At 39.9% G+C, this 121,896-nt stretch overlaps 1 protein-coding gene and 3 long non-coding RNA genes across 5 annotated transcripts; 3 read left to right on the forward strand and 1 right to left on the reverse strand.

Moving 5' to 3' along the window:
• Positions 1-2,857: 2,857 nt before the first annotated feature.
• On the reverse strand, positions 2,858-4,112 carry LOC134226094 (uncharacterized). Its single transcript, XR_009983394.1, has 3 exons — positions 3,657-4,112; positions 3,392-3,599; positions 2,858-3,335 (listed from the first exon to the last, which is right to left on the reverse strand). It is a non-coding gene; the product is annotated as an uncharacterized LOC134226094 (long non-coding RNA).
• An 18,727-nt stretch (positions 4,113-22,839) lies between these two features.
• On the forward strand, positions 22,840-121,580 carry LOC134219998 (Kv channel-interacting protein 1-like). Of its 2 annotated transcripts, XM_062698919.1 has the most exons (7): positions 22,840-23,225; positions 23,285-23,609; positions 93,050-93,668; positions 109,816-109,885; positions 109,959-110,029; positions 120,108-120,302; positions 120,364-121,580. In XM_062698919.1, the coding sequence occupies exons 3-7, from the start codon at positions 93,513-93,515 to the stop codon at positions 120,490-120,492; spliced, it is 621 nt and encodes a 206-aa protein (XP_062554903.1). In that variant the 5' UTR covers positions 22,840-23,225; positions 23,285-23,609; positions 93,050-93,512; the 3' UTR covers positions 120,493-121,580. The 2 variants fall into 2 exon arrangements, with proteins under 2 accessions (XP_062554903.1, XP_062554904.1); XM_062698920.1 differs by lacking the exons at positions 22,840-23,225; positions 23,285-23,609 and adding an exon at positions 52,368-52,479.
• On the forward strand, positions 42,961-43,979 carry LOC134222913 (uncharacterized). Its single transcript, XR_009982444.1, has 3 exons — positions 42,961-43,105; positions 43,244-43,336; positions 43,405-43,979. It is a non-coding gene; the product is annotated as an uncharacterized LOC134222913 (long non-coding RNA).
• Positions 104,289-104,630, forward strand: LOC134219999 (uncharacterized). The gene is made up of 2 exons (XR_009981736.1): positions 104,289-104,391; positions 104,458-104,630. It is a non-coding gene; the product is annotated as an uncharacterized LOC134219999 (long non-coding RNA).
• Positions 121,581-121,896: the final 316 nt, after the last annotated feature.

The following is a 121,896-nucleotide window of genomic DNA, read 5'->3' on the forward strand; positions in this document are numbered from 1 at the left end:
GCTCCACCAACTTCAATGCGATGTGTGTACATGTTGGTTCTGCCTATCTTGCCTTCTCCACTAATAGGAAACGATGCTACCACTAGATCTAACTGCTTCTGTTGTTCGGCAGTAAGCTGCCGCATCGGCTCCTCCTCTTGCCGTTCTTCTTCGGTTGTCATTTCTATGGCTTCACAAATTGCGCGCACCCCAAACTTTTGCCAAAAGTTCATGCCAAGGATTACACAACTCGGCATCGTTGGTACTAACAGCACTGGCAAAGTTTCGTTCCGGCCATTGTATGCAATGGGTACGTTGACGAACTCTGTTATGCTGTGTTTTGTTCCATCTGCTGTTTGTACTCCTCCTTGAACGGCATTCTTCTTCAGGTGTAATTCTTCGACCATTTTTAGGTGCTGGCCTCCTAGTAACGAACAGTTAGCGCCACTGTCCAATAGTCCTGTTAGCTGTCTACCAAGGATTGATATCACTGCGTGCGGCCTGTTGTCATTCTCGGTGTTGATAATGATGGAGTGTATTTGACTTAGTTCTGAAAAGTCCGAGGAGTCGTAAAGAGCGGGCGAAGAATTTGGTTCCTCGGTTACTGCTGATTCCCCGCCTTGCCGTTTCCCTGATTGGGAGTACAGGTTGGGCAGTTACGTAAGGAGTATCCCTTCTGTCCACACCTGTAACAGAAGAACATCGCCTGCGGCTTATGACAGTCCATGAATCTGTGTCCCTCTTCGTCACAATTCCAGCATAGCAATGATCGACGTTGTTCCTCCTCGATCGAGTGTTCAGTTGCTTGCATCTGTTCTCGCTGTTGTTGGTACTTCTGTGGATTTGGCTGGTTTATTGGGACTTCGGATGTCCCTGATTCGAAGCGGGGTGGGAGTGAGGCCGGACGACGGAATTGATCTTTGCGGTCGAACCGAACTTTCAGTGCATTGACTTGTTGAATTAGGTTTTCTAACTGCTTGCTGCAATTGTCTTCCTCCCGCTGTTCGTCTTCTATACGCTCTCGGTGGGCCACATGTTCGATGTTTTCTTGGTAGTTTTCCAACGCATGAACTCTCCCAAAACGCACAGGAGTTGGTTGTTGAATGTGTTTTTGAGCCGTATTGGGTGTCGCGTAGTTCGGTTCCAGCAGTGAGCTCTGTGGAATAGGAAGTCTCCGTTGACGGCTTAATAGCATCCTCGTCTCGTCGAATCCGTTGCAAACCTCAACCATCTCCTGTAACGATCGCGGGCGGGCCGCCGCAACAATTGATGCATACTCCGTATTCATGTTTTTCTTTACTATAAAAAAGCGCTCTTCTTCGGACATTGGTGGAGTCACAAACCGGAACAGGGCTGATATGTCTCGATAAAATTTTGCAAATGACTCAGCCGCTCCTTGAAATCGAAAACATGCCTCCACACGTAGCATTTGTGCGTAGCTACCTGGTAGGAATTCCTGTCGGATTTTGTTTTTGAAGTCATTCCAGGTTAGCAATGAACCTTCGCAGAACGCTCTTCCATACCAATCTAAAGCATCGTCTTGCAGTAAGTGTTTTATCGACCGCAGAAGGGCGTCCTCTGACACATTTTCCGATTGGGCGAAGCATTCCACCCTATCCAAGAACGTGTTAAGCGTTGTAGTATCTTTCTCACCTCTAAATTTGAATGGCCAATTATGAATGGCCTTCGGGTACCTCGTACCTTCAGTACGTGTCTGCTCTTGTCTTAGCAGCAGGTTTAAAAGTTCATCTCTCAACCGGTTGTATTCTGCGGATTGATCCTGGTGCATCGTGTTGTTGGAGCGGTAGGGTGGTGGTGGAACTCCTTGGTAGTCATGATCGTCCCGTCGAATGCGAGGTCCCTGCAAGGTTGGTATGTTACGTGCAGTTTCCATTCCATAGTTGATTGTGGCTCCTCTACCTCTGCCTCTCGATTTTGATGTTGAAGACGAAGCAATCGGTAGTCCAACGAACTCCGGAAGCAATGCCTTGTTCCTGCTCGTCGGAGACTGAGCTGCCTCCACTGCTCCTAGTAACTCTATCAGACTTCGTCGCGCTGAATTTGGAGCCCTCTGTCTACCATCTCCGTTGAATACAGGGCTGCTGTGAACTCTTGGTTCATTTGAACTAATCACTTGCTGATGCGCTGGTTCAATGGTTGACGTCGTTTTCCTCACAGCACCAGAGTGCAGATTCACTGTCACTTCGGATGGCACTTCACCAGCGTTCACTTCACTCGCGGAACTGACACGTGTCGGATCTAGTGCGTTGATAACACTTTCCAAAGTTGACGGTAATAGCGCGTTTAGCTTGGAGCACACCTCTTGAAGGTGCATTGGAGGTGCTTGAATTCGTGAAAGTCGATTTATGTAATGTCGTAGGCGTGACACTGTGTGTGTAAGGAAACCCACATCCTTCTTCTCCATTGCTGTTTCCAAAGCGGGAAGAAGAATTCTAATCCGAGACTGACAATTCTCAATGTTCGCCTCATCATCCATGACATGATTGGACGTTGAATATTCACGCCCTAAGGTAATATCTTCAGCCATAGCATCTCTGAGCTTAATACATTTGTTTCGACGGGTTGTTAGACCAAGACCAGTAATGTGTCTCAATGCTAACTCAAAATTGAGCTCCTCCTCGCTCAAATGCAAGGGATCGATCTCCATATTAGTCTTCTAAATGAGCCAAAATACTAAACAAGACTAAACAAGACAAGAACTTCAAATAACTTTAGCCACAAACGGTTTACAAAATATCTAAATGGGTTTTTTAGTTGGGCGCCAGTGTTCTCTTACCCTTGACTCTTCCCTCTCAGCAGGGATGATCACAAACAAAATGAATATGCGCGACCCATATTTAGTGCATCATACAAACATATTTATTGCTCATTAAACAGAGCCTAGCTGTCCCTACTCTGGTTAGACTTAATCTAGTGTTTAGAACTTAACAAATGCAACTGGTTTGCTCACCGAATTTAAGTGCGCCGCTACTGGGATATGCCTCTCCCCCTGAGCAGCGGGACGCTAGTGACGTGCTGGCCGATGTACTCCCGAACGAACATGCTGATTCGCGACGCTGGTACCCTACTCTATAGCGACGACGACTGCCGCTCCTCGATGTGAGATCGATTGTCCTGCGTTTACTTCGACCACTAACAATGGTTGGTTTGCTGCTCGCCGGTGTTCGTGGCAACGTTCACCGTATCCTCTGACGCTTCGAGATCGAATTTTCGGTTTTGTGGCTCCCCGTCCGTAGCACCCGGTGTATCGCCAGGCAATCGATGACACGGCCTAAGTGTCGCCCACTCTGAACCCGCGACGGTGAAATCGCAATCTGAGGATGCTAAATAAAGCCCTGTCGAGAAACATTGATTAGAAATCGTTCCGCCAATCATGTTGCGCAGCGCTAACCCTGTGGCGGGGCCTTTTTCCGAAATGCACCCTCTCGTTGAGTAAGATCTCGTTCGGACAAAGCGTTGGCGATTAATAACACATCTAAATTCCACTGTTCTCCACTTACTCTTGATCGTATAGATCAGAATCGGGTTGTGGTGTGCGGCGGGCTATGGTGGTGATTTTGGTTGTAGCGAGGCACTAGTGCCGGTTTTTTACGCGATGCCTGCAGTACGGAATTTGGTCATCAATTAGGAACATTGGTGCACTGACGTTTACTTACGCTCTACGGAGGCAATGAGGCGAATATCTGCCAATCGTCACCAGGCCGCACCTGATCGCTTTGGGGTTATAATTCCGTGCGCGATGTTCCAACGATGCACTTAGCAGAATTAAAGCGGTTCTGCTGATAAGAACGAGTTATCCTGGTGTTACGATGGCTGAGCCTGCCCTTGTCGTGTTCTGCAAATTTAGATCTGCACTTCACACTGCTGTCCGGGAAAATACAAAGCTGCACGGGTAGCGCAAGTGCTTCTGCTTGCGAAGGAGGTACTTTTCAGACAATTTTCTCCTGACCGGATCTTTGTTGACGTTGCGGCTCAGCACGTCACAGATACGATCGCAATGATATTTTGCGTTTACGGTTTAGGGGTGTTTATGTTTTTCTTATCGATATTTTGCTTTCCTTATTTTCTACATTCGAACTGGTCTTCTCATCGACCATTTATTTTACAACTGTAACAAGAGATTTCTGAAGGAGTTCTTGAAGTAATTTCCGGGGAAATTATTGGCGGATTTTTTGGGAGAATACATGGAGGAATTCCTGGAATAAAAAATGGGAGAGTTTCTCGAAGAATTTTCGGGGTTGTTGTTTTAAGGTATTGCTGCGTGTTTCTGAAAAAAATTCTCGGAAAATACTCGGATGATTTTTTATAGAAATTTTAAGCGAAGTACCGTAGAAATTTTGAGAATGGATGCAGGACCTTCTAAATAATTTTCAGAGGAATTTCAAGGGGAATTTTTGTAGGTAATTCCGAAAGAGTTTTGACCAGTGGTGGAAATCTGTGAACCTTGTTAACAAAACAAGAATTAGGCCACGAAAAATACTCGCGAACACTTGTTTTGCTGTTTTGCAGAGAAAACAGAAAAGCGAACCCCGAAAAATGTTCGTGGAGCTTCGCGAGTCATTCGGGTTAATTTGCAAAATGTCATAAACCAACATCGGAACATGTTTCTCACGGATGTTCGAGCAAGAACACATTTGTTTTTGTGTTTATGTTAAGTAAAATTTATCCATTTTATTCGAAGTAACCACAAATACTCGTGATTGTGATTTTTTTCTCGCGAAAAAATACTGCCCTGCTTTTTGTCTTTGCTCTGCCCGTACACGCGGACAAAGCAAGCGCTAGAAAAAATGCAGGCAGTAGGTTCACGCGAGTATGGCATTTCTGGTAGATTACACTCTTAGCTTATTCGTGAAGCAAGCATTTCCAGCACTGGTTTTGACGAAATTTAATTTTTGTACCCAGATGACTTTGCAGACGAATTTTGCAAGGAATTTCCCAGAGAATTCCCGAAGAAAAAAACAATTTTCCGGGAGAGTTCTTGGAGGAATTTCCGGGGCGTGAGTATCAAGGGTTTCCACCTGAGTTTCTGAAGAAATTCAATGAGAATTTCCAGAGAGACCTCGAAGTAATTAATGGAGAGATTTTGATGGAATTTCTGGAGTAACTCCAAAAAGAATGCCCGGAGGAGTTTTTATGCACAGATAGAAAAATTCACTGAAATTTACACTAAAAATCATGCGCATAAATGGAACATCATTATTAGCGTAGTTCCACGCGTGATATAGCCTACATCTATACAATATTTAACGTGAATCATCAATATTGCTTGCAAGTTGTATGCAAACTTGTTAGGAAGAGAACCGTTTCAGCGTAAAATAGCGTAGATTTCCGCATCTCAACTTTTACGCGCTGTTTATTTTTCACATTTTTTTTCTGTGTGGGAATTTCTGAATGATTTTCTGGTTAATCTGGGAAAGGGGATGTGGAAATTTCTAAGAGAATTTCTGAAGAATTTACCGAGAAAATAATGGAATTTAGAGGGTATATTTGGAAGGATTAACGGAGAAATATTTGGCTATATTTTAAAATGGATGTTCGGAGGAATTTCGTAAAAATTCGCGGTGAAATTTCTAGAGGAACTTCCGGAAGAACTTCCAGAGAAATTCCTGGAGGAACTTTCAGAGAAATATCTGGAAAAACTCCCGTAGGAATTCTCGAAGAAACTTTCGGAAGAATTCCTGTAGGAACATCCAGATAAATTCCGGAAAAATTGTAATACACGAAATTGATTCACGCTGACTCACGCCACTGCCACTGGCTTAAAATGGTCTATCACGCCTCACCGTCGATAAAATTTCAATCGGCGCACAGGTTTAGATAGAATATCAAGTCAAATCATGTATGGACTTTTCGACCAAACTACCAAGGTATCCCAGGAAGAACCCTTGGGAGAACAGAGGAAATTTTCGACCAAAAATTTTCCTCATTTTAGTAACGCTGCTAATTTGTTTCTCAAGAAAAAAAAATGTTACCGACAAGTGGATAGAATGGAACTAAACTTAAGGCTCAAGACTCCATCACAATGTTTTGAAAATTAATGACTGTATCGCTTGTTTGTAATAGTGAGGCAATTGGTATGGAAAAGTGCAGCAGCGATAAATAAGTTTTGTTTACAACTGGTGTGGGTGGAAATGGGGTGTTAAAAATATGCCAGCTGATGCTTAATGTTGCCAGACTTAACGAAATGTTTATTTTATATCATAACACATGTTCACGGTGTATCAAATATATGGGTTTTTACCGGTTAAAATTTTTTATACACCACTTGGAATGTAACAAAAGCTTACATAACATGTTTAAATATTTATGTTTGGTTTATTTGTTCAATCCGACAATCAGCAATGATTTTTTCCAATAAATAGATCTGGCAACGGTGAAGAGATGATTATTTTCTTGTGTATGCACACCATTGTTTGCTTGTTGGCGTGGACGTGGCTGGCGTATACGTTGTATTGTTCGGATTGAATGAAGTTGCATCGCGTAGATTTTGTTCTCACCATTTCACTTATTGCGCTAGTCAATTTGAATCTTCCGCATTGAGGATCGAAGCAAACCTTGGCGCAAGATTGACGCCTAAACTTTTGCTGCAGTAAAATTTCTCGAACTTTTTATCATTTGGAAGAAAGAAAAGGAAAAAGGAATCCATGTATGGTTCGTAGTATCGAAATGGAACAGCTTGGGAAATTGCCAGTACCATCCGAAGGGAGACCGGCGACTTAAGGATCGGCTCTCACAAGAACCATCACAAGTACTGCGATGGTGACACTTCGGGGAGCCTCTGCTTCGTCTTCGGCAAGACGCGTCCAGGAATCATCCCAGCATCAACGACAACAGCGGATCTCGACGGACCAATCCAGGATGCGGAACATCTTGCCAATATACCGAAAGTTGCACCAAACTGCCTAGCACGTTGATTCGAAAACTTCCAGCGAGTGAGGCTTTCAGGAATTTTCCAGATATTGGACCAGATGATTGAATCGTCTACATCAGTGTATTCGTTCGTCTCGGACGAGGTTTCCAACTTTGAGGACTGCTCATGTAAGTAGAGGGTTCACGACGGAAATGAGCGCAACTGCCAAAGTGCCAAAGAAGCTTTGGTTAGTGGATGATTTGTGCTTATTTTACATAGAACTGGTGGATTTTTGGTCTTTGGTAAGTAAGGAGCGATGGGTTGACGGATTGGTGAATGTTTTTTTTTACCAAATACTTTTCCGATAAAATGCATCCAATTATTTTGTATTCCTCTATATGTATACCGAGTTGTGTCCCGCGATTTCAAATGCTATTTATATACTTGATTCGTATGTCATGTATGAAATGCTCTATTGGCCTAAAAAGTTTTGAAAACGATATTTTATACAGGGCTACTTAACGCAACGCAACGCACATATATTTTTTATTTTTTACTTTTTTGCTTTTACAAGTCATCAATTGTAAGGGAGGTCGGATTTTTTCTTTTTTGGAAGGGATGTTGGTTTTGATGCACATAGTTGGGTTTGCCATTGGAGGGTGCTGGAGCTAGAATGGCCTTTTTGGACTCTATCAATATTGTCCTTATATTAACACGTTTACACAGTGTAAGGCGAAAGGTTGATTCTTCAAATGGATGCGTCTGCCCGGTATAAGGTGAAAGTAATAGATAATGCCTTCTTTACGGTATAATTTTGATTGGATTGGTAATTGGCGAAGTTGATTATCATTCTGCATTCAATGCACTGCTGTATGAAGTGCCAAAAATAAAGGTGATAAACCCGTAGGCAATGACACTTCCAGGAAATTGCATCGACCTTTCTGAGCATAAAGTTTCAACGTGTTAACCTCATTAAATACTAATGCAAAAAAAATGATAACTTGGCTTAGAAAACTCGCAGTTAATAATTGTGGAAATGCTAAATAAAGCAGCAAATCAGCATTTGCCCATGTGGGGGATGTAAAGCCAAGGAGAAGAAGTAGAAGAAAAAGAACAAGCCATTTTATACTATGCTAATCTGAGAAAATGACAATTTGCTGAATTCTACTCCATTTAGAACTAAAAAAATGCGAATCTGCTACATGCAATATTCCGCAAAACGGCATTCCATTTGGCGAAAAGGTACAATCTGCCAAATGTACCGCATCATGCAATATTCATTCACCTTCCTAAGGTTTACTGAATTGTGACCTGTAAGGATCTGATAAAAATAAATAGAAATGGTGCGTTCTATGGCTTCTTCCCGATGTTTTCAACTTTTCCCCCATACCAACTAGTTTCATCTATTTGCTATTCTTGAACTTGAGCATACTACATAAAAAATGATGCACATAGTTGGGTTTGCCATTGGAGGGTGTTTTTTATGAGGTGTGCGAGGGAGAGTTCGGCTGCCGGTGGGACTTGAACCCGCACTATTCCATTAAGAAAACGGACGTATTACCAATTATACAACAGCTGGCCTTGCGAGAAAGCTGTCCCATAACCAGGTAATAACGGTGGCATATGAGTCAATTCCCCGTATCCATCGAATCCTACTTTAGCAATATTTCACATCTTTTCTCTCTACCCAACTATGTGTATCGAAATTGAACAACAGTCGATCGCGTTTGAATCACAAACATGTGCTTCTGCCTGTCGTATTGAGGCGGGTTTTCTTCTGCTACGACAATAGAGGCTTGTTTGCAGCCGTTTGATCATTTATTCATCCACTTAGAATTCATTTGTTGATCAAAATTATTATCATATCAGGGGGGAAGGGGAATTTAATTTCTTTTTGCTCTTTTTTCGTTTCAGAGAGCGAGCAAAGGCGCTTAATCCTAGGCTATTAGCCAGGGCAAGGCTAATACCTTCGCCCCATCCGAGGAAAATCATCGGCAAGGATAATGGAGTGACATAAATTTCTTAGCAAAGTCACTCCCAACGTATTTCCACAAATTTTCTATCATTTGCTTATAATGATACTCCCAAACCACATACCCTACCCACCATCCAATTCCTTGACATCTATGAGGGCGTCGGTGAGTCGCTGGCCTCTCGTTAAGTAGATGTCATATCATCATTTCCTTCCCTTTCCTAGTAACGGAGAAGATGGGCGTGGCCGGCAATGATAGCTTTCATGTTTTATCATTTTGGACCCCCAATTGGATTTCCATTAAATACCAAATGGAAATCCATAAGCAATTGGGGTAAGAAAGGTAAATAATATACATGACAACTATCAGTATGCAATCTACGAAATACTCCGTTACAACGCAACGCAACGCAACGCAACGCAACGCAATTTGAATCTTCCGCATTTTATTGCATTTACTATACGGTCGTCAAATTTGTCTCTCACTTCGATTTTTGGAAAGCAGTTTTCGACAGTTTTTGGGCGTGAAGTGAATTAATCGGTAGTTAAGATTGAATAAAAAGGGGAAACTCAGTTAGTGAATATGTTTTAGGAGTGATTAAATCAAGGGAACAGTGGGAAAAGATCAAATGAAAAATCAAGTGCGTGTGTATGTATTTGCTCCGAACGTTCGGAGTTAGTATGCGTTCGATAAAAATGCGAATGTCGGTCTAGGAAAAAAGCAGTTTTCATCGTTTTTCCAGCAATTCCTCAGTAATTGTTAGTTTGGATAAGTGAACAATTAATATGAAAATGTAATGAATATGCAATTATTGAGGTAAGTCGGCAAATAGCCCCAAAATATTGAATTTAGTTCAAAACTTTATTAGTATTAGTGCGGATTCGAATAAAATCATCGTCATTATCGGATTGATTACGGTTTATAGAGCCTTAATGTAAACTTAATTAAAAAGTAAAATATCTTGCCGAAAATTCAATTTTATGAATCACCATTCCTATGATGGAATTAATTTACTCTTCGGGGAAATATTTTCTGGTCTATCTGGTGAACTAATGCATGAGGAAGAAGGGTTCTAGAACTGGAACTAATTTCCTTGACAGATAAAATAATTCACAAACATAATAAGTGTTCAATTAACTGGATAGTTAATCTGCTTCATAAGAAAATCATTCCCATAAGATTTTAATTATTGCTGATAACACTCTTATGCCGATGACATACTCACGCGAGTGCGTGTGCGAACGCGTCCAAGCCAAAAGAATTCCTTTTGCTGATATTCCGCTTTATGAGGACGCGCTCCGCATCGCTCAGCTGTTTCAGATGTTCCTTCAATTGTTTAAAATGATAGTATAATATGTGTTACGTAAGACTGGCAAACATTTATGACACGCAGCTTTTTCAAAGATTTGCTACTAAATTCGTTATAAGCTCACGATGGTGTTTAAATCAGTTGTGAAATTATTACGTAACATATGAAGGACCCCCACATGTGCCATGATCAATGTATACTATTTTTTTTACTAAAACCGTACAGAAAATTGAACGAAAAAAATTTTTTTTTTGTGTACGTACTATCGAGGTAAAATGTACGTACAATCGAGGGTACGTACTATCGAGGTACGCACTATCGAGGGTACGTACTATCGAGGTATGCCTGTAATACAAATTAACTTTTGTGACTGATTAACAATCAATTAACAGATTAACAAAATTGTCTTAATTTTCAAGTGTCACAACGCCCGTGTTCTTTCCCGTTGTTAGTTTCAGTTGTTAGGTCTTATGTTTCAAAGAAGAGTTCAAGCTCCTTCATACAGGTCTCATCAGTTTCCTCAGGTCTAAACGTCCAACGTTTCGACACGGGACAAATATAAATCTTGTTTTAATCCTTAAAGACTGCGTAGCCGTTTGTTAAAATAACAGTGAGGAGGTATTGCCTTCTTGAAATTGGCACGTTTGCTCGGTATAGGATTTGATTCTTCAAATGATGCGTCTGCCCGGTATAAGTTAGAAGTCGATAATGCCTTCTTAAAGGTGAATCGCGTTGGAATCATCAAACCTAGCACTTTCAGGGCACAGTACTCAAAAGAAAGCGAAGAGAGAGAAAACAGTTTTTCACTTATGCTCACTCGCAACACACACAAAAATGTTTTTCAGATGTGAAAATCGCTCATAAATCTCTTGCGATGAAAAACGCGAAGTAAGAGCTAGAATGGCCTTTTTGACTCTATCAAGATTGTCCTTATATTAACACGTTTACAGTGTAAGGCGAAAGGTTGATTCTTCAAATGGATGCGTCTGCCCGGTATAAGGTGAAAGTAATAGATAATGCCTTCTTTACGGTATAATTTTGATTGATTGGTATGGCGAAGTTGATTATCATTCTGCATTCAATGCACTGCTGTATGAAGTCCAAAAAAAGGTGATAAAACCGTAGGCAATGAACTTCCAGGAAATTGCATCGACCTTTCTGAGCATAAAGTTTCAACGTGTTAACCTCATTAAATACGAATGCAAAAAAATGATAACTTGGCTTAGAAAACTCGCAGTTAATAATTGTGGAAATGCTAAATAAAGCAGCAAATCAGCATTTGCCCATGGGGATGTAAAGCCAAGGAGAAGTAGAAGAAAAGAAGCTCATTTTATACTATGCTAATCTGAGAAAATGAAATTTGCTGAATTCTACTCCATTTAGAACTAAAAATGCGAATCTGCTACATGCAATATTCCGAAAACGGCATTCCATTTGGCGAAAAGGTAATAATCTGCCAAATGTATCCGCATCATGCAATATTCATTCACCTTCCTAAGGTTTTTGAATTGTGACCTGAAGGATCTGATAAAAATAAATAGAAATGGTGCGTTCTATGGCTTCTTCCCGATGTTTCAACTTTTCCCCCATCAACTAGTTTCATCTATTTGCCATTCTTGAACTTGAGCATACCACATAAAAACAATTTGACACCTTCATTTACGATGGAAAATGGATTTTCCATAATCATATCTTACGTACATAGCCTAGCGTCTCGTGCGCTGAGTATTTTCCATTTCGTAATGAGTGGCGAGAATATGATCTGAGAACGATGAGAACGATTGAGAGTGTTTCATTGATGAATCGCAGGGATGAGAGCGCATTATCCTCACGACTGTACGTGACTGTATGAGTAATGGGAGGAAATCTTTATCCATCCGGCAGCTAAAAATAGCAAGAGCTTTCATCGAGTGGCCACACCAATTTGGTAGGTAGTTGAATATGAGCTGTGATGGATGCTTGAAGGCCGGTGACGGATGAATGTAGGGCTAATATACGATGATGATGGACGTAGTCCGTTTCGGTTAATCAAGTTATGGAGCTATACGATCTTGATGAACATCTGGGAGCAAACGACAGAAAGTAACTTTCCAAATATTCTATAAATATCTAACATCTCATTTTATATTACGTTTTGTGACCACTTTCACGCTTCTAATTTATTTAAATGAAATGAAGAAAAGTAGAGTTAACTCTCCTTCCTTGGGAACTCAATTTTTATAGCAACTACCTATGTCTTGGCGAAAAGGAAAAGGGAGATTGAAAGAAAGTTCTTAGAGGATTTTTTCTGTGGAAATTTAAATGTCCTTGAATTCAATATTCATATTTTTGTAATTGCATGTCCTCGGCCATACTCAGATACATCAAATGTAGTTTGCGGTTTTCTATGTCATATGTGAGTTGGTTACAGTGTATGGAGCTGTATTTTCAATAATTGTTCGTGTTGATTTAGGAAAATTTTCATTACAATTATTTGTTTCCAAGCGTCAATATCTAGTCATGCATCATCGGTGCACGCCAACAAAAAATGCCACTTTAAAGCTATCAACAGACGTAAAGCTCAAAATCATGGAACGAGAGCGCTTCGAAATATACTTTCATATTTACCTACCTGTTTACCCTACCCTACCAATTAACCGAGCAAAGGCGTGGGACTACCAATCCGAAGATGGCGACTTCGATTCTCAGTCCAGCCTAGGATATTTTCCGGTGGGAAACATTCTCACGCAACAGTTAAACAATATAGCTAGCTGATGCCATATTAAAATTAGAAAAAATCTCAATCATATTGATAATATTCACATTTAAAAAAAGTGGTGATATTTCGTTGCCGGAAAACTCATGAGACAAAACGCCTTTTAGCAGGCAGCTCTTAGGGAACAACGTACCATGCGTCGGCACATCAGCATTCTGGTATGGACAGTGCGTGGAGACGCGAGTACATTGTAGGATAGTTCCACTAGGGCGTATTGCCTCGCCGAAATGTTAGATGTTTCATCAAAATGTGGAAAATTTCAGTTTTTGCTACATTCCTATCTATTATTTTGACACTTTTTTCGCCTAACCTACATAATTTCTCGTCTAGTTTTATTAAGGCTATCTCAAACATGGTAAATATAAGTGAATACCTAAAAGTCGTTTTGCCCCGGGGGGGGGGGGTGTTTTGGGGCCTCTTCCCCTACCCGGGGCATAGTGTATCCATTCTGCTTGACACGCAATATATGTACATACACAGATAGAAATATGCACCTATTTGGAGCATGCAAATACACGTAACATTAAATCGATTCCACTGTCCTTTTAAATCGAAATAAACTTCAACTGTGCTTTCTTGTAAAATTCAGTCAAATTCAAATGAATATCTAATGTTATTTCGCATGATGGGATTGACTGCAATTTTAAACGTCGTTGAATTTGCAAAACTATTTGCTGTGTACTCATGCAATAACCAACATAGAAAAACTTTCAGTTAATAAGTGAGAAAATGCTAATAAAATACAAAGTTGAAAAGATTTTGCTAGATATCGTTTGCATTATCCAATTTTCCTTTTCTATACCATCCATTTATCCATTTGTAACGGAACTCTTCGTGTTCGTGAAGGCCACCGTGAAGGTAAGGTGTTTGTTTTATTAAATATCACTACTAGCGGTTAGTTTTTGGATATACAAGGGTAGGTGGTTTCATATGACCCTTCAATAATTAACTTGAAATATACAATTTTACTGTTGTATATCAAACTGCTCTCCACTACTTCAAAGGCTTGTTTAATTTGCAACGTCATGGTTCTGTGGAGAGTGCCACTGTGCATTTTATACCATTCTTCCGAAGAACAATCTATAGTGCAGTAGAAAAGCGTGACTGAGAAACGTTGTGCTCTTCTCGTGTACTTTGACACTTTTGTTCTCTTGGTGAAACGAGAGAAGTTTTTCCTTTTCCATGCTAAATACATAGTGCTTGGATTGGGTGTTCCCTCTGAGTGCCAGATTGATGTTTGGCAAAATATTTACACATCGTAACTATCGCCGTCGCCACCTACAGGTTGGCTGGTAGCGGAGGTGATGATTGATTGCCATTTTAGGTGGATGTCAAATTAGACTGGGCAGTGTATCTATGGGTGGGGGTGTTGGCTAGTTTTTTTTGGACACAGCCGGTCTACGGGAAATATTTGTTCGGTAATAGGCTATTTCGCTTTGACACACTATTCCAAAAAGTCAGATTATCATAAAATTTTATTTTCTAGCAAGTAAATCAGCACAAGGTAAGGTATTATTAGCAAAAGTATTGTATTTTTTCCTGTCTATGGCAAGAATAAGACCACTGGTTTCATCTTATGATTCTTTAAAACTTAATTTATGTGATTGTTTTCACCTTATGTGAAAAATGGACAAGATGCAAAATAAAGAAGCCAAATGGTTAAATCCGTCCGAATAAGGTGGGTCGTCATTTAGTTTAGCGAGGCCTCTGTCACCCTTCCCATCCATACCAAAATGCCTTTGAGGTATTCCCTCATAATAATCGTAGTTGAGATGGATGTGACAAAACTAAGCCCAAAATAAGTTAGGATAAAAAGTGTTAAATTTATATAATTAGGTTTTTCGGCTGTCAGTCACATGAAAATGTTGATAATTTTAAATCATTGCCAATGTTTCGATCCGGATGTTTGGATCTTCATCAGGACTTCAATCACATCATTTCTGGATCGAAACGTTGGCAATGATTTGAAATTATCAACATTTTCATGAGACTTAAAGCCGAAAAATCTAATTATAAGCAACAGATCCAGAAAAAATACTTTAAGCTCTTTTAGTGGAATGTATTCAACCGTCTAAGACGAGTTAAGTCCTATCCATTTAATTCCACCAATTATTTCGATATCTTTGCAGATACGTATTTCGACCAGAACTGTGTTGTTCAACAGATCCAGTCGAAATCCCTGAAAGTTAAATTTATAGACATGAAGGTATACAAACTGTGATTTTCCGCATTTCTATGAAGCATCCGACATTTTGGCCAAGGTGCCGGCCAGAGTAGACGCGTCTACGCGACGTCGTGCGAAAGATGCACGCAAAGGAATAACAATTAATAATAATGAGCTGTCCAATCGTATGGACGCTTCGCTTCGCATCGTACTTCACAAGAACACGCCCTAGCGACTCTAATCTACGATCTAGTACGCACCTTCAATCGTATGCATGCACTGTCCATACCAGAACGAGATTAGCGAACGCGTGGTGCTTTGTTCCCTAAGAGCTCCCAAGGAGTTTCACCTCCATGAGATTTGTGTCCACATTGTGTCCCCAAGCAGCACATTTCCGACAGATTTGGTTGCAGCAACTTCAATGTGACCGTATTCGGTCACAAATAAGTTGCGGCAACTGAATTGTCACATGCGTGCTACTTGGGTCCACATAGACCTTTAGAGGCCATACGCTTGATTTACGATTTAGATATGTCCAAAATGGATATATTTTTATTTGCTGCACATAAAAGTCTTCTCCATTCAGCTCGGTCCATGGCAGCACGTCGCCAACCACGCAGTCTGCGGAGGGTCTGCAAATCGTCCTCCACCTGATCGATCCACCTTGCCCGCTGTGCACCTCGTCTTCTTATTCCCATCGGATCGTTGTCGAGAACGACATTCTGGCTACGTGCCCGGCCCAACGCAGTCTTGCGATTTTCACGGTGTGAACGATGGATGGTTCTCCCAGCAGCTGATGCAACTCGTGATTCATTCGCCTCCTCCACGTACCGTCCGCCATCTGCACCCCACCATAGATGGTACGCAACACTTTCCTTTCGAAAACTCCCAGTGCGCGTTGGTCCTCCACGAGCATCGTCCAGGTCTCGTGTCCGTAGAGAACTATCGGTCTTATAAGCGTTTTGTAGATAGTCAGTTTGGTACGGCGGCGAACTCTATTCGATCGGAGCGTCTTGCGGAGTCCAAAGTACGTACGATTTCCAGCCACTATATGTCTCCGAATTTTTCTGCTGGTATCGTTATCGGCGGTCACCAGTGAGCCCAAGTACACGAATTCTTCAACCACCTCGATTTCGTCACCACCGATAGAAACTCGTGGTGGGTGGCGTACATTGACCTCTCTTGAGCCTCTTCCTATCATGTACTTCGTCTTCGACGTGTTGATGACTAGTCCAATCCGTTTAGCTTCGCTTTTCAGTCTGATGTAGGCTTCCTCCATCCTCTCAAAGTTACGTGCCATGATATCAATGTCGTCGGCGAAACCAAATAACTGGACGGACTTCATGAAAATCGTACCACTCGTGTCAATCCCTATTATTTTTATTTATTCAGACTAAGGCCGAAGTGGCCTGTGCAGTATATAAGAGTCTTCTCCATTCGGCTCGGTCCATGGCTACACGTCGCCAACCACGCAGTCTACGGAGGGTTCGCAAGTCATCTTGCACCTGATCGATCCACCTTGCCCGCTGCGTACCTCGCCTTCTTGTGCCCGTCGGATCGTTGTCGAGAACCATTTTCACCGGGTTACTGTCCGACATTCTGGCTACGTGCCCGGCCCACCGCAGTCGTCCGATTTTCGCGGTGTGAACGATGGATGGTTCTCCCAACAGCTGATGCAACTCGTGGTTCATTCGCCTCCTCCACGTACCGTCCGCCATCTGCACCCAACCATAGATGGTACGCAGCACTTTCCTTTCGTGTCAATCCCTGCCCTTTGTATTACTCCCTCCAAAGCGATGTTGAATAGCAGACACGAAAGACCATCACCTTGTCGTAACCCTCTACGCGTTTCGAAGGGACTCGAGAATGCCCCTGAAACTCGAACTACGCACATCACCCGATCCATCGTCGCCTTGATCAACCGTATCAGTTTATCCGGAAATCCGTTTTCGTGCATTAGCTGCCATAGCTGGTCCCGATCGATTGTATCATATGTGGCTTTGAAGTCGATAAATAGATGATGTGTGGGCACGTTGTATTCGCGGCATTTCTGCAATACCTGACGTATGGCGAACACCTGGTCTGTGGTAGAGCGTTCACCCATAAATCCCGCCTGGTACTGCCCCACGAACTCTTGCAATTGGTGTTAGTCGGTGGCATAACATTTGGGAGAGTACCTTGTATGCGGCGTTCAGTAATGTGATTGCGCGGTAGTTTCTATTGTGAAGATGGGACACACGACACCTTCCATCCACTCCTGCGGCAGAACCTCATTCTCCCAAACCTTGGTAATCACCCAGTGCAGCGCTCTAGCCAGTGCCTCACCACCGTGGCACCGTGTTTAAACAGCTCTCCCGGTAGTTGGTCAACTCCAGGGGCTTTGTTGTTTTTCAGCCGGCCGATCTCCTCCTGGATTTCCTGGAGATTCGGAGCCGGAAGTCGCATGTCCTGCGCGCGTGCTCCTAGGTTCATTACCATACCGCCACCGTTGTCTGCAACATCGCCATTCAGGTGCTCTTCGTAGTGCTGCCGCCACCTTTGGATCACCTCACGCTCGTTTGTAAGAAGGTTCCCGTTTATGTCCTTACACATATCGGGCTGTGGCACGTGGCCCTTACGTGAACGGTTCAACTTCTCATAGAACTTTCGTGCGTTATTAGCGCGGTACAGTTCCTCCGTCTCTTCACGGTCTCGATCTTCCTGCTGGCGCTTTTTCCTCCGGAAAATCGAGTTTTGTCTGTTCCGCGCCCGTTTGTATCGTGCCTCGTTCGCCCTCGTACGGTGTTGCAGCAATCTCGCCCATGCTGCGTTCTTCTCCTCAACTAACTGCTCACATTCGCCGTCATACCAGTCGTTTCTCTGATCCGGAGCCACCGTGCCTAGTGCAGCGGTTGCGGTGCTTCCAATGGCGGATCGAATTTCTCTCCAGCCATCTTCAAGTGATGCTGCGCCTAGCTGCTCTTCCATTGGGAGTGCCACTTCCAGCTGCTGCGCATAGTCTTGGGTTGGTCTACCGTCTTGTAGCCGCTCAATGCTTAGCCGCGGCGGACGACTCCAACGCGTGTTGTACACCGTCGAGAGTTTTAAACGCAGACATACTGCAACGAGGTAGTGGTCAGATTCAATATTCGCACTGCGGTAAGTGCGTACGTTCGTGATGTCGGAGAAGAATTTACCGTCGATTAGAACGTGGTCGATTTGGTTTTCCGTTACTTGATTAGGTGATTTCTATGTGGCCTCGTGGATATTCTTGCGGGGGAAGAAAGTGCTTCGGACTACCATTCCGCGGGAGGCTGCAAAGTTTATGCATCGTTGGCCGTTGTCGTTCGATACGGTATGCAGACTATTCATGTCACCGATGACGATTTTGACGTCCCGCAGTGGGCATCCATCGTATGTCTGCTCCAGCTGTGCATAGAACGCTTCTTTCTCGTCGTCGGGTCTCCCATCGTGTGGGCAGTGCACGTTGATGATGCTATAGTTGAAGAAATGGCCTTTTATCCTCAGCTTGCACATCCTTGCGTTGATTGGCTGCCACCCAATCACGCGTTGGCGCATCATTCCCAGCACTATGAAGCCGGTTCCCAGCTCGTCGGTGGTGCCACAGCTTTGGTAGAAGGTAGCCGCTCGATGCTTTTTGTGAATGATCTTTGCACCACAATTAAATCCTCGAAAGCGATTATTTAAAATTCTTTCGAGTTGTGTCATCTTTGGTAGATTGCTGTGCCCTCCATGCTAACGTCAACACATTGATAAACTGGTGCACGCTAAATGGAATGGAAATCAACATCAAAAAATGCAATGTAGATCGAGAAGTCCGTCTGGCTTCGATTATAATATGTCTGCCGCCAGTATCACAAGAGTCAGCACCGTCATAGACCTTGGCGTCCAGCTAGATTCCAGGCTCAACTTCAATTTGCACATAACTACAACAACCGCCAAGGCGTATGCAATGTTTGGGTTTATAAAACGAAACGCTCAGGAATTTAAAGATATATACTGCTTGAAAACTTTCTACTGTGCCCTGGCCCGCAGTACACTGGAATACGTTGTCCTATAGTGTAGGCTCCATATCATGTAGTGCAGAGTAATCGGATCGAGCGAATTCAACGAATTTTCATTCGATTTGCGCTTCGTCGACTCCAGTGGAATGACCCCGTCCGCCTTCCCCAATATGAGCATCGCTGTGGATTAACTCATTTGTCATCACTGGATAGCAGGAGAATCCTTCTTCAACGGGTGTTCGTGTTCGATATGCTGTCCCACAACATTGACTGTCCGACGCTGCTGAGTTTTGTACCGAGCACATTTGATATAGACCAGTTGGTCTGAAGTCTAAAATAATTTGGATAATTAGAATATCCTATTTGGACATATCTAAACAGTAAATCATGCGCATGGCTTCAAGGCGGTTATATGAATATCATGGATTGCTATTGGCTATGTATCGAGCCCAGTTGCCTTGGTAAACTGAGTAATGTCAACATCAACGTTCCTGCGAGATCAACCCGCCATACAGATTTCCTACGTCTTCCAGCACACCGCACCGTTTTTGGACAAAATAACCCGTTTGATATTTGTTGTCGATGTTTTAATAAAGTGTATGTTTATTTTGATTATAATATGACCAAGTGTGTGTTTAAAGGTAGTATAATTAGTTAGTAGTACCTGTCTGTACGATTAGTTAGAAGACAAGTAAACAAATAAATAAATTAGTATACATCATATTCAGGATATTACCAGCCATGCTTACGATTTACGATCTATGTTCGTCCAAATATGACGTTTTGAGCTCCCAGATTTTCGTATGAGAACATATCTAAGCTTTTCTTCAGATGCATGGTTTTCAGGGATCTAAATGAACATAACAGTTTGGTTTGGTACCTAGCATTATTAACATCGGTTTGGTACCTAGCATTATTGGCACGTTAGAATTATTGGTCTTAACAAATATTTGGAGAACTTATAACGTCGTATTCGAAAATTTCTAAGTCTTAAGCTATACATTATCTAATATAATATTCAGGGACCTGATTGATTAGGAAAAGTCGTTATCGACTTTGTACCGAGCGTAGTTGACCTTCTAAACAAACTGGTCTGAACTCCAGAATGATTTTATGAACTAAGATCATCGTTTTTGCACGTATTTTAATCGTAAATCGCATGGCATGTGGACACCATGGGTTGATATTGATTTTGTATTAAACCCAATTGACTTAGTAGCCAAACAGGTCTGAGCTCCAGACTGATTTGAAGAACATAGAATATCAGATTTGGACATATCTAAAATGTAAAATATGCGCATGGCGTCTAAGGATATGAGGACATTTAAACCGAGCTCAATTTTCCTGAAAGATCTACTGATTTAAACTTAGATCGAGTTGTCGGAAATTCTGAGTGATTTGGAGAACATAGAACATCTGGCTTGGACATACACCCAGGTTTTTTTTTACACGGTTTGGTTTTGGTCGTTTAAGACCTTCAGCGTCAATGAAACAATGAGTTAACCCCACGAAAAAATTCACAAAAAATCAAAGAAAATTCAGGGGGTATTTACAAAGCTGTGAAAGTTCAGGTTAACCGAGGAATTAATGAATTCCAACCGCGTAAAAAAAACCTGGGTGTATCTATATTGCTTCAGAGCCTCTTGAAAGAAGGCTTCCGGGCCTCTTGAAGGAAGGCTCCCAAGCCTCTTGAAAGGAGCCTTCCGAGCCTCTTGAAAGGAGGCTTCCGAGCCTCTTGAAAGGACGCTTCCGAGCCTCTTGAAAGTACGCTTCCTGGCCTCTTGAAAGGAGGCTTCCGAGCCTCTTGAAAGGACACTTCCGAGCCTCTTGAAAGGACGCTTCCGAGCCTCTTGAAAGGAGGCTTCCGAACCTCTTGAAAGGAGGCTTCCGAACCTCTTGAAAGGAGGCTTCCGAGCCTCTTGAAAGGAGGCTTCCGAGCCTCTTGAAAGGAGGCTTCCGAGCCTCTTGAAAGGAGGCTTCCGAGCCTCTTGAAAGGAGGCTTCCGAGCCTCTTGAAAGGAGGCTTCCGAGCCTCTTGAAAGAGGCTTCCGAGCCTTTTAGGAAAAAAGCCTGTATGCCCTTAAACAAAGACTTCCAAACCTTTAAATTCTTAGTTCAGAAGCATATTTTTAACATATCAAAATTTTTGATTTTAAATTTGGTTGGAATTGTAATACGTCCGCCAATACGCATATTTGTTCGTGGTACCCACTGGGGCCAGCGAAGGTACCCCTAGGGGTACATGTACCCCAGGTTGAGAACCGCTGGTCTAGTCTAAATGGGTGCTCAGTGGGTATGATTTTTTTATGGAAAAAAATCGAATAAAAATATGGGAAAATCCATCCCAACCACTTTTTTACTTTTTTTACACGTACATTTTTTACATTTTTACGAAGAGACTCTAGAAAACCTCCAGTGATTTCATCAAAGAAAAAAAATGGCTCGATAAAATTATTTTGATTTCGATTTTCAGGACGGCTACGCAGTCTTGAATTATTATTGAATTATTGAAACAAGATGTATATTTGTCCGACGTTTCGACACGGAGATGGTGTCTTCATCAGGGGAAAAATACGGTGTTTGTTCCTATATAGTCTATTGTTTAGTCTAACTTAACTGTCTGGCGTGGATTTTTCTGGTATATAACTTCAAGAACACATAATTTCAAAAGCATTGACACTAACAGATAACGCGAATTTTCTTCACGGAATTTCTGTCTGAAAGAATATTCGCGTTATCTGTTAGTGTCATTGTTTTTGAAATTATGTGTTCTAAACACCGACACCATCCCCGTGTCGAAACGTCGGACAAATATACATCTCAATAGCTCATTATTTTGATTTTTTTTATCATAGATGTATGATTTATCTTACTAATATACCTACCCGACAAAAGCTTTCGAATGATCATAATTTCAGGCATTTTTGAAAGCCACGTGTAAATACTGGCCTAGCCCAAGGGAGAATCACTCATTACCTTTCATATATCGTTGTTTGCCTCTTTAATGCACGAGAAAGCAACAACACCGGTTGGTTTGTAATTCTGCATTGAATCCTTATTCTTTCCATCAGCAAACCAGCAACACGGTTTTTGTTATTTTTGTTCTGTAGATATTTATATAATGTGCGATTGCCAGACGACTGAATGAAAGTACAGGTTGCAAGGAGCATTACTCCGAGAGCATCATAACGACCCCCCAAACAAAGCCCTAGCGGATGCCATGCAACACCTTCTCGCGTGGCAGGAAAAGCAAATACTTCCCGCTCGCAGGAGAAAAGGAAAACACTCTCTGCTTCCCTCTCAGAGCAGACAGGACGCGGCGATGCTGCTGGGGCTCATCAAGTGGCAGGACCTTATGGTGTATGATTTTTTCCGAGGTGATTCCTCGGTAAGCTTCAGTACCACGGTCGCTTCCTCGAGAGACAAGCCAGGCGCGCGAGGCGTTGTAGTCGCGGTTAAGTTCACATCATGGTATGGCACTTGGATTTGGATTACTGTCTGAAGATTATGAGCTGGCAAAGGCGTAATCAGCCGTAATAGAGGATTAGATCGCATTGAGCTTTCAGTGGATTATCTCGTAGTTTATACTTCGCGCGAAATGGGGCGGAAAAACTAAAATCGCTTCAACGAGAACGGTGGAGGGAAGAAAATCGTTTACTGTGAATGGTGAAAAGGGCGGCCAGGAGTTCTCCATCGAGCACAAAGAATCTGTAAGAATTGTAATCTGATATTCTTTCATTTAGGTGAAAATTTCCTGACCGCTTTCGTTTCAGTAGCAGTGGTATTTTCTCCTACGACCATATGATAATTGAAAAGAAAAGCCAAGTCTGTGTTCGTGTTTACCTACTGAAAGAAAAGTGAATAAATCTTAGCGATAAGGAGCAGGATTACGATATAGAAGGCTTCGATTTAATTAGCGTGAAGGTGTGGAAAAATAGTGCAGTAGAATCAAGTGTGAAGATAAGAGCTCAGGTGGTAAAATAGTTTACATTATCAAGCGGATTAGTGGGCAAGAAGCAGCCAGCAGATTACCAACAAGCAAGGAAAAAAGACCCAAGGCTGGGAAAATCTCAACACCCCCCACTCTCGTGTTTCTTGTTACGTAGTGACACGCAAACCGCACACACCAATGTGCAGTTCAGGCAACGACGCCTAGGTGCTTCAATCAGCTGTATGGATGTGTGTGTGGATAGAAGGATCTTCTTCTATTACACATAGCCCTCTTTACAGGCTCCCTCGCTCGCGCTTTCCTTCAATATCCTGCCCGCCTATCTCCGGTCGCATTGATATTTCCACGTGTTTGTGGGCTGTTGTGTCGTGCCGGAGCTGCGAAGCTTGGTCGTCATCAGTGCCAAAGGAATAAAGCATTGATTGAAAGCACTGTTTCTCATCGCGCTCGCTGCCATCACATTTGGATCTGTCTCTTTTGGGTTACACCGAACAACTGTATAGCCGCACGATAACGATATATCCGAAAAGTGGACCCTTACAAGGCTCTTGAGCATTGAATCATAGTGCCACCGAGGAAAAGCGAAACCAGACAGAGATAAACTGTGTAAGTTATCATTTATCCATCTATGTTGATTTATCATCGTCGTTGAATGTTGTCAACATTGGAAAGGAGGAGCTTGATGATACTTTTGATATTTTGGTCGAATCTAAGTGATTGATAAACAAGAGTAATGTGGTAATATCAATAGCTAATATCAGATATCATCAGTAATTCAGTTAGTTAGTGCTAGTTTTTAAGTTGTTGTACCTTGATATGGTTAGAAAAAGCTTATATCAAATATTGGCAGTGTACCTTCTCAATACTCAATTTCGTAGTAGTCACATCTGAATTTTGTTAGTTTTATTTTATAAATGAAAAGCATTTTATAAACGAAATCGAGCTTAAATCCATTTTTGAGCTAGGGCAATAAGTTGTAGTAATTTGGGGATTCATCATAATGGTCATCTATACCAATAGCAGTTCCTGAAGTCAGGTTTGAGGCTAAACTGTATAGCAGAAACACCTTTTTTAGCCATTTGTACTGATGCTGGGAAAATATCGAGTAAGGGGTTTAAATTCGTACCTACTCTTGTGAAATGGTTGTTCGAGGAACACACGGTAATTCTGTAATTCTTGTTACTCAACTACTTCTCAATATTGAAATGGTTTTGTGGATAGAGCTAAATCCCGGGTTTGGTATCATATGCTATGCATTGATTTCCAACAATGAACAGATAGTGAGTGTGCAAGATGTACTTCTGGTATTCATCAAGGATCATAAGCCGGCTGAACATATCTTTCGTCGTTGATCGGCCTATACGAAAACCAGCGAGTTTTCGCAAACAAAGGTTTCCTCAAGTGGTCTCAGTCTGTTAAACAGAATAAGCAACAGAATTTTGTTTGCCGAATTCAGAAGGGTAATCCACTCTAGTCTGAGCCCTTCCTCATAGATCAGACGTTTGGGGCCATATCACCAGCAAGTATGCAGTTCTTCATCCTCCCATATTTTCTGAATAATGTGGTGGATCGATTGATGCAGCTGCTCGCATAGCTCGCTCAGCACATTCAGAGTTTTCTTAACCTTATGCGTTGGTGATTGAACAGCTTGACCGTCACCTATGTCCATCCTGCTTCTTATTAATACACCTTCGTTTTAACCATTCAACAAATCATCGAAGTGCTCTTTCCACCTGGCTGTAACCATAGTCTTGTCAATCTTGCTTTGTAATAGCGCATCTTACCTCTTTGGGCATATGCACGTTAGGCATAAAAGCGTTAAGCATAATGAACGTTTCTTAAAAACTTATTCCCCGAAAAGCAAGTAGAAGTAGCATGTTAGTCAAGTTAAGAGGGGATTCGAGCTTAATGATGCCTTACATTTCCCTAAAAAAAAGTCCGGCGAATTTTCGTCCTCAAGTATTTTAAATGGAGCCGGACTTTTTCGTGTCGAAATTCCGTCTTTCCGCTTCTTATAAAATCCACGGGAACAAAATCCGTGAACACGATTCACGAGATGTTAGATTGCCTTTATCCGGTATAACGCTTGGTAGATACTGCAATGCAACGCTCTGGATTGACACCTTTTCGTAGTGTGTTACGGAATAAGATCTACTATTCTTATTAATACTTATTAGTGATGGTCGGAAGAGTTTGAAATGATTATAATTTAATTTCACATGATCAACTGCCTGACGATCCTTCCTCAGGCCATCTGCGAGTTGTGGTGCCTGCCTAGGATGTTGGCTCCGCCAAAGCAACCGACGGCCGCTCAAAGCGCACAAGCCCAAGTCCTTGTTTTAAGTGGGACGCTAGATCTTACGCAGATCTTACACGACGGCCCTCCGACGAGACAGGAGGTTTGCGCAGGCCCAATAATCCGCCTTTTAAAACAATCATTAAGAACGACATAGAAGATAATACGACACGATGCAATCGGCGACGAATAATGGATCACGATTGGAAGTTTGGAACATGGAACTGCACGTCGCTAGGCTTCGCAGGTTGAGAAATCTGCTAGACAGAACAGAAAGTGTGGAAAAGCGGGCACCGAGCGGCTACCTTCCACCAAAGCTGTGGCATCACCAACGAGCTGCGAACGGCTTCATAGTTTTGGGCAAGATGCGCCAACATGTGATTGGGTGGCAGTCAACCAACGCAAGGATGTTCAAGCTGAGGATAAAAAGCCGTTTCTTCAACTATAGGATTATCAACGTGCACTGCCCACACGAAGGGAGACCTGACGACGAGAAAGTAGCGTTCTATGCACTGCTGGAATCGTTATCGGCGACATGAACGGTCAGGTAGGAAGGGAGGAGATGTATAGACCGGTTATCGGACCGGATAGTCTGCACACCGTATCTAATGATAACGGCCAACGATGCATAAATTTTGCAGGCTCCCGCTAAATGGTAGTCCGAAGCACCTCCTTCCCCCGCAAGAATATCCACAAAGCCACATAGAAATCACCTAATCAAGAAGCGAAAAACCAAACCGACTAAGTTCTAATCGATGGTAAATTCTTCTCCGACATCACGAACGTCCGCACTTACCGCAGTGCGAATATTGAATCTGACCTCGTTGCAGTATGTCTGCGCTCAAAACTCTCGACGGTGTTGAACACGCGTCGGAGTCGTCCGCGGCGGCTAAACATTGGGCGGCTACAATACTAGTCCAAGACTACGCACAGCTACGGAAGAGCAGCTACGTCTCTTGAAGAGATATTCGAACCCCCATTGGTAGCACCGCAACCGCTGCACTTGGCATGGTGCCCCCGGATCAGAGAAACGACTGGTATGACGGCGAATGTGAGCAGTTGATGGAAGAGAAGAATGCAGCATGGGCGAGATTGCTGCAACACCGCTCGAGGGCGAACGAAGCACGATATAAACGGGCGCGGAACAGACAAAACTCGATTTCCGGAGGAAAAAGCGCCAGCAAGAAGATCGAGAAACGCGTAGAGGGTTACGGTAAGGTAATGGTCTTTCGTGTCTGCTATTCAACATCGCTTTGGAAGGGGTAATACGAAGATCAGGGATTAACACGAGAGGTACAATTTTCAATAAGTCCGTCCAGCTATTTGGCTTCGTCGACGACATTGCATTCTTCAGGCGGCCTTTTTCTGCAAGTACATCCTAGCAAGTCAGGCTCACTGCGTTAATCACACCTTCGATTTCGACCTCCCGCGAGGGGACATAAACCAAATATTCAACATTGTACGCCCTGTCGCCAGCAATTTCATTTGCCACCTGGTATGTAGGTGCGGTGATGCGTAGTTTGTTCCTGTTGATCTGATTAAAATCAAGCTTCGGAAAACGACGCGTCAAATCTCGTTTAATGCCGAGAAAATCTTGGCTTTTTACTTTCTGACGAAAGTAAACAACCCAAGGCCCAGGTGAAGCCGCATGGTACAATCGAGTGCGCCCTCCATCTTTAGCAGGCCCATTGCCTTCCCCAGTCTCCGCCTCCATTCTCACCCCGCAAGGTGGAAGGATAATTTTGCTTATACTAACTTAAAACTAATAGCAAAATAGAAAAAAAAACTTAAAAAACTGATTTGATTAGTTCTAAGCAGTCCCACTCAGTATTAAACAGAAAGGAGAACAATAAAAAGCTTTGCCACTTATTTGCCCCTGCTGCTGTAGGTAGCAGCAGTAACAATAGCCTGCTTCACTGGCATCGCCAGAAGCAGCTACTTCACTCGCCGACAGTGATCGCCTTGGATCCGTAGGTAGGAGCGCACCACACAATAGCCTTTTCACTACCGAACAGCACACATATAAACACACATATACACTCATATACATATATCATACATAAATAAAACACGTACACGATTTTTATTATATATTAGGTATCTATATTACTGGAAGCGTTTGGGACGGGAGGTCCACGCTTTCTTCCTTTCCCCACGATTCCAAGCTATTAACCTTCCGGGACTCGCATGGTCCTAGATCGCTCATGCAGCCGCGTCCGTCTTGTGAGCGACAAGCGAGCTTTTTTCGAAGGTGTTGTGCTTTTTACAATGGTGCGAGTCCCGGAAGGTTAAGTGACTTTAGGTATTCCTGAAGTCGCTCAATATCTAGGAGTCATCTCTGCGGTACATACTGCGTAGTTGGCCTGGCCATATGAAAAGAAAAATGACGGAGTTCAGAAACCATCATTTTCCAGGATACTTTCAAGTATTGGCTACGCATGTATGAGATTAGATTAAATTAGATTAGATTAAATCAAAATAAAGTAAAAAGGCACTGTTCAAAAATCAAAAATCTCCTCGTCATAAGAATCGCAGGTATTTCCAAAGTTATTTTCCAAAACATCGATGTCTGTCTATACAATAATTATTGTAGATTCAGCTTTTGAATGTAATATGATTTTGTTATGGAAAATGGTACAAATCCATAAGATAAATATGAAAATCTGTTAAATATATCAAGTGATTTGATTGCATAAAAATGATTCAAAGACATGGTAAATAAAATCATACAACTTTAATTATTTGCGAGGATTGGTAATATACGAAGCGTTATATACAACGGTAATAGTTGCAACGTAACGTATGAGTACTCTATACGTTTTATAAAACATGAGATCCTGTGAAATCATATGTTTTTGCTTTAACACAAAGCAAAGCATTTGTATGTAGAATTAAAATTTCAAAATTATTTGAATAGATATATGCGAACATGGATTGAATCCTAAAGAGAAATAACAAGTATCTCACTTATCATCTCTGTATACATATAGGATATTTAACATACCACGAGAGACTTTTCTCGCCAGCTGTCATGATAGAGAACTGATTCGGGATGCTATATCCTATGATAAATTTCTTCTTTTTTTTATCTATTGCGTTTATTTGACAGGCTCAGGCGTGTATAACACTTAACGGAGCCGAGACTTATGATATTTACAATCGATATCATCTTATTATCAACAGTTAGTAAGGGGAAAGGGTATAGACCAAGATACTCGTGGCGACGTGGCGGTTAGATTGCGTAATTTCAGGACGGACTAGGTTGGGATTTAGGTTTGAGGTATTACAGCTGCTCATCCGGGTATTTGACGTCATTAACGGTATGGCGTAGCGTCGGGCTCGAGTTGTGGTTCGTCAGGGAGCATCTTCCGGATGGCCATAGCTTCGTATTACACAACACATAAGACAACAATAAGACAAAAACAAAACAAAAACGAGAAAGAGAGAAAAAAAAAGGGGGAATTAGACTTTTATGTCAGACGAGCAAAGAAAGGCATAGATGGCCTGCATATAAACCACATCGCGATCCCCCAAAACACCTCTTACTTCCCTGTAGGGTTGTTTACCTCGGGCCACAAGGGTATCCAATAGTTGCTCTCTGGAGGCGTCGTTTTCCGAGCAATACCAAACTACGTGATCGATGTCATCGTAACCGGCTCCACACCTACATAGGTTGCTATCGACCAGGTTTATTCTATAGAGGTGTGCGTTTAGTGAATAGTGATTGGACATAAGTCTCGACATCGTGCGAATGAAGCCTCGGCTTAAGTCCTCACCTCTGAACCACGCTCGCGCAGAAACTTTAGGAACTATGGAAAATAGCCACCGTCCAAGTTCATTGTGTGACCAAATCGTTTGCCAATTTTGAAGAGTACTCTGACGGACTAATGGGAAAAACTCGTTACTCGAGATTTGTCTATCATAAACTTCACCTTCCTGTGCGCCCACCTTTGCTAGCGAGTCCGCCTTCTCATTGCCATAGATTAGGCAATGGGATGGGACCCATACAAAGGTAATCTTGAATGATCTTTCGACCAAATCACGCATCTGCTCTCTTACAGTTGTAAGAAAGTAAGATGCGTGCTTAACAGGTTTCATCGACCGGAGTGCCTCGATAGAACTAAGACTATCCGAGAAGATGAAACAATGGTCTACGGGCTGATAGGAAATTATCCCCAAAGCGAAATTAATTGCTGCCAGCTCAGCAACATAAACCGAACACGGTTCTTGAAGTTTTCGGAAGGTGGTTGAATTTACGTTGAAAACACCGAAGCCAGTGGATCCGTTAATGCGAGAACCATCAGTGAAATATCTGTTATTGCAATTTACATAACTTTGAGAAGATTGAGGAAGCCTACATCAGACTGAAGAGGGAAGCTAAGCGGATCGTACTAGTCATCAACACGTCGAAGACGAAGTACATAATAGGAAGGGGTTCAGCAGAAGACGAACCACCCACTTACAGTTTGCATCGGTGGTGACGAAATCGAGGTGGTAGAAGAATTTATGTACTTGGGCTCACTGGTAACTGCCGCAAATGATACCAGCAGAGGAATTCGGAGACGCATATTGGCTGGAAATCGTACGTACTTTGGACTCTGCAAGACGCTCCGATCGAATAGAGTTCGCCGCCGTACCAAACTGACAATCTACAAAACGCTCATTATACCGTTAGTCCTCTACGGACACGAGACCTGGACGATGCTCGTGGAGGACCAACGCGCACTTGGAGTTTTCGAAAGGAAAGTGCTGCGTACCATCTATGGTGGGGTGCAGATGGCGGACGATACGTGGAGGAGACGAATGAACCACGAGTTGCATGAGCTGCTGGGAGAACCATCCATCGTTAACACCGCGAAAATCGCACGACTGCGGAGGGCCGGGCACGTAGCCAGAATGTCGGACAGTAACCCGGTGAAAATGGTTCTCGACAACGATCCGACGGGCAGAAGCAGGCGAGGTACGCAGCGGGCAAGGTAAATCGAATGGAGAAGACTCTTATATACCACACCGGCCACTTCGGCCTTAGTCTGAATAAATAATAATAATGTACGTACTTATTCATATACTATCCCAGAACGCACTTAAAACAAATCAGAAAATGTTATTTTTCCAGATTTGATTTGATAGATTCGTCCTAGTTTAAAATTATTTGTAAGTATTAATTGTAGTATTATTGTAAGTAAGTAACATCGGTAAAGAGTTGCAAGCATCATCAAATATTTGATGTTTCCACAGTACACGATTTGCCATTTCTGCAAATATTTGTTTTGCACAGTGTTGCAATTATTTGATGAACGAATATTTGACAAGTCAGTACACACAAAGCAAATATATTTGTTGAATTTGGCAAAAAAATTTCATTTAGACAAACAGTGTACTGAATGCTTTATTGTTACTTGTTAGTGATGGTCGGAAGAGTATGGAATGAATATAATTTGATTTTACATGACCGACATATTCCACCTTTTAGATGGAGTAAATTATAAAATGCCACTCAATCAACCTAAGGCTGGTTTTGATGCTGACGACATGAATCTCTAAGCTCCATGGCGCTCATCAATTAGGAAAAAGCGGATATAAATTTGGTGAATATGCTGAACACTCTGACTGTATTGAGCTCTGTATAAAGATTCCTAAATACCGAACGCAATGAAATCAGATCATAGTACAAACACGAATTCGGACTTCATAAGCCGAAGCAAAAATATGTTTGAACTTCAGTACCGTCGATGGTGGTGTCCTTGAAAACACGAGGTGAAACAATATTGGATCCCGAAAAGTTCGTCCTTAAGCCGAAGTTCAGACTATTACTTTAGTAAAATTCATTCGATTTATATTGAAGAAATTCAAGAGAATATTTCGTTAAAGTCTAAACCTTAGAAAAATCAAACTGCTGCTGTATAGATTGTTTAAAAAAAAATTAAATTAAAAAGTCTTCGCAGACTTTTTGTATACCCCCCCCCCCTCGCCCCCCTTCGTACACTAACGAAGACTTTTTTAGCCCCCCCCCCCCTTAAGAGTCTACGTGGATATAAACAGTCCTTTAATTTTTGTAACATTATGTACTTGCCTTGCCGTACTAAGAGTCGCCTATTAAAGACGACTCCACAATCAAAGGATATTTTTGGGAAAGTCTCATTTTCGGGCAATTCCTAATTCTTGAACAAATTATCGTTAGCTTGAGTGTATTCACTTGTCATAAATCGATTTTGTAGTATTCCACTACTTTATTGTAGCTTTGACAGATACGTATTTCGATCTCTATAGTAACGCCGTCTTCAGTGTCCCTTACTTGACGTCGAGTTACCGATCCGGAGATAGTGAGTTCGATTCTCGGTCCGGTCTAGGATGAAATTTTTCGACACCCTGGGTAAAGTGCATCCATTGTACTTGCCACACAAGATACATACTCCATGCAATGTCGGGCATAGAAAAGCTATCAATTAATAACTGAGGAAATACTAATAGAATACTAAGTTGAAAGGCAGGCCAAGTTCCAGTTGGAATGTAGAGCCATTGAAGAAGAAACAGGACATGATAAGAAAATAAACACGATTTTGACTTCAAAAACCGTAACTTCTCTACTCCATCTATAGGGGTTTTCGTTTTTCTAAAAAGTATGTAGTTCTCATTGCGTGAGCTTCTTTTATTTCATAAATTCTTTCATTTCACTTCTAATAGTAATTTATAAAAAAAAAAACTAAGTTTATCCTGCCGCAAGCGTGCGGGATAATCCACGCTCTATTTGAAAAGAGCAAATAGAATGAATAGCCTTATCGTACCGTTAGAATAATCCGGATTAAGAACTCTCGAGCCAACTTTTAGAAGCACAGAGAGCACTCATCTCATCCTTTTCGCTTTCCACCGCTTCTTGACTATATACTATGCCGGGGCCACGCACTATAGCTCACTTGGTTTCTCCGACTTCTGCCACTGTGTTTGCTCAAGCACCGCACTAAAAATAGCCCGACGTCATTACTCGGCTCTAGCCGCACGGAATTAGTGGCGGCAACCATCGCCACCCATCATAAACCCTTGGTTTGTTCATATCAACAGAAGCATTCGAGCTTCGATGATGGGCTGTTCTCTGAACGAACATGTGTCAGAATCTCATTTGTGTACTGGACGATGATGCGATGGTGGAACGCCTCTCGTGTCAGAAAACATTTTACAAGCGGTTTCCTTGTGCAGACCAGAAGGGTAGAAACACTTTTAAGGCACCACCCGTCAGCCAGCCACTTGATCAGGAAATGAGCGCGGAAAGTTCTCTGCTCAAGGATAGGATGTTATCGTTAGTGGCCTTCTTCGTGCATTGGTGGGCAGGAACAGTAACCGTCCTGGCAGGATATAAAGTATTACACAGCCACTCTACAAGCGCAATGCAATAGAAGGAAACACGCGATAGAAGCTTGTTTGTAATTATTTTTTATTGCATCACTGCAATAATATATCATAAATTGATACAATTAAGAAAAATATCGTAAAAAAGCGTTAGAGTGTTTATGGAAATTGCCTAATAACTACTCGAGACATTGGAAATTGAGTCAAGTGCGAGGCGCTGAAAACGGCTTACTGTTTTGGTCAAAACACGCATCTGAGTAGTTGCATTTAAGTGGTGAAATATAATAAAACAAATGGCAAATGGATACATCGAAGCTTTTTAGTGAAATAGCACTATCCATGAAATTTTCAATATAACTAAAGCTACAAAGAAAAACTTTGATCCTAATAATAAGTGTTGCCGAATTGAGTGTATGGGTAATAATTTGTCGGTTTTTAGGCGAAAAAAGTGTCAAAATAATAGATAGGATGTAGGAAAAACCAAAATTTCCCACACTTTGATGAATCCTCTAACATTTCAGCGAGGCAAAACGTCCTAGTGGGACTAACCTACAATGTACAATGCGTCTCCACGCTACAAGTACGTCCTACATTCTGATTGTCAGTTTTCGTGATGTTTGTTTGTCCGGCGGGCCGCCCTCCTATGGACGCGTTGCGACTTCTGGTTCAATTGTTGTGGAGAGGGAGGAATCGGTAGAGATGATCTATTCTCTCGGATATCGGTACTGGACTATCCGTAATAACACTTCATCGGTGATAACACTATCAATTTTCGGAATTCAGTAGTTTGAATATACAATTCGATCGGTGAAATAGAATCTTCATCAAACAGACTACAAAACGATTTTGTACGGAATTCCAGTAAACTTTTTCGAACTTTCAGAGCCAATTCGAAAATTACCTGCAGATTGTCTCCAATCCTTTACGGAGAAAATTAGTAACTTTTTTCAACTGTTCAAGGATTTCCAAATTATTTATGTCGATCATGAAATAAGAGAAAAATCATATGGAATATACATATTAAAACAAACATTTTGAGAGTAGTTAAGTGTTGTGATAGGAAAAAAACCTGAGTTAGAACTTACAGATATTTATCAATAGAATTGTTTGAATATCTAGTAGCTTGCACATTCTGTATTAACATTCTTTGCAAAAGAATATATTTTCAACGATTGCCTATTTTGCATTTCCCTGCTATGGTTTTTTTTTAGTTAGGTGTATAGGTATAGAATCGGGGGCAGCAGGGACTATGTCCAAGGGCTTGACGATCCCTCCCCAGGCCATCTGCGAGTTGTGGCGCCTGCCTAGGATGTGGTGGGGTTAGACAGTGGGCCCTGTTAAACCTCTATAAAAAGCTGCATGTATCCGCAAGTAGGCTCCGCCAAAGCGACCGTGTGCCGCTCAAAGCGCACAACCCCAAGTCCTGGTGTTAGGTGGGACGCTAAACAGCCCTGGCACGACGGCCCTCCGACGAGACAGGAGGTTTGCGCAGGCCCAATAAGCCGCCTTTAAAAACAACTATTACGAACGACATAGAAGATAATACGACTCGATACAATCGGCAACGACCTAGGCGACGAATAAAGGATCACGATTGGAAGCTTGGAACATGGAACTGCAAGTCGCTACGCTTCGCAGGTTGCGACAGGATAATCTACGATGAATTACATCCCCGCAACTTCGATGTCGTAGCGCTGCAGGAAATCTGCTGGACAGGACAGAAAGTGTGGAAAAGTGGGCATCGAGCGGCTACCTTCTACCAAAGCTGTGGCACCACCAACGAGCTGGGAACCGGCTTCATAGTGCTGGGAAAGATGCGCCAACGCGTGATTGGGTGGCAGCCAATCAACGCAAGGATGTGCAAGCTGAGGATAATAGGCCGTTTCTTCAACTATAGCATCATCAACGTGCACTGCCCACACGAAGGGAGATCCGACGACGAGAAAGAAGCGTTCTATGCGCAGCTGGAGCAGACATACGATGGATGCCCACTGCGGGACGTCAAAATCGTCATCGGTGACATGAACGCTCAGGTAGGAAGGGAGGAAATGTATAGACCGGACCGGTATCGAACGACAACGGCCAACGATGCATAAACTTTGCAGCCTCCCGCGGAATGGTAGTCCGAAGCACTTTCTTCCCCCGCAAGAATATCCACAAGGCCACATGGAAATCACCTAATCAAGTAACGGAAAACCAAATCGACCACGTTCTAATCGACGGTAAATTCTTCTCTGACATCACGAACGTACAACGTGATCAACACGCGTCGGAGTCGTCCGCCGCGGCTTAACATTGGGCGGCTACAAGACGGTAGACTAGCCCAAGACTACGCGCAGCAGCTGGAAGTGGCACTCCCAATGGAAGAGCAGCTAGGCGCAGCATCTCTTGAAGATGGCTGGAGAGATATCCGCCATTGGAAGCACCGCAACCGCTGCACTAGGCACGGTGGCTCCGGATCAGAGAAACGACTGGTATGACGGCGAATGTGAGCAGTTATTTGAGGAGAAGAATGCAGCATGGGCGAGATTGCTGCAACACCGCACGAGGGCGAACTAGCCACGATACAAACGGGCGCGGAACAGACAAAACTCGATTTTCCGGAGGAAAAAGCGCCAGCAGGAAGATCGAGACCGTGAAGAGACGGAGGAACTGTACCGCGCTAATAACGCACGAAAGTTCTATGAGAAGTTGAACCGTTCACGTAAGGGCCACGTGCCACAGCCCGATATGTGTAAGGACATAAACGGGAACCTTCTTACGAACGAGCGTGAGGTGATCCAAAGGTGGCGGCAGCACTACGAAGAGCACCTGAATGGCGATATGGCAGACAACAGTGGCGGTATGGTAATGAACCTAGGAGCACGCGCGCAGGACATGCGACTTCCGGCTCCGAATCTCCAGGAAATCCAGGAGGAGATCGGCCGGCTGAAAAACAACAAAGCCCCTGGAGTTGACCAACTTCCAGGAGAGCTGTTTAAACACGGTGGTGAAGCACTGGCTAGAGCGCTGCATTGGGTGATTACCAAGGTTTGGGAGGATGAGGTTCTGCCGCAGGAGTGGATGGAAGGTGTCGTGTGTCCCATCTATAAAAAGGGCGATAAGCTGGATTGTAGCAACTACCGCGCAATCACATTGCTGAACGCCGCCTACAAGGTACTCTCCCAAAAATTATGCCGTCGACTAACACCAATTGCAAGAGAGTTCGTGGGACAGTACCAGGCGGGATTTATGGGAGAACGCTCTACCACTGACCAGGTGTTCGCCATACGTCAGGTATTGCAGAAATGCCGCGAATACAACGTGCCCACACATCATCTATTTATCGACTTCAAAGCCGCATATGATACAATCGATCGGGACCAGCTATGGCAGCTAATGCACGAAAACGGATTTCCGGATAAACTGATACGGTTGATCAAGGCGACGATGGATCGGGTGATGTGCGTAGTTCGAGTTTCAGGGGCATTCTCGAGTCCCTTCGAAACCCGTAGAGGGTTACGTCAAGGTGATGGTCTTTCGTGTCTGCTATTCAACATCGCTTTGGAGGGAGTAATACGAAGGGCAGGGATTGACACGAGTGGTACGATTTTCACGAAGTCCGTCCAGTTATTTGGTTTCGCCGACGACATTGATATCATGGCACGTAACTTTGAGAGGATGGAGGAAGCCTACATCAGACTGAAAAGCGAAGCTAAACGGATTGGACTAGTCATCAACACGTCGAAGACGAAGTACATGATAGGAAGAGGCTCAAGAGAGGTCAATGTGAGCCACCCACCACGAGTTTCTATCGGTGGTAACGAAATCGAGGTGGTTGAAGAATTCGTGTACTTGGGCTCACTGGTGACCACCGATAACGATACCAGCAGAGAAATTCGGAGACGCATAGTGGCTGGAAATCGTACGTACTTTGGACTCCGCAAGACGCTCCGATCGAATAGAGTTCGCCGCCGTACCAAACTGACAATCTACAAAACGCTTATAAGACCGGTAGTTCTCTACGGACACGAGACCTGGACGATGCTCGTGGAGGACCAACGCGCACTGGGAGTTTTCGAAAGGAAAGTGTTGCGTACCATCTATGGTGGGTTGCAGATGGCGGACGTGGAGGAGGCGAATGAACCACGAGTTGCATCAGCTGTTGGGAGAACCATGCCAGAATGTCGGACAGTAATCCGGTGAAAATGGTTCTCGACAACAATCCGACGGGAACAAGAAGGCGAGGTGCACAGCGGGCAAGGTGGATCAATCAGGTGGAGGACGACTTGCGGACCCTCCGCAGACTGCGTGGTTGGCGAAGCGCAGCCATGAACCGAGCTGAATGGAGAAGTCTTTTATGTGCAGCACAGGCCACTCCGGCCTTAGTCTGATGATAAATAAAAAATAGGTATAGAATCACTAAACATGGTCTGAAATACATGAACATGTGTCTGATTTTAAATTTAAGCATCATATGTGCTGATACGCTCACATGTGCTGATACTAAAATTGCAAAAAATGAATTGAGAACAATTTTACTATTCATCTGCTAATCAAATAAAATGTATATTATTACCCGAGATATCGATTATTTTACATTTAGAATATACTAACTATACGGCACTTGTGACAAATCTTCACAAATTAACATTACCAAATGACCTGTGAAAGTTTCTATTTCTGAATACCGAACGTTCTGTTTAAAGTTGGTTAATATACTGTATAATATTTCAAGTGTTTATATTATAATATGCTCCATACATTACCAAAAACTAAATACGCACAGGGCATCGTTGCTGCTATTGCCGCGGATATTGTGGGAGTCCCAGGTATCCGGTTCAAGCTTTAGTTGGCAGTGGTGGCTCTTCTCGACCTTCTATTCACTGAGTAGTTAGTGCGAACAAGGGCGTTCTTGTGATGTTTTGCTGCACCTGTTGTGAAAATCTGGTACATCCCAAGACCCCTGTACTTTCTGAAGACACCTTTCTTGCTTTAGAAGTGAATCCTTTTTTTTAGTACTAGCCTTCACAACAAAAAGGGCACCATTACGGAGCATAAGATTTGATCAAATTATTCGCATAATACTTGACCAACACCCCCAGCTGGGTGAGGGGTAGAGGATGACACACACACACACGCATATGATTGAGATTTCTACAATTCAAAATGCCATCAGGTAGCAATACTGTTTAAACTGTTGCATTAGGTAAACGAGAAAAGCAAAAACATGAAATTCGTTACAGTTACAAAACAAAACCAGTCTTTGCTTAAGTAGGGCATATTTCCCTCCTTACCCTTCTTCTTCTTCTTATTGGCATTACATCCCCACACTGGGACAGAGCCGCCTCGCAGCTTAGTGTTCATTAAGCACTTCCACAGTTATTAACTGCAAGGCTATCACGATGATACTTTTATGCCCAGGGAAGTCGAGACAATTTCCAATCCGAAAATTGCCTAGACCGGCACCGGGAACCGAACCCAGCCACCCTCAGCATGGTCTTGCTTTGTAGCCGCGCGTCTTACCGCGTCCTTACCCTTACATTTGTCATATCCCGTTTCGTGGAATACATGTACAACTCAAAATCTGCAAATTTTCAGAAACGAGGTTTTAAATGTTTGACTCGAAAAAAGAAATTTCAATATTTTACTGATTACATCCAGCTTTTTAACACTGTTGGAATTCATTAGTAGGGTTAACTCATTGTCTCATTGATGCTAAAGGATGCTAAAACCAAACCGTGTTAAAAAACCAAGGTGTATTTCGAATTTCACGAGTCTTTCACGAGGTAAAAATAGATTTGAGTTGCGTGGTTCAGCAAAAAAAACTTCGAAAAATCGATAAATTCATGGATATAAACTATTCGAAAAATTGACAAATTTTGAAATATTCATATGTTTTGATAGTGAATTTCGACCTGGGTCTTTATCAGATGAAACTTTATACCACTTCCCGTGCTTTGCAAAAGTCAAAAACTTTTTTTTGTTTGTGTCAGTACTGCACGAAACCGTCGATATGCTCTCATCTGCTACTAACTCCCGGTGTAGCTGAAATCAGTCGTTTTAGGTGTAAAAGTCAATAGATATATATATATATATATATAGTCAATAGTCATGAATAGATCAGAAGATGCTGCTATCGTCAGTTTCATGCAATACCATCACATGATGTTTTATGAATGTTTAATTAATTTTAGATAACAGCTTATTTCGAAGGCATTACGCTATGAGCTTCTGAATTGCTTCATATTTGGTTTTATCACCAACATCGGTTTGACATTTGTAGTACCGGTACTTTGGCTGCCAGGTCGAAGTAACCTAGATTTTAGTCACGCGAACAGGGATGACATTAGCAATCTTATACTTTTGAACAGGCATTGCAATTTATCCCATCACTCGATCTTCTCAGCAAAGATACTGATGATATGCTGAAATATCGATCTTAGTTATCTATCTGCTCATTAAGGTCACTCCTGACGGAATCCAAGTTCCAAAGTGCTCGCGTTTTCGGGGGCACACCACTCGATTCAGAGGCGGCGCACAAATGTCATTTTTGTTGATTTAGCATTGCTGCGTCGCAGCATGCGTGAAATAATAAAAATGACAGTTGTGCGTTGCTTCTGTATCGAGTGGTGTGCCCCCGAAAACGCGAGCACTTTTTAACTTGGATTGCGTCAGGAGTGACCTTAAACAAAGTGCAATCAGTTCAATCAAAGTTAATTGCCTATTTCCGGGGATTAAACCACCCGACTTGGACGTTAAATTACAATGTTATGAAAACTCATATGTGAATATGTACGTTATGTGGGAGATATTGATTTGGAAAATGTTTTGGAGGTAACCACTTTCCCTTCGATGGGACTCGAACCCATGACTACTGAATGAGCTCGAGATTCCCAAATTGGACGCATAGTCAAATCACTCGCAATCCATTTCTCAAGCCAATACTTCCACATGTGTATAGTACACGTCCACATTAGAGGAGCGTGAGTATTTAGAATGTCTGGCAGGCTATACACTCTTATTATTTTCGGTAGAGATCAATTATACATATTTTGAGCAAAATCGAAGAACATTTTTTGTCGACTCTCTTCTTTTTTCATGGAATCTCTGAGGTACAATGTGCCCTCCTTATCCTAGAGGTAAGATGCGCGGCTATAAAACAAGACCATACTGAGGGTGGCAGGGTTCGATTCCCGGTGCCGGTCTAGGCAATTTTTGGTTTGGAAATTGTCTCGACTTCCCTTCATCTTATTAGCCTCATGATATACGAATGCAAAAATGGTCTAGGAAACCTCGCGGTTCATACCCGAGCAGGAGAGATTGGCTCAATAATACCTAATTATGTTATTGATACCATACTCTGTTATGAACTAGCCCTGCATAAGAGGTAAAATACAAGGAATAGGAATAATACCAAAAATATGCACAATACTTAAGCCATAACATACTCTGTTATTAAATTGAATTTCAATACCAAAAGCATAACCAATTATTATTCGTTTAGTATTGAAATACCTAAGCATGTTATCCCTCAGGTATTCTGCATATACGTTTTTGGTACTATTTTTTGGTATTTTACCTCGCCTTGCAGTTCATACCAATTTCTGTTATCGAGGTATTCGCTCCTGCCCGGGTAACTGTGGAAGTGCTGAATGAACTTCTTCTTCTTCTTCTTCTTCTTCTTCTTATTGGCATTACATCCCCACACTGGGACAGAGCCGCCTCGCAGCTTAGTGTTTATTAAGCACTTCCACAGTTGTTAACTGTGAGGTTTCTAAGCCAGGTTACCATTTTTGCATTCGTATATCATGAGGCTAACACGATGATACTTTTATGCCCAGGGAAGTCGAGGCAATTTCCAATCCGAAAATTTCTTAGACCGGCACCGGGAATCGAACCCAGCCACCCTCAGCATGGTCTTGCTTTGTAGCCGCGCGTCTTATTATTATTATTTATTCAGATTAAGGCCGAAGTGGCCTGTGCGGTATATAAGAGTCTTCTCCATTCGGCTCGGTCCATGGCTACACGTCGCCAACCACGCAGTCTACGGAGGGTCCGCAAGTCATCTTCCACCTGATCGATCCACCTTGCCCGCTGCGCACCTCGCCTTCTTGTGCCCGTCGGATCGTTGTCGAGAACCATTTTCACCGGGTTACTGTCCGACATTCTGGCTACGTGCCCGGCCCATCGCAGTCGTCCGATTTTCGCGGTGTGAACGATGGATGGTTCTCCCAACAGCTGATGCAATTCGTGGTTCATTCGCCTCCTCCACGTACCGTCCGCCATCTGCGCCCCACCATAGATGGTACGCAGCACTTTCCTTTCGAAAACTCCAAGTGCGCGTTGGTCCTCCACGAGCATCGTCCAGGTCTCGTGTCCGTAGAGGACTACCGGTCTAATTAGCGTTTTGTAGATTGTCAGTTTGGTACGGCGGCGAACTCTATTCGATCGGAGCGTCTTGCGGAGTCCAAAGTACGTACGATTTCCAGCCACTATGCGTCTCCGAATTTCTCTGCTGGTGTCATTTTCGGCAGTCACCAGTGAGCCCAAGTACACAAATTCTTCTACCACCTCGATTTCGTCACCACCAATGCAAACTCGCGGTGGGTGGCTCACATTGTCTTCTCTTGAACCTCTGCCTATCATGTACTTCGTCTTCGACGTGTTGATGACTAGTCCGATCCGCTTAGCTTCCCTCTTCAGTCTGATGTAGGCTTCCTCCATCTTCTCAAAGTTACGTGCCATAATATCTATGTCGTCGGCGAAACCAAATAGCTGGACGGACTTATTGAAAATTGTACCACTCGTGTTAATCCCTGCTCTTCGTATTATCCTACCAAAGCGATGTTGAATAGCAAACACGAAAGACCATCACCTTGCCGTAACCCTCTGCGGGTTTCGAAGGGACTCGAGAATGCCCCTGAAACTCGAACTACGCACATCACCCGATCCATCGTCGCTTTGATCAACCGTGTCAGTTTATCCGGAAATCCGTGTTCGTGCATTAGCTGCTATAGCTGGTCCCGATCGATTGTATCATATGCGGCTTTGAAGTTGATCAATAGATGATGTGTGGGCACGTTGTATTCGCGGCATTTCTGCAGTACTTGGCGAATGCCGAACACCTGGTCCGTGATGGAGCGTTCGTGGTACTGCCCCACGAACTCCCTTGCAATTGGTGCTAGTCGACGGCATAAAATTTGGGAGAGTACCTTGTAGGCGGCGTTCAGCAATGTGATTGCGCGGTAGTTGCTACAATCCAGCTTATCGCCCTTTTTGTAGATGGGACACACGACACCTTCCATCCACTCCTGCGGCAAAACTTCCTCCTCCCAAATCTTGGTAATGACCCAGTGCAGCGCTCTAGCCAGTGCCTCACCACCGTGTTTAAATAGCTCTCCTGGTAGTTGGTCAACCCCAGGGGCTTTGTTGTTCTTCAGCCGGCCAATCTCCTCCTGGATTTCCTGGAGATCCGGAGCCGGTAGAATTATGTCCTGCGCGCGTTCTCCCAGGTCCATCATCATACCGCCATCTTCATCTTACCTCACGGCTAAGGAGGGCCCACAGGATGAACACTGTATGCTTATAAGCAGCAAGGCGGAAATGTCCCAATGTAATGCCCATAAGAAGAGTAAGAAGAAGAAGGTACAATGTGTACAAAAAGACCAAGCGTAAATGTAACATTGCCTGCAGCGACCCAGACCCAGACCTAAGCGATTTCATCGCCGCGACGGCGACAACTAGTCGCCGCGATTCTATCGTTGGGTCGCTACAGGCAATGTTTCATTTCCCGGATAAAAATTTACAGTACCTTGTAAGGTTTAACCTATTGAAGTACAATAGATTGTATGACAAACGATACAAACTATTGTATACTTAATGTAGAATTTCCATGATTGTAAAAATCTTTATTGTACTTACTTAAAAAGCACGATAAATTTAAATGTTATCAATACATTCTATTATATTTTTATTGTGCCCTAGTGTTTTGTTTTACGCATCAAAATAAATACTAAACCAATAATATTTTTCTACTTCATTAATGAGAGAATCCTATTTCAAAATTAGAAATATAATAATTTTAGAATATTTCTTTGATTTATTGTAATGATAAAATAACAATTGGAAACAATGAAAAAACAATAGTTTATTACAAAACATTTTGGATGTTATGATTATTATTTTTTTATTATTTACAAGTCTTGAAATGTTCTGATTATAAATTGTTCATAGAACAATCAACATTTAAAAAAAAATAAAATTTTGCATTCAATTTTACTCGGAGAAAGGCTGGATTCATTTGAGCGTGTACAGTTTGTTGACGATTAGAAAATAACGAAAAAAAGAAATCAAACAGGAATGGAGTGTGGAGCAGGTGTTTTTCATTGTAAGGTTCTGGTAAACAGAGACGTAATTTAACATCGTCTCTGCCGGTAACGAGTAAGCGGGGAATAATTGGCCGCAGTGCCGTGTAATAATGGTGAGTATTAGGTGGTGTCATCATAATACCAGATAATTTTGTTGTTAATCCTTTCGTACTTTCCCGGGGGATCATTGATTTTCTCCACCGAAGCAATACGGAACATTTGAGTTAACACTCATCCTAATTCCATTTCAGAACTGTGAAACCAATGTCTAAAACCTGCTGCTCGCCGCTTCCATTGATTGAATGTCCTACGACGGCCGTCGTTGACTGTTTCCGAGAGTGAATGTAGGTAACTTTTCCCTTCCCGCTTGGCGTATTTCATCACATGTTCTCCTCATTTACAACTTTCACAGGATACCTACGGATATCTTAGATCTCTGCGGTACAGATACGGTTACCTGCGACCTAACTGAAACAAAAATGTAGAGTGGATAGGTGCCACCAGCAGGGACTAATACATAGTTCCTAGTTAGTTCCTGCCACCAGTGTCCCAATCCAGCCCAAATTAACATCCCAGCTAATAACAGCAGAGCAGTTATAACGTGCTCATCGAGTACAGTGATTGTTCGCTAATTGGGGCACGACCTCACCCCAACTAGCGAATGTCGTGCGCTAATCGGGGTGGTTTGACAAGCGTCAATGTTGTTTACTTTTTGCATTGAACAAAAGAAAATTTTACGCGCCAGAAAATATCGATCCCGCCAAACACGGAAACAAAACGTCAACGCGTTTTTGACATCACATTCTGACGTTTAGCTGCTTTTTAATTGGGTTTCGCCCCAATTAGCGAACCCCCAACTAAAAAGCGCCCCAACTATAAAAACCCCAATTAGCGAACGTTCACTGTATTACATATGATCAACAATATTTTTTAACAAATCTTATTTAAAGTGAATGAAAAAAAAAAATGTCACTAGAAAAATCAAAACTAAAATTAAATTCGATTAAAGTTGTTATAGTTAATATAATGAAATTAAATTGGAATTAAGTTGAAATCAAATTGAAATTTAAATAATTTAGAAGTGAATAAAAGTTATTAAAATGAAAACTAAGAATTGAGGAGATTATATTTAAAATGAATTTAATAATTACTTAAAACTAGAATTGAATTTAAAGTATATATGGTTTGTTTTATAATTTATTTTATTAATCCGCATGGAAAATCCGCATTTCTTGTGAGTTGCAGAAAAGAATAAAATCTTGATAAAATATTATTACATTTTTTGATATCAAAATTACAAATTGTAACGATGTTTTGTAAAGAGATTTTTTTTTGCATCTCACAAGAAATGTGATGTTTTCTCATATAAAAATAAATTGTAAAACAAATTGTATTATATTTCTATTGTAACACTGGAGTGAAATTTAGTTTTAATTGTACTTTAATGGTAAAACAATAAAATAAAGTTAGGAAAAACATTTAAAACACATTGTTTTCTATTGTTTCGTCCATAGAAATCATCCCATTGAAGAACCGTAAAATCAATTGTTTTGCTCTGAATTTTGTATGGAAAATTTTCGATTTTTTTATTGTAAAGATACATAACAACCCCCATTTTTAATTGTAAAAGTCCCATTTACCATTCATTTTATCGTGCAAAACCATTCATTCTTATGCACTTTTATTGTAAAATTTCCATCACATTCAATGGTAATTATTATATACGCAATGGTGTTGTAACAGAAAAAGTAATTGTTTTTTAATAATATTTTTTATCCGGGTTACACTTCCATACCAACGGCGACAGAATCGCAGTCGCCAAGCGATAGAATCGCGTCGCGTTTGTCGCATCGCGTGTGTTTGGGGAACCTTTATAAGTAAAATCAACCTATAGGTAGGGGAATGTCTCCGGTTGTGGGCCACCCTGAATATTTTTTGACAATTGATAGATATGACAAATCTGAGCATTGTCAAACTTGTAGTTAGATAGTATACATAATCAGAGCCAATATCGAAGTGTTCACACGCGCATGTTTTCTTGTCGCAACCAAACAAAAAAAATCGTTAAAATTTGGATTTTTTCAAGTCATTTTTCAAGTGTAACAAATCGAAGCAAATAATTAGAAAATGGTAAGTGTTACACTTTATCATTTAGTACATTAGGTGTACTTTATGATGTGATATCAAATTCCAGTGAAATGTTTGTGTCGTACCATTATTCCCGGTAGTGGGGCACTAAATTTACCTTAATGGTATCCCGGATAAAAAATATCATTGAAAAATTATCATCAATAAATTTTATTACTACAGCACCATTTAGTACATAATAATTACCATTGAATGTAATGGAAATTTTACAATAAAAGTGCATAAAAATTAATGGTTTTGCACGATAAATTGAATGGTAAATGGGACTTTTACAATAAAAAATAGAGGTTGTTATGTATCTTTACAATAAAAAAATCGAAAATTTTCCATACAAAATTCAAAGCAAAACAATTGATTTTACGGTTTTTCAATTGGATGATTTCTATAGACGAAACAATAGAAAACAATGTGTTTTAAATGTTTTTCCTCACTTTTTTATTGTTTTACTATACAAGTACTATCCAGTTTTCTGCGAGCGGTAATGGCCGCCAACTTGCCTGCGAGTTAGTCTCTGATTTGACGTTTGTGGATGTCAACTGCACCCACCGTTCCGAACATTCTGACCAATGTGGCATATAAGAAGGTGCTGATGAAGTGAACTCAAGCCTTCTAATATACCACATTGATCAAAATGCTCGGAACGGTGGGTGCAGTTGACCTCCACAAACGTCAAACCAGAGACTAACCCGCAGGCAAGCTGGCGGCCATTACAGCTCGCGGCAAACTGGATAGGATTTAGAATGAATTACACTCCAGTACTACAATAGAAATACAATAAAATTTAATGTTCTACAATAAATATTTTTAACAGAGAAAAATCACATTTTTTGTGAGATGCAAAAAAATACTTCCATCTTTACCAAACATCATTACAATTTGTAATTGGAAACAATCACTACATTTCTTAAAAAATAAACTAAACTAGTAAAACTATTTTTTTTTTACCATTTACCTTAAATATTCGAAGGTTTCATTTCAAAACAAATTAAAATTAACTTATTCTAAATAAATAGAAACTCTTGCATTGGTTCTTCCTGGAGTACACGATTGGCATTTTTCATTCGTAGTGACAAACCCTTTTCGCCCTCCTCGTCACGACGCTTGGTGGCTCTGAACCTCAATAGAATATAACAAAAAACAAACAAATTTTGTTCAGGATTTTCCTATTTGTTCCTAATGAAGAAAACTTACCAGCTAACCTGTCATAAGACGAGTTTATACAATCCCATTGAATTCCACCACTTAATTGTATCTTGATAGATACGTATTTCGACCTCAACAGTAAGGCCGTCTTCAGTGTCTCGTACTTGACTCGACTTCGAGTCGAGTCGAGTCAAGTACGAGACACTGAAGACGGCCTTACTGTTGAGGTCGAAATACGTATCTGTCAAGATACAATTAAGTGGTGGAATTCAATGGGATTGTATAAACTCGTCTTATGACAGGTGAAAACATTCCACTAAAAAGCTCAAAATAATTTTCTTTTACAAACTTGTTTCATGTTTTGGTGCGGAAGAAAACATGTCAAATCTCCAGCATACACACTAGGGTGGCTCAAATTAGTATGGGAAAAGTTTTTTTCAATTTTTTCGATGGGCCGCCCTCTTATTCGGTTCTATTTGATGCCCTGATGCTCTAGACAAAATTTCAGCAAAATCGGTCAACGTTTGGGCAGTGCTAAACTCGTTGGAAGTTTATATGAAAAAATGTATGCAGAAACATCGAAAAACAGTAAATTGCAGCTGGACTACACAATTTACGATGAAGAACTATGATACTCATTCAGATCTTGGAGAATTTAATACAGAATGTTATGCTGAAAACCGCGAGAAGATTAGAGTTTGCCCGGCTAAGTTATTAGCATTTCTCTCAAGTGGGGTTTGAGCAAATTTCGTTTCTTTTACCTTTGAAAAGAAATAAATTCACCCCTACAACACTCCAGTAAAATGCTAATATCTTTGCGTAATAAACTCTAATCTTCTCGCGGTTTTCAGCATAACATTCTGTATTAAATTCTACAAGAACTGAATGAGTATCATGATTCTTGGTCGTAAATTGTGCCTTCCAAATGCAAATCACTGTTTTTGGATGTTTCTGCATACATTTTTCCATATAAACTTCCAACGAGTTTAGCACCGCCCAAACGTTGACCGATTTGGCTGAAATTTTGTCCAGAGCATCAGGGCATCAAATAGAACCGAATAAGAGGGCGGCCCATCAGAAAATTTGAAAAAGTGTTTTTTGAGCCACCCTAATACACACTCAACGGAAACTACGAAATACTCAAATAATGAAATTAAAAATATTAAGTTGATTAAAAAATCGATAATATAAAATAATAATAAACATCTCGATAAGCATAAATTGTTGTTAACAGAACATGAAAAATAATGAAAAAACCCAGATTAATCCACCTAGCGGTGATGGTGCCTTTCTCGACCTTCGTAAAATGTGTGTGCTTGAAAATAGATGAGCTAGTAGCTAGGAGTAAAAAAGACAAATTTCTTTGTCCGTTCTATGAAAATCAGATTATTTATGGCAAAGATATTGTAGATCCAGTTGAAACCCGAAAATCATATTTTGTCCCATTCCCGGATGTCGCCACTACATCGCGAGTGGTACCCGACTATGGCACAGTTGCGCACTACTCATGATGCAGTTTCAACATCCGGAAATGGGAGAAAATGCGATTGTCGCGAGACCTCGGTTCGGTTTTCAACTTGATCTACAAAATGCTAATAAGAATTTCAACATTTTGTTTTCTTTCCAAACTTTTGACGTACATACCCTGTTTTATTTTACCAAGTTATATATTTTAAGGATATCACTTTTGGATGTAAATTGAACCGAAGCTCCGACTACACAAAAGAAAACGAGAATGTCATTCCCATCAAGCGAGCGGAGGGCAATATTTGTTATGATATAAATCTCATGACCGTCTTTCTGCCAAACTCCCGTATGAAGAGGGAGGAAGTGTATTAGTGTGGAAGCATCCGATAGTTCGTTTTCGGAAAGAAATTATAGCCTTTCGGTACAACTTTGTTGCACAAGAAAGGCAAAAAGTATTTTGGCCATAATTTCTAAGGTAATAGTCCAATCTGGCCAACTTTCAATAGAAAATAATAGAACAGGATTCCGCGTCTAATGCAATTTGTTGTGAGTAAATCGGTTGAGGGTAAGTCCATTAAAAGTCAGCTAGACTTTTTAATCGCTTTTATAGCACATAGTATATTTTGGCCATAATTTCTGTGCCCATGGTCCAAATTTTTAATAGAAAACAATACGACAGGATTCCGCGTCGAATGAAACTTGTTGGAATTATAGATAGTGGAATATATAGATGAGTGAAGATAAATCCTCTGTCTCCAAACGAACTGTCAAACGTGTCTCCAAACGAGCATGACGTCACGATTTCAATGGAAACTTTAAGGGCTGTGACGTCATATGCGCGAGTGCACGAGCAGAAAAATCGACTCAGCCATGCTTTCGCTCATCTATATAGTCTACTATCTATAGTTGGAATTAAATCGGTTGAGAATAAGTTCCAAAAAAGTGAGCTAAACTTTTCGCACTTTTGGTGCGCACACACACACACACACAGAGACATCATCGCAGTTCGTCGAGCTTATACGTATATAACACTATGAGTCTCCAGGCTTTCTGTAAAAGTTTGGTTTTGGAGCGAACATACAGCCTTTTCGTATGAAAAGGCAAAAATGGTGTTTCGGTCATAACTTCCGATCCCATAGTCCGATCTAGCCAATTTTCAATAGAAAACAATGGGACAAGAATCTGCGTCGAATGAAATTTTTGCGAGCGACCTGAGAAGCACACATATTGCACATCAATCACAGTAACTTATATATGACCGGATTCAGTCACAATATGGTTACTGCAACCAGATTTGTTGAACTTGTGTTGCTTGGGGAATAGATGAAGTCTAAGTGCTAAAAAGTGAGCTAGACTTTTTCGAACTCTTTTTCACAATAAATAGTAATTTGACCATAACATCTAAGCCCATAGTCCGATCTGGCCAATTTTCAATAAGAAAATATGAGACATTCTGCGTCGAATGCAATTTAATGCGAGCAAATCGGTTGAGGAAAAGTGCCTGAAAAATGAGTGAGTTTTTTTAGCGATTTTTCCATAAAAAAAATGGTATAATTTTCGATCCCATAGTCCGATATGGCCAATTTTCAATAGGAAACAACAGGACAGGATTCTACGTCGAATGCAACTTGTTGTGAGTAAATCGGTTAAGGATATGTGCCCGAAAAATGAGTGACATTTTTTACGCGATTTTTACGTATGAATTTGTATTTTGGCCATAACTTTCGATCCCATAGTTCGATCTGGCCAATTTCAAATAGGAAACAATGGGACAGGATTCTACGTCGAATGCAATTTGTTGCGAGCAAATCGGTTGAGGATAAGTGCCCGAAAAATGAGTGACATTTTTTACGCGATTTTTTCGTATGAATTTGTATTTTGGCCATAACTTCTGATCCCATAGTTCGATCTGGCCAATTTCAAATAGAAAACAATGGGACAGGATTCTGCGTCGAATGCAACTTGTTGTGAGCAAATCGGTTGAAGATAAGTGCCCGAAAAATGAGTGACATTTTTTACGTGATTTTTTCGTATGAATTTGTATTTTGGCCATAACTTCTGATCCCATAGTCCGATCTGGCCAATTTTCAATAGGAAACAATGGGACAGGATTCTGCGTCGAATGCAACTTGTTGCGAGCAAATCAGTTGAGGATAAGTGCCCGAAAAATGAGTGACATTTTTTACGCGATTTTTTCGTATGAATTTGTATTTTGGCCATAACTTTTGATCCCATAGTCCGATCTGGCCAATTTTCAATAGGAAACAATGGGACAGGATTCTGCGTCGAATGCAACTTGTTGCGAGCAAATCGGTTGAGGGTAAGTGCCCGAAAAATGAGTGACATTTTTTACGTGATTTTTTCGTATGAATTTGTATTTTGGCCATAACTTCTGATCCCATAGTCCGATCTGGCCAATTTTCAAAAGGAAACAATGGGACAGGATTCTGCGTCGAATGCAACTTGTTGCGAGCAAATCGGTTGAGGGTAAGTGCCCGAAAAATGAGTGACATTTTTTGAGTAGTTTTGCGCACACACACACACACACATACACACACACACACACACACACACACACACACACACACAGACATCACCTCAATTCGTCGAACTGAGTTGATTGGTATATAACACTATGGGTCTCCGGGCCTTCTATAAAAAGTTTGTTTTTGGAGCGATCATATAGCCTTTACCGTATACTTAGTATACGAGAAAGGCAAAAAAACATTTTTGTTCAAACAATAGAGTCAATTGAAAAGAGGCCTGAATAAGAGAAACTCGGATAGGTATGTGCCGCCAATTGAACCGTCAAAAAACAGCAGCCAATCGAGCAGGAGACCTGTCAAGCAGCTAAAATGTTGGCTCAAATACTGAAAACGGCTGAATTCGATTTTATGCCATTTTTGAATAAACAAATTTTACATAAGTTTGCAATAATATATGCAAATTATTTATAGATTATGAAATGAAATTGCAATGTGTATTGGATTCTATTGTTTAGATTCTATTGTTGGATTTTATTGTTTTGAGTCGAGTCAAGTACGAGACACTGAAGACGGCCTTACTGTTGAGGTCGAAATACGTATCTGTCAAGATACAATTAAGTGGTGGAATTCAATGGGATTGTACAAACTCGTCTTATGACAAGTGAAGACATTCTACTAAAAAGCTCAAAATAATTTTCTTAACAACACAGTTACTTCGGAGAAAAGTAACTTGCCCACAACCGGAGACACTCCCTTATCTTTATAACGGGTCATTTATGCATCTTTAATTTATTGATATGCTAGGAAAATACCTATTCTTGGCAGTCTAAGACATTCGCCAAATTGAATGATAAAAATAATGAATAATTACACTAAAACACAGGTATAGTTCAACTGGTATACATTCGTATGCTCTTCCTTTGATGATTGGTGTTCACTTAATATAATATCTTTTACCACAAACTTAGTAAATTTAATATAAAGTAACAGGTCAACGTTTCTTCTATTGGCATAGCAATTTTTATTATCAGCAATGATTTTGCTCCCTTCAGCAACTATACATGGAAGTAGAAAACTAGTAATGTATTGGTGCCAGATGCTGGTTGTTTATATCCTCTAGTAGTAAAATTCATTCATAATAATCGGCCGCACGCTCATCTCGCTTCACTCAATTTTGGAAGAAATTTTATTAATTATTAAAACTGGCTTAAAACAAAACATGAATCTTAGCCTTTGCATCAATTCACGTGGAAGATAGGCAAAAACATTTAAACACATTGTAAAACAAATTTTACCCCTTATGCGGCCAACAAAAAAACAGACGTGAATGGCAGATAGAGTACCCGTGTACCCAGATATTGACAATTTCATAACTTTTACCATTTTTAACCTATTTGAATAATGTTGGTCATTTTGGAGAAGGGAACTTACATACTTTTCGTCCGCTGCCAAGATTTACATCTTTTGTCTTTTGTAATGCCTTAGAGTCTTCACGCGTAAGCAAAAGTCTATCAACCAGTTTCAAATATACAACATGCTCTTTATGGTCCTTAGATTTCAAGGTCCTTACATGATACGTTTGTTTCATCAAAATAATCATAGGGGTTGTGTACAACGACGTAAACCATGTAAAACCAAATCTATACACATAAAATTGAGCTGGAGCCACCTCATTCGTACACTACGTTTCACAGTTGAATAATTGATAATACCCTAAAAGTAGGCAATTATTTATGGTTGAAATGCGCTATGTAGGAACGGCGGGAATGGTTATGATTTTTTTGATGAGCTTGGAAAGTATTAAAGTTGTAAAAGGAAAACGGTTCTGTCAGCCACATAAGGCTTAAAATACTACGATGTGGCTATCACTTTTGATATAATTCATGGTCTGAGTAAAAATCTGAATAGAAGCATTTGTATTCTAACACTTTTTTAAAATAAATGCCAACGCCGGATATTTTGTTCGTAGTTTTGCTAAAATGAAATCACATGGAATTGTGCGTGGTATTTTTTTAGCGTGTGTTTGATATGCTCACAAACACATTCTCTCGCTCTATTCCGAAGTGCGCTGCTGCCAAAGAAAACGAACAGCCCCAATTTTATTTAGTGAAACATAGAGCAAATATTGAATAAATTTGCTATTTGTGGTGATAATCAAGTGGTAATAAAGTGTAAAAACTAGTTTACGTACCTAATTTGTCGTATCATACACGATAAAGAGAAGAAACAGGCGATCCAAAAAAGTAAGTAACAGTTTGCTTTTCGTCTGCTGCTTTCTTGGGCGATGCAATAATGGCAAGGATTTCGTAGGTGCAAATTTGTTTCGGTGATTAATTCGTCAAATCTTGCTACTTTTACACAAACAACATATTCAAATGAACCCTCGCTTTTGCATTAAAAATAGAATGGAGCCGTTGATTAAGGAAATCTAAGATGCCAAATTCGTCAGTCACTCTAATAGGGTAACCGTACCCTTAGTGGAGGTAGCACCAATAGTGGAGGTAGTGGGGTTTTAACGAAATTGATCATATTTATACACTTTACGATGGTTTCAGTTGATGCGTCGTGCTTTAAATATCATGTTAAATGCAACTTATCCTCATATTTTGCTTGGAAAACTATTGAAAACAATGATTTTTCTTAACAAAATTGACTCCCTTGCACCTATAGTGGTGCAACTGTGCCAATAGTGGCGAGTCTCATAAGAAACCAATGGATAGCACCACTATGGGAACCAAAATTAATTTTTACCTCCACTAAAGGAACAGTGTACCCATAGTGGTGCAAGCAATATTTGATAATTGTTGATGTTAAATAACATCTATCTCATTTTTGTTAGCAAATTTATTAGTTTTTCTATTGACTAAGATATAAAAGCTGTAAATTTCCCATAATTATCAATTTTTAAAAAATATTTTCTTTCGTGGATCTACTAATACCTCCACTATTGGTACCGTTACCCTATTCAATCAGGTTAACGTGTTTCTTTGTATTATCCGAAATAGAGATTTACTTGAAAAACATTCATGAATATCCTGAACCATAACCGCACGCATCCATTTATCACTATTGTACCGCCGAACAAACAGTAACGAGTTTTCTTTTTTGCTAATTTGCCACGTCATTATTTCGGTCCTTCCAGTCGATTTGCATTTTCCACGTTTCATTCCTCATAAAACGTTCAATGTAATCATCCACCTCCATCGTCATCCCTCTCAATGGGCAATGCCTTATTCAGTTGTTTTCGGTTAGTAGGTAGGTACCACGGGACGTTCTTGCTTCAATCAGCGAATTGGGATTTAATCTTAGGATACAATCTACAATCCCACGTCGAATGTTTGCTCATGACTGGCCATCTGACCTTTTATGACTGAATTGTGTGTATCCGGCAGACTAAACTCGCACTATATAACTGTGTAGGAATGTTTGGACAGAGGGATGCTGCTGCGAGACAACTCGCCAACCTTAGCAAAAAGCTAAATTCTTTTTTAGCATGGAGTGAGGTGTTGGATTGGTTGGAATATTCGAAGGAAATAGGGCTAGATAAGTTAGGATACAGATGGAATTGTGCTTTCTTAATTCAACAGGAGCCAGATTGTCTCGAAAAAAAAGCTCAGTCATGTGCCGACTATCCGTCAAAAATCTCTGATAGTATTATGTAGGGCTGTTCTGTTCCATTATATATGTTACTTTTTTTGCTGAATTTATTGTAAATTCTTAATGGAATATAATTCGATAAATAAACAGATATAACACATGAAACACTTAGCAATAACATTCATCGTCACGAGATCACGTTGTTACTCAATTTTCCTTGATTCATGACTTGTGAGGGAAGTTGGAATATTTTTTTTTTTTTTGTTGCAAAAGAAGTTCAATTTCAATATACATAGTTAAGTTTGCCATCACAAGAATTTTTTATGAGACATTGCAAAAAAAGATTCGGCTGCCGGTGGGAACTTAACTTGAGATTTTGAATCACAAACGTATTGATGCGGGTTTGCTTTTGCAACGACAATAGACGCTCGTTTGCCACCGGGCTTTTGACCAACTAAGGTGTCCGATACTGCTGGGCATCGTTGTTTCTCTTTTTCTTTATTTATAAACTACCAGGCCCGACGAGCTTCGTTTTGCCTAAAATTGATTTATTCTCTGATTACTTACTTACTTACTTATGGATCCTGTACACCTCCGGTGGTGCAAAGGGCCGACTTGAAAGATCTCCATCCTGAGCGTTGCCCGGCTATCGCTTTAACCTGTTGCCAGGTTTGATTTCGGTCGACTTCTTTTATTTCTTTATTGAGGGCGCCATGAGCCTCTGGGTCTGCTTCTGCTGCTATGTCCCGCTGGGTTCCAGTCTAATGCTTGTTTACAGATTTCGTTTCCGCCCCTACGTAGAGTGTGGCCGACCCAGCCCCACTTCCGATCCCGAATTTCTGTTGCTATCGGCCTCTGGTGACAACGACGATGGAGCTCGTTGTTTGAGATCCAGTTGTGAGGCCACCAGGTTCGAATTATATACCGCAGGCATCTGTTAATGAACATCTGCAGCCGTTGAGTGTTCTCCACTGATACACACCATGTTTCGTTAGCGTATAACAGCACAGATTTCACGTTAGAGTTGAAAATTCGTATTTTAGTGCGTTAACTTATCTGCCTGTTTTTCCAGATATTTCTTAAACTAGCAAAGGCAGCCCTTGCTTTCTTGATCCGTGCGCCTATGTCGATCTTGGTATCGCCGTCTGACGCCATTTGGCTACCAAGATATTGGAAGCTTTCAACATTCTCCACTGGTTGCCCGGCTACTGTGAAACTGGAAGGAGTCACCGTGTTTACATCCAACGATTCGGTTTTGTTGACGTTGATGACTAAACCTGCCGAAGAGGAGCGCTCGGCAAGGTCGTTGAGCTTACTCTGCATATCAGAGCGCCGTTGCGCGAGGAGTGCAACATCATCCGCCAATTCGAAGTCATTTAGGTGCTCCATGGTTATAGGCTGCCATAACAGCCCGCGGTTTGGTTCACGGTCAATCGCATCTACCAGAATCTCGTCGATTACGATGAGGAACAGTAACGGTGATAGAATACATCCTTGCCTCACACCAGCTACGACCCGGATAGGGTTGGACAGGACCCCATTGTGCAGCACTCTACACGAAAAGGCCTCGTACTGTGCTTCGATGAGGCCGATGATTTTCTCAGGAACCCCCTTGCGTCTCAGGGCGCCCCACATATTCTCGTGATTGAGACGGTCGAAAGCTTTTTCGTAGTCAATGAATACCAAGTAAAGGGACTCTTGGAATTCGTTGCCCTGCTCCAAAATGATGCGGAGCGTGACAATATGGTCCACACAGGATCTTCCGGAACGGAATCCGGCTTGCTGCCGCCGGAGAGTCGCATCGATCTTCTCCTGAATCCGGGCTAGGATAATTTTGCACAGAACTTTGAGAACGGTACACAGCAACATAATGCCTCGCCAGTTATCGCATACAGTCAGGTCACCCTTTTTGGGCACCTTCACTAAGATACCTTGCATCCAGTCGACCGGAAAAGTTGCGGTGTCCCAGATATTATGAAATAAACGATGCAGTAGTTGAGCGGATGTCATGGGGTCAGCTTTGAGCATCTCGGCTGATATGCGGTCGACCCCTGGGGCTTTATTCGATTTCATGCTTTGGATGGCTGTTTGAATCTCTAGCAGTGATGGAGCTTCGGTATTGACGCGTGTTATACGTCGGATCCTAGGCAGATCATGCCGAGTGATTAGCTCTCGAGTTATGAAGAAATTGGTGATTCATTTGTACTTTCCAAAAGTGGGAGGGGTCTGGAACCATCTTAAGAACCTTCCCCGGCCCCAAAAACCTCTGCATACAAATTTTTCGCCAATCGGTTCAGTAGTTTCCGAGTCCATAAGAGTCAGACAGACAGAAATTCATTTTTTTGTATATAGATATATAGATTGTGAGGGAAGTATTGTAACTAAATGTACGCGTTTCCGCAGCTGAGACGTTTAATTCAACAACTGCACTGGCTACCAACAAAAACCATAATGGTGGAAATAGTAGGATTTCAAGCTCTCGTATATACATGTTACCCCTCAAACATTGACTAAATCCCCAGGACAATAGACACGTGAGTTAATGAATCAAATTAGTTCATTAAACGACTTCATACTAAGGTGGCTCAGAAAACACTTTTTCATAATTATCGATGGGCCGCCCTCTTATTTGGTGCTATTTGATGCCCTGATGCAAAATTTCAGCCAAATCGGTCAACGTTTGGGCGGTGTGCAGAAACATCAAAATACAGTGATTTGCAATTGGACAGCACAAACTCATTCATTTTTTGTAGATTTAAATACAGAATGTTATGTTGAAAACCGCGATAACATTAGCGTTTCTTAGGCAAAGATATTAGCATTTTACTGAAGTGCTGTAGGGGTGAAGAAGAGGTGTTTATGAAGGGTTATGTAGCGTTCATATGCTCAAACGTGTTGATTGTTGTTGATTCATCGACTCCGCTCAAAAAAAAATGCTTCGGTTGCTGCTTTGTCTGTGTGAAGTTGATCGAGCAATTCGTTGAGCTAGCTGAGTCGATTAGAAAATTACACTATGGGACTCCTATCCTTGTATCAAAAGTTCAGAGTAGTTCAATGGCCTACAGTATACGAAAAAGACAAAAAGACACAAAGCACAGAGCAGTGTTCTTCTCCCACTTCCTCTAACAAAACATGAACCGAAACCTCTAGGATGATCTGCTTGAGATCCTCTGTCCTAAATGAACGATGGCGATGCACGTTTCAACACGCGCTGATAAGCCAATATGAATATTTTCTTGACTCCTTGGAAATTAGCATCATAGAATATTCAAAATTGCTCGTTATATAATACCACTCCCAGAATTATCTGTTCCAGAGCAGTGGCAACCACATGTAATGGAAGTGGTCCGTATTATGTCGCCAACCGTTGACAAATTTTAATGACTCCGTGAAAATGGTAAACATTGACGCACTTCCGATTCTGGGGCCTCTCGTTCATATAGTTGAAAGAAAATGCATAAATGAAAGCTTCGACGTCACAGTTATCAGCAGTAGAATCACAAAATGAATACTAGGCTCGAGGCGACAATGACCCAACTGGGAAATGTTTCTTGGGCATTACATGGGTCTGCATTTTGTCGTATCCTTCTCACTGCGTTTATAGCAAATGCCTTTTCGATGGGCAGTCAAAGTGTAAACGACATAATCGACTTCCGCCCATCAACCATTGACCGAGACGGAACATAATAGACGAAAATAACAATCTTAGACAATCGTGGTGGGTGAACCAAAGTGCGTTGTACGCTATTTAGCCCTTCTAATTAATTTATGATTATGATTTAATGGACCGGATCCAAATTGGATCGGGCGGAAAAGGCTACAGGGCACGCGATCGGCAAATGGCAGTGCTAACCACGTTCTTTTTATGTATTTTGATTCTAGCTTTATGTGACTAGGGGGAAATGCAAACACAGCGAACTTTCCGAATAAATTTACGTAACGTGGAAGGTAATCAGCTCATGAACGTTTACAATAATAAACAAATTGATTCAATATGCTTGTAAACAAATGCGAAAATAGAATCCATAGTTGATACAGTCCCAACCATTCCCACACTACTGGATTTTTATAATTCCATAATGGGGATGTTTCCAAAAACTTGAAAAATCATGTGGAAATTCATTTATTTTTGATCCATGATAGAAATTATTAACGTTAACCACGTACAAATTAAACATATAGTGGGAGAAGAGATTCGGTTTGGGCACCCTTACATTTCTGGGCCAATGGAATAACTTTACTACTAGAAGAAAGGAGTTTGGTTGATCGACGAACGATTTAAAACGATTTTCAAAATTTGAAATTTTTAGGTTATTTAATTTTGTGGTTCGGCTGTGCACTGATAAAAAGTAAATCGTAGAACGAATTACACATATCTACTTAAGTTTACCATATATGATAATGGTACACTCAACATCAATATTTTTATTAGTTACAACAAGATTGTCCACGTTACTATGTGGATTGACATTCTTGTTAGTGCTGTTTCCATGGTGAGCTCAACCGCAACTTTACCACTGCTAGTACTACAAGTTTTTCCCGCCGCCATTACCACCATCTATAGCGTAACGAAAAGAACTTAAACATTCATCAAATTTTGGTACTTTCCCGGCAGAAGTGTATCCAGAAAAGATATGATCGAGGAATAAAGTTTTGCATTCATTTGACAAATCAATCTGTGGAACAACCGTGCTTGTTTTACGCGACATTTTTTGATCATATTTTTGATCATGCGACTTAAATTCACCAATTATTACAATACAACCTAAATAAATCAAAGAAATCAATATGGTAAAGTTGTAATAAAGCGCCTGTTAAGTAAATTCCGCTGTGACGCTTTTTTCAGTAACAGGCTTGGCAGTCATAAGGGCATCACTCGTTCCTGATCTATACGAAAGAGGCCATGGGTTCAATTCCAGATCGTTTCCATATCTATCCTATAGGTACCTTCCAGCAATCAGTTTTAGAAGATAATCAAAGCTCATTTCTGCATTTATTCTTTCTTTCATATCACATTGGCATCGCGTTAATTAAGACGAAACTCTGTTAAGAAGCATTGCTACACATAATTTTTTATTTGAAAAACAAACAAGCTTGTTAGATAAATTTGATCTAAATTGTGGTTTAAATATCAAAGATTTTTCAAGCAAAATATGTCTCGAAAAAACATTAGAGCTTCAGAAAAATAATAATTACACGCGGTGGAATCGGACCTGGGAACCCTAAACGTTTATGAAAACTGGAGGAACATCACCCAAGATTGACAATTGTGGAGCTCTACAATACGTCAGTCAAAGGTTATTTAGAGCTTCTAGTGGAGTGTCTTCACTTGTCATAAGACGATTTCGTACTATCCCATTTTATTCCATCACTTGAAGTAAACGAACGATTTATTGAAATTCGCAGCATTATTGGATGTATTGTGGCTATCCGTTTAGATTGCATCAATTATGCTCTCACATTTCTCAACAAGCGATTTCTAAAAACTCACAACTTTTTAGGACGACTTAAAAATTGGAACATCTTCGAAAGTTCCGAAGTTTCCCTCACCTAAAGGCCACACGGTGTCAATGAATGATCCTCGAATTGATTTTGATCGCACACAGCTATAAAAAAGTCGTAGCTTTCTAAGGCGAGTTTCTAGAGTTGATTACCTTTTCGGCTATTCCGGAGTTTCTGGAGCACCACTTAGTGGCCTCCCGGGGTCAACATTCGGTTCTTGAAATGATATTGGTCTCATTTTGATGTATAAATCGTTTTGTAAAACAGTACGGTTTACGAGGATGAATTTAAAAATTGGCCCTTTTCTCAGAATGTTCCGGAGTTCCCGGAGGACCATTTAGCGGAGTTTCGCTCTCACGTTCATAACAAACCACTGTATTCTAGGACGATTTTCAAGAATTTGTCTTTACTATGGGTGTTCCGGACCTTCAGTGCCAGATGACCAATGGTGGTCAATGCGTTGTTCATGCAATGATTTCACATAGTTTCTAGGACGGATTTCCAGAATTGGCATTATGCCAACAATAGATTTATAAAAACATCGCAACTTCAAAATATAATCTTCTACGTCGGTCATTTCTCCTGATGTTTCAGAACTTTCTAAACACCACTTAGTGGCCATCCGGGATGAATGAGTAGTTCTTGTATTGATTTTGCTCGCTCATTCCTACAACACTAAAATGCTAAAAAGTCTAAACAAAAATCGACAACTTCTTCGGATGTTTTGGAGCTTTCGGTGGTCCATTTAGTTTATATTGACAAGTATTTATGGCCACTTAAGACCCTACGAGGAACCTGTCCTGGAATGGACACATAAAGTCAGCACGTCTGGTGGATTTAAAACAATCAGAAACAAACTGCTGAGGCAATTTCAAGAAGTTTGATGCCCATATTGTTGAGGTTCCATTGAAAATTGTTTATGACCATTCTTGGCCCCACTGGGAACCTGTTCCGAAATGGCCACTCAAATTTTCACACATCTGTTGGAACCAAGATAATAAACAACAGTCTGCTGTGGAAGTTTCAAGAATTTTGACATCCATATTGTTGGGGATCCAATGAGAAATGTTTTTGGCCAACCTTGACCAAATACCACCCCCTCTCCCCCCTTCCCCACCCGGGAAACTTGTTCCAAAATGGCCACTCCGGAGTCAACTTGTCAAGAACACACGCTGGAAATAATTTCAAGAAGTTTGATACCCATATTGTTGATGTTCCCTTGAAAATTGTTCATGGCCATTGAAAATTGTTCATTGTTGATACCCATATTGCTGATTACCTACCATTGGCCATTGAAAATTGTTCATTGTTGATACCCATATTGCTGATTACCTACCGAAATCCACGATCAGTATAATATATGCAGGACATGTCCCTAGAAATTCGGATTTCCCGGTGATCCGAGGAACCGGACCGGTCCAATCCTAAAACAGCATGATAAAAGACAAAATTCTGAATCGAATGAGCCCAAAACGATTGAAAACGGTTAAAAATTGCCAAAGATATAAGCATTTTAGTTTCGTGGGTACCCGGGTACCCTGCCGGCCATTTAAAGGGTAAAAAAATGCCGGAACCCCTCCCTCCACCCCTCCTTAATCAAAATTTCAGTTAACCCGTACAATCGATTTTGGCCGTCATTATTGTGGATATGACAGAGTTTCAGCCTCCTACTATGAAAATTCATTTAGATATCGCGAATTGAATTCCAAAAAGGTACCCGGGTACCCAGCCGGCCACACAAGGGTTAAATGCACCGTATGAATACGTATTAGAACTAATTTTTTCAAATAAATCACTTCACTTTATGACACTTTGAAAGCGGTTTAAAAAAATCAGAACTCAGAAGGGTACAAGACACGTCCGCAAGGTAGACGTTGGACAACGTAGATCTTATAAATTCCAGCAGCGTCTCAAAGGCAACTTTTTACCGTCGCCAAGCGATTATGTTTTACTCAACTAGCAGAAACAAAACCAAAATAAGAATCTTGTGAGAATATTTCCCTGTACGACAACGACAGCCAAATCAACGAAGACACCACTATCTTCTTCTATTTACATAAAAAATAATTTCTGTCTATGTGAACCGTATAGCACAGACAAACAGACATAACACTCGTCAAATTTCCATCGTTCACTGATTTGCTGGTCAATTCAAATAATCATTAGTTGGCCAATCGATCACTCGTGGCGCGCGCATCGTTTTTTCTCGAGTTTGACGTTTGCTCACTACTGCCATCTGGTTCGTGATTTGCCCAACTTAGTGAAAACAACAGATGTCGTTAGTGTTTGAACGACGATGAATTTAATAAGTAAATGTTCAATGTGTTATATCTGTTTATCTGTGCTTATAGACTCGGAAACTACTGAACCGATCGATGTGAAAATTTGTATGCTAGTGTTTTTGGGGCCGGGGAAGGTTCTTACGATGGTTCGATACCCCTCCCCGCTCTAGAAGGGGAGGCCCCCATACAAATGGATTTTTTTGCATAACTCGAGATTCAATCATGCAAATGAAACCAAATTTGGCACGTGAAGGTTTTTTAAGACAAAAAATGTGTCTATGATGATTCAAGGAGAGGAGAGGCTCCAATACAAATGAAACACGAATTTCTGCACAACTCGAGAACTAATCAAGCAAATGGAACCAAATTTGGCAAGTGGAAAAAAGAAGATTTGACGTTTGCTCTGCCAAATGAAATTGAATCGCAAAGCAAAACTTAAATTGTGAATACAAACGAAATGTTTGTGCTAACTAATACATTTTGGACGAGACAAAGTTCGACAGGTCAGATCAGCTATTTTTTCAAGGGCAACTTGGTGAGACGGATTGAACGAACTAGAATCACGATCTGGACTTCGAATAAGAGAATACCGACGAGATGGACTAAACAGACAGACTTGGTGATATGGACTGAACACAAGCTCGGCAGACTAGGCAAACTAATTGAACGAACTTGATGGGCAGTCTAGACGCACTTGATGATCGTTTTGCCTTTCTCGTTTTTTAAATTAAATTGAATAACACTTTTTTCATCTGTCTGTCTGTCAACTATCTCGCAGACAGAGCTGATTACATTTTATTCACAACCTGACCCAACTCCTAAGAATGCAATTAATTCGATTGTTAGGTTTTCTGTGATAATCCTCTTTATCTACTCTCCATTCATATTTTTAAAAAAATTTGGTTCCTGAAAAATGTTTTAAACAAATTAGTGAAATGACATGCAGAGGACATTTCACAGCACTGGCTGTGAATCTCATTATTTTCCTTCTTTGTTATCATAATGATTTCACTGATGATTAGACTAATATAAATAAGAATCTTCTTCTTCTTATTGGCATTACATCCCCACACTTGGACAGAGCCGCTTCGCAGCTTAGTGTTCATTAAGCACTTCCACAGTTATTAACTGCGAGGTTTCTAAGCCAAGTTACCATTTTTGCATTCGTATATCATGAGGCTATCACGATGATTATGCCCAGGGAAGTCGAGACAATTTCCAATCCGAAAATTGCCTAGACCGGCACCGGGAATCGAACCCAGCCACCATCAGCATGGTCTTGCTTTGTAGCTGCGCGTCTTACCGCACGGCTAAGGAGGGCCCCCTATAAATAAGAATACGCCTGATAAATCCACCTATCGGTGTTGATGCCTTTCTCGTGTTTAAGTAATATTTTTAAAAAACGGAGGGTGGATTGTTTGTCTCCTCTGCCCGTGTCATTTTTTTTTTCAAAATTTATCTAATTATTTGTGGATTGTGAATTGTGATGAAAATGTGAATTTTGTTTTGAAGAAATTGAACTCTGTGTTGTGAAGATGTTCAGGATTTGAAGGGCATTCTTTGGACGATTGATGGTCTGCAAAACATTCAAATGCGATCAGTGGTAGCGGCAGAACTGAAGCGGGCCCAGGCAGAATATGTGGCGACAACAATTCAAAAAGGATTACGTACAGATGGTATTTGGAAATACTTCGAATCGGGTGAGATCAATCTATTTTATGTTTTTATGCAATTTTATTAGATTAGAATATTTACCACAATGTAATGCTCGTAACCTTCGGGGACTCGCACCTTTGTAAAAAGTTCAACACCTTCGAAAAAAGCACGCTTCTCCTTCACAACAGAAGCGGGACTGCGCGAGCGGTCCAGAACCAAGCGAGTCCCGGAAGGGTAAAACAAGTAAATATGTCTGAGGAGTCTTTGGCCAGGAGGTTATGTTTTTATTGTATCGTACCACACCACTTTGACACTATGTGAGTGTGTTGAAATGAATCGTAAACTCATATATTTAATACATTTATTCGGTATTTCAAAGGTGTCCCTACGTAGTAAAAAAAACTTTCGTAGAAGTGATTAATGAAGGCTCTCGTGTACCCATATTGAGTTAACAACCAAAGATCAAAATATCCTTTGCCCAATCTAACGTGAAGAATGTTTTTTATATACATTATATAATCAAAGGGCCGCATTTTGAGAAAACATTGATATAAAATCGATCATTTATTAGCTCCAGTAAAATGAGCTTTTCTTGCATGCTTTTCTGCTAAAAATCCAGCTACAACGAGAAGCACGGCATTTTGTGCATCCACCGATGTTGCCGATCTGCAAGGCGAAGAGAATTTCTACAGTCGACTGAATTGCATCGTAAAAGCATTACGACAGGTGACAATTAAGATGGGCGAGATTGGATCCCGAGTAACACCACTTGTTTCGCAGTGAGTAACAACTATGGTGTAACTTACTAAACGTCTGAGTTATGCACAACGCATCGTATTTGGAACACTTTTGTGACACAAAAAGCGCAAGAGGGGGAGCCTATTTTCAACATCTTGCGGATACACTGAAAATAAAAACACAACAACCAACCGGGAATCGAACATTGGACCTTGTGATTTGAAACCTTTCACTATAACCATCACACCATCAATTCCATTTGGAGGTTCTGCTAAAAGTGCACTACATAAACAACAAAGTCATTTGTAACTTGATTGTACCTTATACGGAACATGCAGGGGACTGTCAAAAATAAAATACTGCTTTGCTGAGCTCAAAGTGTTTTGCAACATATCAAAAATATTGTCGTAGCAGCAATTAACCGAAGAGTTATTAATACTGCAACTTATCTGTTTTGTTTCTGATATGAAACACATCGAATTCCAAATCACCCAAAAAGTCAGATTCGTGGCATATTACAACGTACGAGACACTGAAGACGACCACACAGTTGTGGTCGAAGTACGTGTCTGCAAAAATATCGAAATAATTGGTGGAATTAAATGGAGAGTGCTTAACTCGTCTTAGACGATTGAATATATTCTACTACAAAGAGCTTAAAATATTTTTTTTCCTTTAGAATGTTTTTCAGGAATTTATCTGTTCAGTCCTTTAGGAATTATTCCAGCATTTTCTCCTAGAATTCCTGTTGCATTCCTTCACAAATTCTTTTGGCATTTTTAATATGTATTGTCTATCATTAACTCGAGCCTCGCTAATAAAGACAAAAAAAAAGCTCGTCCACGTAATGGATATTCTATTTGCTACTGTTTCGCATGTTGCTTTCATTGAAGATTAGTTTAATGAAAAATGTTTGATCTTTATCGTAAATATTCTGAATAATTTATACAAATTAAGAAAGTGGTTGATTTGCCCAAAACTTCACGTGTCGCCGCTAAATTATGAATCAATAACATTGTGATGTTATCTCATGTGCGGTACGTAATTTCCTGAGTGGGACCACATAATATTACAATTACAGAAACACCCAGCATACATTTTTCAGGGGCAGATTATGTTAGAATTATCACAAACCAATTTGCATTCCATTACAATAGTTACATAGTTCTTAGCTACCAACGTACAAAGAGATATAACTGTTTTTTTTTCTGTACGTGAAATAATCTATGTTTTGTAATGATTATTTTCTCTCGCGTTAGATGAATATGAAACAATCACGGACAGATAAGAGATAAATTAGTAATTGCTCTACCGGAGCGATTGATTGTCTGCCTTTACGTTGGGTGAACAATGGCACAACACAATACGTCGTAACTGATATTTACTTTGTTCTCGCGTCAACATTAACATGATAGTTACTTGGATTACATCACTTACCAAGGTGAATCCTGATCTAAGTAATGACACTTCCTCTCCCTACTTACAATACTCCTTCCCGTAACAACCGTAGAGATGCAGACGATTCGTCGGTCTCTAAAACAACGATTGTTACAATAACATTCCTTCCCTTCCCTCGATGATCGTAAGGAAGTGGCCGGCGCCGTTATTGACCCATTAAAAGTTGAGCTTTCGGAACGTGCACATTGAGGATGGAGAGCTAATCCCAAGTCCCATCCGTTGGTTCCCTGTGCAATTCCGCTAGTTCTGGTCAATCACGGAGTAGCAACTACGAATTGTACGATCATCTCATGCTCATGCTCATGCTCATTTAAGTAATATTTTTAAAAAACGTGTAAGATAGATAAAAAATAGCACTGACAGGAGAATAGATTCCATTATACACATTCATTATATTCAAAACAAGTTTCGCTGTTGAATGAAATTTGTTGAATGTAATTTAGACATGAACTATCGATTTTTCCGTTTCCACTTCCCCCGGTGTACCTTATTGTTTTCACATAGCACTATTTATTACCTAATAGGGAAAGGGGGGGCAATATGCCCTAGCTAAGCAAACACTGCTTTATTTTCTTATTTGTAACGCTATTCATGGGTATTTTTACATTATGCAACAGTTAAACAAGATAGCTAGTGGATGCCATTCAAAAATTGTCAAAAATCTCACTCATATTGATAATATTCACATTTCAAAAAAGTGGTGATATTCTGTAGCCGGAAAACTCATGAGGCAAAACGCCTTTTAGCTAGCAGCTCCTAAGGAACAAAGCACCACGCGTCGGCACATCAGCATTCTTGTATGGATAGTGCGTGGAGACGCAAGTACATTATAGGTTAGTGCCACTAAGGCGTTTTGCCTCGCCAAAATGTTAAATGTTTCTTCAAAATGTGGAAATTTTCGGTTTTTCCGACCTTCCCATACACTATTTTGAAACATTTTTCGCCTAACCTACATAATTTCAGATCTAGTTTTGTCTCGGCCATCTTAATGACGGTAAATATGAGGGAAACCACAGAAGGCGTTTTGCCTCTGGGGGGCGTTTTGGGGCCTCTTCCCCTATGCCGAAGACACAAACAAAATAGGATAAACTGTTTTTGAGTTACAATTTTTTAATGTTCAAGGTGTTGTAATTAGGACTTTCTCAAAATTTAGGCATTAGGCATATGTAAAACTTCAGCCATATAAAAAACCCTAAAATAAATTAAATTTCTTGGTTCACAAAAAATGCTCAGAAGTTAAAATTTTACCCTTCCAATGGAGACACATGGTTACTTATTGTCCTTTCCCAAATGTCTATTAGTTCCGACGATTTCTCTAGCTCAGCCTTTGTTGTGATATTTATTACGAGTAGAAAAGCTAATAATGGTGAAACAGCAAAGCTTGCTTTTCCGTAACTCCTTTTCTCGGAATAATGACCCATTATTAATGGGTTTTTGTCACAGCTTTGTTGGTTTATTACCACATGGAATTGAAACTTGGCTTTTCATTTATCGGGTAAATCAATTTCTCCAAAAATATCGCGTTTAGTCGGGTGATACCCACAGGTTAAAATGGCATAGAGTGAGAAATTTATGTCCTAACTCCTGACTCATAATCGTTAAGGAGCCTTTGCATGTGAGACAGAACTTTTTGGAAGCACATCGTAAGCAAACTATCCTAATCATGCTTGAAATAAGATGTTACCACGTCTTCTGAATACCTTCTACTGCCAGTAGAATTAAAGGATCAAGTTTTTGGCAAGAATACTCAGGAAAAGGAAATAAACTTTAGTGCAGCACTAAAATTTTTGAAATCTCGGGAAAGGTTTTATTCCTTCACTTCTGCACGTGAGAAATGCCTTCTACCACGTAATGACACTAACTCGTTTAATGACCGAAATATAAAAGTAACTACATATTCCATCTGCGAAAAAATGCAATTTCGTATTACTACTAATGGAGCAAATTAGATAATGCGTATAGGTAAATATTTTTGCTACAAAAAGTCATGATTAACATCTTGCGGCTATAAAGTCTACAATCGCATATTTGTCCCATATGAATAGCTAATTAAAAAACCCAGATTAATCCACCTAGCAGTGATGATGCCTTTCTCGTGCATTATAAAATATATTGAAAGAATCACATTAGAAAGGTCAAAAAAGCTCTTTATGAGAATAGATCACATTTTTTCGATCATTTTGCATGTTTTTGCATTAGTTAAAATGTATTGCCACCATTTCCGGAAAAAAAAAAAATTTCGGTTTTGAATTTTTTTTTTCCAAGGGGGGACCCTTGGGAAAAAACAATGATTTTTCAATAATTCCGAAATGCAATGTCCGATCGAGCCAATTTTCAATAGCGAACAATGGGACCGCATTCCCCGTCGAATGCTACTTGTTGCGAGTAAATCGGATAATGCTAAGTTCCAAAAAGTGTGTCTACAAAATTTGTACACATACACACATACACACACACATACATACATACACACATACAGACATCACCTCAATTCGTCGAGCTGAGTCGATCGGTATATAAAAATCGCCCCTCCGGGCCTCCTATCAAAATTTTGTTTTTGAAGCAATATTATAGCCTTTACGTACACTTAGTGTACGAGAAAGGCAAAAAGATACGACTGCTTCGTGACTATAGGCAGTATATACGTACTTTATACGTCACCATACTGCCGCTAACCGCAAGTCGAGCACATCTATATCTCTTCTTCTTCTTCTTCTTATTGGCATTACATCCCCACACTGGGGCAAAGCCGCCTCGCAGCTTAGTGTTCATTAAGCACTTCCACAGTTATTAACTGCGAGGTTTCTTAGCCAGGTTACCATTTTTGCATTCGTATATCATGAGGCTAACACGATGATACTTTTATGCCCAGGGAAGTCGAGACAATTTCCAATCCGAAAATTGCCTAGACCGGCCCCGGGAATCGAACCCAGCCACCCTCAGCATGGTCTTGCTTTGTAGCCGCGCGTCTTACCGCACGGCTAAGGAGGGCCCCTATATGGACTCCATATACAGGTGCTCGACTTGCGGTTAGCGGCAGTATAGCATCATACAAAACACACAGAAATCTGCATTTTTCAAACATTCAATTACTTACTTAAATTTGTTATGCATGGTTTCTGCTGAATATTTTTATCGTAGCGTCCAATTTGATTCAAATAATTGCCAAAATATTCTTCCGTTTTGTGATATAATATTTGATTGGATCCCCAAATTTGCAGTTTAATTGAATCGCTTCATTGCTACGATCTAAAAAAAATCATATGCGTATTTTGTTGCGCATTGCTGTTCCATAATAATTGGTTTTTTGGTTCACTGAAAAAAAAACTTTTTGCAATCTGATGCATAATTATAATAACAACTATTATGTAACATTATAACATCAAAGAACAACATGAACTGTGAAAGAAATGTTTACCACGATTTCTAATTCAGAATTGCAAAAGCGTTTTAGTGCCATTCAACGAATGGTAAACGTTGCATACATATACGTTTTCATGGAACATTTGCTCCATAAGCCGTTATAGGAAATCCGACATATGCATAACTAATAGGCTTGGGCCATGCTCGTGCACCAAATGTGATATCTTTAGAATTCTTTTTATCACCTTCTACTTGAACCATGCAATCGATAACACTATCCAACAAAATTGAACTTTTTTTCGCTCCCTTCAACCATTTTTAATGTACTCAATAGATTTTTTTACGCTGAATTCAGGTACGTATTCAGATTTTCTGTAACACGTCCAGTTTTTGAGAAAAACGCATTTTAATTCATGAAAGTACGTATTTTCATAGAAATTTGGTTTCTCTCCCCTGCAAAGCTGAGTTTTGGCTCCTCACTTTTAAAATAAAGTTTGAATTTTGTAGAATGGGCCTTGTAGAATGCATGTGGGTTGTTGGATTTCATTTAGCACGTACATTTGTTGTGAAAAACGGAATTTCATTCACAAAAGTACGTCTCTCCATAGAAATTTGGTTTCTCTCCTCTGCAAAGCTGAATTTTGGCTCCTCATTTTTTGAATAAAGTTTGAATTTTGTGGAATGGGCCTTGTAGAATGCATGTGGGTTGTTGGCTTTCATTTGGCACGTACATTTGTTGTGAAAAACGGAATTTCATTCACAAAAGTACGTCTTTTCATAGAAATTAGGTTTCTCTGCTCTGCAAAGCTGAATTTCGGCTTTTCACTTTTTGAATAAAGTTTAAATTTTGTGGAATGGGCCTTGTAGAATGCATGTGGGTTGTTGGATTTCATTTGGCACGTTCATTTGTTGTGAAAAACGGAATTTTATTCACAAAAGTACGTTTTTTCATAGAAATTTGGTTTCTCTTCTCTGCAAAGTTGAATTCCGCTCCTCACTTTCAGAATCAAGTTTGAATTTTGTAGAATGGACCTTGTAGAAAGCATGTGGGTTGTTGGATTTCATTTGGCACCTACATTTGTTGTGAAAAACGGAATTTCATTCACAAAAGTACGTCTTTTCATAGACATTTGGTTTCTCCTTTCTGCAAAGTTAAATTTCGGCTCCTCATTTTAAGAATAAAGTTTGAATTTAGTAGAATGGGCCTTACACAATGCATGTGGGTTTTTGGATTTAATTCGGCACGTTCAACTGTTGTGAAAAACGGAATTTCATTCTCAAAAGTACGTCTTTTCATAGAAATTTGGTTTCTCTTCTCTGCAAAGTTGAATTTCGGCTCCTCACTTTCAGAATAAAGTTTGAATTTTGTAGAATGGACCTTGTAGAATGCATGTGGGTTGTTGGATTTCATTTGGCACGTTCATTTGTTGTGAAAAACGGAATTTCATTCACAAAAGTACGTCTTTTCATAGAAATTTGGTTTCTCTTCTCTGCAAAGTTGAATTTCGGCTCCTCACTTTCAGAATAAAGTTTGAATTTTGTAGAATGGGCCTTGTAGAACGCACGTGGGTTGTTCGATTTCATTTGGCACGTTCATTTGTTGTGAAAAACGGAATTTTATTCACAAAAGTACGTTTTGTCATAGAAATTTGGTTTCTCTTCTCTGCAAAGTTGAATTCCGCTCCTCACTTTCAGAATAAAGTTTGAATTTTGTAGAATGGGCCTTGTAGAATGCATGTGGGTTGTTGGATTTCATTTGGCACGTTCATTTGTTGTGAAAAACGGAATTTCATTCACAAAAGTACGTCTTTTCATAGAAATTTGGTTTCTCTCCTCTGCAAAGTTGAATTTCGGCTCCTCACTTTCAGAATAAAGTTTGAATTTTGTAGAATGGGCCTTGTAGAATGCATGTGGGTTGTTGGATTTCATTTGGCACGTTCATTTGTTGTGAAAAACGGAATTTTATTCACAAAAGTACGTATTTTCATAGAAATTTGGTTTCTCTTCTCTGCAAAGTTGAATTTCGGCTCCTCACTTTCAGAATATAGTTTGAATTTTGTAGAATGGACCTTGTAGAATGCATGTTTACTTACTTACTTATGGATCCTGTACACCTCCGGTGGTGCAAAGGGCCGACTTGAAAGATCTCCATCCTGAGCGATGCCCGGCTATCGCTTTAACCTGTTGCCAGGTTAGATTTCGGTCGACTTCTTTTATTTCTTTATTGAGGCTTCTCCGCCATGAGCCTCTGGGTCTGCCTCTGCTGCGATGTCCCGCTGGGTTCCAGTCTAATGCTTGCTTACAGATTTCGTTTCCGCCCCTACGTAGAGTGTGGCCGACCCAGCCCCACTTCCGATCCCGAATTTCTGTTGTTATCGGCCTCTGGTGACAACGACGATGGAGCTCGTTGTTTGAGATCCAGTTGTGAGGCCACCAGGCCCGAATTATATACCGCAGGCATCTGTTAATGAACACCTGCAGCCGTTGAGTGTTCTCCACTGATACACACCATGTTTCGCTAGCGTATAACAGCACAGATTTCACGTTAGAGTTGAAAATTCGTATTTTGGTGCGTTCACTTATCTGCCTGTTTTCCAGATATTTCTTAAACTCGCAAAGGCAGCCCTTGCTTTCTTGATCCGTGCGCCTATGTCGATCTTGGTACCGCCGTCTGACGCCATTTGGCTACCAAGATATTGGAAGCTTTCAACATTCTCCACTGGTTGCCCGGCTACTGTGAAACTGGAAGGAGTCACCGTGTTTACATCCAACGATTTGGTTTTGTTGACGTTGATGACTAAACCTGCTGAGGAGGAGCGATCAGCAAGGTCGTTGAGCTTACTCTGCATATCAGAGCGCCGTTGCGCGAGTAGTGCAACGTCATCCGCCAATTCGAAGTCGTTTAGGTGCTCCATGGTTATAGGCTGCCATAACAGCCCGCGGTTTGGTTCACGGTCAATCGCATCTACCAGAATCTCATCGATTACGATGAGGAACAGTAACGGTGATAGAATACATCCTTGCCTCACACCAGCTACGACCCGGATAGGGTCGGACAGGACCCCATTGTGCAGCACTCTACACGAAAAGGCCTCGTACTGTGCTTCGATGAGGCCAATGATTTTCTCAGGAACCCCCTTGCGTCTCAGGGCGCCCCACATATTCTCGTGATTGAGACGGTCGAAAGCTTTTTCGTAGTCAATGAATACCAAGTAAAGGGACTCTTGGAATTCGTTGACCTGCTCCAAAATGATGCGGAGCGTGACAATATGGTCCACACAGGATCTTCCGGCACGGAATCCGGCTTGCTGCCGCCGGAGAGTCGCATCGATCTTCTCCTGAATCCGGGCTAGGATAATTTTGCACAGAACTTTGAGAACGGTACACAGCAACATAATGCCTCGCCAGTTATCGCATACAGTCAGGTCACCCTTTTTGGGCACCTTTACTAAGTTACCTTGCATCCAGTCGACCGGGAAAGTTGCGGTGTCCCAGATATTACGAACTAAACGATGCAGTAGTTGAGCAGATGTCATGGGGTCAGCTTTGAGCATCTCGGCTGATATGCGGTCGACCCCTGGGGCTTTATTCGATTTCATGCTTTGGATGGCTGTTTGAATCTCTAGCAGTGATGGAGCTTCGGTATTGACGCGTGTTATACGTCGGATCCTAGGCAGATCATGCCGAGGTGGTGATGGCCTGGCTGGCACTTGAAAAAGTTGTTCGAAGTGCTCGAACCAGCGTTTCAGCTGGTCAGTTGGGTCGGTCAATAACTGATCATTCGCGTCTTTCACAGGCATCGTTGCATTCATCTTCGCCCGCTTAAGCGTCGTGAGATATCGTAGAGGAGGCGAATGTCCCCGGTTGCGGCGGCTCTCTCTCCTTCGTCGGCCAGAGAGTCTGCCCACGCTCGCTTGTCCCGTCGACATGAGCGTTTTACTTCCTTCTCAAGAGCCGTGTATCGTTGACGGGCTAAGACTTTGGCTCCTCTGGTTTTCGATCGCTCTATCGCGGCTTTGGCTTCTCTTCGCTCCTCTATCTTCCTCCAGGTCTCATCGGTGATCCATTGTTTTCTCTGGGTGCGTAGTTCGCCCAGATTGTTCTCGCTGGTGGCGATGAAGGCATTCTTGATGGCGGTCCATTGGTCTTCCACGCTGCCACCTTCCGGAATATCTGCAGCACGCGTCTCCAGTTCTTCAACGAAGGACCGTTTCACCGTGGCATCTTCCAGTCGGCGTGTGTTGAATCGTCGTCCAACTCTTTCCTCCTGCCGACGAATCCGCGCAATGCGCAGGCGTATTTCGCCGATGAGGAGGTGATGATCAGACGCAATATCGGCACTACGTTTATTCCGTACATCAAGAAGGCTCCGTTTCCATTTTCGGCTGATGCAGATGTGGTCGATTTGATTTTCTGTAAAGCCGTCACGGGAGACCCACGTGACCTTGTGAACCGGTCGATGAGGGAAGAGCGATCCCCCGATCACCATGTCGTTATTACCACAAAATTCTGCGAACAGCTCTCCGTTTTCGCTCATTTCTCCGAGACCATGGCGTCCCATAATGCGCTCATGGTTCGAGTGGTCGGATCCGATCTTCGCATTGAAGTCACCCAAACAGATCTTGATATCACCCTTCGGAATCCTATCTACGACGGCATTGAGTTGACTGTAGAAGTTCTCTTTGTCTTGCAGATCGGCAGCATCTGTTGGCGCATAACATTGGATTACAGTAAGGTTTCGGACCCGTGTTCTAAATCTGGCAACGATTATCCTTTCACTTATAGGTTCCCACTTCATAAGCGCAGAGTGTGCCTGAGCGCTTAGTAGGAAGCCAACTCCGCGATGCCGGGGAGCGTGTTCACCTCGTAAACCAGAGTATAGCAGAACTTGTCCCGACGGCGTTCTGTGTTCTCCAAAGTTTGGCCAACGGACTTCACTCAGTCCCAGGATCTCAAGCTTCATGCGGCGTGCCTCATTGGCAAGTTGTGCCAATTTACCCTGCTGGGCTAGGGTTAAAACGTTCCATGTTCCTATTCGTGTCCGTTGTTTCGCGCTAAGAGTCGTCGCCGTAAAATCAGTCCGTATTCTTTCATTATCGGATTCTCGAACAAATTGATGTTTCGGGAACAGTAGGTTGTTGGCCCAAGGTTCCCTATCCACCGGGATGGGGCTGCCATCTTAGGTATAGCTTCCGGGAATAGCATTTCATACTCAGCCGCTGGATGCCAGAACAGACGCTGTTGGAGCCGCACCTCCTTGGTGGACAGACGCTCGATCAGTCGGGTCAAATTTGTTTAAAGTCCCACCCAACACCAGGACTAGGCTAGTGCGCTTTGAGCGGCACACGGTCGCTTTGATAGGGCCTGCTTGGGGACACATGCAGCCTTTTATAGAAGTTCAACAGAGCCCACTGTCGAACCCCACCACATCCTAGGCAGACCCCACAGTACGCACCCTCTCACTCTAGCTGATGTCAGAAGGACAACAGTGCCCAGGCTGCACTACCAGCTAAGTACGCAACCCTTAGCTGGCGGTCAATTGTCATCGGAAGACCCGTGGAAGCGTGAGTATTGGAACTTGTGAGGACCAGAGCTATGTTAGGCGCCCCTTCCCGGATGTCAACTCACCATTTCGCAGCCCGTAGAATGCATGTGGGTTGTTGGATTTCATTCGGCGCGTTCATTTGTTGTGAAAAACGGAATTTCATTCACAAAAGTACGTCTTTTCATAGAAATTTGGTTTCTCTCCTCTGCAAAGCTGAATTTCGGCTCCTCATTTTTAGAATAAAGTTTGAATTTTGTAGAATGGGCCTTGTAGAATGCATGTGGGTTGTTGGATTTCATTTGGCACGTACATTTGTTGTGAAAAACGGAATTTCATTCACAAAAGTACGTCTTTCCATAGAAATTTGGTTTCTCTCCTCTGCAAAGCTGAATTTCGGCTCCTCATTTTTAGAACAAAGTTTGAATTTTGTAGAATGGGCCTTGTAGAATGCATGTGGGTTGTTGTATTTTATTTGGCACGTACATTTGTTGTGAAAAACGGAATTTAATTCACAAATATACGTATTTTCAATGAAATTTGGATTCTGTGCTCTGCAAAGCTGAATTTCGGCTCCTCACTTTGGGAATAAAGATTGAATTTTGTAGAATAGGCCTTGCAGAATGAATATGGTTGGTTGGATGACATTTGGCGCATTGATTTGTTGTGAAAAACGGATTTTTTGGCTTCACAAAACAGAGCAGCCGAATTTTTATGAAAATACGTACTTTTGTGAATGAAATCCCGTTTTTCACAACAAATGAACGTGCCAAATGAAATCCAACAAGCCACATGCATTCTACAAGACCCATTTCACCAAATTCAAACTTTATTCTAAAAGTGAGGAGCCGAAATTCAGCTTTGCAGAGGAGAAAAACAAATTTCTATGAAAATACGTACTTTTGTGAATTAAATTCCGTTTTTCACAACAATTGAACGTGCCAAATGAAATCCAACAACCCACATGCATTCTACAAGACCCATTTCACCAAATTCAAACTTTACTCTAAAAGTGAGGAGCCGAAATTCAGCTATGCAGAGGAGAAAAACAAATTTCTATGTGAATACGTACTTTTGTGAATTAAATTCCGTTTTTCACAACAATTGAACGTGTCAAATGAAATCCAACAACCCACATGCATTCTACAAGACCCATTTCACCAAATTCAAACTTCATTCTAAAAGTGAGGAGCCGAAATTCAGCTTTGCAGAGGAGAGAAACCAAATGTCTATGAAAATACGTACTTTTGTGATTTAAATTCCGTTTTTCACAACAAATGAACGTGCCAAGTGAAATCCAACAAGCCACATGCATTCTACAATGCCCATTCTACAAAATTCAAACTTTATTCTAAAAGTGAGGAGCCGAAATTCAGCTTTGCAGATGAGAGAAAGCAAATTCCTATGAAAATACGTACTTTTGTGAAATAAATTCCGTTTTTTCACAACAAATGAACGTGTCAAATAAGATTCAACAACTTACTTAGATCTTGTACGATTTCTTCTATATAATTCAAACCTCTTTCTCAAAGTTATAATTCGAAAACCAGCTTTACAGAACAGAGAAAGCAAATTCCCATAAGAATACGTAGTTTTGTGAATTTAAACCCATTTTTCTCAAAAACTGGACGTGTTACAAAAAATCTGAATACATGACTGAATTCAGCGAAAAAAATTCTTTCAAGTACACTGAGAATGGTTGAAGGGAGTAAAACACTGTTGACTAGTGTAACCATTCTATGTTCTTACCTTCAACCCGTTATCTTGGCAGACAGCTTGGCTTCTTCATTTCATTTATGTTCCATACGCGTTCTGCCCTCCATTTGGCTCATTGCCTAGCCTGGCACGTTTATGGCATTTTAGTTTTAAATTACAATTTCTGAGTCACACGATGTTGGTATGTAGCAGGGATGCTCTGTTCATTCGTTCGTCTTCTTTTGTGCTCCATTTACCTCCAAGTCGGGACTATAACGAAGAAAATTAAATCTTTGGAGCCATTCCTTCGCGCGACGTTCAGTTTAGGATGTGATATTATTCCGGTTCTGACATTTGTACAGGGTAACATGGTGCTACCTTGCACGTCCTTCCGGTGCAATACCAAAATAGCTGGAACGTCGTATCAAGGACGTCAATTCTATAGTGATAACTTTGCAAGTGAAAATCTAACCAGACCACCGCTACCCTCGCTTCCTAAATCGGTTCTATGATGATTTATAGAAACAAAAACGTTCAAAAATTCCAGTTAGCTGTGGAGCAATGACATCAATTGCCGAAGTAGTTTGTATAATCAAGCAGGAAATTTGAAGGAGTAATTTTTTAGTTTTTCTAGCCATGGGAATAATCCACCTATCAGCGATGAAGATAATGAAAACAGTCACTTAAGAAAGGCCCAAAATAGCACTTTAGGTAGATTGGTTTTATTTTTTTCATCATTTCAACGGCCATATTAGCATTAGCATTAGAATTGAGCAATTCGCAACAAATTCGTTGGTGATACAAGCCAAGAGTATTGTATGAGAGTAGCATCACTTTTATCCGTTACCACAGATATTGATTTGGGAGTAATCACCATCTCTTGAATGGAAGCAATGCACTGTGAATATGATATTTATGTATACTGGAAGTGATATCTTCTATCTATATATATAACTAGCTGTATGTACCCGGCCTTGCTCGGAGTTGCCAGTTTAATTCGCAGTTTTTTTCACCATCGGAATTGGAATAGGTCAAAAGGATAATTGTGTTTTCTTATTGATATTTCATCATTTGATTAAAAGAAGGTAGATTACATTTGAAAACATTGACTGATTTTGAAAATGGGATCAAACCCAAAATCGCTTTATTCCGGGCAAACGTCTATTTCTAAAGAAGGAAAAACATACACCGATGCCTTATTCCGGAAAAACGTCTATTTTTAAAGAAATGATCACATTTACCGTCCAGAAGGAAACACTTTAATCATTGCTTTTCTCTGGGCAAACCATGATTTCGATGAAGTGTTGAGTTGATCGATCCCTGTCATCTTCGCCTTCTTAAGAAAAAGAATGTTTGTTCCAAATTTGGTTGAAATCGGGCAAGGGGTACAGAAGTTATGCTGGAACATTGGATCATTGCATACCTTGCTTTTATTTATTAATCTTGAATCATTATCATATAATTATCATACCTTTTAAAATTTGGAATAAAGGTTACTCGATTATGGATCACTATGCAATTTGATCATTCATAATCATCAATCATTAATCATATCGATCGTTAATCATTAACCATACACATAGTGTGTCAACATTTAATCACGATCGGTAATCGTTAATCATACTCCAACGGTTTTTCATTATTCATAATCGTTAATCATTGTCAAAAATGAATTTAATCGTTAATTATTATCAGTAATCATTTTCAAAAATTATAATTCATTAATCATAATCTTTAATCATAGAGTTGAATGATTTAATCATTTAATCTGCTTAGAATTGGTCCTGGGGTCAGGAGTTACACTGAATTGCCCGTTTTCTAAAGACAACCGCTTTCCCTTTACCCTTCCTCTTTTCTCAACGGCCATTTCACCCCCTTTGTTATCTTCTCCTAGGGATAGAAAATGTGTGTACCAAATTTGGTTGAAATCGGTACAGGGGTTCAGAAGTTACACTAAATTGCCCGTTTTCTGAACAATACCCTCCCTTCAGACCCCTACCCCCTTATCCAAATTTCCCTCCCGTACGATCGGCTCCTCATAGTGAATATGTGTACAAAATTTGATTGAAATCGGTCCTGGGGTTGGGAGTTACACTGAGTTGCTCGTTTTCCAAAGACAACACCTCCCCTATACCCTCCTTTTTCCAATGACCATCCCATCCCCTTTGTTATCTTTTCCTTATGATGTAGAATGTGTGTACCAAATTTGGTTGAAATCGGTACAGGGGTTCATGATTTACTTTGAATTGCCCGTTTTCTAAACAAAACCCCTCCCTCCAGACCCCTCCCCCTTTTCAAAATACCCTCCCATATGATCGCCTCCTCGTAGTGAATATGTGTACAAAATTTGGTTTAAATCGGTCCTGGGAGTTGAAAGTTACACAGAATTGTTCGTTTTCTGAACAAAACCCTCCACCACCTCCCCTTTTCTACGACCATCCCACCCTTTGTTAACTTCCTCTGAGGATAGAGAATGTCTGTACCAAATTTGGTTGAAATCAGCCAAGTGGTTCCAAGTAGTTAGCGAACATACATACATAGATTGGTTTTTTATATATAGAAAACCAATCTGTATGTATGTTCGCTAACATTCTGAACCACGATTTCAACCAAATGGTCACATTCTCTATCCTCAGGGAAGTTAACAAAGAGATGGTAATTTGAAAGGGGAGGAGATGGAGGGGTTTTGTTTAGAAAACGAACAATTCAGTGTAACTTTCAACTCCCAAGACCGATTTCAACCAAATTTTGTACACATATTCACTATGAAGAGACGATCATATGGGAGGGTAATTTGGGAAGGGGGGAGGGGTCTGGTGGGAGGGGTATTCTTCAGAAAACGGGCAATTTGGTGTAACTTCTGAACCCCTGGACCGATTTCAACCAAATTTGGTACACACATCCTCTATCCTAAGGAGAAGTTAACAAAATCATTCGGAAAGGAGGGAAGGTATGGGGGGATGGGTTGTCTTTGGAAAATGAGCAATTCAGTGTTACTCCCAACCCCCAGGACCGATTTCAACCAATATTTTTACACATATTCAATATAAGGAGCCAATCATATGGGAGGCCGATATGGAAAACAGGGAGTGTTCTGGAGGGAGGGATATTGTTCAAACAATCCAGTGTAACTACTGAACCCCTGAACAGATTGCAACCAAATTTGGTACACATATTCTCTATCCTAAAAAGAAGACAACAAAAGGGTAGGAAGGTCATTGTAAAAAGGGGGACGGTGGGGGTGAGGAACTCATTAAAGTACGAAAAATCAGGATAACTGTTAATCCCCAGGTCAGATTTCAACCAGATTTGGAGAACACAATCTCTATCCCAAAGGGAAGATAACAAAGGGGTTGAGAGAGTCATTAGGAAAAGGGAAGGACGGGGTGTATTGTTTAGTTAACTATCTTTTGGAGCTTTTGAGCCCCTCCACCAATTTGCACCAAATGTGGAACACATATTCTCTAACAAAGGAGGAAGGAAGGAAGGGCATGTGAATGAAACGAACGTTTTACGTACCTTTTAAATGCATGGGTCCGTTTGAACCAAATTTGGGACACATACTCTCAATCCTAAGGGGACGATTGTAGAGGAGTTGGAGGGTCATTGAAGAAAGTGGTAAAACTACTGAACCTCTTTACCGATATCCTTAAAAATTAGGACATATATCCTTTATACTTAGCATGCGATTATAAATGGAGTTGAACGGAAACAGGAGGTGTAAAGGAGGAGTAAAGGGCGTGAGGTTAAGCATCAGTAGGTCAGCCGTGAAAAACGTAAGAGATAATGTACGATAGGCATATCTAACGTTGGGCATACTTTAAATTCCCCATTCTTTAGTTTAGTAATTTGTAAAATTACCCGGAAACCAATCCTTTTAGTTAAAAAAAATCACAAAAGATAAACATTTTCCCGGAAATAACATATCTCCAAAAATAACATTTTCCGCAAGTATCATATCCTTGAAAACATTTCTTCGAAAATGACATTTCGCCCGACATGAAAATTCCTCGAATATGCCATTTCTAAAAGATTTCCGCAAATATGATAATCCCCGAAAATGTCATTTCCTCGAACGTGACATTTCCCCGAATATAACGTTCGTTTCCCCAAAAATGACAAATTTTAAAAAATGATATTTCCACGAGTGTGACATTTCCCCGAATGTGACATTTCCTCGAATATGACATTTCGCTGAAAATGACAATTTCTCGAAAATTACACTTCTGCGAATACTACAGTTTCGGTAAACTTTTTTTTTCTCGGTAATATAGTTTCCAAGAATATAACAAGAGTTTATTTGTCGGAATTAATGTTTTTAAAAGTGATATCTACCTTCTTTTAATCATTAGATGTTCTCAAACCAATCGTTTGAAGTATCAACAACGAAACACGGGGGTTATTGATTACCAACTGGTTTTAGCTGAATCAAATTGGCAATTCCAACAGCTGCGGAATCAAACTGGCAATCCCGGGCAAGGCCGGGTACATATAGCTAGTAATTCATAAAAACATTATTGTTTAAGTAGTGAAATCAAGCGAATTTAAAACGTCCTGAGGTTGACTAGTTTTGCTAACCAGTGGCACAAATTCAAAAGAAAGTCGCAAAGGACGCATTTCATGACAAAGGAGTGAGATCAATATATCAAAAGAAAGTCGTTTTAACTAGAATTGATCGTACAATTGAGAAACCATTTTTAAATAGTTCAAACTGTAACATTTATACTAGGTGAAAACTGATCATGGTTTGAATTAAAATGTATCTTGTAAGTGCAGCCAAGTTCCATTACTATCCGATAGGAGCGCTGCAGTGATGGTGCCTTTCGCGTGTATTATAAAACAAGAAAACACATAGGATGATGATGATGATGATGATACTACCATCTATTGTAGCAAGGCACCTGCCGATAGCACTGGCCATATCTGACAAACGATTCGATCATGATTATACTACTGTTTGTATTTCATCAGACTCCTGTATGAAGGGCCAAAAATGGGTGGGGTGGTTCCATAAGCAGAGACACTTATGCGAATCCACGGGATAATAGAGAATCTCCTTCCAGGAGAAAGTTCGTACATACAATATTATAATCTAGCCCTCGTTTCCCAGATTGACCCAATAGATGGGGAGAAGAGCCCGCCCTTTATCCACGAGATGTTAACAGTAGGAAGTTGGCGATTCCACTCTTCCTACCCAAATCGCTTCAATCGGGTGCCCTGATGGTTTTTTTATGGCATATAATCATATAGTTTCAACATAATTTGGTAAATATATATAATGGAATTCTCTCACCAAGTTTCAATTCCATGTCCTGGACGAGAAAGCCTCTCTTCACCTCTCTTCAAAGCCAGCTAGTTTTAGATTTATTCCTTCAGAGATAGGAAACCAATAGCTCTTCAAGAGATGTTCTGGTTTAGATCGGGGAATATGCTTCATTCTGGGTCAAAGTTCGAGAAATAGATTTCTTGATTTCTAAAAAGATGAAATAAAAAGACGGATGGCAGTATCATACATAATAACATAATTGTTTTGATTAATATGAATATGTATTCTGACTTTTTTGCCTTTCTCGTACAACGAACTTTTTTTTCTAAAAGATTATTCTGTTTTTTTTTTCTGGTCAAAATGAGATTTTTATATCTCCATTTTTATATGTCCAAAATAACGTAATCTGGCAAAAAAAAAAACCTAAAAAAAACTTAGTTCGGAAATGTATGATTTTTTTTTTCGTTTGTTTGAAAAACTACCACACGCACTTTGAATATTACGGAGATTATGGAGCACTGCTTGCCATTTCTGAACTGAAAGTGTATTGCCAACAACTACTGATCTGTTTCGAAGAAATTGAAAAATTTGTTCAAAATAAATTTTTTGTCGTTTTCTACGAATTCACAATAGGAAAAAAGGCGGTATTTTTGGCCAAAATTATGAATCCTGCAATAAACGGTGGTATTCATCATAAAAACATAGATAGAAAAGAAAAATATTTTTTCTGAGCCATCAATGGGGTATGGGGCCAATTTTCGGCATAGCATCGATTTTTGACATATTCTACAAAACCAACGAAATTTGGTCACTTTTTGGCTTGCAATAAGCCTGTTCGATGCTAAATAAATTCCTAATGGTCATATACTGTATATTCGTGTCACAGACAAATGGACGCAACACAGATTTCTTAAAATGACCAAAAAAGCACTATTAGCTTCTGGTGTTGAAAATTCACGAATAATATTTATTAAACCAACAAAGGAGGGCAGAAAAGATTCAATTAGCGTCATTTTGTGACATCAACGAAATGGAGATTCATTTATTTTATATTTCATTAAGATTTCTTTCATAATTATAAAAAGGTATTGTGGCAAAGAGTTATTCACACTACTCAACCAACACGTTATGACACGTTATGGTTAAATCTATAATTCGCTCCTATAATGGAGTAATGTCAAAATTGTAAATTTTGAACAACTTCCCTTCTCACTGCTTAACGCTTTTTATATGATAGATGATTTTTTCTTGAATTATGCGCAACGTTAAGGCATAACCCTTTCCCTTAAAATGTTATGTAAATTGTGTTCGTCACCAAATTCAATTAAAGTGGCATTATTAAGTAACTCAGATTAAAATTTAAAAATAAGAAGTTTACCAAAACACCTGATAAATCCCCCTAGCGGTAATGTTGTCTTTCTCGTACATTATAAGAAAATGTATTTTGGCCATAACTTTTGAGCCCATAGTCCGATGCAGCATATTTTAAATGGGGAACAATGAAACAACGTTCTCTGACGAATGAAACTTGTTGCGAGTAAATCGGTTTAGAGTAAGTGCCTAAAAAAGAGTTAAGACCATTTTTGCTCACACACATACAGACATTCACACACACGTACACACAGACATCACCTCAATTCTTCGAACTGAGTCGATCGGTATACAACACTATTAGTGTTTGGGCTTTTTTCAAATGCATTTAGAGCGATCATATAGCTTCTACGTATACTTTGTACACGAGAAAGGCAGAAATGGGCAATTTTCAAAATTCATGTATCTTACAAAGTTGTGAATTTGGGCAGAATTTTATTCATGGTCCTCAAAGCTTAAGAGTTCAATAGTGTAGTGCATGATGTTTTACTGCGGGGTATTGCGGGGTACCAAACTGTTTTGTTCGTTAAATATTGCGTAAAATATGCTTTTACAAATCTACTAAAAACTAAATTCTGGACGGAGCTATTATTACATTATCAAGCCTATTTCTCCGGCTGAAAACCTCTTAAATAAAGCTATAATAATAATAATTATCAAGCCTATTGCATAGATCTGTTTAAGAGCTTTGTAACGATATATAAATATGTTACTTCTGAGACGAAAACATGGCAAAGCTGTCCGTTTTCCCAAAAAACGTAAAAATATAATTTCTAGGAGGGGCTAGTTTGAACGCCCCCCACCCCTCCCTAAAAAATCTAAAAAATAAAAACCGTCCTGATTATAGAAATATAGGTTATTAGCTGTGTATTCATCACATTTTACACGCCCAAATCGAAAATTGGCCTTTTGGTAGTTTTGGCCACACCTTTATATGGGGCTGTCCTATTGTGGAATTGTGTAAAAAGGATATATGCAGTTTCTCAAACAAGTGATTCATGTATTACTAAGTTTCTATTGTACAAAATATGTTAACACTAAGATTCTAAATGTCTAATAACATTTTCGTGATTAAAATATTGTAGGCATTAAATAGCAAGATTTTCAGATTTCTGATAATAATAATGCTTTTCATATTTGAAGAAAAATACAAAAGCAAAAAGGACAAAAATTCTATAAGAATCCAAGAATAGACAGATGAACATTTTAGTAAAACTTTGAATGTTTATAATCCTTTACTGGTTCTGAACAAATGTGCGATAATTTGCGTAGATTATAAAAGGTACTGTATTTTGGTGTGTGATGAATATTAGTAACACAAATTGACTCAAAAAACGTTCTATTAGAAGGTGATTTTTTGTCGAACAGGTCAGGTGTTGATGATTGTTTTACAACATATGCTAAGTGTGTATGTGTTAAAGGAAAATTGAATGTGGTATAGATAAATTAAGAATTTTAATTCAGAGCCACTATTACCCTGTGATTGTGACGATCTTGATGTAAACTTTATATGATAGCATAGCATAGCATAGAACTCTTGCACAAATCGTAGTTGCAGAGCTATAGCCTATACTTTACGATTGTGACCCCCAAATCCGGTACTGAATTCAGTCAATCCTACCCTACTCAAATGGTGAAACCATCGGAATTGACCAGAAATCTTTACAAATATTTTCGAAATGGTTTGATGGTTGATTTCAGGCTTTAAGCGTCTAGAATATTGAGCTGGTGTTAAAATTATAGGAAGAACATATATTTATTCCCGTTGAACATAAAAGATATCGCTAGATATTTCGACGATCAGGTGCTAAATGCGAGCCATTTAAAAAAAAAATCCGTTCGTCTGGGTCTTTAAGGGTTAAGAAAATTTTCGGTTTTGGCATTCAGATGATGACATTTAGATATGCTTTTGGCTCAATTTGCCTAAAGGGCCTATATTTGCCTATTCGGGTGCGTAGTAAGGTTTTCAACATTGTTTTGGAAATATTAAGTTCAGGAAAATGAAGTTGCCAACTGGATATAGTTCTCTAAGAATTCATTATTAGAAAACACTTCTTACGGTTCTCAACCATTTTATTATAAAGGCAAACATAATAGCACATTTTCTTGTCGCTAAAGCAGAAATGAAACAACTTACAGAACTTTCATTCAGACATCATCACCTAAAACCGTACCCCTGAAAGAATTAACGGATTCCATAGGGAACGACAAAGTTTGAACGCAAAAAAAAAAATAGTACATTCAATAGAAAAAAGCATATATAATCGTACAGTAATGTTTTAAATTGAAATGTATAATAATATATTGAAGTGCTACTACGTCTTAAGACATTATAATTGAATAGCTTGTGCTCTGTTTATCCGTTCCATGGTGGAAAATGCAATTCGTACATACCAGATACGATGAAATTATAAATTTTGTAAAAACTCCATACTTTCTGTCAAATAACACCTTATTGTAGACGCGGATGTAATCTTGAAACCTTGCTGTACGTTTCAGCCTCTATTCCATTGCTCTCCATGAAACAAGGAAACTAGCCATTGCCATAGTATAAAATCTCCAGATGTGTACTTCCCGGAGATTGGTTGCGCGATGGTATTGGGGGACCATTCAACGTACTGTCCCGGCACTTTTCGCTTTTCACAGGAATCCATTATGCTTGGTCCATCACAACTCACTATTCACAGTCACTGGATTTTTTTTATAGATCTTACAATAAAATAAAATGACAGTCGATTTTTTTTGCGACCGTTTCCAGGCACAGTCAACTACGATCTGATAAAACAAGAAAACACATAGGAGTAACAAAAAAGCATATAAGAGAGGTATTGGACTTTAGAGAGATAGATTTAGTTATTTCCATCAGTTCACATTGCAATAGTTTTTGAAAAAAATTTTTTTTTTCGGTTTTGAATTGTTTTTCCGAGGAATGGGGAAAAATAATGTTTTTTAACAACTCCAAAACACAATGACTGGGCCAATTTTCAATAGAAAAAAATTAAGAAGGATTCCGCGTCGAACCTGTTGCAAGCTGAGATGTTGCAAGCAAATCAGATGAGGCATACATACATACGCAGATGAAGATATCACCCCAATTCGTCGAGCTGAGTCGATTGATACATAAAACTATGGGACTCCGAGCCTTCTATCAAAAGTCAGTTTTGGAGTGATCATATAGCCTTTATGTAGACTTAGTATACGCGGAAAGCAAAAATTAGCAATTTTCATATCGCAAGTTCAAACAATATCCACCCTCTGACTAAATAAACTACATAAAATGTAATAACGTCATTAAAATAAGTTTGGTTAAAATAGGCATTCGTCTGACTGAAAATGTTTTAATGTTTTAAAATAGGATGAGCATTAGAGTGGGGCGCAGTTGTATGGAAAAACGCAAACTTTGTCCGATCAAGTGAGATCAAGGTTTTTCTGAATCGTTTTGGGACCCCAATCAACTGTGCAAAATATGGGCTCGATTGGTTGCGACCTCGCATGCCGCATCGCGTTTTAAATTTACATGGAGATTAGTATGGGAAAACGTACTTTTCAACATTTTTGCTCTTAGCGGCTTCAATTTATCATCAATCACGTGACTCATTACGTTAGCATATAGCCTAGAAGATGCCGCAGGTGGAAGGTCTACAAAAAATGTTATTACGTTTCGATAAATGATTGTTTAAACCATGTACAAGAAATCAATGTTTCTGCCTGCATTACCGGACAACCCGTAATTATCAGAGGGCAAAACCCATTTTCCTTCTAGTCGGAATTTTTACTTTGTGAAATCATTCCGAATATCCCCATTAGCTCCAAAGTCCTACAAAATCAATAATTTTGAAATAACACTCAGTTAAATTATTGCTCCACGTAGTTCGGCAGTGCTGCCAGAATGAATGATTTTTGCAAATGGTTTGAACATTCAATCTTCGAAGCGTTATAACTTTTTTCGTGGACGCTCCAGCAACGTGCCTTCTTCAGCAAAGTTTTTTAGCATCCTTTGGGCTATACTTTAACGTAATGTGCCACTTGGTTTACGATGAACTGAAACCTCTAGTAGTAGAAATGCAAAAATATACGTTCTCCCATACTAATTTCCATACAAACTTCAAACGCGATGCGGAAAGCGAGGAAGTAACCAATCGGTCCCAAATTCTGCACAGTTGTTCAGGACCCAGAATGGCTTCGAAAAACCATTGATTTGAAAAAATGATCATGACGCCCCACTCTAATGAGCATATGCACAGCATGCGGAAGATTTATTTCGAAAAATGTATTAGAGGTAACTACTTTCCATCAATGGGATTCAAACCAACGAATACTGGTGCTTTTGGTAACTAAGCAACGAAGGACCTCTGTTGGCCTCCACCACTTTGCGGCCCCTAATTGTGTGGCATTAAACAGGCTTACAAACATGAGCAAACCTAACATAAATATCTCTGTTCCTATATATGACAGATCATAGCAGGCACCTTTCAAGATGTGTAGCTTAGCTTGTCAAAGAGTCGATCCACCCTTTCACATGCGGTTAGTCGCAAGAAGAATGGTGTTATTGAAGATCGGAACGATTGAAATTTCACATGATTGGACGCACGCATTCTGTGTATCTTTTCCTGAGTTGGTGGGACGCTCGTAAGAAAAATTGTATCAAAGTTAGTGAAATAGGGTTATTTGATCATTTAAACGATTAATGAGTTATAAAATATTCGAATAGATTCAAATATTAAGAATAGGAAATATTAATTGTATTTTATCGACTAGATTCAACCAACTCTAAACTTTGCGATAGTATTACTCATTGTCCCGCAATAGTATTTCGTGATATTTCTAGTATCCATGATTTTCCTCAAACGAAGATACGGTTGCTAGTTCGGTTGTTATGGCGTTTGTCGGTTAGCTGTTGAATTCAACTTGTAGTGTCAAAGACGCTCTGCAAGAGCGTCGGATTGAATGATTTTTCCTTCGGTTTCGACTTGTGATGTCGAAGACGCTCTGGAAGAGCGTCGGATTGAATGATTTGCTCATCGGTTTTGGTTTCTGATGTCGAAGGCGCTCTGGAGTCAGGTTTCAAAGGTGCCCGCGTTTTCGGGGGCACACCACTCGATACGGAAGCAACGCACAACTGTCATTTTTATTTTTTCACGCATGCTGCGACGCAGCAAAGCTGAGTCACCAAAAATTACAGTTATCCGCCGCCTCCGTATCGAGTGGTGTGCCCCCGAAAACGCGAGCACTTTGAAGCTTGGATTCTGTCAGGAGTGACCTTAAAAAGTCGAAGGTGCTCCACGCTAACTGTCATCTACTCAATGACTGAGTAAAATTGTATTGCTCTCTCTTTCTATCCCATGGAAATTTTACTCAATTTCCGTCAAAAGCAGGACAACTCAAAACTATGAGTAATCCTGCTTTTGACAGAAATTGAGTAAAATTTCCGTGGGAAGAAAAGAGATGGCAATACAATTTTACTCAGTCACTGAGTAGGTGAAAGTTAGAATGTCTGGAAGAGCGCCAGCATAAGTGATTTATTTTCTTATCGGTTTCGATATGTGATGTCGAAGCTGCTGTGGTAGAGCGCCGGATTGAATGATTTGCCCATCAGTTTTGGCTTGTGACGTCGAAGACGCTCTGGAAGAGAGTCGAAATAAGTTATTTGTTTTCTCATTGGTTTAAGTTAAACGAGTTAAAATGTCGAAAGAACTCTGGAGTAGTGCCGAAGCAAATGATTCATTTTCACATCGGTTTCCACTTGTTATGTCGAAGATGCCCGATTGAATGATTTGTTGTTCTTATCGGTTTCGACTTAACATGATTTGTTTTCGGAATAAATTATTTGTTTTTTCATCGGTTTTCTCCTGGTGTTGTCGATAGTGCTCTGGAAGAGTATCGGATTGTTGCAGCTTTTGATGGTGAAGGTTGTGTAGAAGAGGGGCGGATTATTCGCGTCAAAGAGACGTTGACGTGGTGGACCAGCAGAACGCATCTATTCAGATTTGAGTTTCGAAGGTGTTGTGTGAGAGCGCCGGATTGATTGGCTCAAGCTTGGAAGGCCAATGCAGAGTATGTTTAGAGAGCCACCGATATTGTTTTGACTTTCCCGTTGGAAGGTTGTATTGGATATGGTCTGCCGGTTCGAATTCTATTTGTTTTGGATGAATGCTTGATATATTTGTAAAAAATAGATTAGTAGGAATACAGCTTGAGGATCATGAACATTTTGACATTTCAGAAGGCTAAAAAATGGTCGGATTACTTTGTTTAGTAAATATCCATTTGCGTATTTGTGTGTGGATTTTGAATTGAAAAATTTAATTTGGATTGTTTTTGGATATTGGTTTTAAATGAAACATTTGATTTTGGTAAAGGCTTATTAACCTTTTGTCTGTGCTCTGGGGTCAATATGACCCCAGGCCACTTTAAGTGGCTGCCATTTCTTTAGTTTTCAACCGATTCTCCTCCGAGCTCTGTCTCCTAGGTGCAAATTCGATTGAAAAATCTTGAAAATCGCTACTGTCCTTTTCGCAAAAAACTTACTTTGTCTGTGCTCTGGGGTCAAATTGACCTCAAATTGAAATTACTATAACTATTTTAATGTTTGGCCAATTTTGGATTTCTGGGGCTGTTTCGAAAGATAATTTAATCATCTTTCAGGTCGTTACAAAAGATTGATAGGTGGGAGGAGAACATCGCGGGGAGGGGTTTTCGTAAAAAAGGGTACAAAAACAGTGATTTTTCACGCTTATTTTATTATATCTGAAAATCCTACCCATTTTGAACTGCACCTTTTCAAAAAAGTTATGCAGGAAGGCGTGTTCTTTGACATGAGGCATTGATTAGTTTAGCGCTTGGTCGCTAGGTGGCGGTATATTTGAATTCATTATTTTAGACTACTCAAGTAACTCCGATATATGGAATTTTCCTCATTGTAAATATTCTTATCGCACAATTTTGAAATTGTAAAGATGACGTCTGTAACAAAGTTCATCTGGTGGGAATAGACTGTCATGTGACGAAATAAATAATAAGGAAATTTACAAATAGGCGGCGCAAGTGTACTTGCAATATTATTGCATATATGAAATATTGCTTTAGCTTGAGATCCCTCATACCTACACCCAAGTTGGATTCGGCAACATTGTTCAGGATGTCTAGCACTACAAAGCGGTGCTCAATAAAATGAGCACTTCTTCCCAAATGTGTGCGATAAGAATATTTACACTGAGGAGAATTCTATATATCGGAATATCTTGAGTAGTCTAAAATAATGAATTCAAATATACCACCACCTGGCGGCCGAGTTCTAGACTTATCAACGCCTCATGCCAAAGCACATGCCTTCCTGCATAGCCTTTTTAAAAAAAGGTGCAGTTCAAAATGGGTAGGATTTTCGGATGTTAGTAAAATAATCATAAAAAATCACTGTTTTTATACCTTTGTTCACTAAAACCCCTCCCCGCGATGTATCCGCCCACCAATAGTCAATCTCTGGTAACGACCTGAAAGATGATTAAATTATCTTTCGAAACAGCCCAAAAAGTCCAAAATTGGCTAAACATTAAAAAAGTTATAGCAATTTCAATTTGAGGTCAATTTGACCCCAGAGCACAGACAACGTAAGTTTTTTTGAGTACAGACAGAAGGTTAATACCCAAAATGCCAAGGTCTTTAGGACGATCAATTTTGAAATTGAACATAACTCTGTCCTGTTTTTATCGTAGTTTCAAAAAGTGTGGTGTCCAGGTTCCGGATGATTCCAGATTTTGTTGGGGTACCTACGATTTGGCGTTTGGGGTATTTCGACGGAAAATTCATTTTTATGTGGAACTCATCTCAACCTTTACCTTAAACAAAGCTACACTTAACACGGTTCTATTAGTGATTTTTCAGAATTTCTGAAATGCTTATGAGCGTCTCTAGAATGCTCCCAGATTTTCCCGGGGAAGTAGTAAGAGAGGACATTCTCATTTTTAGCCCAAAACATTTTATGCGACAGCTCATTCTTCATGATTTCTCACGAATAAACATCTGAAGAGTCTGTAAAGTGCAAAAGGCCACTCCCGGAACCCTACGTAGTGCACCGAGGGAACCTGTATGAGGCAACTTTCCGTTTTCGAACAAAACAGATCATGTGATAGGGCATTCTCGGGTTCATACATTGGATTTGAGTATCGAATTGGAAAGTCGTATTTAAATATTTAAATTCAAATTTGAATTAGGATATTTTGAATATGGGAGTTGAGTACGGATATTCAATACTGGATTGTAAAATTGGACTCGGCTGTAATTTAAAAAAAATGCGATGTAAGTATTTGTTTATGAAAATCCCAAGTCAATGTTTTTTTTCTCTTTTTAATGAGAGAAGAAGGGGGGATATATTAGAAATCGGGCAGTCCACTTCCAGCGTGCATTGATGACAAATATGCAAACGGTTCGGTTGCCAACAAGGGGTAACCAACTCTTGATAGTGTCCAGAAATACTATCAAATACTAGCGAAAAACTACTTCGTATCTATCGCACATTGATAAAAGAGCACTGGTTGGGAAAGCATGAAACACAAAGTCACCTAGTCAATACTGTCCACCCCGTTTTAGGCAACACATATTTCTTTAAACTTATCGTCCCTACATGGCCGGCATAATAAAGTGCCCACTTGCCGTTTTTCATACAAAATGGTCAACTTTGGAGCTCTAGATCTCGGGTTCCCGTGAACCGATTTGGCTGAAAATTTTACCAGAGCTCAGATATAACTTGAATTTTAACATATCTAAGTTTCGACCATATTGATTCACAGGTTAAAAATTATTGCGGTATTACCAAAGTGAATTTTTGGCAAAAATTTATTTTTAAATATCTTGAATTCTATAGGTTGTAGACTGATGACATATTCAGCAAAAAAGCGTATTTTGCCAATACAAAAAAGTTTGCTATATATACCTGTACACTTAGAGATGTAGTTTTCGAGGTATTTGAAAACAATTTTTGCCAAAAAATTCACGTTGGTATTACCGCAATAATTTTTAACCCTGTGAGTCAATATGCTCGAAACATAGATATGTTAAAATTCAAGTTATATCTGAGCTCTGGTAAAATTTTCAGCCAAATCGGTTCACGGGAACCCAAGATCTAGAGCTCCAAAGTTGACCATTTTGTATGAAAAACGGCAAGTGGGCACTTTATTATGCCGGCCAGTGTATGTACACGCACCATATGTAGCAGAAAGGGAGAATAGTTTTCGCAATACGATACAAGAATGGCCGGATTCGGGAGGATATTCTCCAATAAAATTCTGTAGAAAACGCTTCACAAATCTGGTGCTGATGATTTATTTTAACTTGTTCTATACATCTGTTCAAAATAACAATCTTGTCCCCAGCAACAAACATGCGAAAGCGTGGCGTTTCATCATAGCTTTATGATGGGGCTGCTTCTCCAGTTCGGTTTTATTACATTTCTATAAGCCAGTGGTGTAGCCAGAAAATTGTTCTGGGAGGGGCTTGAAAAAAAATTCTTCTGAAAATTTTGTCTGGGGGTTATGGTCTATATACCCAAAACCACCCCCGTGGCTACGCCACTGCTATAAGCCATTTCTATCAGACATTTATGCACTCTTTTAACGGCTGTCATTTATTTACAATGTTATGAAAACTCATATGTACAACATGTACATGTATCATATAACAAATCATGTACAAGATATTGATTTCACATTGATTTCACATTCACATATGAGTTTTCTTAACATTGTAAATAAAAGACATCCGTTAAAGGAGTGCATAAATGTCTGATAGAAATGAAAGTCGGGTGGTTTAATCCCCAGAATATGGGCAATTAATTGATTGATTGGCCTTTTTTTGTAAAATTGAGTACGAATTGTGCAGACACTCATTTCGCAATAAATCAGTTAAAATCAATTGGAGTACATTTTATTGGTCACACAAACAATCTATGGGAAAAAGGTCAGTTCGCTGTCATTTCATGTCTAAGGAATTAGAGGAAATTTTCATCTCTCTCCGTATTATTTAGAATAAACCAGGAATTGAATCAGCCAGCTCTGGGTTAGTATTGCCGTGCTTTTATCGACTAGACTATCTGAATTCTCATACTTGTTCATAAATCCATTTGCTTCCCCAACTTATAACATTTATTAACAGTCACTGATCTGAGACCTTAAATGAAGATAGTTTTCAATGTCCCATGACTTTGAGGCGATAGACGAAATGAACTGTATTTTTTCCTTACGTAAAAACAGATAAAAACAAATAATTTAAAATCTCCCAACACTTCGAAACATTTTCAAACAAAACTTATTATATCTAAAATTATGCACTTTGTTTTGTTTTCCTTCCAGATTCATCAGCCAATCAATATCAACAACCGTCAATTTTCCATCACAAGAAAACTCCATCAACACCTAAATGCTCAAACCTTCAGTTGTCCAACCGCAGAATTCGCGTCTGCTTGCCGGAATCTCAATCAACGCGTAACAACCATCGTAACCACCGAATGCCTACATAGAGCCCAACGAACACAGAGCTACAAGAATTGAAGAATAACTTTTTGAACCCATTAAACAAGCTTCCTCATGTAGAAAGTTAACACATTCGCCTACGCTCATTTCATACAGAAATCAAGCAGCACCCAGAGAATGCAATCCTGCACATGCACCGGCAGTAGCAGTGCAACCTTTTTCATCGAAAAACTCAATTAAACTCACCGGAAACAAACAGGAATCGGTTGTTGGTGAGGGTGTTGGCAGCAATAGTAGTTAGTTCTGACGGCAGAAACAGAGGGGCGATCTAGTCAATGCGAAAATGGCAACCCCACCGGACAGCCCCATCGAGGAGGTCGTGTATGAGTTGGAACCAACTCGGGCGCCCAAGCCCATCCCAGTGGCGCTAGAGGACCTCTGTAGGTTAACTAAGTTTACCCGCCAGGAGATACGAGTCATGTATCGCGGCTTCAAAACGGTACGTTCCAATATTTGAGCGTAGGATGTGGCAAGTCGTAAATAATAGCCAGGGCACATATTTCGGTAATGGCCAAAGTTTACTAATTAAAAGGAATATCAAGATAGGATAGGGTGGGCGAAGCACCGGTCAACTTTCCCATTGCGAGACTGCGTGTGCTGTCTCAGTGTATATAACTGAAAATAAGTCTCATATTACACACATTAAAAAAATGTTCAGAATCTATGTACTTCTGTTATTTTTGAAGTTTCGAAAATTTATTAAAAGGACGGGGAAGGAAAATTAAATTGACCTTGAGAAAGGCCAAGACGCTTGATCGATGTATTTTGATCGCAATGGAGGTTAAAAGAATAGCGGTCCGTTTGAGCTAAAGCATTATAATGTTGATACATATTCATCTAAGTCTTATTGCATGTTTCAAATTATGAGTACGACATGTTTTACCACTTGTAGTGCAAAGTATGGCTGAGATACCATTGCAATGCAATTTATGAAATTATTTTTTTTTTGGCCTTTAAAACAGAAATTGTCGGAATGACGATGTATAGACCTAGTTTAATTTGGACATATGGTATTGTTTGATATCTCGGAAACTATGGGATGTAGGAAGTTGCCATTTTCTACAAAGTTGTTCGGGGATTGGAAACCAATATTTTGAGAAACTGTTTAGTTTATAATTCATCCGCAAGGCTCAGAGAGATCAGATTGGTTCAATATCTCGGAATCTGTGGGAATTAGATAGTTGCCGTCAGGGCCGGATTTAGCGAGAATGGGGGCCCGGGGCCGACAGTGTGTGGGGGCCCCAAAATGTACAAAACCCAGATTAATCCACCTAGCGGTGATGGTGCCTTTCTCGACCTTCGTAAAATGTGTGTGCTTGAAAATAGATGAGCTAGTAGCTAGGAGTAAAAAAGACAAATTTCTTTGTCCGTTCTATGAAAATCAGATTATTTATGGCAAAGATATTGTAGATCCAGTTGAAACCCGAAAATCATATTTTGTCCCATTCCCGGATGTCGCCACTACATCGCGAGTGGTACCCGACTATGGCACAGTTGCGCACTACTCGCGATGCAGTTGCAACATCCGGAAATGCGAGAAAATGCGATTGTCGCGAGACCTCGGTTCGGTTTTCAACTTGATCTACAATATGCTAATAAGAATTTCAACATTTTTGTTTTCTTTCCAAACTTTTTGACGTACATACCCCTGTTTTATTTTACCAAGTCATATATTTTAAGGATATCACTTTTGGATGTAAATTGAACCGAAGCTCCGACTACACAAAAAGAAAACGAGAATGTCATTCCCATCAAGCGAGCGGAGGGCAATATTTGTTATGATATAAATCTCATGACCGTCTTTCTGCCAAACTCCCGTATGAAGAGGGAGGGAAGTGTATTAGTGTGGAAGCATCCGATAGTTCGTTTTCGGAAAGAAATTATAGCCTTTCGGTACAACTTTGTTGCACAAGAAAGGCAAAAAGTATTTTGGCCATAATTTCTAAGGTAATAGTCCAATCTGGCCAACTTTCAATAGAAAATAATAGAACAGGATTCCGCGTCTAATGCAATTTGTTGTGAGTAAATCGGTTGAGGGTAAGTCCATTAAAAGTCAGCTAGACTTTTTTACTCGCTTTTTTATAGCACATAGTATATTTTGGCCATAATTTCTGTGCCCATGGTCCAAATTTTCAATGACAGGATTCCGCGTCGAATGAAACTTGTTGGAATTATAGATAGTGGAATATATAGATGAGTGAAGATAAATCCTCTGTCTCCAAACGAACTGTCAAACGTGTCTCCAAACGAGCATGACGTCACGATTTCAATGGAAACTTTAAGGGCTGTGACGTCATATGCGCGAGTGCACGAGCAGAAAAATCGACTCAGCCATGATTTCGCTCATCTATATAGTCTACTATCTATAGTTGGAATTAAATCGGTTGAGAATAAGTTCCAAAAAAGTGAGCTAAACTTTTCGCACTTTTGATGCGCACACACACACACACACACACACACAGACATCATCGCAGTTCGTCGAGCTTATACGTATATAACACTATGAGTCTCCAGGCTTTCTGTAAAAGTTTGGTTTTTGATCGAACATACAGCCTTTTCGTATGAAAAGGCAAAAATGGTGTTTCGGTCATAACTTCCGATCCCATAGTCCGATCTAGCCAATTTTCAATAGAAAACAATGGGACAAGATTCTGCGTCGAATGAAATTTTTGCGAGCGACCTGAGAAGCACACATATTGCACATCAATCACAGTAACTTATATATGACCGGATTCAGTCACAATATGGTTACTGCAACCAGATTTGTTGAACTTGTGTTGCTTGGGGAATAGATGAAGTCTAAGTGCTAAAAAAGTGAGCTAGACTTTTTCGAACTCTTTTTCACAATAAATAGTAATTTGACCATAACATCTAAGCCCATAGTCCGATCTGGCCAATTTTCAATAAGAAAATATGAGACATTCTGCGTCGAATGCAATTTAATGCGAGCAAATCGGTTGAGGAAAAGTGCCTGAAAAATGAGTGAGTTTTTTTAGCGATTTTTCCATAAAAAAATGGTATAATTTTCGATCCCATAGTCCGATATGGCCAATTTTCAATAGGAAACAACAGGACAGGATTCTACGTCGAATGCAACTTGTTGTGAGCAAATCGGTTAAGGATATGTGCCCGAAAAATGAGTGACATTTTTACGCGATTTTACGTATGAATTTGTATCTTGGCCATAACTTTCGATCCCATAGTTCGATCTGGCTAATTTCAAATAGAAAACAAAGGGACAGAATTCTTCGTCGAATGCAACTTGTTGCGAGCAAATATGTTGAGGATAAGTGCCCAAAAAATGAGTGACATTTTTTACGCGATTTTTCGTATGGATTTGTATTTTGGCTATAACTCTCGATCTGGCCAATTTCAAATAGAAAAGAATGGGACAGGATTCTGCGTCGAATGCAGCTTGTTGTGAGCAAATCGGTTGAGAATAAGTGCCCGAAAAATGAGTGACATTTTTTACGTGATTTTTTCGTATGAATTTGTATTTTGGCCATAACTTCTGATCCCATAGTCCGATCTGGCCAATTTTCAATAGGAAACAATGGGACAGGATTCTGCGTCGAATGCAACTTGTTGCGAGCAAATCGGTTGAGGATAAGTGCCCGAAAAATGAGTGACATTTTTTACGCGATTTTTTCGTATGAATTTGTATTTTGGCCATAACTTTTGATCCCATAGTCCGATCTGGCCAATTTTCAATAGGAAACAATGGGACAGGATTCTGCGTCGAATGCAACTTGTTGCGAGCAAATCGGTTGAGGGTAAGTGCCCGAAAATGAGTGACATTTTTACGTGATTTTTTCGTATGAATTTGTATTTTGGCCATAACTTCTGATCCCATAGTCCGATCTGGCCAATTTTCAAAAGGAAACAATGGGACAGGATTCTGCGTCGAATGCAACTTGTTGCGAGCAAATCGGTTGAGGGTAAGTGCCCGAAAAATGAGTGACATTTTTTGAGTAGTTTTGCGCACACACACACACACACATACACACACACACACACACACACACACACAGACATCACCTCAATTCGTCGAACTGAGTCGATTGGTATATAACACTATGGGTCTCCGGGCCTTCTATAAAAAGTTTGTTTTTGGAGCGATCATATAGCCTTTACCGTATACTTAGTATACGAGAAAGGCAAAAAGGCAAAAAAATAAACTTTGGCCATATCTGTTTAATACCGATCTGTTTAATTTTCAATACGAAACAATGGAACAAGATTCTGCGTCGAATGCAACTTGTTGCAGGCAAATCGGCTAAAAGTAAGTGCCTAAAAAATGAGTGAGAATTTTTCTTGTCAACAAATGTATTTTGGCCATTACTTCGAATTCCATAGTTCGATTCGACCAATTTTCAATACGAAACAATGGGACAGTATTTCGCGTCGATCGGAACTTGTTGCGAGCAAATCGGTTAAGGATAAGTGCCTGAAAAATGAGTGAGAATTTTGTACGTGTTTCTCATGTGAAAAAGTGGATTTTGGCCATAACTTCGAAACCCATAGTCCGATCTGTCCAATTTTCAATACGAAACAATGGGACATGATTCTGCGTTGAATGAAACTTGTTGCGAGTAAATCAGCTAAGAGTAAGTATCTAAAAAGTGAGTGAGAATTTTTGTTGTAAAAAAATATATTTTGGCCATAACTCCGAAACCCACAGTCCGATTCGGCCAATTTTCAATACGAAACAATGGGACAAGATTCCGCGTCGAATGCAACTTGTTGCAAGCAAATCGGTTAATGATAAGTGCCTGAAAAATGAGTGAGATTATTTTGCGCACACACATACACACACACATACACACACACACATACACACACACAGACATCACTTCAATTCGTCGAGCTGAGTCGATCGGTATATAACACTATGGGTCTCCGGGACTCCTATAAAAAGTTTGTTTTTGAGCGAACATATAGCCTTTACGTATACTTTGTATACGAGAAAGGCAAAAATGGTATAATTTTCGATCCCATAGTCCGATATGGCCAATTTTCAATAGGAAACAACAGGACAGGATTCTACGTCGAATGCAACTTGTTGTGAGTAAATCAGTTAAGGATATGTGCCCGAAAATGAGTGACATTTTTACGCGATTTTACGTATGAATTTGTATTTTGGCCATAACTTTCGATCCCATAGTTCGATCTGGCCAATTTCAAATAGGAAACAATGGGACAGGATTCTACGTCGAATGCAATTTGTTGCGAGCAAATCGGTTGAGGATAAGTGCCCGAAAAATGAGTGACATTTTTTACGCGATTTTTTCGTATGAATTTGTATTTTGGCCATAACTTCTGATCCCATAGTTCGATCTGGCCAATTTCAAATAGGAAACAATGGGACAGGATTCTGCGTCGAATGCAACTTGTTGCGAGCAAATCGGTTGAAGATAAGTGCCCGAAAAATGAGTGACATTTTTTACGCGATTTTTTCGTATGAATTTGTATTTTGGCCATAACTTCTGATCCCATAGTCCGATCTGGCCAATTTCCAATAGGAAACAATGGGACAGGATTCTGCGTCGAATGCAACTTGTTGCGAGCAAATCGGTTGAGGATAAGTGCCCGAAAAAGAGTGACATTTTTTACGCGATTTTTTCGTATGAATTTGTATTTTGGCCATAACTTTTGATCCCATAGTCCGATCTGGCCAAATAGGAAAACAATGGGACAGGATTTTGCGTCGAATGCAACTTGTTGCGAGCAAATCGGTTGAGGGTAAGTGCCCGAAAAATGAGTGACATTTTTTGAGTAGTTTTGCGCACACACACACACACACATACACACACACATACACACACACACACACACACACACACACACACACACACACAGACATCACCTCAATTCGTCGAACTGAGTCGATTGGTATATAACACTATGGGTCTCCGGGCCTTCTATAAAAAGTTTGTTTTTGGAGCGATCATATAGCCTTTACCGTATACTTAGTATACGAGAAAGGCAAAAAGGTAATTTAGCCATAATTTCCTATCCCATAGTCCGACCTGGGCAATTTCCAATAGGAAATAATGGGAAAGGATTCTGCGTCGAATGCAGTTTGTTGCGAGCAAATCGGTTGAGGATAAGTGCCTGAAAAATGAGTGACATTTTTTACGCGATTTTTACGTATACAATTGTATTTTGGCCATAACTTCCGATCCCATAGTCCGACCTGGCCAATCTCCAATAGGAAACAATGGGAAAGGATTCTGCGTCGAATGCAATTTTTTGCAAGCAAATCGGTTGAGGAAAAGTGCCTGAAAAATGAGTGACATTTTTTACGCGATTTTTACGTATAAATTGTATTTTGGCCATAGCTTCTGATCCCATAGTCCGACCTGGCCAATTTCCAATAGGAAACAATGGGACAGGATTCTGCGTCGAATGCAATTTTTTGCAAGCAAATCGGTTGAGGAAAAGTGCCTGAAAAATGAGTGACATTTTTTACGCGATTTTTACGTATAAAATTGTATTTTGGCCATAACTTTCGATCCCATAGTCCGACCTGGCCAATTTCCAATAGGAAACAATGAGAAAAGATTCTGCGTCGAATGCAATTTGTTGCAAGCAAATCGGTTGAGGATAAATGCCTGAAAAATGAGTGACATTTTTAACGCGATTTTTACGTATAAAATTGTATTTTGGCCATAACTTCTGATCCCATAGTCCGACCTGGCCAATTTCCAATAGGAAACAATGGGAAAGGATTCTGCGTCGAATGCAATTTGTTGCAAGCAAATCGATTGAGGATAAGTGCCTGAAAAATGAGTGACATTTTTTACGCGATTTTTACGTATAAAATTGTATTTTGGCCATAACTTCCGATCCCATAGTCCGACCTGGCCAATTTCCAATAGGAAACAATGGGAAAGGATTCTGCGTCGAATGCAATTTGTTGCAAGCAAATCGGTTGAGGATAAGTGCCTGAAAAATGAGTGACATTTTTTGCGTCGTTTTGTGCGCACACACACACACACATACACACACACACACACACACACACACACACACACACACACACAGACATCACCTCAATTCGTCGAACTGAGTCGATTGGTATATAACACTATGGGTCTCCGGGCCTTCTATAAAAAGTTTGTTTTTGGAGCGATCATATAGCCTTTACCGTATACTTAGTATACGAGAAAGGCAAAAAAAGGTTGGTTTTGGTACATAACATTTGTGGGGGCCCGCCCCCCCCTCCCCCTTAATCCAGCCCTGGTTGCCTAATCTACAAAGTTTTTCAGGGATATGAAACCATCATGTGGAGAAACCTTCAAGTTTAGAATTCATCCGCAAGGCGGCGCTAGTGTATATGAGAGATCAGTTTGGTTCGATATCTCGGGATCTGTGGGATTTGAAAAGTTGCCGGGGAAATCATTTCTGCTGCAGAGAGGAATAAGAAACACGCAAGCAAAAGTAATCCAACTAGAGTGCCGTCTATTTCTAAACCCACATCTAGAGATGTCGTAAATTAATCGATTACTGCGATAATCGATTAATTTTGAATCGATCATTACCTAACGATTAATCGATTCAATAATCGAGAGAGATCGAGAGTAATCGATTTGTTACTAATCGATTAATCAGGATTTTACGACATCATAAGGATGTCGCAAATTAATTGATTACTTCGATTAATCGATTCATCGTTGTAATAATCGATTAATTTTGAATCGATTATTATCCAACGATCAATCGATTCAATAATCGACAGGAATCGAGAGTAATCGATTAGTTACTAATCGATTAATCGGGATTTTACGTCATCTCTACCCATACCCACATACTCGGCGCTACGAACGGACACACAAAAGATACCTAGTAGTCCGGTAGCGAACGAACCGTACCAAGCAAAAGATCCGAAGATCCGAACAACTCTCAGTTCCGCTCATGTCGTCGTCCAGCTCGAAATTGCTGTGACATGGAAGCGAGAGCTGCGCTACCAGCTCAGATCCGTGCGACACGGATCTCGATTCGGATCAGTCGCGACCGATTCTAGCGAACCGTGTGGTTGTGGTTCAAACGAACCGAACTGGGAGCTGTGTCTTGCACGGAGCGGATCTTTTGCTTGCGACGGGTTTTCCCGCCAGCATACTGCTACATGTGCATTCTGTCTGTTTGTAGCACCGTGCTCTGTATTTTTTACTCACTTGTATTAGTTCTCGCGCATTTCGGGAACCAATATTTCTATACACGCTTAAGGTCATTCACACAATTTTGTGTTTCGTTCACACAAAACGGGCCTAACCTGGAACAACACATATTATGAGTAACTGCCATGTTACTCATTTTAGTGTAATTGACGGTTAACGATTTTTGATGAGTTCATTTCACACAGTGAGAGAGCGGTCGGAAAACGGACCTAACCTCAATTATATTTTTTCATGTAAATTGAAAATTATCGCAACATTTTTATACTATTTCAGAGGAGTCCCCATTTGTTTCGATATGACCAAACTAAAGTGCGATGTTTACAAACATATATAGTCGCACATTTTAGTTGTATCGTATCGAAACATAACGAAAATCCACAAAAAAGTCATTTTCGTTACGGTGCATGCCGGACGCAACCGCCATCATGGCGATCAAAATGGACTTGAACGTTCGAAGCAAAGTTTCTTACACATATTAAAAGAATAAAAGACATTACACAACGACTGTGCATGTCTTACACATAATTTTCACACAGATTGCTATTCTCTCGTGTCATCGTCGTCATGTGTGAAAATTATTCATGCGATGTGTAATTTACTTTAAGCGTGTAGATGAATGGGCTCGCTTGTATGAAACTACGTCAACTACACTGAACCAATACCTCCTCCTCATACCGACTGACAGTTGATTTGCTCCCGCCCTTTAACGAAAATAATTTGTTTTCCGAATGACAACCATTCGATTTCCCCTCCCGCTGGCAAACTACTGCGAAGACTATGCGAATGACGGTCATCTCATTACCGTTGCATATGGAGAACGGTTGCCAGATGATATGCGGATGGATTGTGTCTGATTGAGGCATGATTTTTGGTTGATTTTAATCTATGAATGAGCTTTATTTCATAGTTGAATGGAAAAATAAATTATTTAATTTCGGATGATTGTTTTAGCACATAAATAATAATTATAGATGAAATAAAAATAATTATCGCCAAGTTTAAAACATTTTTATTATTAATGAATGATAATTGAAAATGAACAATTGAATCGGAAAAAATATTACAGCTCTCGGTGAAACGCACTTAGTAGGGTAAAGTGCCCAATAGTGGACCCCCAACCAATAGTGGACCCTCCAGCAATTTTTGCCTTATTACTTCACAATGTCAACATTTTGCTATGAAATTCTATTGGGAGAACCTACCTTACAGTCCTATGATTTGATTACATGCATTGGAAATGCTATGGAAAGTAAAATTAGATGATTTTTTACAATACTATAAAAAATAAACTCGAGAGTGACCATTATAGGAATATTTTGGGGGGTCCATAATAGGGAAGAAGAACGTCCCGAAACGGGACATGAAAATCAAATGAAGTGTCGACTATAGGGAAGCAATTTCCTATTATGGACCCCCAAGGGGACTACTATAGGACGAATTCAGTTAGACTTTAAAATGTTAATTTCAACGAATAACGTCGTGTATTTGGGTGTTTTATGTATGTATCGTGAAGAGGGGATGCAGAGCTTGTTGTTAGATATTAAGCAGACTTAATACGTTGAAAATTTCTAAGCCTTATGACAGGAAGAGCAAAATTCCGCTACTAGGGGGTCCACTATTGGGCATTTTACCCTATGCTCATACTACTTTGGACCACTTTATGCTCGGCACGTTTTGGTGGCCAACATCTAGCTTTGCGGCTCCACGACATATTCACACTGATTCTGGCGTCGATAGTTTTGTCCGAGGTTTTGTCGAATCTCGCAGCTGGTCAAATCTGGCAAATGCGATAACGGTAGCAGATCACTGCGAAATTTGAGAAAATAATTAGCTTCTTTATAAATTAATCATGAAATACGTTAGTATTTACCAACTTACCTTTATAAATAACTGAGGAATTAGAAATCGCAAAAACGATTTGTGTTTCTCGCAACAATCAGCAACTATTTTTTCGCTTACACGATATGAATACTTTGCAACAACTGCAGTTTTCTGGAACAAACTTATTAATGGAAAAATGGCAACCATTTACCAAATCAGCCAGCAGCAGTATAAAAAACATTCGAGAATCGTATGACTGTCGTCATAGGGCAAGATCAAAACAATTATCATCCGCTTACCGAATGACGCTATACAGTATCAGAGCGAAGACAGAAAATTGAGTCGTTTGTCACCCAATGTTTGTATGAAAATCAACTTTCTTTCAGATGATTTTCATACGAATATTATGCATGCGGCGGTCGCTCTGTTCTCTCATATGATAACGGGAGGAGATAATTATAAGAAAGCTGGAATTACAATTCAGTCGATGTAAGGATGAGCATTGGGTTCAGTGTACGCATGGTTAGAAGCGCGCGCAAACAAGGCATTGATTTACTGCACCAAGTATGAAGAGAAAACTTATGACACGTGATATACATATGGTTCATATACATATCAGAAACTAGGGACTGTATTATTCAAATTAACGATTTGAGAAACGTAACTTAGAATTATGAATAGAAAATAATGTTGAGTTAGTTTTTGTATAGAAATAAATGTGATGATTCTGAATGAACTCCTATTTAAAATTAGACGGTCAGAAAAAGCGTAATGAATGTTATTAGTTTAAAATTGTAGGTTTTTCAATATAAATCATTACCTCACTATAGCTTACACGCAGCGAAATTTTGTATGATTCAACTAATCAAAATTATTTTTGAGGCAATAATCAACCTATTGTTGAATTGAACAAAAAATATTGTTAAAACTACAATATTCTCTGTTTGAATTAACAAAATAATTATCATTTCAACAATATTTCTTTTTGATTTCAACTTGCATGAATTCCTATCAGTGTGTATATTTTTAAGTGTACTTTTGATTACCGGTCCATATTGGCAAAAATAAAACGAAATTTAAACAGTTATTTCTTCAAATTGGTGAAATAAGCAATAAAAAACTACAGATTTTCTTTCCCGAGAGTTTTTCAATGGACGACAGGTGAAACATCAAATTTATTTCCCAAAAAATTTTAATATAAATCAATTCTTCTTCCATTGTTTACAGAGGATTTATGAGAATAACGATGCCAGGCAGCATAAATCGACACCAACAATCATGGAGGACGTATGTTTTGGAACGGAACCATGTTACAGTGTGTTTATTATAGGCGGTATTCATATTTTGTAAAATTATTTTCAAGGTAGAATCAAATAAATTGCTGCAGTATGTATACTGAATGGTTATATTATTTCTGTTTATTTCTTTTGATTTATAAAAGGTAATTTTGGTAGAACAAGTTATTATTTCAACAATAATTATTGTTAAATCAATTACGTTTGTGTAATTGAATCAAAAGCATATTCATGATTGTTCTAACAATAATATTGTTGAAACAACAATCATGCAGCTCAAATCATGATTGTAGAAACAACAATATTCTGGATTGATTCAAAATGAAAATATTATTAGCCCTGAGCTAACAATATTTATTGTTGAATTCAAACCGAAATATTGTTGATTCTACAATATATTTTTCTGCGTGTAACATTTTAAAAATGTCAAAGTGAGGTAAATAGATGACAGATGAATGAATGAATGACAAATATTTTTCAAATTTTCAAAGAATAATTAAATTTAAAATAATAAAATTAACAATTATTTTTTAATATATGTAGCATTAAAGAACTGAAGAGCTGATCTAAGGAGCTGACTCTTTTCAATAAGCTAAACGGATCAGATCCGCTCACTGCAATAAGCTGTTTTGCCCATCTCTAACACAAAAGGCCGTGGGTTGAATACCAGCCGCGTTCCATTCTCCCCTTTTTGTATTTTTCTCTATATTTCGCATGTTCTAGCAATCAGGAGCTGCAAAGAGGAAAAAATGTAACTTTATATGCATCTAAGCAATCGCCGTTACGAACTGTCAAACGCATCCAGCAGCTTTTTGTGTAAAAGTATTGGAATCCTATAAAAAATATATTTTATGACCTTTGTTTTACGAACAATGTTTCCCTTTGAAACGCATTCTAATACTCCACATCTCGATAATAAAGGGACCATCGAGATAGAGAGAGATCGAGGAATGGAAAGAAAATTGAAATAGGTACTATTTTTTTAAGCTTTTTGCTATGAAAAATGAGAGATATCGAGATAGGAGGTTATCGAGACGTAGAATGCCCAAATATATGTAGATTGAAGGGACAAAGGAAACCATCGACATATCGCGATACAGAACATCGAGATGTAGAGAGTCGATTGTATAACTGGACAGCATAATATTAAACAATCATGAATATGTATTTTATTCGTCGTCTTCTTCTATGGCTCTACATTCCCACTGAAACTTGGCCTGCTTTTCAACTTCGTATTCTATTAGCATTTTCTCAGTTATTAATTTAAAGCTTTTCTATGCCCGCCATTGCATGAGTGTGTCTTATGTGGCGAGTACAATGGATACACTATGTCCAGGTAGTCGAAAATGTTTCCCACCCGAAAACATCCTAGACCAGAAAGAGAATCGAACTCACCATCACAGATCTATTTTTTTTGTATTATGCATTTTATTATAGATCTAAAAACCATTACGGAACTAAGGAAACAAATTCTTGAATTGGATACACTTTCATTGCACTAAGGAAAGTCTTCACGGAACAAGGTTATTCCGTTCAAAATCTATGATCATTGATCAACTGTGATGAAAAGAAGAACAAGAGTCAAAACAATGAAAAAAACAGCGTCTTTACAAGTCTCATCTCAGGCTAGAACAGCAAATGGACTTCCATATAGTTTCCATTTCTATCCTATAACTTCAACTTGACTATTCTTGCAATAACATGGCGGCGGGCTGAACAAGAAATGCGATTTCTCGTCAGCTATTCCCAAAAAAAATGAAATGGTTTAGTGGACTGCAGGCTTAAGATCATCGACAGAAATTATTTAGAAAAAATCGGGATGCTCTAAGAAAGCGCACAGTGTTACTTTTTGCCGATTTCGTGCGCTTTTTTAATAGCATCGTTTCTGTTGATTTTTTCGCTGTAGTTTGTTTGGAGAAGACGTTAGATATGAAAAGCACCTTCTTTTGAGAAAATATTTGAAATGATTAATCCACCTAAAAGTGAGATATTTTTTTTCATTTTGTGCCAAAACAAGTTGCACGATTCTAAAACGCGCTTAGAAAAAAAACACATTTTTTCAAATAACTATTCAATTTTAAGAGACACAGAACTTCGCAATGTTCTACAAAAACTTGTATTTTTGTTAGACAAACAACTTTGTAGAAGGTGGTAAAAGTGCCTAAAACATAGAAAAAAAATTATGCTAAAAGAAACTGATTTTAGCAACCTTTACACAAAAAACGTAACATATCTCGTACTATATAAGCCATATGTATGGGGTGTCTTTCGCAAATGCATGGATAAGAAAAAAAAAATCTCATTTTCAGGTGGATAAAACATTTCAAGGATTTTCTGTTTTTCATATCTAACGTCTTCTCCAAACAAACTACTGCAAAAAAATTAACAAAAACGATGCCCATGGAATCGGCAGAAGGCAACACTGTGCAGCGGTTCTCAACCTGGGGTACATGTACCCCTGGGGGTACCTCGGACAAAAATGCATAATGGCGGATGTATTACAATTCCAATAAAACTTATTGGTGAAGTTTTGATATTATTTCTATTCTAATACTTTGTATTGTACATAATATGCATGGCGATTGGTAAATCAAAGACTTTTGAATCCTGTTCACCCCTAACAGTAGAGTGTATGAACGGCTGTGGGTCAAAAGATCATTAGGACAAAACGTCAGGTGAACAAATTAAAAAAATCTTCAATGTAATCTACCTGATGGAGACAAAATGGTAAATAATATTATTCTGAACTAAAATCCAGAATCTAAAGGTTCGGAAGCCTTTATTTGAGAGACATGAAGGCCTTTCCGAAAAGCTCAGTTGCTTCGTTGCAAGAAGCTTGGCAGCCTCCTTTCAAGAGGCTTGGAAGTCTCCATTTAAAAAGCTCGAAAGTCTCGTAGTAAGAGGCTCGGACACCTCCTTTCACCTTTCACCTCTTTTTCGGAATCCAAGAGGCTCGGAAGCCTCCGTTCAAGAGACTCGGGAGCCTTTTTTCAAGAGACTCGAAAGCTACCTTTCAAGAGGCTCTCAAGCATTCTTTCAACATGCTCGGAAGCCTCATTTAAGGCTCAGAAGGCTCCTTTCAAGAGGCTCAAAAGCAGCCTTTGTGAGACTCGATAGCCTTCTTTCAAGACGCTCGGAAGCCTCATTTCAAAAGACTCGGAATCCACTTTTCAAGCGGCTCTGAAGCATTTTTTCAACAGGCTCGAAATCCTCCTTTAAGGTTCAGAAGCCTCCCTTTAAGAAACTCGGAAGCCTCCTTTCAAGATACTTGGAAGCCGCCTTTCAAGAGCCTCTGAAGCATTCTTCCAACAGGCTCGGAAGCCTCCTTCAAGGCTCAGAAGCCTCCTTTTAAGAAGCTCGGAAGCCGTCCTTTACGAGGCTCGGTAGCCTCCTTTCAAGAAGCTCGGAAGCCTCCTTTCAAGAAACTCGGAAGCCTCCTTTCAAAAGGCTCGAAAGCCTCCTTCTAAAAGGCTCAGAAACATCCCTTCAAGAAGCTCAGAAGCCTCATTTTAAAGAGGCTCGGAAGACTCCAAAAGTCCTTAAAGTCTTGTAGGAAGCTTGATGTATAAATTTAAATTGAACAGTTCCACGGAAAACAAAAAAATCATACAACTTTTTGGAGAGCCATAAGAGTTTTCAGGTCCGTTTTAAATATATCTTATGAGTTACGCTTATTTTCATTTACAGCGAAAAAATAGGAGGTACCACAATGATAGAAGAATAAGTTTGAATGGATACCTCTCAAGAAAAAGGTTGAGAACCACTGCTCTAGGACAAGTTTTACAAAATAACAGTTTTTACGGACGTTCTGAACTCTAAGATCACCGACAGAAATGGTTTAAAAAAAATTACGCTGCTCTTGAATTAATTTCACAAAATGATCGTTTTTACGGACGTTCCGGATGAGAGAAAACTGTGAATTAACTCCCAGGTAATTGTCAGAAATGATTTAGAAAAAGTCGCGTTACCTCAGGATGAATTATTCAATTAATCGGTAATTAAATATCCCCGTGCACCTGATTCTTTTATTTAGTTATATTTACTCGAGCCTTATATCGAATCCCTTTTGATATCATCTAAATTAATAAAGAACTAGTTTTATGAGTGTGTGCTGATTTGGTGCAAATTGGTCAAAATATCTCACTTTTACTCCATGTGTTGTACTTTTTACAACAGTGCGAATTAGAGATGAGCAAGCCTAGGGCTGAAAATCTTTTATAATAAAGACAAAAAACAACAGTGTGAGTCCCGGGAGGGTAAAAGGTATAAAAATTGTAGCACAGAGAAACGGACGTCGTTTCTCTTAGAACAAAATACAATCAGAATCATCGTCACGGAAACATTTTCGCCTAATGCTAACTTCACTATAGATGGACAAGCGGCAACCAGGTGGGGGAAGTGAGCAAACGTCAAACACAAACAAAAGCTATGGAAGCGCCATCAGTGGCCGATCGACTAACTACAAAAAATCGAACTCACCGTTAAAAACCCAGATTAATCCACCTAGCACCTAGTGATGGCACCTTTCTCGTTTCTTTCGAGTGAGTAATTTCTACGCACTTTTGGTATCAAAAAAAGTATTTTGGTCATAACTTATGAGCCCATAGCCCGATCCGGCCAATTTTCAATACAAAACAATGGGACAAGATTCTGCGTCTAACGAAACTTGTTGCGAGCAAATCAGCTAAGAGTAGGTGCCTAAAAAGTGAGTGAGAATTTTTCTTGTAAGAAAATGTATTTTGGCCATAACTCCGAAGCCCAAAGTTCGATTCGGCCAATTTTCAATACGAAACAATGGGACAGAATTCTACGTCGAATGCAACTTGTTGCGAGCGGTTAAGGATAAGTGCCTGAAAAATGAGATAGATTATTTTGCGCACACACATATACACACACATACACTAACATAGACAGACATCACTTCAATTCGTTGAGCTGAGTCAATCGGTATATAACACTATGGATCTCCGGGCCTCCTAAAAAAAGTTCGGTTTTGAAGCGAACATATAGCCTTTACGTATACTTTGTATACAAGAAAGGCAAAAATAAACGATGGAACATAAATAAATAAATAAATCCTACGCCTTTGCTCGCAAAGCATCGGTCTATAATATTGGATTATCGTGAGGTTAATATTCTGAATCTGACAATGATTATTCTCTCATAATTAGCTTAGCAACTATTTTGATAAGCTTTCCTGTTGATTTATAGTATTGTGACTAATCTCATATGATGATAAAATCGGTTAGTGCCACAATTATGATTTTGCTCTCTTCTTTTCTATTTATAGGAATGTCCCGATGGCGTGGTGCACGAAGATAGTTTTAAGGACATTTATGCAAAATTTTTCCCTCATGGAAGTGAGTATATTTTATGTGGTTTAGTGGCATTCGAACTGAAGTTATCCAATATTAACGGTGAACCTCGTTTCAGATTCCAGCCTTTATGCACACTATGTGTTCAAAGCGTTTGATGTTAATTGTAATGGATCCATTACTTTTCGGGTAAGTGATAATGATTGATGTTCATAAATAATAAAAAGAAAATACACTCGATTCTGTTTTTACACGGATTTTTTTTACACAGCCTTGCTCCATTTTGCATGATTCGTCGAGAAATCATAAAACTTTTTTTACACGGATTTTCAAATTTTGAACTGAAAACTTTTTTTTACACGGAACACATCCCACGTGTAAAAAAAATAATCGGATGTGAATCGAGCATCATTTCAATGTAAACAACTAACTGAAGTTCCATATGACGACTTACCACTGCAGGAATAATGAACAACGAACGTACGAATGAACGCACGATTTTTTGAGAATCCTTCTTCCAGACTTTATCAGCTCAGATATGCTATAGATAATTCCTCTCTCTGACAACTCTGGAGATTTTTTCCCGCACAATTTTTGAGGAAATCTACTCCCGTGAATTATACCTGAGCAGCTCATATGTTACACAGATATCACAGTAACTTATACTCATTTATTTGGTTTTTGATATCTAATTGACCTAACTGTGGTCTTAATGAACTTATAAATTCTAAATAGATCACACAGATCACAATAACAGGTTTCATCAAGGGTTTCACTAACAATAATATAAGATTTAATGTAATAAATAATACAGCACAATTTATACAGCCACACATAGTGAAATAGAGTGCGTTAATTTACTGCGCAAAGCGAAAACTATCGATGATTATTTGAACGTTATTTGAACGGTTAATAAACTCGCGATATCAAATACCGTTTGGCCAAGTGGAACTACTAAGTGCCAACATTTTCCACTTATCTTTCAGAATGATCTTGAAAGAAACATAATCTAGGGTTTTGTCATATACATGCTTAGGAACTAATGTAAGGGTTCATCCACAAATTACATAACGCCAAAATTGATCACTTTCAACCCCCCATCTCTGTAATGCTTTTGGTAAGGAAAGGTTTGAAAATGTGTAGGCCGCAACGCTCAGACAGATACCCACCCACCCCCTAAAGCGTTATGTAATTGGGTTTTCTACCAGATTTCACATTCACTCGAAGAAATCCGTTTCTAAGAGTTTTAGGGATTCCTTTGTCCAGAAGTTCTGAATATTTGATAATACATTTCCTAGAATTTCTGATTGGGGAATTTCTGTGAATTTCTTCTGCTCTTCTTTGTTGGCATTACATCCTAATTTGAAAATTGCTATATTGCAGCTTAGTGTTCATTAAGCACTTCCACAGTTATTAACTACGAGGTTTTTGAGCCGCTTCATCATTTCTGCATTCCTGTGTGATAAAACTAATATGATAATGCTCAAAGGCAGAGGGAAGCATCATAAAACCTACATCGTACCATGAAATGAATCCAGTCACTTTCAGCATGGCCTTGCTTTGTAGCCACCAGGCTAAGAAAGGCCCAACTCAGAATTTTTGCTAGTATTTTTACTACGAATTACACTCCCTCCCGGAAGAACTATTGAAGAAATTCATAAAGAATTTCTGGAGAAATCACTGGAGAAAATTGTAAAGAAATTCCTGAATTTTTTTTCAAAGGAATCTTAAGAAAATCTGCTCATGGTATTTCTGAAGGAATTCCTGGAGAAGTTTATAAGGAATTCTTGAAGAAGTTCCTGGAGGGATTCTTGGGTGACTTACGAAAAAATGCTTAGGTACTTAAATATTCTGGAAGTTTCAAAAGAATTCTTTGGAAGTTTCAAAGATTTTTCTCATGTAGTATACAGTGTTAAAATTAGCAGCGTACTTTATATATTTTATGCTTTTATTGCACGAGAAATGCAGACATTTAAATTGCTTGAACTGTTTGAAGGAAAATTTTGAACCACGCCGATCGAGCCGCCGCCGCCGTCGCCGAAAACAACCGCGGCCCTTGGACAAAAATGGAAAAATCGAAATCGAAATGATATTAACATATGCTTCAATTATTCTGTATGCGCATTAGTATCTTTGTGAGGTCACTGGGACGATCAAAACAACTCATGTTTGGGAAAATTTCCATCGCTGAAAGTGGATGATTTATCACCTGTTAGTGAAAAGTATCTTTTCCATTGCCTAAGTTTTCGAACGGTACCTTTCACTGTGAAAATCGATATGGAAAGCGTAAAATCAAGTAAGTAAGATCCAATTAAATGTGTTTCAGTGGGACATATTTCGATCATTGTGATAAGTGAAGCTTCCAAGTCTTGGGCATGAAGTTATATAGGAAGAAATAATCTACAACTTTAAATAGCTTTTAAAAAAAGTATGTACATCAAAACACATCTCTGAAAATCGCACCAGATCTCACTTATAGTATTTTTAAGAGAATGGAAGTGATTCCAGCTGCTCTTATTTGCTCTATTAATAGGTGTTAAAGATTTTCTAGATGATACTCTTGCGCTCAATAACATGGATATAGACAATCAATAGCTTTCCGTTAATCCGTCCTAACGAAAAGCTCGTGTGTTGAAGTTTCTGTCTGATTTATATAATCCAGAAGATTTCTCCGAGGAACTTGAGAAAGAACTAAAGCAGTTTTGCAAAATCTTTTGTTTGAGAATTGATCAAAAATGGTTAAAGAGCTTTCGATCATCCGAGAAATTCGAGAAGCAAAACTCTCTGATTGTCTTCGTTGGTAAATCTTCCTCGCAATCCGAAAATAAATATTGAAGGAATTGCCGAGTCTTCATTCAACATCGCGAAGAGTAGACCTCAAAAACCGTTTCAGGAATGTTCGAATAAAACCAAGAAACTACGTGTTGAAGACCTTATCAATAAAAATGAACCATTTGCGGCCAATATATCAAGTAGCTCAAGCGCAAATCATGAAAAGGTAATGACAGCGACACAAGTAAAGGCGTTATACATTGACTTGAGTTTATCCGACAGAAAGTACAATCTGCTTCAAAATACTTTAAACGAGGTGCATGTAAATCTGCATCCTAGCCTTTACGCGTTGAAAAAGGAAAAAAAATCATTCCTAAACAGGTTTCCGCGTCTGAAACGTCCGCTGAGGTTAATTTGCAAGACCTGATGAATTGTACCTCGCTAAGCATTATGCAGAAATTTTCGGTGGAGAGCTCAAGGACGGTGAAACTTGTATGGAAATAGGGTTTTGATGGACGCAAAAGACATAGCACCTACAAACCTAAAATTTCGTAGGATAAGAGCCCAGATAGGAGTCTGTTTGTTGCTCTACTGCCCATGATTTCATAGTTGACGTATCAACCATTTGAAATGTCAGCAAATTTCCTTCATTCTGATAATGATCCCAATCACCACGCGTACGCTGGCTTCTTCCCCTCTGTTACTAACTTCATAATAAGATGATATGATTGTGCATATACCAAAGAGCCATGGCTCCGTAAAGAGTTATACACGCCTGAGCCTACCAAATAAACAAACTTGAAAAGTAATATAAAAATTCCAATGATTTCTGATGCTGTCGTTAAAAAACAATCCCTCAAATCATTACTAAGGATATTCTGATTCTATAGTATAAAACCCAACTTAATTCACCGAGTGGTGATACTGCCTTTCTCGCATTTAGCCAAGACACCAACCTTATATGGCGTTGATATGGTTCGATGTACCATTTTCTTTATAACTTTCAAACGCAACGGTCGAACGCTTTAAAATTCAATAGTGGCTTTGCCCTCTGTCGAATGAAACTTGTTGCGAGAAAATCGGTTAAGAATTACTATATGAAAATTTGCCTAATGTTTTTCTAAGCTTTTGTGCACACACCCACACATTCACATACACACATACATACACACGGACAGACAGACATTTGCTCAGCTCTTCGAGCTGAGTCGATTGATATATAACACTATGGGTCTCCGCTTCTATAAAAAGCTCGTTTTCGAAGTGAAATGATAGCCTTTCGGTACAACTTTGTTGTACGAGAAAGGCAAAACATGAGAGCTGGCGTTTACGTCACTTATGAGATGATCAATTGGAAATTGGTCAATTGTTGTAATAAAAACTGTTATCATACCACATTATCATATCACATATTTTTCGTAAAAAGATCCTGGTTCTTAGATGCATATCGTCAAATCTGGCGTTTACGGCATTTATGCAATTATCTGTTCAACATAGGTCAATTACGCAAATAGTAGTTTTTTTCATAAGTGACAATTTTCCCAAAATGATCTCGATTATACGAAGCGTATAATATGTTATGAAATTTGGCGTTTACGCCCCTAATGCAATTATCAATTTAACATAGGTCAATAATGCAAATAGTAGAAAAACTAGTTTACAATCATTTTCCCAAAGACACCATTGAGTTAAAACGTGTAGAATGTAAGCTATGATTTTTGTCCCGTAGTTCCATACGTTCGAAGCACTGTGCGGCGTGACGCCGGCTAAGCCGCCGCCGCCGTTAGAAAAAGGCAGTCACGCCGCCGCCGATTCAGAGTAGATCGGCGCACAGGTCTACTCGCAAAATAGACCATTTGCATGATTTTATTTGCTATCATGCGTGTTCAACGCCGAAAAAAATCAGGAAAAATTTAGAAACAGAACAATTGGCTCCAATTTGTTTTATTATTGGTGTGGGTACATGTTCTGAATTCAAGGAGCAGCAACTCTATGATAAATACAAAGAAAAATATTGCGTGGATATAGTTTGTTAAAGTTTCACTTTTTTCGTCAGATTTTTATTTATGTTTTTATTAGGGTTTTAAATTACGCGGCTTTTTTCCTCAGAATACTGCTACTACCATCCTTGAAAAAAAAATCACGACTTCAAAATTCTACAAACCACTTCAACAATAAATTCATATCGAATCCTCAAGAATTTTTCTTAGCCGAACCACTGTTCTCTGCATTTTACCAAACACTAACCCTTGAATCGATGGAGAAAACGCATGGTTGGTTGGCGCCATATTTCATGATTAATAGCGTGATCCTTTGGCAACTCGCACCATGTCAACGTGAACGGAGGGAGAATAGCATTTATGCGCAAAACCGTTCATTGAGAGTTTCATAGACGTTTCGAAAGGACTTTCTCAGGTTTTCCTTACTTCGGTTTCCATGCTATGGATCCATATCAGACAACTCACTTCTATAAAGCGGCAGCTTGCAAACACTTTGCTCTAGCAATAATGCCACATCTACAACGCCGCGCCGGCATGGACGATAATGATGGCAGAAAATCCACAACCCTGTTGATACTCGATATATGAACGGGTAATAGGCAGCAAGGTTTCCTGCCTGTCTGTTTTGGATTTTTTCCGATTGTCACGCGAATATGCTGTCGTGTGTAAGAAGACTGAGGGAAATATTTATGTTTGAAAGAAAAACCCAGCTGCGTGGTGCTTTCAAAGCTTTTTTGCCACATCAGTTATATGGTTTACTGCCTGTGTAAATAGAAGTGGTTTAGGCGTTGATTGTAAAAAGTTTGTAAGAAATACCATGTCGAGAGTAAGTGGGTATTTGTAGTTTACACCTATAGCTAATTATTTTATTATTATTATCGTCACGCAGTCAACATAGAGTCCCACTTTTAATTGATAAATCCAAACTACTTGCGGTGTTCCCCCTTCTTATATGATGATTATTTAGAACTTTTATACATCAGTTTGTTGGTTGATTTTATGATTACTTGACCGATCCTCCATAATTGTGTCTAATTCTCGTTTTGAAGGGCAATGATGCACTCCAGATACTAAAAGAGATGCCCGTTTCATGAAAATCAGAATTCAAAAATAAAAATGCGTACTTTAAACTCGAATTTGCTTTGACGAAGCCGTGCTGTTGCCATCTGGTGGAGACGGACGTGTGCGTGAAGAGACGTGTTTCAACATGGTGAAAATAGAAAGTATGTTTTAAAATGCTTTAAAATGTTATTAACAGTGATATACTGAAAACTTTTAAATACGTATAGGGTTAGAATTTTGGAGAACTATATGTTAGGCTACTTAACAACACATGTTTTTTAGACAAAATAATTCAACTTTCGTGTTGCTAATCTGAAAGTAAATTAGATTTCTAACCAAAAAAACTTAACTATTTTCGGCTAAAATGTGTTGTAATGTTTTAATAAGGGTGAAATAAAAAAGCCGGACCCCATTTTGTTTAGGCGCTGCCGTCAGGGCCAATTACGCATGTTGTAACATGTTGAACCAACATACAATTACACTAACCCACTGACCTACGATGTACCATGCATCTCCACGCACTTGTTCATACCAGAATGCTGACAAGTTGAAGCGTGGTGCGTTGTTCCATGGGAGCTGCAAGCGCCTAAATGAGTTTTCCGTTAACAGATTATAACCACTTTTTGAAATGTGACTTTTGAGATTTTTACAATTTTGGAATGACATCATCTTACTATGTTACCGTTTAGTTCTATTGGAAATTGAGATGATTTTGAGCATGAGCATTATGACCGCACAATTCGTAGTTGCTACTCCGTGATTGACTAGAACTTGCGAAATTGTACAGAGAACACAATAAAAGGGGCTTGGGACTAGCTACCCATTCTCAATGTACACGTTTCGGGAGCTCAAATATCTAAAGTCAATAACGGCGCCGGCCACGTCCTTACGGTCATATAGGAAGGGGAGGATTGTTAGTCCGACTCTCGTTGCTACTAGAGACCGAGAACACCTCTGCATCTCCACGATTGTCTTGGGATAGGATATCGTTTTAGTTACAAAGTATAATTTATCTGGATTCACTTCGGTAAGTGATGCGATCTATGGGGTGGGACATAACACTCTCGCTGTCTGAAACTTTCACTTTCTGATTTATTCACTCACCCGCGCAAAGCAGAACAAAATTACGAAGACCGGCCGATCGTTGTGCCTTCCGCACAAAGCAAAACTAAACTTCGATGACCGGCCGATCCGCTTACTGGAGAAACACGACCGGACAAGAAACAAACTTTCACTTTCTGATTTATTTACTCACTCGCACAAAGCAAAACTAAACTTTGACGACCGGTCGATCCGCTGACTGGAGAAACGCGACCGGAGAAGAAACAAACTTTCACTTTCTGATTCATTTACTCACCCGCGAAAATCAGAGCAAAATTACGGCGACCGGCCGATCGTTTTGCCTTCCGCACAAAGCAAAACTAAACTTCGACGACCGGCCGATCCGCTTACTGGAGAAACACGACCGGATAAGAAACACACTTTCACTTTCTGATTTATTTACTCACCCACACAAAGCAAAACTAAACTTTGGCGACCGGTCGATCCGCTGACTCGAAACAAGAGCCAACACGCACTGAACTAATTAACTTTACTACCGGCAGCGCAATGCAAAACACAAAATTTCGGCAAATCGCGTGATCGTTCGGCCGTCCGAAACAAGAGCCAACACGCACTGAACTAATTAACTTTACTACCGGCCGCGCAATGCAAAACACAAAATTTCGGCAAAATGCGCGATCGTTCGGCCGTCCGAAACAAGAGCCAACACGCACTGAACTAATTAACTTTACTACCGGCCGCGCAATGCAAAACACAAAATTTCGGCAAATCGCGTGATCGTTCGGCCGTCCGAAACAAGAGCCAACACGCACTGAACTAATTAACTTTACTACCGGCAGCGCAATGCAAAACACAAAATTTCGGCAAATCGCGTGATCGTTCGGCCGTCCGAAACAAGAGCCAACACGCACTGAACTAATTAACTTTACTACCGGCCGCGCAATGCAAAACACAAAATTTCGGCAAAATGCGCGATCGTTCGGCCGTCCGAAACAAGAGCCAACACGCACTGAACTAATTAACTTTACTACCGGCCGCGCAATGCAAAACACAAAATTTCGGCAAATCGCGTGATCGTTCGGCCGTCCGAAACAAGAGCCAACACGCACTAAACTAATTAACTTTATTACCGGCCGCGCAATGCAAAACACAAAATTTCGGCAAATCGCGCGATCGTTCGGCCGTCCGAAACAAGAGCCAACACGCACTGAACTAATTAATTTCACTGCCGGCAGCGCAATGCAAAACACAAAATTTCGGCAAATCGCGCGATCGTACGGCCGTCCGAAACAAGAGCCAACACGCACTGAACTAATTAATTTCACTACCGGCCGCGCAATGCAAAACACAAAATTTCGGCAAAATGCGCGATCGTTCGGCCGTCCGAAACAAGAGCCAACACGCACTGATCTAATTAATTTCACTACCGGCAGCGCAATGCAAAACACAAAATTTCGGCAAATCGCGCGATCGTTCGGCCGTCCTGGAACGTACACACGGTCAAGCAGTTTGACCAACATTGACTCCACCTCTCGTTTATTCAAACATCCATCAAAATTCATCAACAGCGACACTAACAATCAATTTATTCGACCAACAATATCACACACGAACGACCGAAGCGCCAACTTAAGCACCAACCATCAAAAAATATATGGGGGTTTGAGCAACTTCACTACAAATGCTCAAACATGTTCGGCGAACCTTGACTCCACCCCGACAACTCAAACCAAAATCAAACCGTTTTATTTTTTTCCAACCGAGCCGCCAACTGTCAAATGGTTGTTCGAACAACTTCACACACGTTCAAGCAAAGCAGCAACCGAAGGGTTTTCGTGGGGGCGGAGTCAATGTTCGTCAAACTGCTTGACTGGTGTGTACGTTGCATCCGAAACAAGAGCCAACATGCACTGATCTAATTAATTTCACTACCGGCAGCGCAATGCAAAACACAAAATTTCGGCAAATCGCGCGATCGTTCGGCCGTCCGAAACAAGAGCCAACACGCACTGATCTAATTAACTTTACTACCGGCCGCGCAATGCAAAACACAAAATTTCGGCAAATCGCGCGATCGTTCGGCCGTCCGAAACAAGAGCCAACACGCACTGAACTAATTAATTTCACTACCGGCCGCGCAATGCAAAACACAAAATTTCGGCAAATCGCGCGATCGTTCGGCCGTCCGAAACAAGAGCCAACACGCACTGATCTAATTAACTTTACTACCGGCCGCGCAATGCAAAACACAAAATTTCGGCAAATCGCGCGATCGTTCGGCCGTCCGAACCAAGAGCCAACACGCACTGAACTAATTAACTTTACTACCGGCCGCGCAATGCAAAACACAAAATTTCGGCAAATCGCGCGATCGTTCGGCCGTCCGAAACAAGAGCCAACACGCACTGAACTAATTAATTTCACTGCCGGCAGCGCAATGCAAAACACAAAATTTCGGCAAATCGCGCGATCGTTCGGCCGTCCGAAACAAGAGCCAACACGCACTGATCTAATTAACTTTACTACCGGCCGCGCAATGCAAAACACAAAATTTCGGCAAACCGCGCGATCGTTCGGCCGTCCGAAACAAGAGCCAACACGCACTGAACTAATTAATTTCACTACCGGCCGCGCAATGCAAAACACAAAATTTCGGCAAATCGCGCGATCGTTCGGCCGTCCGAACCAAGAGCCAACACGCACTGAACTAATTAACTTTACTACCGGCCGCGCAATGCAAAACACAAAATTTCGGCAAATCGCGCGATCGTTCGGCCGTCCGAAACAAGAGCCAACACGCACTGAACTAATTAATTTCACTGCCGGCAGCGCAATGCAAAACACAAAATTTCGGCAAATCGCGCGATCGTTCGGCCGTCCGAAACAAGAGCCAACACGCACTGAACTCTCTATTGGAAATTGAGATGATTTTTCATAAAAAATCGAAGAACTTCCTCATGAAAATTCAAAACAATTACTTGTGAAAACTCTTAGATTTCTAAAGAAAGAAATCTTTCCAGGAGAAATCTTTGGATGAATCCTAGGACAAATCCCAGGTTTAGAAAATACTCCTGGAGTAATCCTAAATGGAATATCTCAAGTAACTCATGAAGGTATCCAAGGAGGAACTCTTGAAAGAAACTGCTGCACGATCCCCATAATGAACTGCCAAGGGAATCCCATACATTGACTGAGACAATAAAACGAGATAAATTTGCTGATTTTTCGGTGTTATTGAGGGTATCGAATGTCAGCAAAGTAGTTAAGTTTTCCATAATTATGTAGGTTTAGAGAAGGAACTTTTTCGCTAAACATATTACATGCATTTCGCGAGATTCACGGGAAATCTCTTCTTTGCTATCTTCCGACAGGATCTTCTAGTAACTCTATCAACACTGCTACGAGGCTCCGTATACGAACGGTTACGATGGACGTTCCGTCTGTACGACATCAATAATGACGGCTGCATCAGCCGAGCGGAGCTAGGCGAAATCGTGATGGCAGTACACGAGCTGATGGGCCGGAGGCCCAACCACCCAGAGGATGAAGTAAAAGCACGGGAACAGGTTAAAACAATATCTATGGGGCAAATGGGGCTTTCCAATTTTAACTGGTTACTCTTGGCAGGTGGACCACGTCTTTCGGAAGCTGGACCTGAATCAGGATGGAATCATAACGATGGAAGAGTTTCTGGAGGCCTGTCTCAAAGACGATGTGGTTACAAAATCTCTGCAAATGTTCGACACCTGCCTTTGATGACCGTCCTCCGACAGCGTGTTTGCTGCACCGAAGAAGGACTCGGACCGTTTTTCTTTGATTCATTTGTAGGCAGAAAAATACTCAAAATGAGATTAGGTGCATCAAGCAGAATTAAGCATAACATTAACCGTGCTCGCTCAAAAATGCATTATGACCTCGATTCACTGATACGTATCTATTTCGTTCACTCATTTTGTTTTTCAATAATCAATCCAAAAGAAATGATTATACAAAAAATATAATTTTGAAATTTCATATCATGTTCCATACAAATCAAAGCAATATTATGTTATAAATGAATAATATAATATTGTACATAAATAACCGTAAATAATTTGGTAAGTTATTTTGTGATACAATCCTTTTAATGCTTTATCATGACAAAATTAAGAATAATGGATAAAGTATTATAAATGCCATGTAACGGATAACAGAAAATACATAAAACTTAACAGACATAACAATAGAACTAGGAACAGTTGAAAATTTTAGTCTATAGAAAAACTTGACGAGCTAAGCTTATAACATAGTGGTTGATCAAATTGATAGCCATGTAAAAGAACATTCCATCAGTACTTAGTTGGTACTGAGGTAAAATATTTAAAGTAGGTTTTAGAGCAAAACTGCAAACTTTAACAAAACAACGGAATTTTATTACTTTATTTTTCGAAACTAGATAATATATTCTTAGTAACCAAGGAGTTAGTTGACAATAGACAATCGTTTTGACAAAAATAATTATCCTAGGGTGAATAGCTAGCATGAATAGTGGATTGAGCTGGCCAGAAATACATGATAAGCATTAAACATCTCACTTACCAAATCAAGGGAATGTTTCATTACATAATCGCCAAACATGGTTAGTGGATTAATTTTTAAGGTGTTTTATTTGACGATAATATAGTGTCAAGATCTTTATTGAGAATACTGATTCAATTACCCTCATATCTTTTGAGAACAACATCCTATCACAAATGAGAAGTTGATGTTTCACGCATTAATTTTATAGTTTGTCTCAGACGTAATATTTGAATCTAACTTCAATCAATTTAACTACTTAGTATTCAAATTGAAAATTAAGCAAAACAAACACCAATTATATAAGTCTACTAGCAAAAAAATACAGCACTACTGAACTCTCTCTGGGTAATTGCAAAACTTAATAACATTTAGCCAAGTTAATTGTAATTTGCGAAACATCGGCAAGTAAACTCGCGTAAATGTGTTTTAATTGAGGTTCTATCTGTGCATTTTTGTACCTTTCGTAGTATTTAGATAATAATGCACAGCATAAATGCGTTTTAATGGTGTGCACATAGTTTAGCAATGTTTTATACTGCCCTTACTGAGCTCTCAAGTTAACCAATATTGGTCATTAGTTAAATGACTTTAGAAATTTTT

The sequence above is a fragment of the Armigeres subalbatus genome, chromosome 3 (genome assembly GCF_024139115.2).
Source record: "Armigeres subalbatus isolate Guangzhou_Male chromosome 3, GZ_Asu_2, whole genome shotgun sequence".
In the NCBI taxonomy this organism is placed as follows: Eukaryota; Metazoa; Arthropoda; class Insecta; order Diptera; family Culicidae; genus Armigeres; species Armigeres subalbatus.

Bases quoted from the DNA above. Each gene is read 5' to 3' on its own strand.
- LOC134219998 (XM_062698919.1), top strand. From the start codon at position 93,513: ATGGCAACCCCACCGGACAGCCCCATCGAGGAGGTCGTGTATGAGTTG. The intron at 109,886-109,958 runs GTGAGTATATTT...ACCTCGTTTCAG, and splicing joins AAAATTTTTCCCTCATGGAA to ATTCCAGCCTTTATGCACAC. The intron at 110,030-120,107 runs GTAAGTGATAAT...ATCTTCCGACAG, and splicing joins ATGGATCCATTACTTTTCGG to GATCTTCTAGTAACTCTATC.